The sequence below is a fragment of the Pan paniscus genome, chromosome 23, assembly GCF_029289425.2.
Source record: "Pan paniscus chromosome 23, NHGRI_mPanPan1-v2.0_pri, whole genome shotgun sequence".
NCBI classification, from domain to species: Eukaryota; Metazoa; Chordata; class Mammalia; order Primates; family Hominidae; genus Pan; species Pan paniscus.
In genome coordinates this window covers 41998170-42118170 of record NC_085927.1, presented here as the reverse complement: position 1 = coordinate 42118170, position 120001 = coordinate 41998170, and the positions used below count along the sequence as shown (strand labels likewise).

Genomic DNA, 120001 nt, shown 5'->3' with positions numbered 1-120001 from the left:
GCAGGCTTTACTTCATGCCACGTACATTTCCCTATTCCCCAAGCCTCCTTTCTCTCCAAACCCCTCCCCTTATTAGACACAGCTTTTTAAAGCAGTCACGGTCTTACCCATGGCTTCAGTTGTTTTCTATATGCTGTTATGACAATAGAATTTAAATGTTGTTCTTATATAACTGTTTTATTTTACGTGACACCTCATTCGCTACAACCATAAATTCAAAGTTTCCCTAAGAAAGTAATCACTAAAAAACGATTATATTCTTAGTATGTAAATTTTAGGAAATTTCCTTAATGGTTTGAGTTACTGTGTGTGTGTTACTTTTGAAAACATGAGTTGGGATGTCACAGAATGGACTTAGCCTACAGAGGTTTATATCCAATTTTCAACCAGACGGTTCCATTTCAATGTGACACTTAAAGAGTTCAAAACTGTCTCATTCCCCACACCTCTTCCTCGTCCTGCATTCTCTGTCTAGGGGAGAATCACTGCTATTTACACAGTCCATCAAACTAGGGCCTTAGCAGCCTGTTTTTCCTTCCCCTCTTCTTCCACGTCTAATCACCAAGCACTTCCTCTTCTATCTCCCAGCTGATCACAAAACTTTTCCTTCCACTTCAGTCACTGCTGCTGCCTTTTTAGCCTTACTGTTCTCCAGATGAACATAGAGTATCTTAATTAGCCCCATTGCTTTCATCAAGCCCTCTCCATTGCGCAGAGTGACGTCACTGCAAACACATTGGATAGAGACTCTTCACCCCTGTGTGGTTCAGTGACTCTCGTTTCCAGAGTAAAATTCAAACTCTACCCCAGCATCTAATTTTGGGTCAGATAGATCTGCGTTTTCATTCCAGGTTGATTCACTGTCCAGCAGTGTAGCCTCGGACAATTGAATCCTCTAAGCCTTTGTTTGCTCATCTGCCTGAACCCACTGAGGGTTGGGACTGTTTCACACATGCAGTATTGGCACTTAGACTTAATGTTGAATGAAGGGGAGGCATTTTAAAATTCACATCAAAAAACTGTTATTCTTTAAAAAAAATACTAATCTACAAGGTCACTGCCCCTCCAAGCATGACGTCTACCTTTACTTTCTGATAATCATGATCGGCTTGTGGGGATCAAGATTACTCAGGATTAAATTCTGGCCCCATCTTGAGCAGTCATGGAAACTTGGGGAAGCTACTTAACTTCTCCATCTAGATTGATTCTGTAAAATCCGTAAAATGGAATGGTTTCTGGGGGTTAAATTAGTATACCACAGCTGGAACACTGTCAGGCTTGCCAGATATTTACTGTTCATCTTCATCAAATGAGGACAGTGGTATCCCACTATATGGTTTTCAATTTTGTGTAAGAAAAACGTGCTTTATGCATTGTTAGTAAAAGAAATATCTGAATATCCCTGCCATGGAAGAAAGAAACAGAGGGAGAAAAGAGAGTTGGTAGGTCCTAGCATTTCAGAACTGGGAAGCATGAGTTCAGTCCCTATTTTATAGACAAGGAAGGGAAAGTGTGATGTGTCCTAGGGTTTCATTCAAGTCGCAGTCATCACGCTTTATCGAGAGTGGGACCAGGGCTCTAGGAGTTGCTGTGGTCAAGTTGAAGACAAAAACTAACACTTGTAAGACAGGAGAGAAGCATTTACTTACAAAGCAGTCCGAAATTTGTGTATAACTACATTTGGTGAGCAAATGAAAGCTGCCAGACTCAGAAAAACAGAGATGCTAATGGAACTGACTTTAGTAACCAGGGTTTTCTATTGAGTTCATTGCCCAGGGTGACTTCCAATAACAACCCCCACCCCCCTGCACTTTTCTCAGGACTGGAAAGCTCAGGCAGCCCAGGATGAATAATGCAGTCACCACAGAGGGGCAGGGTGGCCACAAGGTGGGCAGCAGCAGGGATGGGCATTGTGAGGCATTTGGTGGGTCTGTGGGGTCGGCCATTGTGAGCTACTAGCCTGACTTGGTTGTTTCCTGGCAACCAGGTGACATAGGAGGCTTTGTGGTTACTAGGCAACGGCCAGGGCCAGCAGCCTTCAGTCGGTAGCTGGCAGTAGAAGGAGGAGGAGCTCCGACTACATTCTGTCCTTGTGCCTCTTGGACTTTTTTGTGTGTTTAGGTGCCCAATGGGGAGCAAACTGACTTGCTGCCTGGGCCCCAGCGGGGGCCTCAACTGTGACTGCTGCAGGCCAGATGTGGGGCCCTGCCATGAGTGTGAGATTCCTGAGACTGTGGCAGCCGCAGCACCAGCATCCACCACTGCAAAGCCTGCCAAATTGGATTTGAAAGCTAAGAAGGCCCAACTCATGCAGTACCTCAACCTCCCGAAGACGCCGAAGATGCCGAAGATGCCCAAAGGTAAAGAAGCCATGGGTGCCATTTGCTCTCTGGCATCTCTCTGGCCACCACCGCCCCCACCCCTTTGCAGTCCCTCACCCTCAGAGACATCCTCAGCTTCCAGCTCCCTCCTGCCCATAGCTGGCTTTCCCAGGGCTAGGCATGGGGGACAAAGGCTGGTTCTGCCTCTTGTCTTTGTTGTTGAGCCTTCTTTGTTGAGGACTTTTTGGTCTAGTCCCGGCCCTTTTCTCAGTAAAATTTCAAATACTCCAGTTTTGGAGTCCCCATCCCATTCTCTATCCTTACCCATCCAGCTGGTCTGGCACCTAAGTGAAGGAGCCAGTTAAGGGCCCAATTGTTTCTTTTCTCCCATTCCTTAAGGTAGCTAATAATTGGGATAATTTAGACTCAAATATGTGGAGACTTCTTAAATTCAAAATAGAGTTTGCCATGGAAGAGATTATATGGTATTCTTAATAGATGGTTTTAAGTCACATTGACAGAAGCTGCTTTACTTCTTCCAATTGTAATTTGAAGAAAGAAGGAAAAAAAATTGGGGGACATGCTTCAAATGACTGCAAAAGGTGTGAAATGTTAGTGCCAGAGCTGTAAAGAAATTGTTTTTGTGTTGGTTTTACCCAAAGAGTTTAGTCAGGGAGCTCTGATTACTTTAAAATTCCCAATTTGACATGAGTGTCTCTTCAGCCCTACTACAGTGTAGTCCCTATTTTATAGACAAGGAAGGGAAAGTGTGATGTGTCCTAGGGTTTCATTCAAGTCGCAGTCATCACGCTTTATCGAGAGTGGGACCAGGGCTCTAGGAGTTGCTGTGGTCAAGTTGAAGACAAAAACTAACACTTGTAAGACAGGAGAGAAGCATTTACTTACAAAGCAGTCCGAAATTTGTGTATAACTACATTTGGTGAGCAAACGAAAGCTGCCAGACTCAGAAAAACAGAGATGCTAATGGAACTGACTTTAGTAACCAGGGTTTTCCATTGAGTTCATTGCCCAGGGTGACTTCCAATAACAACCCCCACCCCCCTGCACTTTTCTCAGGACTGTAAAGCTCAGGCAGCCCAGGACGAATAGTGCAGTCACCACAGAGGGACAGGGTGACCACAAGGTGGGCAGCAGCAGGGATGGGCATTGTGAGCCATTGGGTGGGTCTGTGGGGTCGGCCATTGTGAGCCACTAGCCTGACTTGGTTATTTCCTGGTAAGCAGGTGACATAGGAGGCTTTGTGGGTACTAGGCATTGGGCAGGGCCAGCAGCCTTCAGTCGGTAGCTGGTAGTGGAAGGAGGAGCTCTGACTACACTCTCATGACTGTTTTTGTGCCTCTTGGTGATTGTTGTGTCCCTTTCTTTTTGAAATAAGATGGAAGGTCCCCACCTTCATAGACATAGAGATCCCATCTTATTTGTTTTTAAAAATAAATTGAAAAGTGAGGGGGAGCTTTGTGAGGATGATGGGAGAGGGCTTCCAGAGAGGAATTTCTTCTTTGGAATTCCTGAAATGGGAACAAACTTGTTTTGGGAAAAGGACAGAAAGACACAAAGGTGGCTGCAGCAGAGTGAAATGAATATGATGGGCTAAGGCCTTGTACACGTAGTGAGCATTGACAAAGAATATGGACTTTAGTTGAGATGGGAAACCACTGGAGGATTATAGCCTGGGGATTACTGTTAATTCTCCAAGAAAAAGACTGACCAGCAGCTCTGTGAGAATACACTGTAATGCAGGCAAGGGTGGAAGCAGGGAGACCAGCTAGGAGGCTGGTGGCGTAGTTCAGGTGAGAGTCAACAGTGAAGAGACAAACAATAATGACCTGAAATAGGCTGACTTGAGAATCTCTAGATTCAAGTGAACCTAAAACTAGGTAATAAAAGTGATAGAGAAGTCACAGAAAAAGAAATGCAGATGATCCTTAAACACATCTTCACACATAAGAGAAAGGCAAATGACAACTATACTGCAGTGTCTCTCCTACTAAGTGGAATTCCAAAAACGTGGCAACACATTCTTTGGTTTGGCAGTAAGGAAAGTTGCATGCATATATTGCTAGTGGAAATGCAAAATGGCTCGACTCCACGAAGGGGAATTTGGCACAATCTCACAACCTTGCAAATGCATTTAAACCGGAAATCCTACTTTGAGGCATTTTATCCCGAGGGTATACTCCATAAATATGAAACAACCTATGCACAAAGTCCTTGTTGCATTATTTTCAATAGCTCAATATTGGAAATAACTGAAATGTCTAGTAAGGGACTAGTAAAATTAACTGGTACTTCCACCTAAAGGAGAACTATGGAGCTATAAACAATGGTAAGATGTCTTTTTACTGCTATGGAGTGATTCCCCAGATAGGTTACACAGAAAAGCAAAAAGGGAGAACATGCAGTAACATACATGAAAGAAAGCAGGGGGAATAATGTGTGATGATTAAAACAAACAAAAAAACAACGCTGGGGAATTCTTGATGCTGACCTGTGACTGTTTTCTCCTTAACTTCAGTGGGTAGCCAAAGTGCGTGTTTTCTCAAAATGTTATTTTGCTATGGGTTTTCCAAAGGATGTTAACTGTTTACTTTTCACCCAGAAGCTTTGCTTTGTAATTGATTGTGCATTATGTAGTAAATAGACTGCTCTTGCCTTTTATTTGATCCTCTCAATGTTTTAAGTTAGGTGTAATATGGGAATTTTCCTTGTGTCACATATGAGAAGGCTGGTTCTAAGAAGTATAAAGTGAGCTTTTCAAGGTTTGAAAAAATAAAAGTCAGATCAAGAATGTAAATTCTAGACATGGCATATAAAACTAGAATTTATTAAAAGGCACATATGAGCTGCTTTGGATACTACCTCTTTTAAAAAAAATTTCCTTTAGTTTATTAAAGTAGTTAAGCCTCAGGATTAAAACAGTAACATTAGATAATGAGAAATAAAATGGAGATACTTGTAACTCAGTAATGCTTTTTATCTTTAAGAGACAGGGTCTTGCTTTGTCACCCAGGCTGGAGTGCAGTGGCCTGATCATAGCTCACTGCAGCCTCAAACTCCTTGGCTCAAACAATCCTCCCACATCAGTCTTCCACATACCTAGGTAAACAAGAGCTCACTACCACACCTGGCTAATTTTTAAAACATTTTTTATAGAGAAGAGGTCTCACTATGTTGCCCAGGCTGGTCTCAAACTTCTGACCTCAAGCAATCCTCCTGCCTTAGCCTCCAAAAATGTCAGGATTACAGCCATGTGCCAGGACACCTAGCCCAGAAATGTTCCTAAAACTCTGAAAAATGAAGTTAAATGCTATTAACAAATCTATAAATGGATAAAAATATACTATATCAAATGTCACAGCTCAGTCATGGTCACAACATTGATTAAAACGTTAAACAGTTTAGGCAAGTCTGAGAACTGAGAGGGAAATACAGGATTGCTTTAGAAGCCAGAATTAGGATTGTCGGAGCTGGGAAAGCAGAAGCAAGGCATTGAGTGTGCACAGGACTGGGGCACGCAGCAGCTCCATGGTATGCTGTGTGTCCTCTTACATGGCAGGCCACCTCCAGGCCAGCAGATGAGAATCACCTGATGGGTGATTTAGGTAAAATCACCCAAAATAGAGTGGATTTAGGTAAAATCCCAGACTGTGCATCATAACTGAGAGACTTTAAATGTTTGTCTTATGGGTCATAAAGCTAATCAAAGTGAAAATGCAGGGATAATAGAGCAGGTGAGTAAATGCAGTAAGCCACCTGCCATCTCTCCAGGGCATCAACCATCCCAAAGAAATATTGGGGCAGCAGGATTTGACAAAGCTTGTGAGAAGAGCTCTCAGTTCAGGGTCCAGGGCATGATCTAGAGGACTCAGATGTTCTGGGATCTCTGTCCCCAGGGAACCAATTACATTCTTGTCCCAGATCTTCATGCCTCACTGTGGTAACTCTGGGGAAGTCACTCAAAACGTCTAAGTTTTAATTCATTGAATTGGAAAGTACGGGTTGTAGCCCCTGCTCTGCCCGTCCCTCGGGGATAATGTGGGGATCAAGGAAATGACAGATCTCTTTCATGAGCTGGAAAGCATCATGCCCATGGAAACAGTGAAGTCACTTTCCACCCTCCCCTGCCCGGGAGCCATACACGCTCCCTCTCTGTATTCAACCACTACCAAGTATCTGGATTATTCTCCCAGACACTGAATGATTGAACACTGTTGGGCATTTACAAAGCATGAGTCTTCTTAAGGCTTTATCTGTATCTCATCCTTTTTAGCCCTATAGATCTTAGTAGGTCTATAGCAGAGATCTACTAACATTCCCACATCTCAGAATATGGAACTGAGGCACAGAGGGGTCCATTTCACTCTCCCAGGTATGTGCAGATTCTAAGTAGGATTTGAACCCAGGCCATTCTTGGTGACTTGGATCTGCTGCTTTTCTATATTGTCTCATCTAAATAAAGGTATCTGCCTGCACAAACAGTCTGTTTTAAGTGCAATGAACCTTGCAAAATCTTCTAAGAACCCAAATCTAATTCAGGTAGAGTTGAAAAGCAGACGGTGAAAACCGGGATCAAAACTTTCATCTGTGAATTAGTTTTTACTAATTTCTCTGCTATCCTCTGCCAGTAACATGTCAAGCACTGTCTTTATTATAATACATTTCCTAGAATCTATAAGAAGTCTGCTCTACCTTGCAGGTTTGGACGCCCACTCCAAGCGCTGGTTAAAAATAATATGGAGACGGCACGGGATTTGGCCTCTAGAAAATATAGGTAATGTGGAAATTAAATCATTAAGTTCATTTAAGCAAATAATTCCAGTTTATTCATTCAGTGCTCCATATTAGAGAAACTCAGTAAATGCTATGTCATGTTCTTCTTTATTTAATTTGTGCCAATTTAAATGCATTAAATCAATGGTAGATGATACAACTACACAAGTAAAGTAATATTGACAACTTAGAGTTGTTCGTGTGTGTGTGTGTGTGTGTGTGTGTGTGTGTGTGTGTGTGAAAAGGTCTCATTTGTCGCCCAGAAGTGCATTGGTGCAATCACAGCTCACTGCGATCTTGACCTCCCCAGGTTCAGGTGATCCTTCCACCTCAGCCTCCCAAGTAGCTGGCCATAAGGCACGTGCCACTATACCAAGCTAATTTCTTTTTTTTTTTTTTTTGTAGAGATGGGATTTCACCATGTTGCCCAGGCTTAGTTCAACTTTGATAGTAAAGGACATCTCAAATGTTTAGACATTTGCTTTCAGTTTGGTCAATTATGAATACAGCTATTATAAACCTTCCTGTGTCTTGTTTGGAAACACAATTTTTAAAATGTAACTGAGGAAATACTTAGGATTATGATTACTTGCTTGTATGGTAAGACTACATTTTTCTTTGTTTAAGAATTTCTGTAGAATTTACCAGTGAAATCATCTGAATATAGTGTATTAGTTTTTTGAAAAGATATTAATCATTGATTCAATTTCTGAAATAAATATAGGCCTATTCAGATGATCTATTTCTCCTGAGTTTTGGTCTTCTAAAATAGATTTTAACAGTTAGCCCATTTCATCTACTGTATCCAATTGTGAGCACAGATGTGTTCAGGATATTCCTTTATTATTTACTATTTTTTGATTTGAGTCTTCTTAAACAGATATTATTAGTATACTGTGACTTCTTTCTTTCCTTTGTGGGTAGCCAAGGTAGAGGTTTATCAATGTTACTGATCTTTTCAAACAACTGACTTTTGGTTTTGTTGATTTTCTCTGAGGATTTCCTGTTTCCTATTCCATTGTATTCTGCAATCGTTATTTATTTTTCCTCTGTTCTATATTACACTGCTGTTTTTCTCTCATTGCCCAAGTTGAAGCTAAGATTATGAATTTAGACATTTCTCATTATTGACACAGCACCCTGAATGTAACTCATTGAATGTAATCTCATTAAAATGCACACTTAATAATTAAAATGATAAATATGCATGCTTCACCACAATTTGAAAAACACAACAGGGTAGATGATCAATGTAGTGGCAGGATATGTAGATCCACAGAAGTTAAATGATCTTGTAACATTTCATAAAATTGGGGATTTGCCTGGACCTTCAAATGGGGAGGAGGTGTGATGAGATGCTGGCGCTGAACCATACGGTGCCTTTCTCTATTAAACTGTCCTTAAGGTGACATTGATGAGGTTGCCCTAGCTGGAAAGCCAAGGCTCTTTCATTTCTTTCCGCCCCTCTTCTTTGCCTTCCTTCAACACCAAGGAGAATGGTCCAGCAGCAGCTCAGTCCATGCCTGTCAACCGCCCACCTCCACACTCCAGACCCGGTCCACATCCCCCAGGGCTCCTTGTGGGATTCCTCAGCAGCACCAATGCACTGACTGTCACTCTATGTTCTCCTAGGTCCCATTGAAGATGCGCAGGCGTCTGCACACGGCGGTGTGGAGGAGAATATGACATCAGATATTGTAAGATGTATTTCTTTCTCTGGAAGAGAAATGCTTTTTGTTTTTTCTGGGGCTTCTAAAATATCAAGTGAATATCATTTTTGACTGCCATCATGATTCAGGCCTCAGTGTAATGGATTCTAGCAACCGGTCACTGGAGGTTATGACCAGCTGAGGCCTGATTGACGATGGCCGTCAAAGGACGGCATCACTTACAAACTGTTTGGTAGTGAGTGTATTTCTCAGTAGCAACCTTTTCTCCTTGAAAAATAATTTTGTATTTGCCAGCCAACATGGAAACTTGCTAAATATTCCAAAAAACCCAATGCATTTTCCACAAGCATCCTCTATGCTTTATTTGGGGGCCAGTGACTTGATCACTGTTTGACATCCGGTTTTTTATTTCACCAAGTGAATAAAAGGCCTTTGCCAACAGAACCCAGCATGATCTGATCCTCATGGTGTTTCTTTTTCTTTTCTCTTATTGCAGGAAATATCTGAGGCCGAGCACGACCACCGTACGTATTTTTTTTAAACAGCTTTATTTACATGTAGTTGACATGCAAAACATTCACCCATTTAACCTAAGTGATTCAGCGTTTTTACTATATTCACAGGGTTGTGCAACCATTTTACAATCTAATCTTAGAACCTCTTTATTCCCCCTCAAAGAAACCCCACTAGTAGTCACTCCTCTGTCTTTCCCAACTCCCACACCCCTGGATCTAGGCAGCCACGAATGTACTTCCTGTTTCTATAGTACAGCGCCCTTTTGTGTTAACTGGTTCTTAGGGTGACTATTTCACATTCATGAGGTTGCCCTAGCTGGAAAGCCAAGGCTCTTTCATTTCTTTCTGCCCTTCTCCTTTGCCTTCCTTCAACACCAAGGAGAATGCTCCAGCAGCAGCTCAGTCCATGCCTGTCAACCGCCCACCTCCACATGCTCCAGCCCCAGTCCACATCCCCCAAGGCTCCTTGTGGGATTCCTCAGCAGCACCAATGCACTGACTGTCACTATGTTCTCCTAGATTTGGTCGAAGATCTCAGTGAAAGCCTATCTGTCTGTCTTGAAGACTTCATGACATCGGATCTCAGTGAAAGCCTATCTGTCTCTCTTGAAGACTTCATGACATCGGGTCTCAGTGAAAGCCAATCTGTCTCTCTTGAAGACCTCATGACACTGGAGATGGTAAGATGCATTTCTTTGTCTGGAAGAGAAATGTTTTTTCTAGGTCCTCTTGCCTTATTAATGAAATGAAGATATAAAAATCTGACCATGTATATTATAGAAGACAAATACAATTTTTTTGTTGGCTGGAATATCAAGGGAATATCATATTCGATTGCCATCGTCCACCAGGTCTTAGTGGATCATGGACCCTAGCGACCGGTCACTGGAGTTTATGACCAACTGAGTCCTGCTGGATGACGGTAGTCAAAAATGAGCACATCACTTACAAACTATCTGGTAGTGAGCATATTTCTCAGTAGCAACTTTTTCTTCTTGAAAAATAATTTTGTGTTTGCCAGCCAACATGGACTTACTAAATATTCCATGAAAACCCATTGCCTTTTCCACACACATCGTCTATGCTTCATTCGGGGGGCCAGTGACTTGATCACTGTTTGACATGTTGTTTTCTACTGTCACCAAGTGAATAATAGACCTGTGCCAACAGGGCCCAGCATGATCCGATCCTCATGGCGTTTTCCTTTCTCCTATTGCAGGCAAAGGAGAGATATGAAGATTACCTCTGTAAGTATATATATATCTAGATATATATAGATATATATGTAGATATAGATATAGATATGTAGATATAGATATAGATATATGTATATCTATATCTATCTATATATATATTTTTTGAGATGAAGTCCTGTTCTTTTCCCCTAGGCTGGGTTAAGATGGCACGGTCTCGGCTCAATTAACCCATCAGCTCCCAGGTTCAAGGACTTCTCCGGCTTTCGTGTTCCAAGTAGCTGGGATTACGGACGCCTGCCATCACGCCCAGCTTAAATCATTTTATGAATGCATATTTCCATCTGGGTGAAAAAAAAATCACAAGCCTCTCTCTCTTCCTACTGAGCACCTGTGAACAGTGACCTGCAGTTTGTGGCTGCAGCCAGTCCTCTTGCAGCCTGGTGTTCTTACATTTCATTCTGAGGCTCACATTCTCAGTCACCATGCAGGAGAACACCCGCCCCATCCTGGGTCATTACAGAGTGGGCCAATCCATCTGCTGCATCTGAGGAGCTGGGTCCAGCTTCTACGGTGAATCCATATATTTCTGTATTTCCTGGATAAGGAAGAGCAAAGGAGCTGAGCTGGTGGAGGAAGAAGAGCTAATATTAACTGACTCCTTATTTTGTGCTAGTACTGTGCTAGTTACATATTTTATCTCATGTAATTCTTACCAAATAGTAAGGGGGTTGGGAGTGATGGAGACAATATTGATGTTATCTCCATTTTAGGGTGAGAAAATGAAGGCTCAGAAATGTTATATTACTTGCCCAAGGTCACTCAGCTGCTAAGAGCCAGGATATGAAACAGAAGCTTTACATTAGAAGAGTTCAAATTTATTTTGAATTTCCCTGCTCCATTCTGAATAGGTATTGGCATTTACCCTTGGGCTATGTAGAACAAGTGCTTTGTCACCAAAACATCTGTTGTGAACTCTTTCTGCCCTAGTAGGATTCATGCATTTTATCTTCTTCAAAGTAAAAACCTTTAAGAGCCAGGAATCTGCCACACTGACTCTCAACTTAAATCTCAGCCACTTTTACCTTAAAATTCAGACTTGTGTAGACATCTCTAGAAGACTTGGTGGACTAATCTTTAAGAGTTAATTTGCATGAGGGAGGAAGAGGAGCCCACATTTGGACCAAAGACATGCCTAGAAGTCGGAGCAGGAGGGTCAGCAGGAAGTCTGTTTCTTAGAGTTCCTCCAGCCCAGTCTGAGTGGTAGAAATCAGGAACTGAAAATAAATCTGAAAGTTGTATGAAATCATGGTAAGACATGGGTAACATAATATATTGGGGGTTTGTGTTATAAATGAGGCTATTTTCGTATGTTTAGTATTTCGTATTTTTAGTAGAGACGGGGTTTCACCATGTTGGCCGGGCTGGTCTCGAACTCCTGATCTCAAGTGATCCCCCTACCTCAGCCTCCCAAAGGGCTGGGATTACAGGCGTGAGCCACCGTGCCCAGCCATATATATATTATATATATATATATATATATATATATATATGTACACACACACACACACACACACACACATACGGTGGGCCAGGCACAGTAGCTCATGCCTGTAATCCCAGCACTTTGGGAGGCAGAGGCGGACAGGTCACAAGGTCAGGAGATCAAGACCATCCTAGCTAACATGGTGAAACTTCATCTCTACTAAAAATACAAAAAATTAGCCAGGTGTGGTGGTGGGCACCTGTGGTCCCAGCTACTCGGGAGGCTGAGGCAGGAGAAAGGCATCAGCCCGGGAGGTGGAGGTTGCAGTGAGCCAAGATTGCGCCACTGCACTCCAGCCTGGGCGACAGAGCGAGACTGCCTCAAAAGAAAAAAAAAAAAAAAAATTATATATATATATATATATATATATATATATAAAATATATACTAAATACATATAATATATTATTGGGGGACCTGCCCCGATAATCACGTAGATTCTTTTCTATTTTTCCTAAGCGTCAGCCAGCTTGAGAAATAAAGGGACAGAATACAAAAGAGAGAAATTTTAACACTGGGCGTCCGGGGGAGACATCACACATTGGTAGGATCCGTGATGCCCCACAAGCCACAAAAAGCAGCAAGTTTTTATTAGGGATTTTCAAAAGGGGAGGGAGTGTGCGAATAGTTGTGGGTGACAGACATCAAGTACTTAACAGGGTAATAGAATATCACAAGGCAAGTGGAGGCAGGGTGAGATCACAGGACCACAGGACCGAGGCGAAATTAAAATTGCTAATGAAGTTTCAGGCACCATTGTCATTGATAACATCTTATCAGGAGACAGGGTTTTGAGATCAACCGGTCTGACCAAAACTTATTAGGCGGGAATTTCCTCTTCCTAATAAGCCTGGGAGCGCTATGGGAGACTGGAGTTTATTTATCTCTGAAGCCTTGACCATAAGAGACAGGTACACCCCGGGGGGGGGGGGGGGGGCGCAGTTCAGAGACCTACACCTAGGTGCGCATTCTCTTTCTCAGGGATGTTCCATGCTGAGAAAAAGAATTCAGCGATATTTCTCCCATCTGCTTTTGAAAGAAGACAAATATGGCTCTGTTCTGCCCGGCTCACCGGTGGTCAGAGTTTAAGGTTATCTCTCTTATTCCCTGAACAATTGCTGTTATCCTGTTCTTTTTTCAAGGTGCTCAGATTTCATATTGCTCAAACACACACGCTATACAATTTGTGCAGTTAATGCAATTATCACATAGCCCTGAGGCGAAATACATCCTCCTCGGCTGACAAGATTAAGAGATTAAAGTAAAGATAGGTGTCCATGAAATCTTCACAATTTATGTTTAGAGATTGCAGTAAAGATAGGCATAAGAAATTTAAAAAGTATTAATTTGGGGAACTAATAAATGTCCATAAAATCTTCACAATCCACATTCTTCTGTCATGGCTTCAGCCGGTCCCTCCGTTTGGGGTCCCTGACTTCCCGCAACAATATATAAATATATATATATAATATATGAATATATATATAATCTATAATATAGATTATAATATAATCTATAATATAGATTATAATATAATCTATAATATAGATTATAATATAATCTATAATATAGATTATAATATAATCTATAATATAGATTATAATATAATCTATATTATAGATTATAATATAATCTATAATATAGATTATATTATAATCTATAATATAGATTATAATATAATCTATATTATAGATTATAATATAATCTATAATATAGATTATATTATAATCTATAATATAGATTATAATATAATCTATATAATATAAAATACAGATTATACTATAATATAATCTATAAAATACAGATTATACTATAATATAATCTATAAAATACAGATTATACTATAATATAATCTATAAAACACAGATTATACTATAATATAATCTATAAAATACAGATTATACTATAATATAATCTATAAAATACAGATTATACTATAATATAATCTATAAAATACAGATTATACTATAATATAATCTATAAAATACAGATTATACTATAATATAATCTATAAAATACAGATTATACTATAATATAATCTATAAAATACAGATTATACTATAATATAATCTATAAAATACAGATTATACTATAATATAATCTATAAAATACAGATTATACTATAATATAATCTATAAAATACAGATTATACTATAATATAATCTATAAAATATAGATTATACTATAATATAATCTATAAAATATAGATTATATTATATATATTATATACTATAGATTATATAGTTATATATAACTATATATATAACCCGTTTGGGGTCCCTGACTTCCTGCAACAATATATAAATATATATATAATATATAAATATATATAATCTATATTATAGATTATTATATAATCTATATTATAGATTATTATATAATCTATATTATAGATTATTATATAATCTATATTATAGATTATTATATAATCTATATTATAGATTATTATATAATCTATATAATATAAAATACAGATTATACTATAATATAATCTATAAAATACAGATTATACCATAATATAATCTATAAAATACAGATTATACCATAATATAATCTATAAAATACAGATTATACCATAATATAATCTATAAAATACAGATTATACCATAATATAATCTATAAAATACAGATTATACCATAATATAATCTATAAAATACAGATTATACCATAATATAATCTATAAAATACAGATTATACCATAATATAATCTATAAAATACAGATTATACCATAATATAATCTATAAAATACAGATTATACCATAATATAATCTATAAAATACAGATTATACCATAATATAATCTATAAAATACAGATTATACCATAATATAATCTATAAAATACAGATTATACCATAATATAATCTATAAAATACAGATTATACCATAATATAATCTATAAAATACAGATTATACCATAATATAATCTATAAAATACAGATTATACCATAATATAATCTATAAAATACAGATTATACCATAATATAATCTATAAAATACAGATTATACCATAATATAATCTATAAAATACAGATTATACCATAATATAATCTATAAAATACAGATTATACCATAATATAATCTATAAAATACAGATTATACCATAATATAATCTATAAAATACAGATTATACCATAATATAATCTATAAAATACAGATTATACCATAATATAATCTATAAAATACAGATTATACCATAATATAATCTGTAAAATACAGATTATACCATAATATAATCTGTAAAATACAGATTATACCATAATATAATCTGTAAAATACAGATTATACTATAATATAATCTGTAAAATACAGATTATACTATAATATAATCTATAAAATACAGATTATACTATAATATAATCTACAAAATACAGATTATACTATAATATAATCTACAAAATATAGATTATACTATAATATAATCTATAAAATATAGATTATACTATAATATAATCTATAAAATATAGATTATATTATATATATTATATACTATAGATTATATAGTTATATATAACTATATAATATATAACATATATTATATGATATATTATATATTGTATATAATCTATAATCTATAATCTATAATATATTATATAATATATTATATATAATATATAATTATATATATTATATATTATATAAATAATAAATATATATTTATATATCATATATAAACATATATTTTATATATAAATAATAAATAAATATATAATATATAATATAATCTATATTATAGATTATATTATTATATATTATATTATATATTATTATATATTACATATTACATATATAATATATTATATATTATAATATTATATATAATATATATGAATATTATATATTATATATTATATTATTATATATTATATGAATATTATATATTATATATTATAGATAATATCATATATTATATATTATATATTATATAATATATAATATAATATACAATATATTATATAATATAATACACAATATATTATATAATATATGTTATATTGTATTATATTATATATAAGATAATATATTATATTATATAAGATAATTATCTTATATGTTATATAGTTATATAGTTATATTATTATATATAATATATATAATTAATTATATATATTCTATATAATTATAGAATATATATTATATATAATTATATATATTATATATTATATAATATATATAATATATATAATTATATATAATATATATTATATATAATTATAGAATATATATTATATATAATTATATATTATATATATTATATATTATATAATATATATAATTATATAATTATATATTATATAATTATATAATTATATAATATATAATTATATAATTATATATATTATATATAATATATAATTATATATTATATATAAGTATATATTATATATATTATATATAATATATAAGTATATATAATATATAATTATATTATATATTTATATATTAATTATATATATTTATATTTATTATTTATATTTATATATATTTTTATATATTTATTTATTATATATTATATATAATATATAATATATATTAATTATATTTATTATATTTATATATTTAAATATATATAATATTTATCTTAATTTATATATAAACTATATAATTATATATATAATTATATAGTTAATATATTATATAATATATAACATACAATATATAATTATATTAATATATATTATATTGGCATTATATATTATATTGGCCAATATATTATATAATAAATTATATAATATTATATAATTACATAACATATTATATTATATAATTATAATATATTATATAATTATAATATATTATATATAGATATTTGTTTTCTTTGAGGCGGAGTCTCATTCTGTCCCCCAGGCTGGAGTGCAGCGGCGCAACTGCAAGCTCCGCCTCCCGGGTTCACGCCATTCTCCTGCCTCAGCCTCCCGAGTAGCTGGGACCACAGGCACCCGCCACCACGCCTGGCTAGTTTTTTGTATTATTTATTTTTTTAGTAGAGACGGGGTTTCACCATGTTAGCCAGGATGGTCACGATCTCCTGACCTTGTGATTGCCCGCCTCAGCCTCCAAAAGTGCTGGCATTACAGTTGTGAGCCACTCTGCCTGGCCAGGTAAGTATATTTTTTAAAAAACAGCTTTATTGAGACATAGTTGACATGCAAAACAATTTACCTATTTAATGTGGGTGATTCAGTGTTTTTACATTTACAGGGTTGTGCAATCATTGTTAGAATCTAATTTTAGAATCTTTTCATTCCCCCTTCGAAGAAACCCCATAGCCATTAGTAGTCACTTCTCTCTTTTCCCCAACCCCCATATCCCTGGCCCTAGGCAGCCACTCATCTACTTCCTGTTTATCTAGATTTGCCTACTCTGGCAATTTCCTTTTTTTTTAAATTTAATTTCTACTTTAAGTTCAGAGATACATGCGCAGGATGTGCAGGTTTGTTACATAAGTAAAAGTGTGGCATGGTGGTTTGCTGCACCTGTCAACCCATCACCTAGCTATTAAGCCCTGCATACATTAGCTACTTATCCCGACGCCCTCCCTCCTGCTTCAGCCCCCGAGAGCCCCACTGTGTATTGTTCCCCTCTCTAACATTGTACATATTCTAATACTGCTCCCTTCCTAATGGCAAATCTAACTGATGAGTCAAGGAAGATTCTCTTGCCTGCTTTTGTCTGGAGAACCTCCCTGGCTTCAGGTTCCTGATAGGTGTGAGGACCTGGGGTACGATGTGAGAAACAGATGGCTCACTGAAGAACTGTGATCATCTGCTAGGGTCCCTGGAAACAGCCATATCATTTAGATGGTGTGGGTTTGTGTGCAAAAGGGCTGGGAGGTAACTAGTAGTGAGTTAATATGTAGTGATTGTGAGTGTGTTTGTCAATGTGTGTTTCCCCCAGAAAATGTGGACCCACATGCACAACACAGTACAAGTGTCACTGTTTTTGAATTCCTGGCCTATAGTGATCTTCTCACCTCGGCCTCCCGAGTCATGTCATCCGTCTAATAGAAAGGAAGAAAAAATCCCACCACCACCATACACTTCACATAAATCACCTCTTTCCTCCCTCATCACAGCTGTACTGGAAGGCCAGCTGAATATCCTACTTAGATATTGTGGGATGGAGAGGGTACAGAAAAGAATGAACCCAGATTTTAACCTCCTGAATGGAAGAGGCAAACATGAACCCAGAAATGGGTCCCAATGTTGATGCTCTGTGTTACTCAACTGTGTCACTCTGGCATGAGATAAGGTGTCCCCACACCAGGGAGTTCCAGCACTTATGTGTACACTTGAAACTGTAATGGCCTATAAAGCATGCCAAACATTGCCCATCATCCAAGGGGGCCTCAGTGGTCACATAACCCAGGGTAGCAAAAGATACTGGAACAGCAGGCGTTAACATGGGCATTACTGTGAAACACACATAGAAAGCCCACAGGCTTTTGGTCAGCTCACAGATTCGGAGAAGGGTAAGATACCACATAGAACAGTACACATCAGCATCTGTTAGAGCTGGGGTCATTCCTCAGCACTTGGTCAAAGCAGGGGAATATCAGGAAGATAATTGTATTGTATTTAATAACATGACCACCTCAAGCCTCAGAAATGCTCCAATCTATAGGAGACAGACAAGGGCCAGTGCCACATCAGAATGCAGAGGACAACATTGTTGTTAGCCTGGCACCCATCACCCTCACTGGAGACCTCCTGCATAGCTAGAGTAGTGAGGCTCAGCACTCACCATGTGCTGACCCCCATGATGGACGTTTCATTGCCGGGGGCTGGTGGGAACATGAACAGCCACCGACTCAATGGACGCACAGACAGTGTAAAGAAAGGGAAGACCAGAAAGAGAACTATCACAGGGTTAGCACTCACTATCTCTAAATAATAGGGAAATGCAGCATTTTAAGAGCTTTTTTTATTTACTTGTCTTTGTAACAAAGGATTAGTAAAGATATAATACAATTATTTTGCCTACTGTTCTTTCAATAAATGAGTAGAGTGACAGTCAGTGCACTGGTGCTGCTTAGGAATCCCACGAGGAGCCTTGGGGGATGTGGACCGGGGCTGGAGTGTATGGAGGTCGGTGGTTGACAAGCAGGGACTGAGCTGCTGCTGAGCCATCCTCCTTGGTGGTGAAGGAAGGAAGGCAGAGAGGGGTGGAAAGAAATGATGACCGAGCCTTGGCTTTCCAACTAGGGGAACCTAGTCAATGTGAAATAGTCACCTAAAGAATAGGTTAATACAAAAAGACACAGTAACAACTTCATTTAAGACATAAATAAGAAATGTCACCTCTTGCTTAGCCTTTCTATTCCTCACAGCATTTGACTCATCTGTATACTTTACTCCTGCCACCTCTCTCCTTCACCAACCTTTTCTAGGAAAGGCCTCAGAGTTCATCCTCCACAAGCCATCTTTAGCATAGAGAGTGGGGCAGGGCTTGTTCCTCTGAAGTTAGACCCTGGCCCAGCCACATGTGACACTCAGTTGTGGTAGGAAGCTGGGAAGGAAAAAGCTAATGACATCTAACAAATGTTAGATATCTTCAGATAATGTTACTAGAGATAGGAAATGCCATGTTTATGTGGAAACTCAGTCTGTCTTCACTTAGCCTAGTCATAGTTTCTATGTGCTCTGCTCAGGAAATCCTGTAAAATGCAAAGGGTACAACAGGTTTGCTTGAGGGACTGAGCATCAGGCTGAGCTCTTGGCTTCCTTCCTAGGAGGATAAAGGGTAGGTCAAGCTTCACAAGGTTGGGGAAGACAAACTCAACACTGGGACAGGAGAATCTCCATCATGCCCTGTTGATGCTACTGTTGAAATAGGTTTTTGTTTGCTTCTGAAAACCTTCACGCGCAGAAAGCCAAGGTAGTTGCTTTAAGTCATGATGAATGTGAATAAAGTGGACCACATGATGATTTGAGGTTTCTTTTGGAGCAGGCATTCTATGGAAATACATTGCTTTTCAGTAGAATTTGATTGTCCTGTATGTGTCAGTATCTTTCAATGAACAAAACAGAACAATAAAACTGTTTGATTTGGCAATGTCACTTGTTCACCCGAGAAGTGATTTTCTCATGACCAGATTGCCCTAGACATCTTTCATCTCTAGAGAATAGATTCCCCATGGTGCTTCAGGGGCCCTGCTATGTATGATTCAAGGAAAATATCAGTGTTACCAACATTGAGGTTCTTAGAATTCATGGACAGCTGCCCAGTGGGCTCCATGGGAGAGAGTGAGAGAGAGCCTCATGCTAGACCTGAAGGGGAACATGATTTAGAGGATCAGAAGGAAAAAAAATGAGGATATTGGGACATTGTTGGAGGAGAAGCTCAAGGTTGCAAGGTTAGGGGCATCAGTTCAACATCATCACCGGGGCCCAGGCAGGATATGAGACCCCTTCTGAGTCGGAGTGAGCAGGACCTGGCCTTCCTGTCTGCCGAGAGTATGGTGTGAACATCATCCTAAGTGCTTCCAGAAAGCAGCTTCCTTATTGTACCATGTCTTCCCCATCTCTTTGTGTGATGATGGCAATGACACCAGCAGAAATTGGTGAGAGGGGCAGAACAGGAATCAGGTCCCCACTTTTCTGACACAGAGCAGACAGGACACGAGTCAGTAGGGATGGACTTCAGGGTCAGGCCAGACACAGAGAGGTCCCAGACCTGATCTTCCTGGGTCTGGGACAGATAAGTTTTCATTTTTCACCTCTTCTGGAAGTCACCTGGGGAACGGTCCTTCAGTAGACACTGTTGGCCAATGCTTGTCTGGCCCAGAAATATGTTTCAACTAGACGTACCCCCCAGTTCTTGGCCAGGTCAGTGGCAGCGCTCCCGAGTAGCAGGGGAGGTGGGGAGGGACACAAGTTCCAGTGCAGGGTGAGCTCAGCAAATGGGTGGGGACTGACCCGAGGGTCCAGGTCATCGAATCCGCAACACCTCAGTTTCCACTTACTTTGGAGATGGTTTAACATCTTCAGTATCAAACTTGGGGTCTTCCCACAGATGGATAGAGGAACCCTGGCCATGGGTGTTTACTGCCAGGGCAGTGCCTGTCTCTTCCTCATTTGTTCTTATCCCAGAGCTCAGTCCTGGGGAAGACACATTAGGCCCCATGGATGTTTTAATGAACACACCCCAGGGATGAGTTCTAGATCACCCCTGGGCTGGTATCTAGTGCAGGTGTGGAAAGGTTTTCTTCACAGCCTGTCCAGCCTATTGAGCCCCACACTCATCCTGGAGCCTGCCCAGCTTATGATTCAGGGTCCCTGGAGATGAGGGTGAGCTCCTGAGGACAGCGAGTTGCCCCTACCTCTCTGCTCCTGCCGCTGTGATCTTGTCTAGACAGGGTGTGCAGGGCCATGCTCTTCCACTGGGTGCAAGAGCGCCCCCTGCTGGAATCCCTCTGGACCTGGATATTGTCCTCATGGTCATATCCCCAGCCCCACACAGTGACTGGCCCTTATGCAGATGCCCAGGAAGTAACCTTAAATGTATGCTAGGATCAGAGCAGCAAACGATTCTGCAAAAAAACCCACCAGGATAGGGGAGTCTTGTCTTCCTCATTTCTGGATCTCTGGAGCTGTCCCGTCTAGCGTGGTTCTCAGTCATATATGTGCCTCTTCATGGTTAAATAAATTTAAATATATACAATTAAAAATTCAGAACCTCATCAACAGAGACCATGCAATGGCCCAGCAGCCACATGTTTATACAGCTCGAGTTTTCCTTCTTTCCACCCTTTGATGAGAACATGATCTTCAGGCTGGTGCTGGTTTACCAGAAATTCTCGGGGTGGTACGTGTGCTAAAAGACTTTTAGTTTTGAGGGAAAGGAAAGTGGGAGATAAATCAAGTATATAATTTTTAAGAAATGGACCTTTTATTTTAAATGTGGGGACATCAGCAGTGGACTTTATAGTCCTTGGTGCCTTCTTACTGAGAAATTTCCTTTAGCACCTATTTTTATTAGTTTTTATGTAATGCCCAACCTTGTTTTTTCCTTATTCACCTAGCCTTGTTTCTCCCTTAGCTAAGAGAACCAGACAAACTCCATCTTGGCTCTTTCACTGGCAGCCCCTTCCCTCAAGGACTTAACTTGTGCAAGCTGACTCCCCAGCACATCCAAGAATGCAATTCACTGATAAGATACTGTGGCAAGCTATATCCGCAGTCCCCAAGAATTCGTCTGATTGATAACGCCCAAAGCCCCGCGTCTATTACCTTGTAATAGTCTTAAAGCCCCTGCACCTGGAACTGTTTACTTTCCTGTAACCATTTATCCTTTTAACTTTTTGACTACTTAACTTCTGTAAAATTGTTTTAACTAGACGCCCCCCCCCCTTCCTAAACCAAGATATTAAAGTTAATCAAGCCCTTCCCTCGGGGCCGAGAGAATTTTGAGCGTTAGCCGTCTCTCGGTCGCCGGCTAATAAAGGACTCTTAGTTCATCTCAAAGTGTGGCATTTTTCTAACTGGCTCGGGCACAACATTTAGACCGAAGAAAGCCAAACACCATTTTATATTTGACAATGCTTCCTGTATGTTTATACCACATAAGCTAGATTTCACCTTTATATTAGTGTTATTAATGTTAAACAGTTTTAATAAAACTTTGTAGACACATTTATTCAATTTTTAATGTCTGACCATAAGATTTTTATAGACATTTTTAACCTTTTATAATTTTTGTCAAAGAGCAGGTTAGCGCTTTAAGAAAAATCCGTTGTGTTTTTATTTTAATGTCCAGTTCACAGAAAAACTGGATGATACCCCTTTAACTTTAGCCAATATGTTTACACACAGAATTTTCTTTACAATTAATGTTTCAAAACTTGCTTAAACCTTCAAAACAATTTTTGTAACCTTTTAATGTAGGTAAAAATCCACATTCTTATGCTTCCTTATAATCCTTTTACCAAAGGCATATTTTACTTTCCTTATATACCTTGCACATAAACTGTTTCTTCAACAGTTTTACATTCAGGAGGATAATTAATTTAAATTATACAACATTTCTTGCATAAATTTCTTTTTCTAACACTTTTTTTTCATGATTTTCACAGACAATTCTTCGACATGTCTCAACTTTCTGACTTACTGGAAACATCCCTTTCCTTAAACAACTAGTTAATTTATTTCAGGACAAGAATTTTCCATATAACATTCCTTTTTATATAAATTCTGCACCCCCACTTTTTTTCTTTTTTTCAAAGATGATAACCATTCTTTTCCAAAGCAAACTTCCTTCAGGTCTGTGGACTAGATTGTCTAAGGCCACAGATTAGAAGTTACTATCATACACGTTACACTGTTAACTTTTAGCAAAACAACTTTACTTTTGTTGAAAACTTTGTAAGTGTGGGATTTCAATTATCCTTTGCTATTATTAATAAGACTTTGTTTAGTCCAGATTAACTTAGAATTGGTATAGATGGCTTTTTTTTTTTCCTGGTTCTGTAAGTACTTCAAGGCTTGGCTGGGTGGCAAAGTTGAGCAGACCAATTATTAGGCAATTTTCCTAACTCTGCTTCTACAAGGGTTTTCCTCAATTACAGAATACTCATTGTGTTTTTTTTTCCTTAATCACCTGGGAGGAACTATCTATCATCCTGTCCTGAAGGTAGTTCCTCCTAGGTCTGGTCGGATCTTTGTATGGTAATTAAGATTTAAATTCCCTGTTAGGAAATCTTCTGGGTTAAGGGAATTTTCAGGGGTTTATGTTAAATCATCTTTTTCTAACGGAGTAGCCCCATACTTTAAGATTTTTGAGTTATTAAGCTACCTTTTTGCTTTTTTTGTTTTTAACTTAGGATACTTCTGAACTGGTGAGGTGTGCTCACAATGAGGTTTCCTCTAAAAGTTATTTTTCTACTTTCTTCTGTCAGCAAAGCAGTTGCCGCTACAGACTGAATGCATTTGGGCCACCCGTGGGTTACTGGGTTCAAGGAATTCACATCAAATCAGAATCAAAACCAAAACCAAAGTGCAGATAAAGGCACGCCCGTTGGTCAAGCAATTTAAACCAAGTCAAAATCAAAACCAAAACCAAAACCAAAGTGCTGATAAAGCCACGCCCATTTGTCAAGTAATTCAAACCAAGTCAAAATCAAAACCAAAACCAAAGTGTCGACAAAGGCACGCCCCTTTGCCAAGGAATTCAAACCAAGTCAAAATCAAAACCAAAACCAAAGTGCCGATAAAGGCATGCCGTGGGTGATCAGGCCACGCTTCCACTCAAATGGAGTGGGCAAGTTCCCAAGACCAGTCCTACCATGTTCCAGATATACAGACTCCAAGCGCCAGTTCCCTCCCGGTGTTCAGCCACTGCGTTGATCCTCTGCTGGGGCCTGCCATGCACTGCTCTGACGAGGCATTCCACCGGGGCAAATGCCTACCCAGGAGCACGCTCAGGAACTGCGTAGCTCAAGCTGGCCAGAGTCCCCTGCAGGGATGCTCCACAGGGCAAGCCTAAGCCACCTAAGGGGCTGCTTCACTTCCCGGTCAGGGAACCAAGAAATGTAGCAGGATGAGCCACAGACAAAACTCCTCAGACACCGGGTTAAAGAAGGAAGAGGCTTTATTAGGCCGGGAGGTCAGCAGACTTGGCGTCTCAAGAACAGAACTAAGCTCCCCGAAGAAAGAGTTCCTGGCCCTTTTAAGGGCTTACAATTCTAAGGGTCCACGTGACAGGGTCGTGATAGACTGAGCAAGCATGGGGTATGTGACTAGGTGGGGGTAAGCAAGGCAAGTATTTCTCCACACCATTGTCTGTGATCTACAGATAGCACAAGCAATTAGGGTGGGGGTTAATCTTCAGCCTACAGGCTAAAGCAACACCAGAGAGGATGGAAGTGAGACCCCTGGAGTTGTGGTTGTGGTGAGATTGGACCTTCCCGTGGCTGCTGAGACTCTGGGGCATTGGGGATACCTGAGGATGCCTCCCTGCTCTTACTCTGTGGTCACCAAGAGATCAGGGTTACCCCTGTCCCCTTCCATGCCACTTCACTCCTTGGGGAAGCAAACGCCCTCCCAGGAGCTCATTCCCATTCCTGGGCCACAATCAAAGGGAAAACCTGATCCAGACATGAATTTTCTTGGGCCTCTGCATTTCCAGACATCCTGTCATTGTATGCATGGGGCTGACTGTCTCATCTCAGCTTCAGAAGGGCAGGCAGAGTTGTGGACACTCTGCTGAGCAAATGCCCACCGGAGTCAGGGGTTCAGCTTTCCTGCACCACAGCTGCAGGTGGGGGCTGGGGAGGGGGGCATAGGGGGTCCTAGGGAGTAGTTTTTGTATGAGCCTGTGTCACAGCACTTGATGTTTAGCAGAGAGACCCAGCTGACCATCCTAAAGAAAGGTGCAACCGAAACTCACTTCACAGGGCCTTTATAACTGAATGAGACAACATACTTAGGTATCTGGTCCTTGATATCTGGGAGATGCTGAGTAAATGAAAATGATCCTTTCTCCCTCTCTGACACTTAATGTGGCCCCTTACATTGGGCTGCTGGTTCTGGAGGGTCACAGGGAAGCAGGATGGCTCACGCTGCTTTCCCCACAAGCTCTGGCACCCGGTAAGAACCAGCACAGCATGCATGGAGCACACAGCATACACCAGGCTTGGTGCTAAGAGCTTTACATGCTTGATCTCATTTAACTGCCCTTAGAAATCAGGGGATGATCCCCATTTCACAGAATACTGAGGTTCATAAATGTCAAATAACCTGCCTGGAGGAGCCAGGTCTGAGAACAAGGTCCATGCTCATGACCACTGGGTGGAACCCTTCTCAACATGGTACCCGTGGTCCCAGAGTCATAGGCCTTCTTAAGATGTGAAATTTGGTTAGAGATCAATTTTCTATCTCTGAAATCATCATATCCCCTCTCAATTCTTATGTGTTTATAGGAAAGGACGTGTCAACATAGAGACTTAGGAGGTCAAAGTGAACTTCCTGAGTCCCAACAGGCAGGAGTCCTGCCAAAGCCAAAATGTATGTGTCACCTTGGAAGATGATGCACCAGGAAGAATGGGGAGGAGGGAGGAGGAAAAACTGCTGATGAGGCCGACTCGCTCTTTGGGGCTTATCATATCAGCAAAGCCAGCTCTTTTGAGATGGAAGAACAAAGATGTTTCTCCTCTGTGAGGAGGTGACAGTGGTGTGCTGGGTGAAGGAGAGCACCTTTGTCCTGGAAGGAATCTGACTTGGAAGGAGGCCCAGTTGTCCAGCAGGTGCCTGTTCCCTTTCTGCTCTGGCTTCCAAAGGGCTCTCTGCAGAGCTCCTTCCCGGGGCTGCTGGCAGGAGGTCCTTTGCTGGGGGGGTGATCCATGGGGACGTCTGGAGCAGTGGGAGCCTATCTTGGGACCTGGATGGGAGCTGCTCCACCTCAGCACCCGGGCTATGAGGCATAGGACTGGGCACCACGAGGACATGGGTGAAAGCGGCATGGATTTGGATTTCAGAAGAACTGGGCTTAAGTCCTAGTTCTGCCATAAACCGTGTGACTCTTAGGCGGTCACTTTATGTTTTTATTTCAGTGGCATTAAAACTGTCATTACCTACAATATGGGAATTGTAAGGAACTACTGAGAAAACAAATCTCAAAATGTTCTGTGCAGACTCTCAAATATTGTGCAAATATTAAACTGTTGTAAAATCCAGTCTCTGCCTTTGAGATTTTAAAATCTGGTGAGCAGGTAAATGCAAGTACACATAACAAGAGAACAATCTCCATTTAGTGCTGGGTGATGGGAACAGAGAGCAAATGCTTTGAGTTTGGGGGTAGTGGGCTGGGGTGATGAGGGAAGGCAGGAACACGGGAAAGGTAGACCTTGAATTTTTTTTATTTTTTTGAGAGGGAGTCTCGCTCTGCCGCCCAGGCTGGAGTGCAGTGGCATGATCTCAGCTCACTGCAACCTCTGCCTCCCGGGTTCCAGCAATTCTCTGCCTCAGCCTCCCGAGCAGCTGAAATTACATGTGCCCGCCACCACGCCCAGCTAATTTTTGTATTTTTAGTAGAGATGGGGTTTCACCATCTTGGCCAGGTGGTCTTGAACTCCTGACCTCGTGATCTACCCTCCTCGGCCTCCCAAAGTGCTAGGATTACAGGTGTGAGTTACCACGCCCGGCCTTGAATGGGTTTTTAAAGATGAGAAGACAAGCTGGGTCACTGGGCGCTCCCACAGGGGAAGCATGAGCCAAGGTGTGGCAGCCGCTCTACGCACGACCTGCTTTAGCCATCAGGTGCGACAGAGGCTGCACACCGGTGACAAATTAGAGAAATCCAATCTGCATGTGTGTTTTACTTGCACCACACAGTGTTTGTTTAATATCATCTGGCCACTTAAGACAGGGAGATTTAAAATGAAAAATCCAGATTTCCCATTCTTTTTTTTTTTTTTTGAGACGGAGTCTTGCTCTGTCACCAGGGCTGGAGTGCAGAGGTACAATATCGGCTGACTGTAACATCCACCTCCCAGGTTCAAGCAATTCTCCTGCCTCAGTCTCCCGAGTAGCTGACATTACAGGCATGCACCACCACGCCTGGCTAATTTTTGTATTTTTAGAGGAGACGGGAATTCACCATATTGGCCAGGCTGGTGTCGAACTCCCGACCTCGTGATCCGCCCGCCTGCGTCCCCCAAAGTGCTAGGATTACAGGCATGAGCCACCACGCCTGGCCCAGATTTCCCATTCTTTTTAAAAACTAGAAGACCTGGCCACACTGGGTCCTCTTCCCCAGCCAGTACTGATCCTCTGGAGTTTCTGAGAGGGTTCATGCCACACCCACTCCATCACCTGCTGCCTTTCCCACCTACTCCAGTTAACTCACTCCATCACCACCTGACCTGTCGGCATCTGGGCTTGTGATTCCTGAGTAAACAAAATTTTCTACTGGGAAGAAAGTTTTATGAAGGGAGCTGTATGAGGGGAGACATGGGTCCCTAGACACCCTAAAGGAGAGACTGAAGTGGACCCCAGCTATAAACCCTCCCGTCAGCCAGCTTCCAGCTGCCACCAGGCCTACTCCTGCACACCTGACATCTTCGCCCACGGTCATCGATGCAATCACTTTCTTCACTGCCTCCTCCTCCTTCTCCTTCTTGTCACTATTGAGCTCTGCCTTCAGCTCAAAGATCTCCCCTAAGGAAAGGAGGCAAGCACGAGTGATCCCTCCCTACCCTGGCAGGGGATGATTCCCGGTATCTAACTTCCAAATGAACCAGAGGGAGGCATGTAAGACATACTATGCTGTTGGCTGAGGACAGCTTCAGGTGCCTGGCCTCAGGTGGGACAGGCAACAGTGCGGGACGACTATTAGAATAGGAATTAACAAGATGGAAGCTTGGAGATCAGGTGCAGTAGCTCACACCTGTAATCCCAGCAGTTTAAGAGGCTGAGGATCGGCCGGGCACGGTGGCTCATGCCTATAATCCCAGCGCTTTGGGAGGCCGAGGCGGTGGATCACGAGGTCAGGAGATCAAGACCATCCTGGCCAACACAGTGATAGTGAAACCTCGTCTCTAATAAAATACAAAAAATTAGCCTGGTATGGTGGTGCATGCCTGTAATCCCAGCTCCTCAGGAGGCTGAGGCAGGGGAATAACTTGAATCTGGGAGTCTGAGGCTGCAGTGAGCTGTGACGGTGCCACTGCACACCAGCCTGGGTGACAGAGCAAGACCCTGTCTCAAACAAACAAAAAACAAACATGTTTTTTGTAGGAGAAAGATCTGAATCCTGGTTCTGCTGCCTGCTAACCCCCAGCAAGTTGAAATCACTCTGAGCCTCAGTTTCCTCATCTATAGAATCAAGATGATGATGCCTACTTCACAGGGTTGCTGGGGGCTTAACTGACACAACGCATGTAAAGAACAAGGCTGGGTGAGGCTGAGGTGGGTGGACTGCTTGAGCCCAGGAGTTTTGGTGAGACCAGTCTGGACGACACAGTGAAAACCTGTCTCGACAAAAAATATAAAAATTAGTGGGTATGTTGGCATGCATCTGTAGTCCCAGCTACCTAGGAGAATTGATTGAGCCCAGGAGGTTGGGGCTGCAGCTCCAGCCTGGGGGACAGAAACCCTGCCTCAAAAAAAAAAAAAAAAAAAGAACAAGCGCAGTACTGGCATGTAGCACATCCTGTATAGATGCCAACTCCCCACTTCCTCTGACTTGGAGGGTATCTTGTTGGTTAAGACCATAAGTCAGGTGAGCCCTAGCTGGGGGAGCTGCACAATTCCCTCCACCTCTCTAAGCTGGAGCTCCCTCATCTGGAAAGTGGGGGATGATGATGAAAGTTGCATTAAAGACTAAAGTGTGGAAAGCACCTGGCAGACCCCAGACACCCAGTGAGAATTCAATGAGCAGTGGCTCTGGCACCACCCACATACTGAACTCAACAGAGGTGCCCTGGGCTTCTGTTAGCTCCCAGGCCAGGCCATGCGTATGCCCATAGCTGCCCAAGGCAACTCTCCTGCCTACCTGGCTCTGGAGAGGTGGGAAGCAGGCAGGCCTCCCTTTAGGTGTGTCTGACGGTGGGTTATGGGGCAAGGTACTAGAAAGGGCCCACTAAGGCCCGAGGCCCAGTGCCTGGTTGGAGCCCCTGAGGACCAGGGTCCTCAGGCTGGGCTGGCAAGCAAAGGGCAGCCTGCTCACCTCTGGGCCTCGCGGTCATCCTTGGGCGTATAGTTGGTGAGGCAGTCCAGGATGAAGATCTGGCCCCACTCGGTGCACTCAATCAGGGCTGTCAGCAGCTTGTTGATGAACTGTGGGTTCAGATGGAGCAGGTTGTTGCTCGGGTGAGACTCGGCAATTTCTGAGAGCGCTGCCACTGCATGGGCCACCACCTGGTTGAGAGGGTGGCAGGGGCAGAGGCTGGAGGTGCTGCTCACAGGCCAGGGGGCAGTGCGTTAATGATGCTGGCTGGTCAGAGGTCAAATATCCTGAAAGGAATATGACCTAATGAGGAGGGTCTGGAGCTGCAATGAGACCAACTCCAAGCACTCACCCTGCTGACTCCTCTGCAAACTGGAAAAAAAAACAAGTGTGCCTGCCATTTAGAAAAACAAGAAAGACCTAGCTCCAAGTGCCTAGCCATAGAAAGCATTCCCAGCTTCCTAACACAGCAGCGCCTGTCTACCAGCAACAGCAGCTCACTTCAATGCTTGTCAGCTGTGCTTCTCAGAGATCTGGGATTGCTGCAGAGCTCCTCGAGGCTACTGGGAATGGATGGGGGCTGGAGAAGAGGGGCTTGCCAGGTGAAGCTCCAGGCCCTCAATCCATTTCCACTAGAGCAGGTGTTTTTGTTTGTTTGTTTGTTTGTTTTTTGAGACGGAGTCTTGCTCTGTCGCCCAGGTTGGAGTGCAGTGGTGTGATCTCAACTCACTGCAACCTCCACCTCTTGGGTTCAAGTGATTCTCATGCCTCAGCCTCCCAAGTAGCTGGGATTGATTACAGGCATGCACCACCATGCCTGGCTAATTTTTGTATTTTCAGTAGAGATGGGGTTTCCTCATGTTGGGCAGGCTCATCTCAGAATCCTGACCTCAGGCGATCCTCCCGCCTCAGCCTCCCAAAGCTCTAGGATTACAGACGTGAGCCAATGCACCCAGCCTATTTTGTTGTTGCTGTTGTTTTTGAGATGGAGTCTCGCTGTGCTGCCTACTCTGGGATGCAGTGGCTCAATCTTGGCTTACTGCAATCTCTGCCTCCTGGACTCAAGCAATCCTCCTGCCTCAGTCTCCCAAGTAGCTGGGATTACAGGCATGTACCACCACGCCCAGCTAATATTTGTATTTTTAGTAGAGATGGGGTTTCGCCATGTTGGCCAGGCCTTAGTGGGCCCTTTCTAGTAGCTAGTCTCAAATTCCTGACCTCAGGTGATCTGCCTGCCTCAGCCTCCCAAGTTGCTGGAATTACAGGCATGAGCCACTCGCACCCGGCCTCAGGCAGCTGTTTGGTTGTTTTTTTTTTTGAGACGGAGTCTAGCTCGGTGTCAGGCTGGAGTGCAGTGGCGCCATCTTGGCTCACTGCAACCTCCAACTCCCAGGTTCAAGTGATTCTCCTGCCTCAGCCTCCCGAGTAGCTGGGACTACAGGAGCATGCCACCACGCCCAGCTAATTTTTGTATTTTGAGTAGAGACAGGGTTTCACCATGTTGGCCAGGATGGTCTCAATCTCCTGACCTCGTGATCTGCCTGCCTTGGCCTCCCAAGTACTGGGATTACAGGCGTGAGCCACCATGCCTGGCCCATTCTTCCTTTTCTTTGTGGCTTCATACTTGAGCTGGGAGACTCTCTGGCCACAGTCCTGTTCATTTTGTGTCTTCTCTACTCTTCAAGGCTGAGACAATCCTGTACCTCCAGAAGTCTTGGCAACAGGGTTTCTGCACCACCTCAGCTCCTGCAAGCACAGTCATGTGGCCATCTGGTGTTGTGGCTGTGGCTGCTGCCTCTTAGTCAGGCCCAGTAGATGCCGTGATTAAGTGAGTGCGTGTGTTACCACGTACACAGTGTATGTGTGAGACAGCAAGAATTGTTTCCCCACTGTCATGAGCACAGGAGGTGGCCCCAGACACATTATTGACCATGGGAAGGCTCCCCATCCTGACCTGACCTTGGTCTCCTTCTCCACAGAGCTCTGTGTCCACTGGGCTCTTCTTGTCCTCACCAATGTGGACATGTTTATTGTGTCACAAGCTGGCTGAGCCTGAGCATGTCCGTTAGCCTCTCAGGAGGTATATCAAGTCTTCTCAGAAGGCAAACAGATCTTCTCTTGCATCTGTGGAAGTGGGGACATAACTGCAGGTAATAAGAGCATCCAGCAGCTTGGCCGGGTGCAGTGGCTCATGCCTGTAATCCCAGCACTTTGGGAGGCCGACGCAGGTGGATCACAAGGTCAAGAGATCAAGACCATCCTGGCCCACATGGTGAAACCCCATCTCTACTAAAACTACAAAAGTTAGCTGGGCGTACTGGTGTGCGCCTGTAGTCCCAGCTACTCAGGAGGCTGAGGAAGGAGAATTGCCTGAACCTGAGAGGTGGAGGTTGCAGTGAGCCGAGATCGTGCCACTGAACTCCAGCCTGGCGACAGAGCAAGACTCCGTCAAAAAAAAAAAAAAAAAAAAAGCAGCCAATATCATAGTTATAAATGGACAACTTTACCAGCTTCAAAGGAAGCATCCAGGTCAGCTCCAAGATCTCTGTAGACTTGTGGCCAATGGTGTTTCCATCATGTCTTGCGCTCTCTGCCAGCAGCCTGACATCGGCCATTGCTATCCCATAGTCGCCATTTGCACACCGCTGTGCACATCAGTCACTTCCCTTTTGCTGATCTGGATCAAGTCCCTCTCACCAAACACTGGCGTGTCTTTATGTGCACTGCACTCTCCACCGTCAGCCTCTGCTGCATGGTCCCCTTACAGATGCTGAATGTCCCATGCGTGCTGCTCTGAGCCATGGGATATGATAATGTCCAGTCCCTCGGACTCCGTGAACTCCTCCATACTGTCTTCTTCACTCCTCACAAAGCACCCAGTCCTCGTCCACATGAGTAGATGGGCAAGCGCTGTCCCCACAGGCTCTTTTCATTGGACTCCCACGGAGGGCACTGAGGACTAGTTGGGGGCACCTAGGACTACTGACTGTTCTGCCTTTGGATAGACATGGTCTATCCTGGAACAAATCCGTCTTCCAAGGGAGTAGATGAAGGGGCCACTGTATTTATAATGCCCCAGGGACCTACTCATGTCTGCTCGTCCTTTCTGTAACCTCTACCTTGGTTGGACCTGCCTGTGGGCCGCCTTTAAACCTCTGCAGCCCACTGTGACCCCTCACCGTCACACAACACCGTGTCTGCATCTCCATCTTACACAAAGCCACCCTGGCAGGAAAGGACACCCCCCCCTCCTCTCAAAGACTGACACTTTTCAGCAAAGGGTGACCCAGAAAAGATGCAGACAGAACAAGGCCAGTGTACCTAAACAATACCTACCCAAGGAATGCTCAACTTTCTATAGTACCAGAAACTCATACTTCATTTCAATGGACTTCACAGGAGAGTTTAGAAATAAAGATTGGACAAACTATAGAAGACACACAGAAGTATAAACACACAGAGATGTTGGGCAGATATGCCAGGCAAACACTCATGAAACAGAAAGTTGATGTGGCTGTGGTGATAAACAGCAAACTCAACATGCTTGAAGACAACGTGGTTTATTTGTCTTTAGAAGATCAATGCCTAGGCCAGACCAGTGGCTCACACCTGTAATCCCAGCACTTTGGGAGGCTGCGGTCAGCAGATCACCTGATGTCGGAGGTTCGAGACCAGCCTGACCAACATGGAGAAATCCCATCTCTACTAAAAATACAAAATTAGCCAGGCGTGGTGGCACATGCCTGTAATCCCAGCTACTTGGGAGGCTGAGGCAGGAGAATCACTTGAACCCGGGAGGCAGAGGTTGTGGTGAGCCAAGATCACGCCACTGCACTCCAGCCTGGGCAACAAGAGCGAAACTCTGTCTCAAAACAAAACAAAACAAAACAAACAAAAAAAGAACATCAATGCCTATTAATAAATGGTTCAATTCAAAAAAGAGAATTTCAGCTCTCAGCTCCAACACTGATGAGTTGTGTGACCTTGGACAAATCCCTTCGCCTCTCTGGACCTTGTTTTTTGGGTACTTCACATGGGGATGATAATAGCACTGATGACTGGGTTGTGGTAAGAATTAAGGGAGACAATCTGCATAGTAAATCCTCCATAAAAATGGGCTTCTGTGATGTAGGGTGAGCTCCTGGAGGACAGGGAGGTGTTCCGTTTTTTCCGGGACACCTCCAGGGCCCCACCCCCAGGGCCTTGCTCTGTGCCAGACACACAGTAGGAACACAGATTGCTGAAGGAACTGAGTCTCCATTTCTGTGGCTACTGGCCACAGACCCAGAGAGCCAAGGCAGATTTTCAGAACACCCTCCCCACCCAGGCCAATTCTCCTGTGTTTATCCAACTCATTTCCTGGCTAGGTGCGGGCAGAGCAGCAGCCCAGGCCTGGCCTTCTGTGCTGAATGTGGTGGGGGCCAGCGGCAGCTGCTCCTCCAGGAGAGCGCCTCCCAGTGGAGGCTAGGAAGGAGGGGCGGGCTGGGAGTGGTGGTGTTACCAGAAAGGGGTCCCGATCCAGACCTCAAGAGAGAGTTCTTGGATTTCTCAAAAGAAAGAATTCAACATAAAATTAAATTTTATTTTCGCATTAGTGCATCTTTAATGCTAAAGTTACTTTTTAATAAAATTTTATGAATCTATCCAATTTTAATTAATTTGACTACAAGGTAAGATTTTTCTAACAATTTATAACTATAATTTTTTTCTTGTTAAAGAACAGATCAATGTTCCCAAAAACCCTATTATTTTGATGTACGGGCCCAGATTCTGGCTCTGTTTCAGGGTCTTGTGTTTAATATTTAATTTATGGAAGAATTAAATAATACCCTTTCATTTTAGTCAACTTGCTCACAGAATTCTTTACAAAGTTTCATAAACCTCCTATAACTTGCTTAAACTTTATTTTCTTTCAACTAAAAATAATTCTTAAACTTTCGAAGTTAGAAAAAACTCATTTTTTTTGAAAAAACCATTTTCCCATGTCAAAAACACATAATTTTTCTTTTTAGTGTAAGCAATTTTAATTACATACCAGGTGCAGAGTCTAGGATATAAGACAGAACTGCAGATAAAGTCTGACTCTTTCTAGCATAGCTAGGAGGCATGGCTAACTCCACCTGTCCCCAGGCCTCACCTAGAAATCTAATGGCTCCAAACCAGGTAAACTGAACAATTTTCCAAGTCAAAGAAGCAGTTTATGACATTAAAGCACTTAGCGAATTCAATCTCTGACTTAATTTAAACCAAATGTCTAAATTTTGAAAACATTTTCATTTTACCAATAACTTTTAAAAGCCTTTATTTCCCAAAGATTACTGAAGTTACATGAACTAAAAGGTATGAGAACTTCTATTTTTCTGATGAAATATTTGGGAGCTTTCATTTTCTTTGAAGCCAATTAAAGCTCCTTTATATAAACATCATACACAGCACTTCCAGACAAGATCAAGCAGTTCTAAGTTTTTCTTTCCCATGTTATGACTTTCTGACTTGTCCTATACTTCCCTTTTTTCATCTTTTATTTTATTTTGAGATGGAGTTTCGCTCTTGTTGCCCAGGCTAGAGTGCAATGGTGTGCAGTATCCGCTCACTGCAAACTTTGCCTCCCAGGTTCAAGCGATTCTCCTGCCTCAGCCTCCCGAGTAGCTGGGATTATAGGCATGCACCGCCACACCTGGCTAATTTTGTATTTTTAGTACAGATGGGGTTTCTCCATGTTGGTCAGGCTGGTCTCAAATGCCTGACCTCAGGGTGATCCAGTTGCCTTGGCCTCCCAAAGTGCTGGGATTACAGGCATGAGCCACCGCACCTGGCCTACTTCCCTCTTTTCTAAATAATTAGTCATTCTACTTTAGAACAAGAATTTGTAATACAAGATCCTCTCTCCCACAAAATCTCTTTCCTTCATAACCTTCCTTACCATAAATACATCTTCTTATCCACAATTTTTTTAGCTCTCTCTCCCCTACTAATTTCTGATGCCCACCCACATCCAAAAGGTCAGGTAAAGCAAGGCGAAACAAAGCAGAGCCTTCCCCAGGTTTTGAGAGGGACCTGTCCACTTACACTTCTTGGGGGTCCATGAGGAAAACAGAGGCTCCTCCTAAAATGGAGTCTGTGGCACCTTCTGTTTTTTCCCAAGGACTCCCAGGCTGCCAGAAATTACCTTAGCTCCTCTCATATGGCCATCAAGAGTGGCGACAAGACAGACTAGGGAAATAATTCAGTCAACTGAAAAGAAAAAGAAAAAGTTAGTACTGTCCCCATTGTAAAGATGGATAAACTGAGGTACCACACAGCTTAAAAATTCATGTTCGCATAGAGTTAGGCTCCAAAGCTTGCTCAACCATCCTGTAATTCTGCTAACTCTAGGCCCAGTCACTGATGCACTTGGTATGGTAGCTCATGGCCCTCTGAGAGCTCAGAACCTGGGTTTCATGTCCTCATCTATGGCTATATAATTTAACAATTTTCCTCTGAATTTGTTGGATTCTACCCCTATATATCTCAAATTTTATTAATATTACTGAATCTTAAAGGAGGCTGTGATGCCTTTAGTCTGTAGAAATATTAACCTATAAACAAAGGACTATATGAGGTTAATGGTACTCAAATTTTTTCTATATGCTTTAAAACATTGAGGGAATATATTGAGAAACACACCTAAGAAACTGCAACCAATCTACTCTGGACAAAAATTTAGACACCATCTCTTCAAAATAAGCTATATAGTGGTACATATGCATATTTTTACGTATATCAACAATATTTTACATATTCATGACCTCAAAAATAATTAAAAAGTGTAAAACTTACAGACCTTATACGTTTCTGTTGGCTTGAAAAAAATGATACAATATAGATTGTTTCTTTAAAGTAGTCAATAAAATGCACAAATTTCTAGAGTAATCAGTTAAAAAAAAAAGTTCATACCAAAGATAGTATTATTAGGAATAAAACAGGGCTCAACACTGCAGGCTCTTAAAGGCAAAAGTTAGTGAAGCCTTGTTTGTGGTAGAGAATCTTGGCCTAAAAACATTATACACATGATCCTCCCCTTCCTTTTCCTGTTGCAAAGATGTGGTGATGAACCAAATTTGCTCATGCAAATGACAATACTCTTGAAAATGGTGGCAGAGAAATAAAATGAAAGGAATGTGGTTCACTTAACAATCTCATAAATTGGAACTTATTACCCCTGTGCCTCTTGACTATCTCCAGACTAATATGTGAGAGACATGAATTGGCTGTTTGCTACCAATATTTTATTCAATGCTTCATTTTTTCATTCCTTGAATAACTACTTACAGGATCATGAAAGCACAGCTACTCAAGTATCTAAATAATTATGCAACAATTTTTTTCCTCATCACAATAATGGACCAATTATTTTTAAAATACAATACACTGGGCCAGTGAAGTGCCTCACCCCTGTAACCCCAGCACTCTGAGAGGCTGAGATGGGCAGATCATGAGGGAGGTCAGGAGTTTGAGACCAGCATAGCCAACATGGCGAAACCCCGTCTCTGCTAAAAATACAAAAATTAGCCAGGCATGGTGGTGTGCACTTGTAATCCCAGCTTCTCGGGAGGCTGAGGCAGGAGAATCGCTTGAACCCAGGAGACAGCAGTTGCAGTAAGTGGAGATCGTGCCACTGCACTCCAGCCTGGGCAATAGAGCAAGACTCTGTCTGGGGAGCAGGGGTGGAGGGGAATACAACATGCTGACAAGTACTCTATTTTTAACTCAGGTTTGGATTGTTGTTTGTTAAGGCCATTGCTTGTGATAAAGAAAACAAAAGGAGGAGGAGGAGAAACAAGAACAGATACAAGAAATAGAAGCAGCAGTATAACAAAATGAAGAGGAACAAGAAAATGATGATAAGCAGAAGAAAAACCAGAAAGAAAAAAAGAAAAAGAACAGATAAAGGAATCAGGAGGCCTATTACACATCTTGTCCCCTTCCTGATTCATGAAATTTTAAAAAGTTCAAGACTACCCTAACAAAAATCAAGCAAAAAGATACACAAATAGTCACCTCCACAAACTTTGTTAATAATGACACAATGGTGCCACTCATGCCTGGCTCAGGCACCCGCAGGAGGAGAGCACCCTCCAGATTCTGCAGAAGTGGGGAAGACTCCTCCTTCCCCTGGCTATGCCTCCATTCCTGCCACAGAGGCCCACAGCTTCCTACCCACCCCAGGCCAGGCTGGGACAGGCAGGCCAGTCCCACAGTGCTCCTACCTGCCTTCCTGGGCCCCAGACTTGCTGCTGCTGCCACCACTAGCGCTGATGCCAATACAATCACCACTGATGTTGCCCTCAATGCACCAGCCCATCCTATGAGGCTCCTAACACCTGGCCACCACTGCAGCCCTACCTGTGCCCTGACAGCAGCCAGCCACCCTCCTACTGCTCTGTCGCTCTGCAGTCTCCATCACTGCCCTCCTACCGCTTCGGCACTCTGCAGTCCCCATCGCTGCCACCAACCACAGCGAGGCGAGCCACAGTGTCGCAGGCTCTAGCCTCCAGCAGGTGTTCCCTCCTCTTCGCGCGGAGCAACTGGGCAGGCAAAGCCAGAAAAGCCTAGAACGGGATGCAGAGAGTGGTAGCATTAGAGCCTCACCTTGTCATGCTGGCCACTGGGTGGCAGGTGTCAGTTTCAGTGAAGACACTCACACCCACCCTCCAAAGTCCAGCCTCTCCTTTTGGCCCAAGTTGGCCAGTGACTGTGGCCTGGGGTGGGGACTGGAGACACCACAGTGTCCAGGCTTCCTACTCCATAGGAACTGCTGGGCCCACCCTGGCTGCGTTTCCTGGGAAGCAGGAGCAACAGAAACTCAACCCCAGCCAGCCCTCCCCACCCAAGTGCCGGTTCCCATTCCTGACGCCTCCACCCACAGGGCCTGGTCACCCCGTGGTATCTGCTACTCTATGTGCGGGGGTCCCAGGTGGTCTCTGCAACACGTAGCAAGAGGGCGCAGGCCTGGGAACCATCTCGGGGCTGGGGGCCCAGGATTCCCCCAGAAACTCGAGCAGGAGGAGATGGCCCTCTGGAGCCTGAGTCAGGGAGAGGAGGACTGCTCCTCTGACCACTGCTGTCACTGACACCTCTGCTGCCTGCTGCCAGGGTGACAGTGCAGCCCCCCGATAGCGCCCCCAACACCCTGCCCCCCATCGCCAGCACCTGATAGCGCCCCCAACCTGCCCCTGCCTCGGACACTGAAGCACCTGCTGGCACCTGCAACTTGCCCCCAGCCGCGGGCACTGCAGCCCAGGGTAGCAACCTCAATCTGCTCCGTGCCATAGACGGTGTAGCCATGAATAGCAGCCCCAACCAGACCACCGCCACTGGCAGTGACGCCCCAATATGGCACCCAAACTACCCCCCACCGCAAGCAGTGCAACCCCAGATAGCGCTCCAATCTGCTCCCACCGGGAGTAGCAGCCCAGGATAGCGCCCCCCATGCACTCCCTGCCTCTGGCAGTGCAGCCATGGATAACACACCCAACCCACGCCCTGCCGCTGGCAGTGTAGTCCCCAATAGCGCACCCAACCTGCCCCCGCCCCCTGAGCCAACGTGGCCCCAGATAGCATACTCACTGGCTCCCTGAAAGGCAGTACAGATCTCTGATAGCACCCAGCCCACCCCCCCCCACCAACCATGGGCAGTGTATCCTCAGTAGCACCCCCAACCAACCCCCCACCCCCTCTCCACGGGCATTCTGGTCCCTGGTAGCACTCCCAATAAGCCCCACTACCTCTGCCTCAGTGTAGCCCCCGATAGCAACCTCAACACCCCCCTCCCTGCCGCCAATAGTGTAGCACCCTATAGTGACCCTAACCCATCCCCCACCACCACCATTGCAGCCCCAGATTGTGCGCTCAACCCACTCCCTGCTGTGGGCTGTGCAGCCATGGATAGTGCCCCCAACCAGCTCCCAGATGCAGGCAATGATGCCCCGGATATCACACGTCCCACCCACCGCAGGCAGAGTAGCACCCAATAGCGCCCCCAACCTGTGCCCAACAAGGGCATTGCAGCACCCGATAGTTCTCCCAACTCGCCCCCTGGCCGCAGGCAGTGCATCCCCAGATAGTGCCCCCCAAAACTACCCACTGCCGCTAGCAGTACAGATTGGGATAGTGCCCCAACCCACCCCCAGCCACAGGCAGCACACCCCAGATAGGGCCCCAACCCACTCCCCTCCACAGGCAGTGATGCCCCAGATAGCACAGCCAACCAGCCCCTCAACACGGGCAGTGACGCCCTGGATAGGGACCCCCACCCACCCCCCATGCCTCAGGCAGTATCTCCTGGGATAACGAACCTATCCCACCACCTTTTTACCATCCTGGCTGCACTGTCGTCTTCCTTGCCACCACCAACCACAGCAGCAAGGGGAGCCAAGGCAGGCTCGAGTCTCCAGCGTGCGTGGCAAGTGCCTCCTCCTCCTCCTCCTGTAAGCCTGGAATGGAGCAGCTACACCAGTGGACACTGAAGAGCCTAGAATGAGGAGCCGCCTCACTTGGCATCCTTTATATGTGGAGTTTATGCAAATGAAGTTCCTGGACTACATGTTCTGATTGGATAAGAGAAACCTCTAGGCCTAGTCTGATTGGACTTTGTTATCATGTTCTGATTGGTTATCCTAAGACTTCCTCTCATCCAGTCACAACACGAAAATAAAGCCCAATCATAGTAGACCTAGAGATTTTTCTCTCATCCAATCAGAATATGTAGTCCAGGAACCTAATTTGCATAACCTTTGTAAGCGAGAGTCTTGCCATTCCAGGTTCTTCTACGTCTGCCTGCCCATCTGTTCCGACCCCAGATTAGAGAAGGAGTTGTCACCGGTGGCATGCTGGAGGCTTGAGCCTGCAGCAGCATGGCTCGCCTCACTGTGGCTGGTGGCAGTGAGGTAGAGTACAGCACAGCTAAAGTGGTAGAAAGGTTGCGGAGTAGGTGAGCTATCCAGGGGCTTGTGGTGGGGGGCGAGGGGCGGTGAGCTCAGGAGCCAAGGGTTGGATGCACTATCGTGAACTACACTGCCCAAGGTGAGGGGGAGATTGGGGGCGCCATCTTGTGTGGGGGGTGTGTTAGGGGCAGTACTGGGTGTTGCACTGCCCACGGTGGGGAATGGTTGGGTGTTATCCCAGGCGTCATTTCCTGCAGCAGTGGTGGGGTGGGGGCTTGTTGGTGGCCTATCTGTGGCTGCATTGGTCGCACGAGGCTCGGGTTGGGGTGCTGTCTGGGACATCAGTGCCCATGGTGGGGAACTCCTTGGGTGTGATATCTGAGGTGTCACTGCCCATGGCTGGGGGCTGGTTTGGGGCGCTATCTATGGACTACACTGCCCACAGCCAGGAACGTGTTGGGGGCATTATCGGGGGTGGACTGCCAGTGGCAGGGGTGGAGGGACGGGTTGGGTGCTATTGGGGGGCTGCACTGCCCGGCAGGGAGTGTGTCGGGTGCACTATCCGGGGTTGCAGTGCCGGCAGTGGGTGGCAGATTGGGTGTACTATCAGGGGCTACACTGTCGCGTCAAGTGAGGGGTTGGCGGCGCTATCCTGGGCTACACCGCCAGTGATGGGGGGCATGTTAGGGTCGCTATCTGGTGCTGCACTCTCGGCAACGGGGTGGGTGGCGGTTGGGCGACCTACCCAGGCGTCACTGCCCAAGGCTAGGGTCTGCTTGGGGGTGCTATCCCGGGAGTCACTTCCCATGGTGGGAGGCTGGTTGGGGGCACTTTCCGTGGCTGCACTGCCAACATCAGGGAGCAGTTTGGGGGCATTAACCTGGGCTGCACTGCCAATGGCAGGTGGCATGTTGTGGGCACCATCGGGTGCTGCAGTATCCTAGATGGGGATGAGTTATGGGGCATTATCGGGGGCTGCACTGCCGGTGGTGGGTGGTGGACACGTCGGTGACAGCGGTGGTCTCCAAGAGAGGAGTGGTCCTCCTCTCCCCGGACTCCAGACTCTAGACGGCCACCTCCTCCTGTTTGTGCTGAAGTGTGGCGGGCGCACAGTGTTTCCGCGGGAATACTGAGCATGGCAGGGGCCCTAGACCCGCTGTGCTTCCTGGATCCACGTCTTCTTACTCTGTTTAGCGGAGACCACCTGGGATCCCCAGGCACACAGTAGCTGATACCATGGGGCAACAGGGCCCTTTGGGTGGAGGTGTCAGGAACGGGAACTGGCACTTCAGTGGGGAAGGCTGGCTGGGGTTGAGTTTCTGCTGCTCCTGCTCCCCAAGGAGTACAACCCGGCTGAGCCCAGCGGTTCCTGTGGAGTGGGAAGCCTGGCCAGTCCCCACCCCAGGCCCCAGTTCCTGGCCAGCTTGGGCCAAAAGGAGAGACTGGACTTTGGAAGGTGGGTTTGAGTGCCCCTGCCACCCAGTGGCCAACATGACTAAGTCTCTTACACTACTACTCTGCATCCTGTTCTAGGCTTTTCTGGCTTTGCCCGCCCAGTTGCTCCGTGCCAGGAGAAGGAGTAGCCACCTGCACATGCTGGAGGCTGGAGCCAGGGACACCACGGCTTGCCTCGCTGTGGTTGGTGTGGTGGCAGCGATGGAGACCACAGAGTGCCAGAGAGGTAGGAGGGCGGCTGGCTGCTGCCAGGGCCAGGGCAGTGCTGCAGCGGTGGCCAGGTGGTGGGAGCCCTGTAGGGTGGGCCGGTGCATTGAGGGCGACAGCAGTGGTGGTTGTATTGGCATCGGTGCTAGTGGTGGCAGCAGTAGCAAGTCTGGGGCCTGGGAAGGCGAGTAGGAGCACTGCAGGGCCAGCCTGGGCTGGGTAGGAAGCTGCGGGTGCTGTACTGTGGACCTCTGTGGCAGCAGCAGACGTGCAGCCAGGGCAAGGAGGAGTCTTCTCCGAGGGCACCCTCCTCCTTCTGGGGCCTGAGCCAGGCGTGAGTGGCACCATTGTGTCATTATTAAAGTTTGAGGGGTGACTATTTGTGTATCTTTTTGCTTGTTTTCTGTTGGGATAGTCTTGGACTTTTTCAAATTTCATGAATCAGGGAGGGGACAACAGGTAGAATAGGCCTCCTGAGTCCCTTACCTGTTCTTTTTCCTTTTTTCTAGTCTGGTTTTTCTTCTCCTTATCATTTTCTTGTTCCTTTTCATTTTCCTATGCTGCTGCTTCTATTTCTTCTATCTGTTGTTGTTTCTCCTTCTCCTCCCTTTGTATTATTTATCCCAAACAATAGCCTTAACAAACAACAATCCAAAACTGAGTTAAAAATAGACTACATGTCAGTGTGTTGTATTCCCCCCTCCTCCCTGCCGCCCCAAGACAGAGTCTTGCCCTGTGCCCAGGCTGGAGTGCAGTGGTGTGATACCGGCTCACTGAAACCTCTGCCTCCCGGGTTCAAGCGAGTCTCCTGCCTCAGCCTCCTGAGAAGCTGGGATTACAAGTGCACACCACCATGCCTGGCTAATTTTTGTATTTTTAGTAGAGACAAGGTTTCACCATATTGGCCAGGCTTGTCTCGAACTCCTGACCTCGTGATCCGCCCGTCTCAGCCTCCCAAAGTGCTGGGATTACAGGCATGAGCCACCTTGCCCTGCCCAGTGTGTTGTATTTTAAAAATTATCGGTCCATCTTTGTTTTAAAGATGAGGAAAAAAATAGTTGTATAAATATTTAGATACTTGAGTAGCTGTGCTCTGAGCACTTCCTAAGCTGCATCCCTTAAGTTCTGGTATGTTACATTTTCATTTTAATTCATCTCTAAGTATTTTCGAATTTCCCTTGTGATTTCTTTGACACATTGGTCGTTTAAGAGCATGTTATTCAATTTCCATATATTTATGAATTTTTGAGTTTTTTCTTCTATTACTGATTTGTAATTTCATTCCATGGTGGTTGGGAAAGATAATTTGATGACTTCAATCTTTTAAAATTTATTGAGACTTGTTTTATGTCCTAACATATAGTCAATCCTGGAGAATATCCATGTGCACTTGGGAAGAATGTGCATTTTGCTGTTGGTGGGTGGACTCTTCTGAATGTCTGTTAGATAGACTTGGTTTATCATGTTGTTCAAGTCCTTTATTTCCTTCTTGACCTTTCTAGATGTTCTGTGCATTACTGAAAGTGGTATATTGAAGTCTCCAACTATTATTATAGAATTACCTAACTCTTCTATCATCATCTATTCAATTCTATCAATATTTGCTTCATGTATTCTGAAGCTCTGTTGTTTGGTGCATATTGTATAAGAAAAAATGTTATTCTGGCACTTGTTAAAACAGTAAGGCAGACCTTATTTGTCACTCTTGCAATAGGTGTAGGGACTACTGCAGTGGGTTTTTGCAGTAGGGGAGAGAGATTGGGTTCAACTTTACAACAAGGAAAAATGGAACAGAGGGTTGGCGAATTAGTAGATGGAAAATTACTAAGCACATAAGGTGATGCTTGCTAAACTAACTAAACAGGATTTTTGCTGAAGACTGGCCAAAGTAATCAGATATCACCTGAAGAATGGTGGGAGATGAGGAGGATGATCATGTATCAAAGGTGATCTGATATTGAGGATGGGGGAGTCTGGCTAAATCAATTTGACAGGATTCTTGCTAAAACTGGGTGATGCAAAGATGAACACAGAAGCCCAAAGCTTGGGCCTAGTCAAACAGAGGGCTCAGAGGAGCCTGACTAAAGTTTGTTTGAGAGGATCTTTATCAATATATGTTTATAATTGTTATATCTTAATGAACTGACCCTTTTATCAATATATAATGTTGTTGTTTCTTTTAGCAGTTTTTGTTTTGTTTTGTTTTGTTTTTTTTGAGATGGAGTCTCACTTTGTCACTCAGGCTGGAGTGGATCTCAGCTGACTACAGCCTCCACCTCCCAGGTTCAAGTGATTCTCCTGCCTCAGCCTCCCCAGTAGCTGGGACTACAGGTGCCCACCACCATGTTCACCTAATTTTTGTATTTTTAGCAGAGATGGGGTTTCACCATGTTGGCCATGCTGGACATGTGCTCCTGACCTCAAATGATCCACCCGCCTTGGGCTCCCAAAGTGCTGGGATTACAGGCATGAGCCACCACACCCAGCCCTCTTTCAACAGTTTTTATTTAAGGTCTTGTTTTCTGATTTTTTCTCATATAGCCCAGCTGTCTTTTGGTTATCATGGAGTCTCTTTTTCCATCCCTGCACTTTCGATCTATTTGTGTCTTTGGATCTAAAGTGAATGCTTCATGAATAACACAGTTGAATCATGTTTTTATTACCCATTCTGATGATCTCTGCCTTTTGATGTAATTCATTTACATTCAAACAAATTACTGATAAGAAAGAACTTATTTCTGCCATTTTGCTATTTCTTTTCTGTATTTTATACCTTTTTGGTCTCATTTCCTCCATTACTGCCTTCTTTTGTGTTTAGTTGATTTTTCATAGTAAACTTTTTATTTTCTCATTTCATTTTATGTATATTTTTAGATACATCCTTTGTGATGACCAAGGGGATTAGATTTAACATCCTAAAGTTACCACAATCTCTTTTAAATTGATATCAACTTAACTTCAGAAGCATAGAGAACTCCACTTCTTTTTTTAATGCAGTTTTTACGTTATTGAGGTATGGTGAGGCCAACAGATCAGAAGACAACTGCCATTGAAAAGACAGTTTGTAACTTAACAGTTCCCAAGGCAAAGGGGCACGCCACACCACAAAAATCTACATGGGGAAGCCCCAGGGTTGCTCAGGAGGCAGGGGAATGGGAGAAAAACATGGGCAAGAGCATTTATTATGGTTTTGTGGGAAGAAATGCATAAAGCAAGGTAAGCAGGATTGGCTAGTTTGAATAATTTCAGAGGGCTCTGGGGCATAGGGGAGGAAAGGGATGAAAAGTGAAGATGGAGACCGGTGATGTATGTTCACTGAGGTCCATAAAATAACTGGACCAGGAAATAAGGAATGAGGGGAGATGAATGGGCGCAAAGAGAGAATAAGAGAAGGTAAAGGGGCCAGAAGAAAGGTTGAGAAAGAGATGGATGGACTTTTAAGGAAATGATGGTGCAATTCCTGATCAACAGGCTGATGGTGTCCTGCAGCCCTTTGAGCTAACTATAGGAAGTGGAAGGGATTTGTTCTAAGCATGTAGATGTTGGGTAAGATATGGTCAAGTTGGTATGGCCCCAGGAGGAGAGAACAAGGTCTGAAAGGAAGAAGTTTGTTATACTCTCAGATCCCAGAGAGGGGATAGTCATATGTCACACAGGGACATAGGGAAAGCACTGGTGTCATTAGGAGGCAAAAAGGAGTAAAGGAATGGGCCAGCACCTTAATTGGAGTTTCCTTGGGAAAGGCAGAACAGGGCAGAGTAAATGGTTTAGGATTGACTAGTTTGAACAATTCCAATGGGCTTTGGGCTATTGAATTGGTCTCTAGTTGCCTGGTGCCTGGCCCTAGGATTATTCAATGCAGAGGAAATACTGGCTTGGTGTGTGGAAGTTGGATTTGGGGTGATAGACTTGGGATTGGTTGGTTTGTATATGAAAGACATGCTCCCAGGCAAGCTCTTTACTACCTGTAAGATAGAAAAGCAGACCTTGCTATCTGTAAGGTAGAAAAGCAGAAGCTGCTTTGACCTCCCTGGGAAGAGCAGTCTTTCCCTGAGTCTGCAAGATCCCCCAAATACCAGAGCATCAAGAATACAGAAAATAATAAACATATAGTTCATTGGCCTTGTGATAAATTGATACCAACTAGACAAATAAAGAATCTTAAGAAAACACAGAACAGGATGTAATCAGTTTGACAAAGGTTAGGGTAGGTGATCTCGGTTCCAAGTGGTAGCACCTAACACTTCTAGCTGACAGATGTGTATTTTTTGTTGAACCATTTTCTTAAGAGGAAATTCTTTTTATTTAAATTTAATTAATTATTTTAATTACACCTGTGAAATCCCAATTATGTTGTCATATAATCCCACTGAAAAAATCATGATGTTAGTATTGACTGGTTTCAGGGTAGCTTAGAAAGGAGCTGAGAGTGGTTCCTGTGTATAAACATGGTTCAAAAGGTAAAGGGATGGCTTGTTCTCATGGAAGGAAGGAAATCCACAGAGCACTATTTGTAGTGCCTTCTCAGTCTCCTGAAGCGAGGCAGAGGAGAGGGAAAAGTGGAGAATTTCACTTGGCTGGCGTTCCCTAGAGGACTGGATCTGACATGAAGCTTGTGTTATGTTTTGAGTTTTGAGAGGCTAAAGGGAGAGGAAGAAAAGCCACTGGATGGGGCGGACAGTGGAAAATGTCTAGACTGTCCTGGATTCGGTTTCTGGTTTTGCCAGTGATTTGCTGTGTATATTTTGGGAAATTATTTAGTCTCAACTGTGTATTTTGTTTTTTTGAAAAATGAGGACCTTGGTGCTTGTAGCATCTACCTACCTCCTGTCGTTGTGATGAGGACACTTTGAAAACGGGATGGGAGCTACATATGCAAAAGATGCCATACAGATGCTATATTAACCTGCATTATAGTCCCATAAATTAAAATGTATTCCTTTGATAAAAATAAAAACATTAAAACCCCATAACATCCTGATTCCCTGTTCTCCAGAGATTCTGGACAAATACTAAATATATCTATGGTGAGCTTAGTTGGCACAAGATATGGGTCAGGAAGTAGGAGGCCAGGATAGTTGATAATTGGATCTAGCAACTTGAACAATTTTTAAAATATAGGTAAGTTTAGAGATTATTTCAACTGCAGAGCCACTAGTAAACATGATGTGAGTAACTCTGCCTGTACAATGCCCCGTTAGAATAGACTGAGCTACTTAGGGTGAGCAAATGATAAATTATGCTACAATAATTTCAGGGGCACTATTCATTTCCCCAAATTGAAGATGGTATTCTAGGCTGGGCGCGGTGGCTCACTCTTGTAATCCCAGCACTTTGGGAGGCTGAGGCGGGTGGATCATGACTTCAGGAGATTGAGACCATCCTGGCTAACACGGTGAAACTCCGTCTCTACTAAAAGTATGAAAAATTAGCCAGGCGTGGTGGCACATGCCTGTAATCCCAGCTACTTGGGAGGCTGAGGCAGAAGAATCGCTTGAACCCGGGAGGCGGAGGTTGCAGTGAGCCGAGATTAGGTCACTGCACTCCAGCCTGGGCAACAGAGCAAGACTTAGTCTCAAAAAAAAAAAAAAAAAAAAGAAGATGGTATTCTCTATGGGGTTGAATGACTGCCTATCAGTCCTCAATTTATAGAACTGAAAAATCATGCCTTATCAGGCAGAAAAAACTTCTTTAAATATAGATGCCTATTTCAAAAGGAATCTTTCAAAATGCAAAGCCTGGCCTCTGTCCCTACAGAGTGAAGTTGGTCCTGGGGCCTTTGACCTACCTGAGAGCACTACTTTGCTTGTGTGTAGCTGTGCCCGGCATTGCTGTTCCCTCAGTGACATTCCTTCTTTGGAACTCACTGGAACGCACTCTTTCCTAGTGCTGAAGTCACCATCTTCTAAAAGAGGTGCTGCAGCTTGTGTTTTCTTGTCCTTCTTCACAAAAGTGAACCTCGAGAGAAAAGCATAAGTGAGCTTGCCTGGATGAAAGGGGTTTCTTAACATCCTTCCTATCCTGTCCAAAGAAAATCTCACCTAACCTCCAAATTGTAATTTGATGGATGAAGTTGTTTCAGTGAGGTGGCATTGTCTTGGTAGTTTGGTGGGGATGGGATTAGGGAGGTGTGGATGAGGTCAGTGGGGCCGGTGTTGTGTGACTGGCTCCAAGGGACTCAGGTAAGTACAATTCAGCCCCAGAGCCCCATGTTGCATCCTTAACCCAGCCAGCTTTTGAAGTCCTGAGAGCCACTCAGTGAAAGAACAGGCAATTTAATACCATGTATCCCATGCTTGGAAAACTGGTAGCAAAAACCCATCTGATAAAGGGAACTTCTTCACACAAGAGTGCTGGCAGCTCACACACATGCAGTTCAGAACCAGACCAAGGGCTGCTTAGAGTAGTGATTCTCCAGCTATAGCTTGCATCAGAACCCCTGGAGGGCTTGTTGAAACACAGATTTTTGGGATGCACCCCCTCCCCTGACATTTCTGATTTTGTAGGTCTGGAATAGGGCCTGAGAACATGCGTTTCTAACAAGTTCCCAGATGATTTTGTGGCTGCTGGTCTGAAGATCACATTTTGAAAACCACTATTTAGAGTTAACTTCTAAAGGGGCTTCATTTCCTCACCAACACTGGAAGAATGGAGAAACCTTTTCCCCAGTTCCTCCTTTGAGATTTGTAGAGCTGTGTTAGGACCGAAAGTCTTTTCTGAAACCAAAGGTGTGTAGGTATGGCTGAGGTACATTACAGCACCCAGGGAAAGAAAAATCTGACCCCACTGACTTTTAGGGCCCATCTGCTTAATTCTGGCCCCTCCTCTACGTGTCCCGTGCCTGTCACTTTTTTTGGAAATTATTTTTATTTTTTAAATTCACAAATAATAATTATATATACTTATGGCATACAACCTATTTTTATATATGTACATATTGTGAAATGACTAAATTAAGGTAATTAACATCTATTACTGCACTTTTTTTTGTGGTAGAACACTCACACTACTCAGCAATTTTCAAGTATATGTTATATTGCTATTAACTATAATTGATACATTGTACAATTGATTTTCTGAACTTATTCCACCTAACTAAACCTTTGTATCATTTGACCAACATCTCCCCAGTCCCTCCCTCCCCCAGCCCTTGATAACCATCATTCTACTCTCTGCTTCTGAGTTTGACTTTTTAAGATTCTACATATCAGTGAGATCATGTGGTATTTGTCTTTCTGGGGCAAGGCCTGATATTTTACAAGCTTGACTTTTGTGTTTGGTACTCATTAAATAGTTTATATGCACAACTCCCCACCCACACTGGTTCTCAAAGTCAGTCTCACAGGTGTAATATTTTTTCAGGCAGTAGGGTGAGGGGGAAAGCAGTAATGTTTATTGGGCATCTTCTATGGACCGGGCCTTTTAAGCAGTATCAATTGACCTCACCTAATCTTTACAACAGCTCTGTGAAGTCTGCATTATGCTTGGAGGAACCTGAGGTTCAGAGAGTTTTAGGGACTCAGCCAAGGTGAGGAACTTGGTGGTCATGGTGTAGGGGTTGACAGTCCCTCCTCCCTGCTGCAGAATGTCCCAAAGCAGCCTTCTAATAGTGATACAACATCTCTCCTTCAATTCTGAAGACCCTGGAATGGGGATGGGATGTAGACAAGTTAGAAGACCAACACCTATTGAGCACCTACTTATTTAAATAAATGTTATATTGATAAATGCTGTCAATGTATAACATTTAAATCTGTGAGCCAGGCATTTATGTCTCTGTTTTCAGATGAAAAATGAAGGTTCAAGGACATTGATCACGTTGCTCGGGGTATATCTGTACTCTGAGCCTTCTCCTCGGGTTGGTCTAGGTGGATATCTTCTCCTGATCAAAAACTGATAGGAGTCAAATATTTTCACGGTCAAAGCAGCTTCTGCTTTTCTACCAAGGCTCTTCCAAAACTTCTGAGAATGGATAACGATGTTTTCTGGTTCTACTTCACCCTGAGCACAAGGGAACCTGGTCCTTGAATGAACCTGCACTCAAAAAATCAAACTAAACACCGGATACTTTAGATTGGCATAAATGCAAATCAGAGTGTTGGGCTTTGCTTGTATTTGCTGACATGCTATAGTACCAGAGTCAAGGTGCCAGGGTCCTGGGAGCAACAAATGCATTCCCATTGATTTATTGTTGAAAAACCCTCTGATCAGCCTACCCAAAGGCCCTGCCCTACCCTGCCTTGCCTCACCTACATACGTTCAGTTTGTAATTCTATTTCCTTTTGCTGCACAATAACTGCTTCAGTTTACCTTTTTCATGGGAGACTCTGGCTTGGAAATCTCCAAAATGCATACTTTATCTGTGTTGTGGGTTTGTTTAGTATCTCTTCAAGACTCACTTGCTGACTTCCTAACCCTCAGTTTCTCACAGTGTGACTGTATTTGGAGGTAGGGGCTTTAAAGAGGTGATTAAAATGAAGACATTAGGGTGGGTCCTATTCCAATATGACTGATGTCCTTATAAGAAGAGTAGATTTAGGACACAGACAAAAGGAAGGCCACGGAAGACAGAGTGAGATATGACCATCTGCAACCAAGGAGAGAGGCCTCAGAAGAAACCAACCCTGCTGACATCTTGGCCTCCAACTTCTAGCCTCTAGAACTGTGAGAAAATAAATGTCTGCTGCTTGAGCCATCTGGTCTGTGCTACTTTGTTATGGCATCCCTAGAAAACTAATATAATCAGTTTGACAAATGCATCCCAAGTCATTAGTAACCAGTGGGCATACTTTGTGTAGCCACAAGAAAAGGTTAACTAAGGGCCAGGCTCATGTAAAAAGCAAGCAAGGATTTAAAAATAAATGCCTATGTCATTCATTTATTCAACACGCATTGCTGAAAATCTAAGACATTCCAGGCACTGTGAATGCCAAAATGAGTGGAATCCCCAACACAGGGAACTCACAATGGACATTTTAAGAAGCCCAGAAAATCCCCTGGACTCAGGCTATCTGCCTCCCCCACTAGCTTGAGGCTGGGGCCCGGGTCCCTCCCTTTTGTGGAAGTACTACCTTTCTCAGGCCTCCACTTCAGAGAGCAAACACCCAGGACAGGGAGCCCATCAAGCTCCATCCTCAGCTTCCATGCATTCCTCAGTTTACCTGATTGACACACTTGAGAGGGAAAGTCCAGGCAAAACTCAAGAGGGATATGATGGGGGGGGGAAACAGCTTTCTTTAAAAAAAAAAACATGGGGAGGAGGACGGACAGGGAAAGTGGCAGGAACCAGGGAGACCAAAGTTTCTAAAACAATATTCAAGGATTACAAACCACACTGACACCCGGAATCTACCTGAGACAGACTCACATCAGACATCAATCACATGGCTTCTGATTCTTATCTGCCTTTTTCTGGATGTGACTGAATGGACTTCCCTTCTGCAGCTCCAGTAGGTACAGATGGCTGTATCACACTGGCTTCAAATGCATAAATTAACAGCAAACTAATGGTTTTCTTCCAGCTAGCCTATAATTACACATGTACACATTTATCCGCCTGGGCAAAATTTACAACTGGCTGATTTCCCTTCAACACCACAGGACGAGACTAAAGGAAGGTGAGTAAGAGTCCAGCCATGGTGAATCTACAGCAAAAGGTAGGACTTAGGCAAAATATGCATGGCAAAAGACAGCCACGGTCACCAGGATGATGCCATTGACGTTCATCACTGTCCTCCACAAAGGCTTCTCAGAGGTGTCCGTCATCTTCATCTTCATGGCTTTCTCCTCTTCCTCAGTCATCTTGGGTGCACCCTGCTGCTCCAGCCCACAAAATAGGTCATAGGCTCTCCTGAAGATTCCTTTTTTCTTCTCAGGAACTTGTGTTTCTGGGCAAAGGCATAGAAGAATTATTGGACACAGAAGCAGGATGGACTAGAAAAGTTTTCAGGGGAGAAGCCACACCATGAAGCATCTGCTAGTCTGCAGAAATTTCCCAAAAATGAGAAATTTCCCCAAATTTCCCCCATATTTTTTTGTTTTAAGGAATGAAAATGGTAGAAAATGTTCCAACAAACTTAATGACAAAATGATCTTACTATCTGCATCCTTAGGATCAGCTAGTCTAAGTTTTATCTCTATCAGGTCCAATGCAAATTCATTTTGATTTGGAACAGTCAGATCAAATAATAGTTTATAATAAAGACACATTAATAATAGGCTGGGGAATTGTGCCATAGGAAGGAAAACTCAACTCTGAAACACAAAATCTCATATCTGTTCACTACATCACCAGAAAGCAGTCTGGCTGGCATGATTCAGGAATGCGTTGGTTACATCTGTCCATTCTAAGGCTTCACAACAGACCCAGCCAGGTGGTAAGAATTGGTCTGAACAGCTCCTGTTGCGGTGCAGCAATGAGCAATACTTCCCAGGCTTAGGATCTAATGTCACATATCAACACTGCTTAATCAAACTGTCCACACCTGGCCCTGATGCTCAAATTGAATACCCACCAAGGGAACTGATTCCCTCCTCTGAGCCCAGGTGTGGCCCTGGAGGTAGACAAACCTGGTTTCAAATGCCCACTCTGGCACTCACTAGATAAGAGATCAAGCCCACTGTGTTTTCAGCACCACAGTCACAGACCCTGCAAAGCACTTTCCCATTTTTACAAGTCACTGAATTTTATCTTTATTTTTTAAGAGACAGAGTCTTGCTCTGTTGCCCAGGCTGGAGTGCAGTGGGGTAATCATAGCTCACTGCAGCCGTGAACTCCTGGGCTCAAATGATCCCCCCGACCTCGGTCTCCTTAGTAGCTAAGCTGGGACTAAAGGTGCATGCCACCATGTCCAGTTAAATTTTTTTTTGTAGAGTATCTGAGTATGTTGCCCAGGCTTGTCTTGAACTCCTGGACTCAAGCAATACTCCCACCTTGGCCTCCCAAAATGTTGGGATTACAGATGTAGGTCACCATGGCCAGCGTCACAGAGTTTTAGCTTTAAAACATCACAGAATTTTAGAACTGGAAAGAATCTCAGTGACCAAGTTCACATGAGTCAGAATTGGGACCAAAACCTGGCTTTATGGTCTTGTTAATTCACCTCCCTTATCTTCAGGTATCAGAAGAATTGGATAAATAATACCTTCTTCATTGTACTAATGAAGAATTTAATGATTTAATGAGAGAGCCTCTAGCTCTTATTGGGGTAGAGCCTCTCTTATTGTGGTAGAGCCTCTACCACAATGAGACCTTTTGACACTCAAAATACTCCTAATCCATGTCCCTTGACACAGTAGATGTCAAAAAGTGTAGGTCTCTTTCTATTCTCTCTTTTGTCTCACACACTCACACCTCTCCCCTTTGACTCACTCCACCAAAATAGCAGAGTGGGGAAGAAGGAGTAATAAGCTAGGATCACTGATGACCTCAAGTGAGAAATACATGACTTTCTGGGCCAATAAAAAGTTGAATGGCCAGCTGGTGCGGTGGCTCATGCCTGTAATCCCAACACTTTGGGAGGCCAACGTGGGTGGATCACGAGGTCAGGAGATCGAGACTATCCTGGCTAACATGGTGAAGCTCCGTCTCTACTAAAAATACAAAAAAATTAGCAGGGCATGGTGGCATGTAGTCCCAGCTACTCGGGAGGCTGAGGCAGGAGAATGGCGTGAACCCGGGAGGTGGAGCTTGCAGTGAGCTGATATTGTGCCACTGCACTCCAGCCTGGGTGACAGAGTGAGACTCTGTCTCAAAAAAAAAAAAAAAAAAAAAATTGAATGGCCTTAGGAAATTCTCTGTGTCACATTTTCCTGTTCTGGAAAGGAAGGAAAATTGGAAGAATTGTACTTGCGTTATCTGCCTTAAGAGGATGATGCATTGCTGAAATGAATCACTAAAGTGTTTATAATTAAAACATGTTGTGATCATATCATTATCAATGATGTGGTGGTGGTGGTGGTGAGGATGATGATACTGGGACAGTGATGCACCTGCAAAGCTTCCTTGTGTTGCTGTTTCTCAGAGAATGGTGAATGTGACATTCACGGTCTGTAAAATCCCTCAAGATAGCTTAGTTTATTGTGCTTTAATAGGGTAGGATGTTCAGTCTGATTTCACCCTAAGTTCATGAAGACACAACAGAATTTGAGTGCTGCCATGAACCTCAGAGGTCACCAAATCAAATCTCTAGCCAGTACGGAAGTTCCCTCTACAGAATCCTTGACAGATGTACACATACTGCTCATCGCTGTCCAGACCAACTCAATTAGAAACTCTTCCTTCAAAGCAATCATGATGGTGGTAAATATAGACAATTCTTACAGCAGAGCATAAGAGGCATGGGTTTTCATTTAGAATACTTTTATGTGATGAATCTGAGCTTTAGAACAATGGAATCACTTTCCCAGAGTATTAGGAAGAGAATTGATGATGATTAAATCCCAGTTCTTCCTGATTCCAAATCTCACAGTCTATCTCTGCACTATCTTGCCTCCTTACTCTGAGTTAAAATCGGATGAATTCTTTTCACCCACCAGTGTTAAGTCTGCCTTCTGGCATAAAAATAATCTCTTCTTCCACAATAAGACCTTTTGACACTCAAAATACTCCTAATCCATGTCCCTTTAAAATCTATGATATTCTTACACAGTGTGGAGACATTTTTGGAGGTAGGAGAAGTAGAGGGCATGTTCCTGCCTGCCTGCCCCAGGGAGGCAGGAAGGGGCTGTTTTCAGCACCATGGCCAGCTGCTGTGGCCCCAGGCTCTCTCCAGTATTTGCAGTCACAAGTTTTAGAATTGAAAGGTACTCGAAGATCAAGAGCAGATTGTAACAAAGCTGAGACCTTAGGCACAGCCTCTCCCTCCCTAAGCCTCAATTTACATGTCTATAAAATGAGATGATAAGACCAAATGATCTCTAGGGCTCTTTCCCCAGGTAGGATTCTATGATGTTCCTGATGGCCAGATTGAGAATCTGTTCTGAGCTACACCTGTGCTCTCCTTCAGATGGAGTGATATGAGGCCTCCAGCCCAGCACCAGGTAAAGCACATATGACCTTGAGCCCCCATAGCTCTGCACACCACACACCTCCACAACCATCCTCCACGTGTGCACGTTTCCCACATAGAGAGGAAAAGTTGCAATACTGAAGTAGAAGAAAGTATTAACTTACAGGATAAGTCTCTGGGCACTGACTAGGCGTTATTTCATTGGTCTTCCAGAGAAATTTGATTTTCTGCATTTGATATTGTAAGCCAGTACGACATAAGATCCCAAGGGCTTCTATCCCCTCATCTTGATGTCACTAGAACTGGCCATAGCTTTGGTTCCATCTGCCCTCAGTTCACAGGCTATGTCAGAAGAGCTCCAACTCTTCTCTTATCCCTGGCCATTCCTCAAATCAAGGCAGGGTGGCAAATTCCTCACCCACACTTACTCACTGAGTGCTGTCAAATATGAGGGGTGAGAATCCAATCAAAAATGGTCAAAAGATTTTAATAGACATTTCTCAAAATATGATATATAAATGGCTAATAGGCACATAAAAATGTGCTCAACATCATCAATCATAGAAATGCAAATCAAAACTACAATGATATATCATCTCATCACAGTTAAAACGGCTTATATCCAAAAGACAGGCAATAACAAATGCTGGTGAGGATGTACACTGTTGGTGGGAATGAAAGTTAGTATGACCAGTATGGAGAACAGTTTGGAGGTTCCTCAAAAAACTAAAAAGACAGCTACCATATAATTCAGTAATCCCACTGCTGGGTATATGCCCAAAAGAAAGGAAATTAGTATATTGAAGAGATATCTGCACTCCTATGTTTGTTGCTGCACTGTTTACAATGGCTAAGATTTGGAAGCAACCTAAGTGTCCATCAACAGATGAATGGATAAAGAAAATGGGTACATACACACAATGGAGTACTATTCAGCCATAAAGAAAGAATGAGACCCTGTCATTTGCAACAACATGGATGGAACTGGAGATCATTATGTTAAGTGAAATAGGCCAGTCACAGTAAGACAAACATCTCATGTTCTCACTTATTTGTGAGATCCAAAAATCAAAACAATTGAACTCATGGACATAGAAAGTAGAAAGATGGTTACCAGAGGCTGGGAAGGGTAGTGGGGGTCTGGGGATGGGGTAGGGATGGTTAATGGGTACAATAAAAAAATAGAAAGAATGACTAACCTACTATTTGATAGCACAACAGGGTGACTATAGTCAATGAAAACTTAATTGTACATTTTAAAATTAAGAGTGCAAGGCCGGGTGTGGTGGCTTATGCCTGTAATCCCAATACTTCGGGAGGCCAAGGCGGGCAGATCACCTAAGGTCAGGAGTTTGAGACCAGGCTAACCAACATGGAGAAACCCCATCTCTACTAAAAACATACAAAATTAGCCGGGCGTGGTGGTGCATGCCTGTATTCCCAGCTACTCAGGAGGCTGAGGCAGGAGAATCGCTTGAACCCAGGAGGTGGAGGTTGCAGTGAGCCGAGATTGCGCCATTGCACTCCAGCCTAGGCAACAAGAGTGAAACTCGGTCTCAAAAAAAAAAAAAAAAAATTAAGAGTGCAACTGGATTGTTTGCAACTCAAAGGATAAATGCTTGAGGGGGTGGACACCCCATTCCCCATGATGTGCTTGCTTGCAGGCATGATTGCATGCCTGCATCAGAACATCTCACGTACCTCATAAATGTATACACCTACTACGTACTCACAAAAATTTTTTAAATATGAGGGGTGAGGGAGCTTGAATGATTCTGTACCCTTTCTTTCCCTTGAACTCAGAGTTAACTTCCCCAAACCCACTTATCCATCTCATCCCCACCCTGCTCCTCACTGCCCTGGAGGGGAGACATCTGAGCTCTGATAAAATTATTTAGGGAAGAGCTTCAGTAAAGTTGTCTTGTTCTTGTAGGAGTAACTTTTATGGTTTAGGATCTGCTCTGGGTCATAAATCACCTATTTCAGTGGTCTCCTTAGGGCCTTCTTGGATGTTCTCCTCTTCCGCATCCAGGTCAATACGCTCCTCTTTGCTGTTGCGCAGGCTCCAACACAGACGGTAGAGCTGCAGAGAAGGCAGAACAGGTCAACAGAAAGATCCAAATAGCATCTTGGGACAAGAAGTTGGGGGGGCAAAGAGATATGCATCAAGTAAGGGAAGGGAATGTGGCATCTCAGTACCAAGAAGAACATACACAACGATTCTCATCCATAACATTATCTCTAAAAACGTTGGTAACTTAGATGAAAGTAATATACATGTATATACTAGCCTCTATGATATATGCATATTCAGAGCCAAAAGATTGCCTCATATGGAAATGTTTGTTGAATGAACTCTTTTACGTGTGTGTGTGATAAATAATTTGTTCCTTTTAGCACTGGCAGTAGGAAGCAACAAGACAACCATTTGTCCAGGTTAGGAGTGTAAGTTCAGATTTTTGCACTATGTCACATTATGTGGATAAGAAGCTAGAATCATGAGCCATAATAGAATATGGTAGAGCTGAAGGCACAGTTTCTATTGACATAGTCAAGAGCATGAACCAAAAACTTGATCTAGAGCATGAACTCGGTCTAGGGCATCAACTAGAAATGTGTTTGGGTTGTGATACTTTCAAAGACTTGAGACATGAGGAAGCAGTTGATACAACACAAAGAAAGCCTGTGACAGGTCCAGCAAATAGATGTGATTCAGTTCTGCTGCCATAAAAGCAGTCTTTGTTTGACGTTAGGTTTGTCACAGCTTTTAAAAATTTGGCAATGAAGTTGAAGGTCTCTTAGGGATTCCATAGTCTGTGCATGCATGAGTAAAGTAAAGGATTAACAAAATCCTTCTGTTTTCTAGGAATAAATATGACCTTGGGTTAACTTTCTGGCTCTGTTCCCTTGGAAACCTGGAAATCTGTGTTGGGTTACCAGACTACTAATAAAAATGGCTCATAATTGGTCATCTTTATCTAAACTGGGAGAACCATGAATGAATTCTAAACCAATGGGGGCATCTAGAGTTAAAGAAGAGTAATTGCAACTTTTGAAGTCTTGAATCAATTAGACTTTGATATTGTTAGAAATGTTTTACATCCTATGGTCAATTTTTGGTGGACTAATTTGGAAAAAAAATCAAGAGGCAAACTATATTTTGGGTTTCCCTGAGTAGACTGATTTTTGTAACTAGATATGTGCTTTGTTGGGACCTTTGAAAGCTTTGACCATGGGACTGTCAAAAGAAATACCAGTTTCTATTTGGAACATAGGCTTCTAAGCCAGGTAGCCCTGTACCACCCATGTGATCTTGCGCACCTGAGCTGTCACTTGGGGAGCAGGTTTCAGAGAATAAGCCCTGGAATAAAGGGTGGACAACTGTGAGGACTCTGACTAAAGACATGGGCTTGATATCAGCCTGCTGGCACACCATGTTTCCTGGCATGTATCCTTCCACGTGAAACCAATGGCAAGTCATGTGAATGTGAATGTAAGATGTATAATTTTGCTGAGGCTGACCAAGAATGTTGTGGCATGTCAACATCACTAATCATCAGAGAAAGGCAAATCAAACTATAATGAGATATCATCTCACCCCATTTAAAATGGCTTTTATCAAAAAGGCAATAATGAATGCTGGTGAGGATGGGGAGAAAGGGGAATCCTCAAACACTGTTGGTGAGAATGTAAATTATCACAGCCACAATGAAGAACACTATGGAAGTTCCTCAAAAAACTAAAAATAGAGCCACTATATGATCCAGCAATTCCACTACTGGATACATATTCAAAAGAAAGTAAACCAGTATATCAAAGAGATACCTGTATTCCTATATTTACTGCAGCACTATTCACAGTAGCCAAGATATGGAATCAATCTAAGTGTCCACTGACAAATGAATGGATAAAGAAAATATTGTACAAATATACAGTAGAGTATTATTCCACCATAAAAAGAATGAGATCCTGTATTTGCCACAACATGGATGGAACTGGAGGCCATTATGTTAAGTAAAATAAGCCAGGCATAAAAAGACAAATTTCTCATGTTCTCACCATATATAGGAGCTAAAAGTTTTAAAAACCAAACTCATGGAGATAGAGAGTAGATTGATGGTTACCGAGGCCAGGAAGGGTAGCAGGGAATGGAGGACAGAATGGAGATGGTTAATGGGTACAAAAATACAATTAGAATGAATTAAAATCTAGTAGTTGGTAGCACAATAGGGTAGCTATACTTAATTTATTATATACATATAATTTAAAGACAGAGTCTCACTATGTTGTCAGGGTGGTCCCAAACTCCTGGACTCAGGTGATCCTCCCACCTTGGCCTCCCAAAGTGCTGGGATTACAGGCATGAGCCACCATAATCTGTATTTTAAAATAACTAAGAGTGGAATTGGAATGTTCCTAACACAAAGAAATGATAAATGCTTGAGGCAATGGACACCCCAATTACCCTGATTTTTTTATATTGTATGCCTGTATCAAAACATTACATGTACCCCATAATTATATACAACTATTATGTACCCATAATAATGAAAAATTTAAAAAAAATTAAAGAACATTGCAGTGTGAACATGAAACAAGGACAGATCCCCTAAATGGATACTCACATGCACATCCGGAATGGGTTTGGTGAGGAGGGAGATGACCACGATGGTGATGAAAGAAATGGCGAAGAGGATAATGGCAAAGTACAAGTAGTGCACCCCACAGATAATCGTGGGACAGTTGCTGGGCTCCATGCAGCTCCCGGTTCCATAAGCAAACTCAGTAATCATACGTGAAATCCCAATCAGAAATCCTAGGATCAGTCCCCAAAAGGCTCCCTGTGAAAGAAAACCCTGGGTTAACTCATGCTGAACACACAAAACAGATGGCCTTTCTACATTCTTTGGAGAGGCATAGGCAGAGGCAAAGGAACAGAGGTAGGAGAAGTGGTAGCTCCAGGCTGTCTGAACCCAGAACACTGAAGTTCAGAATATGGCTAGGAGTGCTATGCACTCAGACAGACACACTGAGTGTGTCTGTCTATCATGTTTCAGCAACATGATTTCACCTCGATCATTAAACAAGGAGCCATAATATAATGGGGTAAAGTGTCTAATAACTGGAATAGAATGTCAACCTACAGACTTGATTCCAAAAATTCCCTTTAACTTGAAAAATAATTTGAGCCTCTCCACCTGCAGCTACTGTCAACACCAATCTCCAGATTTAGGCATATTCAGATGAAAAGTAATTACTTGTGAGGTAATTTGTATTTCACAAAGACATGGGAAAAGAAATTGGGTCTTTGGAAGATGAAGGAGAAAGAAACTTTTCCATCAAAATATAAATAACACTTACTTTTTTAACCCTCTTTGTAGTTTATTTTATGAACTATTTTTAGTTTGGGAACATAAAATTATACTGTGTTTTTACATTAAATTTTGGGTCTGCATATTAGAATATGGAAGACTTTAAGAGACCAGAAACATGAGGGGATGATTTTTCAGGGTTTTTTTTTACTCCTTCCTTCCTTCCCTCCTTCCTTTTTTCCTTTCTATCTTTCCCTTAGGTAAGTCCTCACCTAAAGGACTAGGTTTGAGTCTGGCAGGCCAGTGACAAAATAGAATGTGCTCTTAGAAGGGTGGCCCAAAAGAGCTTTCACAGTTTTATCAGGTGCTGGTCAGCCTCTTTGCTAGCCATTGGTATCCCTGCACTTTCTATTCCAAATTATCAGCTATCCCCCACACATGGCATGGCATGTGTTTTTGTCTCCAGGTCTTTGTACAGCTCATTCTATCTGGGAGAATACAGGCTCTTCTCTTCCTGGTAACCTCATTCTAGCTTAAATAGGACAAGCTACACAGGGTGGGTGCACCCTTTCTTGCTGTGGCCACAGCACTGTGGACACAGATCCAGGCAAGCACCAACCACACTGCCATGGAATCACAATAGTTCTCTGTCTCCCAATCTGAACCGGGGGATTGCCCAGGAAAGGAAACAGGTTTCATTCACTTTGTGTTGCTAGTGCCTCACCCTATGCTGGCATCTGGAAGTGACTTCTAGATGAAGAAATAAATAAGGAAAAAGAAAAAATATGTTCCCTATTCATCCCCCATACACTATTTCACTCAAAAAAATTATTTCTTAGCTGGGCATGGGGTGTGCCTGTAGTCCTCGCTACTTTGGAGGCTGAGGCAGAAGAATCACTTGAGTTCAGGAGTTTGAGACTAGCCTTGGCAACACAGTGAGATTCCTGTCTCAAAAAAATCAATAAATTTGCCACGAAATAATTTTTTAAAAATTCAAATTTTTTCATAATAAAAACTCAACAAATTAGGTACAGAAGTAACAAACCTCAAAAACAATAAAGATTATAAGCTATATATGACAAACTCACAGCTGACATCATACTGAACAGGGAAAAATTAAAAGCCTTTCCGGTAAGATCTGGAAAAAGAAAAGGATACCCTTTCACCACTTTTATTCAACATAGTACTGGAAGTCCTAGACAGCGCAGTTAGGCAAGAGAAAAAGGGCATCCAAATTGGAAAAGAAGAAGTCAAATTGGCCTCATTTACATATGATATGATCTCATATTTAGAAAAACCTAAAGATTCCACCAAAGGGATCACTGTTAATGAAACCCTGACCTACCTTTCCAGCCACATCTTCCATCTTTCACATTCACAAACTCTCCTTGAGCCAGGTGAGATTCCATACAAGTCCTTCACCCTCACTCCTGTCCTACTTCTGCCTGAAAGGTCTGGGCAGTACTGTTCTCTGACTTGAATGCCATGTCTTCCCTCTCCAACTTCAAATTCTTCCAGCTCCAGCTGGTCCAAGGAGCCTTCCCTGACAGTTTCAGTCCCTGCTAATAAAGCCTTTCTTAAATCCCTTCCTGCTCATATCATGTGCTGTATTGTATCCCTTACTTCTTACGCACTTTGTTTTATGTATAAACTGCTTGTGCACCAGGACTTTGTCTTCACTGGGACCTGAGAGGTGCTGGCTGGAAAGCCGAGTTCACAGTACAGCACTGGAGGTACCTTGTGCTAGGACTTTCTCTCACTCACCTAGAGGCTACAGAATGCCTAGGGAGTGTCATGCAGTCAGGTCAAAATCACCAAGATTAGATAGAAAATCTAATCTTGGCTTGTAATCCTAGTACTTTGGGAGGCCGAGGTGGGAGGATCACTTGAGCTCAGGAGTTCAAGACCAGCCTGGGCAACATAGTGAGTCCTCACCTCTATTAAAAAATTTTTTTAAGAAAATCTAATCTTGGACAGAGGAGACAGAACATGGACCCCCCCATACCAACTCCCGAGGAGCTCACTCCAACAGAGAGCCCCATGGTCCCTGGAGGCTTTCCCTACAAACCCTCAGCAGCACATCCGTGTCTGCTCAAGATCTCTGGGAAATAGAATCCCTCCCACAGAGAATATGCAAACCCACATGGAAACTTCTATGCCAGAATGACTTTTCTGGACATGCCCAGATGATACCTACTGGCTCATTGACTCTCTTCCAGAAAATAGCAAGCAGGAAGACAGCCGCAATGGGTGGTCCCAAGTAACTGGTGATGGACTGGATGTAATCGAAGAGTTGCCCACTTTGTGCTGACTGCACAATCGGCACCCAGGCGATGCTGATGCCAATCAGCACCAGGATAAACAACCTGAAATTAAAGCCCCCACAACAAGGTGTCAAGAAGTAGCTCTACATGAGTGTGTGTATATATATATATATATATAAAATTTTTTTTTTTTTTTTTGAGACAGAGTCTTGCTCTGTCACCCAGGCTAGAGTGCAGCGGTGCATCTCCGCTCACTGCAGGCTCTGCCTCCCGGATTCACGCCATTCTCCTGCCTCAGCCTCCTGAGTAGCTGGGACTACAGGCGCCCGCCACCAAGCCCGGCTAATTTTTTGTATTTTTTTAGTAGAGACGGTTTCACCACGTTAGCCAGGATGGTCTCCATCTCCTGACCTCGTGATCTGCCCACCTCGGCCTCCCAAAGTGCTGGGATTACAGGCGTGAGCCACCGCACCCGGCCCTCTACATGAGTATATATTGCTATGTATTGCACATATGCATACATACATATACACACTACCACCACCACCACTACCAGCAGCAAATATGACCGCAGCAAGAAAAAATAATTTAAACATGTATGTTTGAAGCTTTTTTTGCCTATAGGAAAGTCATTCATGCCTATGAATTAGTGAAACACACTTGACTTTCAATAGTAGCCTAGGCCCACTCACCACCATAAGAGAATCTCATTTTGAGAGGCAATAGAGTATGGGAACAAGGTATGAATTTTAGAGCCTGATAGTCCTGGATTCAAATTCTTATTATTTCTATGTGACATAGGAGACATTTCTTAACCTCTCTGAGTCTCAAGTTCTTCATCTGTAAACTGGGAATAGGACTGACCTTGCAAAGTGGGAATAAGAATTAGTGATAGTAGTAGTGATACAAACACACTCATGCACTGAGAGAATATTCTGTGGGAGTCACATGACATACACACCAATGACCTCAATACAAGGCCATATATGATCATGTGTACAATACAAACTAAGATCTACAGCAGTATATTTGAGCAAGAATATTCATGTGTTTTTACAAACATATTTTTTCATTCTTTTGTGTAAATATCAAGGAGTGATACTGCTGGATTATAGGGTAGATGGACGTCCAACTTTATGAGAAACTGCCTGACTGATTTTCAAATTGCCTCTACTGTTTTGCATTGCTAGCATCTATGTATAAGAATTCTGTTTGACCCACACTCTCACCAACATTTGATATCAATCTTTTAAATTTTAGTCACTCTAGTGTGTATGGTTTTGATCTCCACTTCCCTGATGCCTAGTGATGGCATTGAATACTTTTTTAATGTGCTTTGTTAGTCTTTTGGCTGTTTCTTAGTTTGGTTGTTTTATTATTGAGCTGCTTACATATTCTGGATATAAATCCTTTGTTAGATACATGTTTAACAAATATTTTCTCCCTTTTCACTTGATTAATGGTGTCTTTGATAAACAGAAGTTTTAAATTCTGATAAAAAAAGAATTAGTGATAGTAAAACTAATCTAAGTGATAGTTAACTAAGTGAGAGTAAAACCTTGCAAATAGCAGGCACTTAATACATAGTAAAAACTATTATTGTTTTCTTCTTCTCCTCCTTCTTCCCTTTTGTCTTCTTCTTCATAATAATGAAGTTATTAATAAAAACACTACACAAGATGATTTTATAAAGGAATAGTCTAGATAGGAAGAAACACTACCAGGTATTTCTACCTCTCCTCCTGCTGAGTTTCACTTCAAGTCCTGAAAAGACTGGAGATGTCCTTGCAAGCTCTTCTTACTTGTGCTCTTGATTGAATTAGAAAGATGACTGTGATTCCTTTTCTCACTTACTTGCAACTTAAATTGACCTCCACAAAGCAATGTTTTCACTCACACATTTCTCCCTCTGAAATGCCTTTCCACTGTCCCCCTTTTCCATATCCCACCCACCATTATGGACTTAGCTCAGGTTCTCCCTTCCCCAGGAGCCTTTCCCAGCCACTCATGCCACACTCATCACTCCCTTATCTGAGCTCCTGGTTGATCTTAGAGTCCCCACAGCAGAGTTTGGAATGGTTTCACATCACTGTGAGCTCATCCAGGACTGGGACAAGCCCCAGGGCAGTAGTTACAGGATACACAAAAATGTGAGCCCCAACATAGTCTCAGGGCCATGGGATTCATCCCTAACGAGGCAACAAAACATTTTCTGTAGCATTTTGCATTTGATCCACCTAAATAACTGGAAAAGTCAGTAAGTGCCTTTCTAAGGAAAAATCAATCAAGGTAACAGTGCTACTTTCTATGGTTCAGAGTAAAGATCCTCTGGCACAGTCAGATCTCCTTTGGGTGCCCGGTATCTTGTCAATTGAAAGTGGCCTACCATGTTTGCTTTGCTTCCTTCATTCCAATCTTGAAAATGAGACCTATGAGGTAGCAGCCTATACCCCTCCTGCACTCACTGGGAAACTTTCCCTGGACTGACATCCCAGGGACTTGGTCCACCTGCCCTAAGGAGGTTGACCTGCATTAGCCCCATAGAAAAACAAGCAAGGCTCCTGTTCATCCTCTGTCCAGAGCATCTGCTCCATGGATAATCATGATAATGAGCACACCTGACCCAGGTGTTGATACTTTAATGCTTTCAGGACCCTATTGCATTTATTAGCCCATTTGACAACAAGAAATATGCACAGTGCTTGGTGTTTTAGACTGACTTTACAGAGTATATTCACAAGCACAACTGAACCTTCACAATCGTTCTGCAGAATGTTGCATCAAGGGGTCAAGTCATCAGAGGCACATGGCCCTCAAAGATGGCCAGTGTGGAGAGCTGCAGTGTGAGGGGCTGAGGAGGACAGTGTGGGGCAGTATAAAGAGCCTTGGACAAGGGCTCAGTTGGCTGCAGATTCCAGTCCTGTCTCTGCCACTGTCCAGACTGTTTGGATTTAGGCAGGATGAGCCTCAACCCAAATGACAGCCTGAGGGGTAAATTAGGTGTTTCTTATGTCCCTTCTAACTCCAGAGGGGCATTGTTCAATGATCTCCAATTTAAAGTTAAATGCCACTGTAGGATCTAGAAAAAAATGGCAGACAGGAGGCAGGACTAAATTGTAGCTCCCACTCAGATGGACAGAGCATCATGCAGAGACTAGCATCATGAACTTTTGCTCCAAGAACTACTGCAGGAATATACCAGGAAAGCCAAGAAGATCCACAGACCCTCTGAAGGAAGCAGATTGCTCCTGCAGGACCCAGGAGACAGCCCAAATACTGTGAGAGCCCAAACTGTGAATGTGGGAAAGGGGGATCATCCGCCCCCAAACACAGACCCTCACTGGGGAACCTGAAGGTCCAGATCACGGGAGAAGTATTTCAACAAATAGCGTGATGAATGGAATAGTACCTCACATCTCAATACTAACGTTGAATATAAATGGCCTAAATGCTCCACTTAGAAGATACGGAATTGCAGAATGGATAAGAATTTATCAATCAAGTATCTGCTGCCTTCAAGAAACTCACCTAACACATAAGGACTCACATAAACTTAAGGTAAAAGGGTGGAAAAAGACATCCCATGCAAGTGGACACCAAAAGTGAGCACAAGTAGCTCTTCTTATATTCTTTAAAGTTTCAAAAGAAACTTTAAAGCAATAGCAGTTAAAAAAGACAGCAGTTAAAAAAGACAAAGAGGAACATTATATAATGATAAAAGGCCTTGTCCAAGGGGAAAATGTCACAATCCTAAATATATATCCACCTAACACTGGACCTCCCAAATGTATAAAACAATTACTACTAGGCCTAAGAAATAAGATAGAAAGCAACACAATAATAGTGGAGGACTTCAATACTCCACTGACAGCACTAGACAGGTCATCAAGACAGAAAGTCAACAAAGGAACAATGGATTTAAACTATACCCTGGAACAAATGGACTTAACAGATATTTACAGAACATTCTACCCATTGACCACAGAATATACATTGTATTCATCAGTGCATGGAACATTCTCCAAGGTAGACTATATGATAGGCCACAAAACAAGTCTAAATAAATTTAAGAAAATTGAAATCATATCAAATACTCTCTCAGACCACAGTGGAATAAAACTGGAAATCAACTTCAAAGGGAACCTTCAAAACCATGCAAATACATGGAAATTAAATAACCTGCTCCTGAATGATCAATGGGTCAACAATGAAATCAAGATGGAAATTTTAAAATTTTTTGAACTGAATGATAATAGTGACACAACCTATCAAAACCTCTGGGATACAGCAAAGGTGGTGTTAAGAGGAAAGTTCATAGCCCTAAATGCCTACATCAAAAAGTCTGAAAGAGCACAATAGACAATCTAAGGTCACACCTCAAGGAACTAGAGGAACAAGAACAAACCAAACCCAAGCCCAGCAGAAGAAAGGAAATAACCAAGATCAGGGCAGAACTAAAAGAAAGTGAAACCAAAAAAAAAAAAAAATACAAAAGATAAATGAAACAAAAAGTTGGTTCTTTGAAAAGATAAATAAAATTGATAGACCATTAGCAAGATTAACCAAGAAAAGATGAGAGAAAATCCAAAGAAGCACAATTAGAAATGAAACAGAAGATATTACAACTGACACCACAGAAATACAAAAGATAATTCAAGGCTACTATGAACACCTTTATGTGCATAAACCAGAAAACCTAGAGGAGATGGATAAATTCCTGGAGAGATACAACCCTCCTAGCTTAAATCAGGAAGAATTAGATACCCTGAACAGACCATTAGCAAGCAGCGAAGTTGAAATGGTAATTTAAAAATTACCAACCAAAAAAAGTCCAGAACCAGACAGATTCACAGCTGAATTCTACCAGACATTCAAAGAAGAATTGGTACCGATCCTATTGACACTATTCCACAAGATAGAGAAAGAGGGAATCCTCCCTAAATCATTCTATGAAGCCAGTATCACCCTAATACCAAAACCAGGAAAGGACATAACAAAAAAAGACAACTACAGACCAATATCTCTAATGAACATAGATGCAAAAATGCTTAACAAAATACTAGCTAACTGAATCTCACAACATATCAAAAAGATAATCCACCATGATCAAGTGAGTTTCATACCAGTGATGCAGGGATGGTTTAACATATGCAAGTCAATAAGTGTGACACATCACATAAACAGAATTAAAAACAAAAATCACATGATCATCTCAACAGACATAGAAAAAGCATTTGACAAAATCCAGCATCCATTTATGATTAAAATACTCAGCAAAATTGGCATAAAAGGACATACCTCAATGTAATAAAAGCCATCTATGACAGACCCACAGCCAATACAATACCAAAAGGGGAAAAGTTGAAAGCATTCCCTCTGAGAACTGGAATAAGACAAGGATGCCCACTCTCACCCACTTGTATTCAACATAGTACTGGAAGTCCTAGCCAGAGCAATCAGACAAAAGAAAGAAATGAATGGCATCCAAATCAGTAAAGGGGAAGTCAAACTGTCGCTGTTTGCTGATGATACAATCATATACTTAGAAAACCCTAAAGACTCCTCCAAAATGCTCGTAGAACTGATAAATGAATTCGGCAAAGTTTCAGGACACAAAATTAATGTACACAAATCAGTAGCTCTGCTACATCAACAGTGACCAAGCTGAGAATCAAATCAAGAACTCAACTCCTTGTACAATAGCTGCAAAAAAAAGAAAGAGAGAGAAGAGAAAAGAAAAGAAAAGAAAGGAAAGAAGACTTAGGAATATACCTAACCAAGGAGGTGAAAAACCTCTACAAGGAAAACTACAAAACACTGCTGACAGAAATCACAGATGACACAAACAAATGGAAACACATCCCATGCTCATGGATGGGTAGAATCAATATTGTGAAAATGACCATACTGCCAAAAGCAATCTACAAATTCAATGCAATTCACATCAAAATACCACCAGCATTCTTCACAGAACTAGGAAAAACAATACTCACATTCATATGGAACCAAAAAAAGAGCCCGCATAGCCAAAGCAAGACTAAGCAAAAAGAACAAATCTGGAGGCATCACATTACCTGACTTCAAACTATACTATAAGGCCAGAGCCACCAAAACAGCATGGTACTGATATAAAAATAGGCACAGAGACTAATGAAACAGAATGAAAGAACCCAGAAATAAACCCAAATACTTAGAGCCAACTAATCTTTGACAAACCGAACAAAAATATAAAGTGGGGAAAGGACACCCTATTCAACAAATAGTGCTGGGATAATTGGCAAGCCACATGCAGGAGAATAAAACTGGATACTCCTCTCTCACCTTATACAAAAATCAACTGGAGATAATTCAAGGACTTAAATCTAAGACCTGAAACTATAAAAATTCTAGAAGATAGCATCAGAAAAACCCTCCTAGGCATTGGCTTAGGCAAAGAGTTCACGACCAAGAACCCAAAGGCAAATGCAACAAAAACAAAGATAAATAGGTGGGACTTAAGAGCTTCTGCACAGCAAAAGGAACAGTTAGCAGAGTAAACAGGCAACCCACACAGTGGGAGAAAATCTTCACAATCTATACTTCCAACAAAGGACTAATATCCAGAATCTACAAAAAATTTCAAACAAATTAACAAGGAAAAAATAATCACCTTACTCCAAGAATGACTGTAATTTAAAAATAAAAAAATAGATATTGGTGTAGATGTGGTGAAAAGAACACTTTTACACTGTTGGTGGGAATGTAAACTAATACAACCACTATGGAAAACAGTATGGACATTCCTTAAAGAACTAAAAGTAGAACTACCATTTGATCCAGCAATCCCACTACTGGGTATCTACCCAGAGGAAAAGAAGTCGTTATACAAAAAAGATGTTTGCACACGCAGGTTTATAGCAGCACAATTCATAATTGCAAAAATATGGAACCAGACCAAATGCCCATCAATCAACAAGTGGATAAAGAAATTATGGTGTATATATACATATGATGGAATACTACTCAGCCATAAAAAAGAACGAATTAATGGCATTCGCAGCAACTGGGTGAAACTGGAGACTATTATTCTAAGTGAAGCAATTCAGGAATGGAAAACCAAACATCATACGTTCTCACTTATAAGTGGGAGCTAAGCTATGAGGTTGCAAAGGCATAAGAATGATACAGTGGACTTTGGGGACTCACGGGAAATGGGTGGGAGGGGGGCGAGGGATAAAAGATTACAAATTGGGTTCAGTGTATAATGCTCGAGTGATGGGTGTACCAAAATCTCACAAATCACCACTAAAGAGCTTACTCATGTAACCAAATACGACCTGTTTCCCAAACATGAATGGAAATAAAAAATTTAAAAATAATAAAATAAAATAATAAGTAAATAAAGTTAAATGCTACCAAAAGGCAAATATAACCAGCCACAGAAATTATTCCCATTCTACCCAGGCATCTGCCAACCTTCCCTAGCTTGAGGGGTAACACAGATGGAACCTCTCTGATCATTCAAGCTTTTGTGGCTTGGGGGAAGCTGCATTTACCTTCCGGCAATCATGAGCTCTTTCTCAGATGCTCTCTTGCGGACCTTGGTGTAGATGTCCATAGTGAAGAGGGTGCTGGCGCTGTTGAAGATGGAGGTCAGGGAGCTCATGAGGGAGGCCAGCATGACTGATAGCATCAGGCCTCGCAGTCCTGGAAGAGAAGGATTTTTCAGTGGCACATAACAGCACCTTCAGCTCTTCTGTACTTGAAAAATATATGAGGACTCAAGATTTGTTTGCCTTCTGAAACCATGCCATGTTATCCAGTTTCTCTCTCCAAAAAGACTAGACGCTTTAAGAAGTAGTCCTATGGCTTTAAATTTATTAGCCCATTATAAGCCCACAGCAGCCACAAAGAGCCGGAGACACAACATACTTGAGGTGAATACTTTGCAACTGGACGATGATGAAGGTGGTGGGGTGTGTGTGTGTGTGTGTATGTGTGTTTCCATCTGAGGGGATTTTTATAAGGTCTCTCACCTGAAATATTTATGATATAACAGAAACAGATTTAAACTATTATTCAAAAGATGGGGCTCTCAAGAAAGTAAGCCATCCACAGATTGGAAGAAAATACGTGCAAATCATGTATCTGATAAGGGTCTAATATACAGAACATACAAAGAACTCCTAAAATTCAATAATAAAATGACAACCCAATTTAAAATGCCAAAGGATCTGAATAGACACTTCTCCAAAGCTATACAAATAGCCAATAATGACATGAAAAGATGCTTGACATCAGGGGAATTCAAATGAAAGCCATAGTGGGATAATAACTTTGTACCCACTAGGATAGCTATGATAATAAATTTTTAAAAAACAGAAATAACAAGTGTGAGTGGAGATATGGAGAAATGGGGACCTTCATATATTGCTGCCAGGAATGTAAAATGGTACAGCCACTGCAGAAAATAGTCTGGGTCAGTCAGTTTTTCAGATGGTTAAACATTCAGCTACCATATTACCCATCTATTCCATTCCTAGGTGGAATTTCATTTCTCTCTACCCAAGAGAAATGAAATTCCATTCCTAGGTGGAATTTCATTTCTCTCTACCCAAGAGAAATGAAAACATATGTTCACTCAAAAACTCATACATTAATGTTTGTAATATTATTACTTGTAATACCCAAAAAGGAGGAGCAATACAAATGTCCACCAAATGATAAGTGGATAAACAAAACGCATAAGCAATTGACAAATGGGTAAACGTGATGGACTATTATTCATCAATAAAAAGGAATGACATACAAATACATGCTAGGACACAGATGAACCTTGCAAACATTATGTTAAGTAAAAGAAGCAAGACACAAAAAAACACATATTATATGATTCTATTTATATGAAATATCCAGAATAGGCAAATCTAGGAATATAGAAAGTATGTTAGTGGTTGCCAGGGACTGGGAGGTTGGGGTGAAATAGTGAGAGACTGCTCATTTCATTAGCAGGTATAGGATTTCTTTATGGCATGACACAAATTTTCTAAAATTTATTTCAGCGATGCTTGCACAACTCTGTGAATATACTTAAAAAACCACCGAATTGTACATTTTAAATGAGGGAATTGTAGGATAGGTGAATTTAAGCTCAATTAAGTTTTTTTTTTTTTTTTGAAAGACAAGGCTGTATTTCTAACTCTGATCCTAAGCAAGTTACGTCAAGCTCTAGGCCTCATTTCTTGATGTGTTAAACAGGGATACCTTCCCAAATCAGTATACGGAATACTACACCTTCCCAAATAGGAATACGGAACTCTTGTTATTAAAGTTTTCTCAATTATGGCAAGCCTGGTTGGCTATAATCTCTATTATTCTTCCCATACCAAGGAGTGTACAGGGGGACACCTGCTGAGGCTAGAAGGCCAGGCCAAGCTGAGGACCCACTAACAAGAGTTTTACAGTCTCAGGAGTAAAAGTAACCTTAAGATCACCTAGACCTATCATCCATCTGATACATGAATCCCTTCCACAACATTCCTCTGCCCATCTCTATAGCAACAGGAAATCTCCTACCCTACAGGGAACCTGCCCTCAGACAGTTCTGAGTAGGCTGAAATCTACCTCTCTATAGCATCAAATGTAGTCCTCATGGTACCCAACAGAACAGGTCTTACTCCTTATCCATTTTGCCATCTTTCATATATTCAAAGACAACTCATGTTCCCTTGAACTCTCTCTTCTCTATATTCCTATCTAACTGCATTTAGGAGACCCAAATGTTTAGAACTTCACTTATACCTCTATTAAACTTCAGCTGGTTAGATCTGAGTCAGCATTCATGCCTCTTGAGATCTTTTTGGAACACAATTCTGTCATTCCTCTAGGTTTTATATCTTTAAATAATTTATGGTCTCACCTACAGCCTTGCAAGATGAATTCTAAAGGCTGCCTATTCTAATTATTTTGTCATTTGTTGGGAGTTTTTTTTTAATGGCTCCTTCTGAGTTTGTGTGGTATAGATCACAAACTATCAGAGATATAGAAGTTATAAAGATCATCAAGTCCAATTAAATCATTTTTCAGTTGATAAAGGTCCATTTCAAGGAGTTAGTAGGAAGGGCTTTCAGCCCTAGCTCTGCCATTTGTTCAGGATTACTTTGCCTTGAAATTGGTAAGCTGGGATAGAACTTTCCCCACTGTATGACACTCTTATCAGACCCCATTCATTTAATTACTCAACAAATATTTGCTGAACACAATTTTACAGTGCATAATTTTACAGTGGTCTAGGCAAAAAATAATGATCTATCAGACTAGGGTAACAAAAGTAAAAATAGAGAGACGTACATTAGGAGACAAAATAGACACAAGTTGGTGTGGATTGGTGGGAGGATCACCTACTTGCTGAGTGGAGGAGGCTGAATCTGCAAATGGAATGAAAAGGAGCAGCCAGAGAGGATGGGGAAAATTTAGAAAGACAAACAGGAGAATACAGTATGGTGGAATCCAAGAGAAGAGAACAACTCAAGAAGGATGAGTGATCGATAATGCTGAATGCCACTGAGGGATCCAGTAAGGTGAGGAATGGAAAATATCTATTTAGTCTAGCACAGGGAGGTCATTAAGGAATACAGTAGGCTGGGCACGGTGACTGACACCTGTAATCCCAGCACTTTGGGAGGCTGAGGCGAGTGGATCACCTGAGGTCAGGAGTTTGAGACCAGCGTGGCCAATGTGGTGAAACCCCGTCTGTACTAAAAATACAAAAAAATTAGCTGGGCGTGGTGGCAGGTGCCTGTAATCCCAGCTACTACAGAGGCTAAGGCAGGAGAATTGCTTGAACTGGGGAGGTGGAGGTTGCAGTGAGCTGAGATCACGCCATTGCACTCCAGCATGGGTGATAAGAGCAAGACTCCATCTCAAAAAAAAAAAAAAAAAAAAAAAAAAAGGAATGCAGTATTTACTGAAGCCAGATTACAGCCAAGAGGAGGGACTAGCAATGGCACAGGGAAGCACGGCATTTTGTTCTACATGCCACACATCTTTCTGTTGTGCACAGTCCACTCCCGCGTAATGTTTAGTCCTCACTAGGAGGGTCTGCCCACCTAAAGGAATAACATAAACACTCCACAGAGGCCAATGCAATCCATGCCAGAACTTTTCTAGAAGAGTCACTGTGACTCCTGCTAATTGTAACCTTATGAATAAGCAGCCCAGCTCAGTAGGCTAGCTAAGTATTATTCCCATTTTTATATAATTTGAATGCAAATGGTTTGCCCAAAGTCATGCATGAAGTTTGTAGTTTTTTAATTTTTTAAAAGACTCTCCCGAATTCCTCAATTCCAGCCTCGAGCAGTGTTAAGCATGCCAAATGCCAGACACCACGTTCCTGCCTGGCCCTGGAAAACTCACCTCCCCTCTATTGGCTTCCGTTTCCCCAACTGTAAAATGAAAGAATTTGACTAGTCTCTAAGTTTCTTTTCAGTAATACAATTTTATAGGTTTATTCTAAATTTTTCTAGGTAATAACTTTGAAGTTTTGTTCTCCTGAAACCCCCTAACCTAACCCCCTAGCCAGATTTGTATCCCTTGAGCCAGAATTAGGAGATTTTTCTGAAACATGACTGTAATCCCACAGGTCAACTACAAAACTCTAGCTATTCAGGAGTCACAGCTAAGTACTCAATCTCCTAGGAAAACAGATTCTTTATGGTGACAAGCCGCCTTGAATGCCATCCATCTCCTGCCTCAGACTTTCTCATTCTAGAGCTGAAATCTTGCCTCTTTCCCCATGTGTTTCCTTGGAAGAGCATAAAAGTCAGTTCATTCTCCAGGTAAAACCCCTTGGACCTAGTTCAAGCCTTCATTTTAACATCTGTTGGAGAGCTTTTTAAAAATATTTTTTAATTGGCAAGTAAAAGTTATGTATATTGAGGGTATATAATATGATGTCTTGAAATATCTATACATTAGCTCAATTGAGCTAATTAGCAAATATATGCATTACCTTAAATACTTAACATTTTTTGTGGTGAGAACAGTTAAAATCTACTCTTGGCAATTTTCAAGTATACAATACGTTGCTATTAACCATAGTCACTATGTTGTACAATAGATCTCTTGAACTTATTCCTCTTAACTGAAATTTTGTATCCATTGACCAACATCTTCCCAGATCCCCACCCCAACCCCTAGTAACCACCATTCTACTCTCTGCTTCTACAAATTTGACTTTTTAAGGCTCTACATATAAGTGAGAATATGTGGTATTTGTTTGAGTCTAAAGTATTTCACTAAACATAATGTTCTCCAGGTTCATTTATGTTGTCATAAATGACATAATTTCCTTCTTTTTGAGGCTGAATAGTATCCCATTGTGTATATACTGTGTATTACATTTTCTTTATCCATTCATCCATTCATTCATTGATAGGCATTTATATTGATTCCACATCTTGACTACTGTGAACAATGCTACAGTGAACATGGGAGAGCAGATATCTCTTCAAAACACTGATTTCATTTCCTTTGGCTATATGCCCAGTCATGGGATTACTAGATCATATGGTAGTTCTATTTTTAATTTTTTGAGGGACCACCATCCAGTTTTCCATAATGGGTGTGCTAATTTACATCCACTGTTGGAGAGCTTTGAAAGACCTTCTGTATGAGTATGGAAAGTCATGTTTTTCTCTAACAAGTTTTCAGATCATCTCCTTTCCAAGCCTGACTGATGGGCAAGTCCCAGAACTCATAGAACCCAACCAAGTCATATGTCTCCTTCCCACTGAGAGAGGACATGTCCAAAAACTGAGGACACACACAATGATGCTTTCCCTTCTAACCCCCCGGCTAAGAAATGTCTTTGCCCAGAAGGTTCACAGGAATCTAGGTGGTGCCTAAACCCAATCAGCCTCCCAAGAAAGACTCTATCAACCTCCCAAGAAAGACTCTCACCATTGGGCATGAGCTCCACCACTAAGGTTGGATAGGCGATGTTGGTACAGCCAACCTTGGTACCGCAATATTTCTCACATTCTGAAGGGACGACACAGGCAATTTTGTCTGGGAAGAGATGGAGAGCCACGTCAGCAAGCAGACATTGAGGAAATATTTCCAAAATTCACCTTTTTTTTTTTTTTTTTTGAGACGGAGTCTCACTCTGTAGCCCAGGCTGGAGTGCAGTGGCGCGATCTCGGCTCACTGCAAGCTCTGCCTCCCGGGTTCACGTCATTCTCCTGCCTCAGCCTCCCGAGTAGCTGGGACTACAGGCGCCGGCCACCATGCCTGGCTAATTTTTTGTATTTTTAGTAGAGATAGGGTTTCACTGTGTTAGCCAGGATGGTCTCGATCTCCTGACCTCGTGATCCGCCCGCCTCAGCCTCCCAAAGTGCTGGGATTACAGGCGTGAGCCACTGTGCCTGGCCAAAATTCACCTTCTTAAAACAAGGTTTCAAACAGGATATTCCTTTCCAAGGCCCTGAAATGGTTCCTCAGGAGTGCAGCTCTCCACAGAACCCTTTGGTGCCTGCCCCGCCCTGCTGGCCCTGACACATTGATGAGCTCTGACTAAGGAAGAAAGACAATTTCTAGGCAAAGGAGGAAAGGAATCAAAGAAACATTCAGGGTGGAAGGGAGACAGCAAGAGATTAAGCAACAATTGAGCAAATATTATTAGGGAGAAGTGACCTGGAGGCATGTCATAACTTTAGAAGATTTAAAAAAAAAAAAAAAAAAAAAAGGAGGAAACAATTGTCAACATAAGAAACCAGGGAAGGCAACTCCAAAAGTTCCCTCAAGTTGCTCACTGTCTAGCACAGGAGCAATAATGCTTGGATATGACCATAACAAATAAAGAAGAGGGCCAGGCGTGGTGGCTTATGCCTATAATCCCAGCACTTTGGAAGGCCAAGGCAGGAGGATCACTTGAGGCCAGGAGTTCAAGACCAGCCTGAGCAACATAGCAAAATCCCATCGCTACAAAAAAAAAAATTAAAAATTAGGCAGGCATGGTGGTACATACCTGTAGTCCCAGCTGCTCAGGAGGCTGAAGCAGGAAGGTCACTAGGGCCCAGGAGTTAGAGTTGGAGACTGCAGTGAGCAATGATCACACCACTGCACTCCAGCCTGGGTGACAGAGTGAGACCTGGTCTCAAAAAAAAAGAGGAGGAAGCGGGAAGCTATAGAGCTTTAGAAGTGACTTGGAGACAGAAAAAGGGAGAGTGGTTTGTGGGTCCAGCAGAAGTTATTACCTGTGTACAGAATGCGGCTGATCATTCCTGGCATCACCATGATGAACATGGGCATCAGCTTTAGATATCCACACAGGATGCAGCCAGCCTTCACGTGAGACATATTCTTGGCTGAGAGGCAGCGCTGCACAATGACCTGCCAGAAAAAGCCCAGTAAGGGAGGTGTGCAGACCAGAGACCCTGTGACACCTTTGTACTTCCTAGCTTCGCCATCTTGGGTCATTGGCCTGGCACTGCTGTATCACTTGGGGCGTGGCAACTTACAAACCACCTGAGCTCTCCCCTCCCTGTCCCAACCCTGCAAACCACAGACAGACAGGAGTTCCTGTAGGGCCCTGGGGAAGACTCTGTCCATCCCGCACATCCAGCTTGGGTACCTGATCTGTGCACCAGTACCACAAGGTAAGGATGGACATCCCAAAGATGAACCCAGGCCATGGGAGGTCTCCTGTGAGGGGATCTCGGAAGATGTGGAAGGAGTCGGCCCTTGGAGTGTAGCATTTTTCCTGAAAGGTGGTGTTGCCATCAGACACTATGGTTGGAATGGCTTTCATGTACTTTTCCATGAAGGCGTCATAGCCTCCCACTTCGTGAAAAGCTGGAAAACATCGGTACAGAAATGAACATTCTGAAACCTTCAACTGGTCATAGCAGCTTCTTTCCATAGATGCCTGAGAAACTGAGAGGACCCAACCCACAGACAGAGCCCTCACTGAGTGGCCTTGGGCAAATCACCTTCCCATTCTGGGCCTCAGCTTTGTCATCCATAGAATGAGATTAGTAGCCCTGCCCAGCCCCCTTGGGGGCTATTATGGGGACCAAAGCAATCACTTGTAAAAGTACTCCAACTGTAAACCTCTTTGTAAAAGGGAAGGGACTTTTATTAATCAAAGAAAGACCTTGGTTTGGGACCACATACAAAGACTCTGTTTTTTCCCTCACCCTCTGCTGTCAGCCATGGCCTTTGGAGCCTTGGACTCAGGCCTAGAGACACACAGACCTAGACACACACAGTGGCCTTTGGGACCTCAGACCCACACCTACCACTCCCGGACCCAGCAGTGTGGTGGGATGGACAGGGAATGGGTGAGGAATCCGGAACCTGCCACCTCTCAATTGTGTGTCCTTGAATAAGTCATTCCACTGCCTGCCTAGCTAACACCCAAGGCCTGCTGGGGAGAACCAAATGAAAGTCCTTAGAAAACAGAAGAGTGGAGAGCAAATACAAGTTTTTGCAGGATACACAGTGGGCCCTGAGCACCTAGAAATAAAATGTACTTTCTATCCTCCCATAATAAGTACCCTTACCTAGGTTCTCCAGTCTCATCTTTAAGATTTCATAGACAAGTAAAATTGCAAAAAAATAAAATAAAATAAATTGGAGGGCCAACCCTGAGGAGCCAAGTTTTTAATTTTGCCAAATAGGGGCATTAAAAGGAACATTATCACCCACTATCAACAATTCATAAAAGAAAGGATATTTGACATCAAAATGTAGATAAGATATAGCCTAAGATGGAAGACGCAACATCTGACTAGATTTAGCTTGATGGATATTTAGCCTTATCCTTTTTTGTCCAGTTTCTCTGCAAACAGAACACCATGTTATCACAGGCTCACAGCACAACCACTAGCCCAGACTGGTGAGAGAGGGCAGCAGAAAATCCAGGACCAGCCCCAGCTTCAGTCTTCCAGGGATAAGGAAGCTGACCCTGCATACCCACAATGACAGCCCATCTGGGCTGGACCCTCCGTTTGGAAGGGCAGAGCATGCCTCAGCTCACTGCCTAGTCTGGCAACAGGTAGAGAGGCTGGACTTGCCTTCCTCTTCCTGAGGCCCTCTACCTCTGCTCCCACCTCCTCAGCCTGCCCTGGCCCCACTTACCAAACCCAGTCAGGATTAAAGACCCCACCAGCATGATCACCGTCTGCAAGGTGTCCGTGTAAATCACCGCCGCCAGGCCCCCTAAGCAGGCAAGAAGACAACACATCTGACCTCGTGTGGAGGGTGACCTTTCTACTTGCTTCCTTCCCCACTCTCCACCCTCTACTTCCTGCTGGCCTTCTGAGAACATCCCCACAGTGGTTTGCCTGCCTCTCCTTCCTTCCCTTCCTTGTCCTGTTACAGTATTTTGCTATTCAGCATGTTCCCACAGCTCCACCTGTCATAGAAGTGGCGAATGTTTCTCCCTACTTGAGGGGAAAGAGTCTGGTGTGACCCTTTTGAGCCAGAAGATGGCTCAAAGGAGATGACTCCTCTGTGGTAAGAAGAAGCATCTTCCACACACAGGGCAGGGAGGAGCAAAGAGCTGGCTGTGGAGATGGTGGGACATATGTCTACCTTTTTCTTAGTCCCCAAAGCTGTGGGGCTGCAGTCAAGCAGCAAGTTCTAAAGCTGATCCCTCCCACCCCCACCAAGGAGGCAGAGTGACCCCTCTGCAAAGGAGCCCCAGTTGCTATTTATGCACCAGCTTCTTGGGTGGCCGCTTGAGTCCTCTTCTAAAACCTCTGTGTGTGAGTCACTTCCTTTCTCCCTCCTTACTGGGGCTCCCAGTCCCTGACATATCAAATCCAAGGCCTCTGCCTGGCTTTCCAAACCCCAGTATACTGTGTTCAAAACACACAGTATACTGTGACCTCATCTGAACTATCAAGCTATATGGTCCCCACAAACCCCCACGATCCTTCAGTGGCCACCCTCCTCCAGCCAAGAGCATCTGCGTGCCCACCCTGCCTCCACTCCCCTGTGCTCACTTATTTCTGCACCTGCCACTGCTCTGATTCTCCCACCTTAGCTAAGTCATCTCCACAACCCACAGGGCCCAGCTCTGCATGCACTCCTGTGAGAAGCTGCCCTGACTATCCCAGCCAACACCACAGCTTTCTGAAGCCACTTGTATAACTTGGAGGGTCTATGAGTTGGGACTAAGCAAATACCTCACTCCCAAACTCTTACCTGAGTGTATCTCTCCTCAAGAAGAGAAACCACCTCTCCTACTTCCCTTTATCCTTCACTAGTGCCTGATCCCGAGCTGGGTTTGAGGTGCTGGTTTATTTGAATGGACTCACCTGTAATTGTGTAAAGGGCAGTGATTGCCAATAAGAGAAAGATGGCTAAATACAGATTCAGGCCTAAGGCCAGATTGATGAATATGGCCCCCGAGAAGATGTCTGCCTGGAAGGAGAGGAGAGGCGGAGTTAGGAGGGAGAGTGGTCAGCTGCCTACAGGGCCTATAGTCTCTCTACTCGTGATTTTCCAAGCAAGCTTTATTCAAGATGATAATAGGTATTCCATGAGAAAAAGAATTCCATGGTCAAAAAGGTCTATAAAATGCTAAACAGAGTTAAGGCAGTTTCTTTGCCACACAACTTTTCTGAGCCTTTAATATATGCCATGTACAGTCATCCCCAGGGAGGGAACACGGTACATGACATCTCACAAACTCACTGAACTATCGAACTGTTTTTGCCAAGGAACAGCTATTAACACTTAGAGATTCCTTGCAAGTCACCTGTAGACTGTTGCTCTGAGCTATTGTCCATCTTTTGCACCTCACTGTACACAGGTTTATCAGAGCTCGTTCCCAAAAGCAAGTCTGAGTGCTGGAGAGTCCATAAGTGAGAAACCCCACCCCCACCCAGGAGCGGGGAGAAACTTAGCAAGTTTGTAATTTTAACTCCCCAACCCGGATGCAGTCCATCTTGACTCAGACACAACCAGAACGTCACCAAGCACCTCTTACATAGCAGGCTTGGTACTTGCTGGTTTTATTTAGATTATTTCATGTAATTTCTGGGAGAATTGCTCCCTCCTCACTCCTGAATTCTTGATGCAGTTCTTCCATCTTCACCCTTTCTCCTCCTTCCTGTCTCTTTCAGCCTTCTCCTAATGAACCTTCTACCTGGCTGGATGCTGCAGTTGCCCATATAAACCAGCAGAGAGCACCAGGGTCACCCCAAATACATGTTCATGTCATCTCCAAAACAATACCAGGGAGGGTAGTATTAAGGGATGATCATGGTGAGTCTTATTTATTTATTTATTTATTTATTTATTTATTTATTTATTTTTTGACAGAGTCTCACTCTGTCGCCCGGGCTAGAGTGCAGTGGCGCGATCTCAACTCACTGCAACCTCTGCCTCCTGGGTTCAAGCGATTCTCCTGCCTCAGCCTCCTGAGTAGCTGGGATCACAGGTGTGTGCCACCACACCCAGCTAATTTTTATATTTTTAGTAGAGACAGGATTTCACCATGTTGGTCAGGCTGGTCTCAAACTCCTGACCTCGTGATCTGCCTGCCTTGGACTCCCAAAGTGCTGGGATTACAGGCGTGAGCCACTGCGCCCAGCTGAGTCTTTTGTTTTCAAATCTCCAGGTGTGGACGAAACTGGACTTCCCTAGATGGAATGAATGCACGAACTGTTTCACTGCACAAACCCTAACATTTCACGGCATGCAAACAGCGCCCAGACGGAGCCTTGGGGATGGGCCAGCAGGGTTGGACTCTTACTTCTCACATCTCCTCTTATATCTTGCATCTCCTCTCTAGTCCCGTTTCCCAGTCACCATCCCATTGCTGCTCCTGAGGGCCCTCCAGTGTTTAAGTTTCCCACCATACCTGCCTGTCCCTCCTATGAGAATCTCCTATTCCCTCCCTCCATCAGTTAGCAAAGAGCACATCTAATACCAACTCCATGCTTCTGAGCTAACACGTGAGCCCTGGAGGGTGATTCGACCTCCTTCCCAAAGGTGGGCCTTTTGAGGACCTGATGCCATAGTTCCCCTCTGCCCAGATCTCCCCTGAAGATTCTCTCACCCAGAGGACCCAATGTCACCATCTTCCCTGGTGAAGGAGGGGAGGCAGAGCCAGGAGGTGGGAGGAGAGATGGTGAGTTAGAAAGAAACTCCTCTCTCCCTGGAGTTAGCAGTCAGAAGAACCAGCATTTTAGCCCCAGTGCCGCCACTCTAGGCCTGCAAACCTTTGGGCAAAACATTTCCCCTCTCTAATTCTCAGTGTCCTCGTGTTTATGCAGGAAGTCCTGGCTCCAGGGACTTGTGATTCTCAGTGGTTGGAAGTGGGAAAGGTCTGCAGTGAGGAAAGCATTCTTCTCCCGGGTTCTGGACCGCTTCCATTCTGCCTTGCCCTCTGCAGTAGCCCAAGAGGAGGAAGGGGCCCCTGCTGTGCATAAGTCTTGCCAAAAGTGAAATGGCCACTTCTTCCTGACTCTGCACACTGGGCCATTTGAAATTGTAATGAATATTTGTAATGCTGGTCCCTCTCCTCTCATGCCTCTACACAGTCACATAAAGTTACTTAAATTCAAGGGGCCCCATTCACTGATTGCAGTGAAATTCTGTTAAATGCACACATGTTTGATTTGGTGGATTAGCTAATAAGTGTAAATAAGCTAGGAAAAGATTACAAAGTTGACACTGCCTTTAAACTGCCCTTGGTTGATTTTCCACAGTAGTTAATTTTTAATGCTTTATGACAACATGCCATCGTAGACTGTGATACCCTCATTAATATGTGCCTTGCTGTCATTAGTCACAAAGAAGCAACACATAAGTTATAAGATAATGCTATAAATGACCTCTATAAAGACTTCTGAAAAGTGTTGGGCTAATAAAAGTCTTGTTTTTATGATATTCTATTTCCTTCTAACAGTACAGATAAAGGATTCTAAGGAAACCTCCCTGGTGAATTGAAGAAACCTAGGACAAATTCTTCCTCGCATGAGTCATTCTGACTTCAGAGATGAATTCTGCCCTTGGCATGCCAAAGGCCAGGCTGGGAATACCTTAGCTAAGCTTATGTAGGTGACTGCAGCTGAGCAAGGCCACTCTAGTCTGGGTGCTCTGACATTAGTCTTTGGTCCTTCCTAGCTGCCAAACAAACCCACTAGGGTTGTTTTTTTTGTTTGTTTGTTTGTTTTCTTTTCTTCATGTTCAGAGAGTTTTACAGTTTACCAAGGACATTTAGGCACATGCATTATTTTGATCCTCAAAACAACATTGAAAAGTAAGGGACCTCCTTTCTGCTTTCTGGAATATTTCCTACAGACAGCAAGGTCTTTTTTTTTTTTTTTTTTTGGAGACAGAGTCTTGCTCTTTCGCCAGGCTGGAGTGCAGTGGCACAATCTCGGCTCACTGCAACCTCCATCTCCCAGGTTCAAGTGATTCCCCTGCCTCAGCCTCCTGAGTAGCTGGGACTACAGTTGCGTGCCACCATGCCTGGCTAATTTTTTTTGTATTTTAGTAGAGACAGGGTTTCACCCTGTTGGCCAGAATGGTCTCAATCTCCTGATCTTGTGATCCACCCACCTCAGCCTCCCAAACTGCTGGGATTACAGGCCTGAGCCACCATGCTCAGCCAGCAAGGTCTTTTTTAACAACAAAGAAAAAGTTTATAATTTACTTTTAAAATAAAATCTCAAATTAAATAATGTATGTGTGGGGGGTTAAAATAAACACCACAGGCCAGGCACAGTGGCTTATGCCTGTAATCCCAGCACTTTGGGAGGCTGAGGCAAGCAGATCACTTGAGGTCAGGAGTTTGAGACACCAGCCTGGCCAACATGGTAAAACCCCGTCTCTACTAAAAATACAAAAATTAGCCAGGTGTGGTGGCGCATGCCTGTAATCTCAGCTAATTGGGAGGCCGAGGCAGGAGAATTGCTTGAACCTGGGAGGCAGAGGTTGCAGTGAGCCGAGATTGTGCCACTGTACTCCAGCCTGGGTGATAGAGTTTTGCTCAAAAAAAAAACAAACAAACAAAAAAACAAATAAAAATTGAATAAATAAATAAATAACCACAGAAGTTACACACTGAAAAGTAAAAGTAGCCCAGAAGTGACCACTGTCAAGAGATTTTTGTCCACCAGAGGATTTTTAAATGGCTTTCTAAAAATTATATGTCAACAGTTATGTTCTGCAGCCCCTAAAAATAATAATTATGAAAACTGAAACTGGAACATTTACAATTTGATGGTAGGGGTGGGGAGAAGACAACAAAATGATGCGCATATTCTAATTGCAACTTTGTGAAAGAATACACACAATTTGAGCAAGGCCAAAATATGAAAATATTGGTATTGGAGTTAAAGTGTGCATCTCCCACCCCAAGATTTTAAAATGCCAATGTTACATTTTTCCTACAGTTTCAAAAGTGCAGGAAGCAGAAATTTTAAAACAGAATATACTCTTTATGGCTATACGGGTACCCATATATATATGTAGTAAAAATATAAAAACATAGTCTAGAAGAATCCACACCAAGTTCAAGACAGCATTCACCTTTTAGGAAAGAGGAAAATGAGACCAAGAAAAGGGTATAAATAGGTCTTCGGCTATATCTGTAATGTTTTATTTCTTTTCTACAAATAATACATTGTTAAGATCTATAAAATCTGAGTGGTGAATATAAGGGTGTTTGCTATATTCTTTCTGCATTCCTGTATATTTGAAGTATTTCATTAAATTTTTTATCATAAAAATAGGGGACTGTATAGGGAATACAGCACCAGCTTTGATATAAAAGAACTGTCCTGTCATCCTATGAGACCATTTGTTTCACAGCTTATCCCAGATTGCTCTTTCCCTAAATGAATGTTAGCCCTTAAAAGAGAGTAGGGGGAAGGATGGAGGGAGGGAAAGGAAAGGGAAGGGAGAGAAGGAAAGAGAGAACGAAAGGAAGGAAGAAGGGGAAAGGAAGAAAGTGAAAAAAGGGGGAGAGAGGAAGGGGGAGGGAAGGAAGGAAAGAAAGGGAAGGTAACAGAGGGAGAGAGAGAAAGAAAGGAGAGAAGGAGGGAGTGAAGGAAGGGAGGGAGGGAAGGAAGGAAGGAAAGAAGGAAGGAAAGAGGGAAAGGGGAGGCGGAAGGGAAAGAAGAAAATTTCTCCAATGCTGCTAAGCAAAACCAACTTGAAGTGAAATAAAAAATTATGGTCCTCTAGATCAAGAATTGGCAAACTTTCTCTGTAAAGGGCCAGGGAGTAAATGTTTTATGCTTTGCATTTACTGTCTCCGTCACACTCTGTTGTTAAAGCATAAAAGCAGCCACAGACAACACAAACAATGGGCTTGGCTGGGCTCCAGTCAAACTTTACTTACAAAAATAGATCGTGTGTTGGATTTAGCCCAGGGGTGTTGTTCCCATCACGTTGAAAATTTGGCTGAACGATGTCCATGGAATTCATGGGGAATGAAAATACAGACCCCTGTTGGAAAGCATCTGCAAGTAACTGAGTCTCTGATTGGGAGCTTGGGCATGTTGCTTCGCCTTGGCTCTGATGTTTTGAGATCCAGTGATTTTATATGTGTGTGTTTGCTGTCCATTCTGGTCGTAACCAAGATGTATTTGAGCATTCGATAAATCCTGCCTAGCCTCGCAGTTTCAGATGGTGAAGCCCCATTACTCAAATTTCTCTTTCCACTTGTGAAAGTGAGTGGCCCTGGGAATGAGCATTCAAATCTTAAGCAAAAGCAAAAGCTCTTCTTTTCACCCAAGGATCCAAAATGGACAGCAGAATTGCTGTAAACATTTATTGTAGCTGTGATCTGTGATAACAGCCCTAGGAAACACAAATGGGGACATGAACATTCAGTCATCACATGTAAGTCATAAAATCTGAGGCTTTATCTCCAGGGATTGTGCACATTTGCATAAGATGCACATGCCGGGAAATTTTACAGAATGGAATGCTTCTCAGAGCTTGATAAGGCAGGTGCTCGAGGGAGCCAATAACATTCAGGAGCTCATGGAAGGACAATCAGTTCTGAGTCTCAGAGCCCAAAAATACGTGACCAAAAGATGGTAGCCATAGCCAACGCTCCACATCACAGCTGCCAATGGCCTGGGCCACATCTGGGCTCTGCACCTACAATGCCCTGTACTTTCTCCTCTCTCCCATTAATTACAACCCCACTGGATCCCTACATTCTCCCCAAGCCTTCGTGGCAGGTCCCTGGTTGTTCGCTCTCTGGACAGGAATCTCACACCATCCCTCCTCTCTTCTCACCCATCACAAACTATCCGTGCCCTTCCACACACACATACAATTGGTGAATCTTGGTTTGTGTGGAATATAAATGCCTTATCACCGTATTTTGTTAATGAACAGTTATTTTCTTTTGTCCATGAGCCCTGCATTCCTGTGTGTCTTGAAGTGAGCTTCTAGCAGGTACAGTTGATATCGGTGTAATTCTTTTTAAAATTTCAATGCTCTGTGACCCATTTGAACCTAAAACCAGCCGAATTTACGAAGACAAAGCCTTGCCTGTCTGCATCCCTCCCTACCCTACCCCCTGCCCAGATGTCCCTCCTTCAGATCCTTCATATACCCAGTGTGCAGCTGATGTTCTCTCCCCACAGTCCTCTCAAATCCTACTCTTGGCAACTCATTTATATTGTGAGGTTCATTTAACTGGCTCTCTTCATTTTTCCCAGGGTCTTGAATTCTAACCTACTCTGTACTGGAAGAATGAAAGACTTAGAAGGTAGGGGGCATATAATGTCAAAAGGTTTAGATTCAGTGTCAGGAAATCTGCTTCTCATCCCAGTTCTGCTCCTGTTTAACCCCTCATAGTCCCTTCCCCTGTCTGGACCTCAGTTTCTCCATCTGTAAAATGAAAGCGCAGGACATAAGACCACATGATCTATCCCATCCCCTCATTCTATGCCTTCATCCCACCCAAGCACAGGGCAGAACACTGAGAACAGACTTTGGCACTGGAGAGACCCTGCTCCCAGTTCTGGCTTTGCCACGTACTAGCTGTGTAATTTGGGGAAATTACCTAACTTCTCTGAGACTCAGTTTTCTCTCCCATAAAATGGAAAATAAAATAAAAATCCCAGCCAGATGTGGTGGCTCACACCTGTAATCCCAGCACTTTGGGAGGTCAAGGCAAGAGGATCACTTGAGGCGAGGAGTTCAAGACCAGCCTGGGTAACATAGTGAGACCCTATCTCTAAAAAAAAAAAAAAAAAAAAAAAGTAAAAAATAGCTGGGCATGGTGGCACATGGATGTAGTCTCAGCTACTCAGGAGGCTGAGGCAGGATGATCACTTGAGCCCACGAATTTAAGGCCGCATTGACCCATGATCATGCCGCTACACTCCAGCCTGGGCAACAGAGCAATACCCTATCTCAGTAAACAAATAAATAATAGAAATCCCTACCCATGCTGTACTCTTCTGAGAACTGGAGAGGGTGTAAGTAAAACCCCTGTTGGAGACTAAATGAAGCGACCAGCACTAAGTAGAGGGCAGCTATCAAACTTCTTATGTATTTGTCAAGGGAACCCTGGTCTTGGGCAATGGATGGAGTAAGTATAATGTTGGTCATGGCCTCCACTAATATCATGATTCAGCCTCCTTCACTTTCTCCTCCTTTCCTTCAGGGTTAGTTTTTAATTATAAGATAAAAGCCTGGGCTTTTCAGTCTTATTTGATTAGAGACCAGTGTGTAGAGTCTGGACTGGGAAATGCTGGGAAGGCTGGAGAAATCAGGCTTCAGCTTCCTGAGGGAGGGCAGTGCATCTGTCCAAGAAGAGAAAAGGGAATGTGAGCAGGAGGGTGAGGAGGGTAAGGAAATCACACAGAGAGGGAGCAGCACACAACACATACAATTCAAAAGCCAAACTTAGAAAAAGCGGGCTCCTGGGGGATGGGCTCCATCCAGATCTGAGCTGAAAGAGGCTGTCCCTCAGCTCCCTGGGGGCTCCCAAGTCCAAGAAGGTTTAATCAGTAACTTGAAAAATAGGTGAGGTGATAGAGAAGGCAGGGAGAGAGGTTGGGCACCTAATTTATTTATATGACCACCCCTGCCACCCCTGCACCAGCTCTGAGGACAGAGTGCTCTTACCATGGCAACTGCAGTCCACAGACTTTCACCTGCTTGAACTGTGGACTTGGAGGACACTTGCCTGGGAGAAGGGGAGGCCCAGCACCCTTCTCTACGTGCACAGTAGACAGGTACCACCCTCCTGCTCATTGCAGTGTGACCTCCTCACCCTCCTGCTCACATTCCCTTTTCTCTTCTTAGACAGACACACTGCCTTTTCTCAGGAAGCCAAAGCCCGATTTCTCTAGCCCTCCCAGCATTTTCCAGTCCAGGCTTTGCACACTGGTCTCTAATCAAATAAAATGGGTAAGCCCAGGCCTTTCATCTTATAACTAAAAACCAACCCGGGGGCCGGGCGCAGTGGCTCACACCTGTAATCCCAGCACTTTGGGAGGCCGAAGCGGGCGGATCATCTGAGGTCAGGAGTTCGAGACCAGCCTGGCCAACATGGTAAAACTCCGTCTCTACTAAAAATATACAAAAATTAGGCAGGCATGGTGGCGTGTGGCTGTAATCCCAGCTACTCAGGAGGCTGAGGCAGGAGAATCACTTGAACCCGGGAGGTGGAGGTTGCAGTGAGCCAAGATCGCGCCACAGTACTCCAGCCTGGGCAACGAGAGTGAAACTACATCTAAAAAAACAAAACAAACAAACAAAAAAAACACCAACCCTGAAGCAGAGGAGGAGAAAGTAAAGGAGGCTGAATCATGACATTAGTGGAGAAAGCACAAAGGCATGGGTCGAGGGCAGAAGCAGTGTGAGTCAGGAAGCTACACAAGGAGGCAGCACTATTCCTAGGTGTTGGCCCCAACTCCAAGACAAAACCTTAACAGCATTATCGGCAAGAGCCTGTTTTCACCAAGTTCAGTGAAAACTTACGTGCAAGACCATTCAGTGGGAAAACAATCATTTCTTCAAAAAATGGTACCGGGAGAACTGGATATCCACATGCGAAAGAATGAAGTTGGGCATGGTGGCACATGGCCATACCATATACATAAATTAACTCACAATGGATCAAAGCCCTAAATATAAGCACTAAAACTATGAAACTCTAAGGAGAAAACAAGGGGGTACATTTTCATGACCTTGGATTTGGCAGTGGATTCTTAGAAATGACACCAAAAGCATAAGCAACAAGAGATAAAATAGACAAATTGAACTTCACCAAGATTTAAAACCTTTGTGCATCAGAGGACATTATCAAGAAAGTGAAAAAACAACCTACAGGATGGGAAAAAAATGTTTGCAAGTCATATATCTGATAAGGGTCTAACATCCAGAATATATGAAGAATTTTTACAACTGATCAAGAAATAGACACATAACCCAATAAAAAAATGTTTATTCATGTAGGCCAGGACAGGAAGGTAATAATGTAAAAGGGAAAAATAACTGTAGTAGGCTGAAGACCTACACATGTATATTTCCTTTAAAGAAAGAACCAAATGTGATGTGATCTAGACTTTGTTCAGATCCTGATTCAAACAAACTAACTGTAAGAAAACATTTTTGAGTTTATTAGGAAAATCTTGATATGGGCCAGGTATTAAACTACCTAAATTAAGAAATTACTGTAAATTTTGTTAGATATGATAATAGCACAATGGTTATATTTTTTAAAAGTCAAAGGTACATTCTGAAGAATTTACAGTGAAATCACATGGGATCTGAGATTTGATTTAAAATACTGCTGAGCGTTATTCACAGTAGTAAAGATATGAAATCAACCTAAATGCCCATCAGTGGTGGACTGAATAAAGAAAATGTGGCACATATACACCGTAATACTATGCAGCCATAAAAAAGAATGAGATTACATCCTTTGCAGCACCATGGATGGAGCTGGAAGCCATTATCCTAATTGAATTAATGCAGGAACAGAAAACCAAATACTGCATGTTTTCTCACTTATAAGTGAGACCTAAACACTGAGTACACATGGACACAAGGAAGGGAACAATAGACACTGGGGTGTACTTGAGGGTGGAGGATGAGAGAAGGGTGAGGAACAAAAAACTATCAGGTATTATGCTTATTACCTGGGTGACAAAATAATCTGTACACCAAACTCCCGTGACATGCAATTTAACCATATAACCTGTACATGTACCCCAATCCTAAAATAAAAGTTGGAAAAAATAAAATAAAATAAAATACTGCTGGGAAAAAAATTGGAAGAGGATAGATGAACCAAAAATGGCAAAATGTTGACAATTGTTAAAGCTAAGTGATCAGTGTTAGGTCCGTGAGTGCTTGTTATCCTATTCTATCTTTGCTTATATATGTTTGAAATTTTCCGTAATAAAAAAAATGCAAATTTTATTTAATGTTGCTGTTGTCTCAACTTTAAGTAATCAGGAAAATAGAAACAATAGCAACTGTATTTTCAGAACCCTACCTAGCTAGAGTAGATGGCTCAATTCAGATACAATCCAACTCACATCTCACCCAGGGCAGATCTTTTGCAAGATACTGAGATTGGACCAATCTCGCCTTTGGTGCTGGATAGGGGAGAACAACAAGAGAGAGAAAAACTGATCACAGGCAACGAGACCACCATTTTGATAGAGCAATGAGCACTTTGCAACTGCTGGCTAAGGGGAAAAGCTGGAGCTACTCCATATGTGATCTCAGAAAACACCACCTCTCTCTCTGCCCTACTGCAACCCAGAGAGCTTCTTGCAGAGAGTGCTGAAGGCTCTCAATTAACCATGTTCGTTATCATTATATCTTCATTCATTTATTTATTTATTTAGTGACAGGATCTCACTGTGTCACCCAGGCTGGAGTGCAGTGGTGCAATCATAGCTCACAACCTTGAATTCCTGGGATCAAGTGATCCTCCCGCCTCAGCCTCCTGAGTAACTGTGACAACAGGTGCACACCACCATGCCTGGCTAATATTTTTTATTTTTTGTAGATATAGGGTCTTGCCATGTTGCCCAGGCTGATCTTAAACTCCTGGTCTCACGCACTCCTCATGCCTCAGCCTCCCAAAGGGCTGGGATTACAGGCACGAGCCACCGCACCCAGCCTCGTTATCATTATATCTTACATTTCAAGAACACTTTGTGTTTTCAGATAAATTCACTGGATGCTCACCAACACCCAGTGGTCTAGGCAAGGCAGGAATTACTATCCCCATCTTACTCATAAAGAAGCTAAGCTTTTATGACATTTGCCCCAGGTCACCCGCTAGTGGGCAGGGGAACAGACTAGGAGCCAGCTCCTTCAATTATTCTCCAAGGTAGTTTTCTTACTAAAGTCCTATTTTCTTTCGCTTATTCCTTATCATTTACATTTTCTTTTCTTTTCTTTTCATACCATTGTTTTAACCTTTATCAGACTGACAGTCACCTTGGGGACAAAAAAAATGCACACTAAAATCTATAAGCAAACTTGTCTCTTCCTACCATCTTTTGGGCTGTCAGAAAGATATCTCAGAAGTTTAGTGGTTTCCTGATTGTTTTGTGTTTTTTTGTTGTTGCTTTGTTTTGTTTTACAATCAAGAGGAATTAACCTGAACACTTTCAAGGAAGAAAAAGTGAAGTAAAGAAGGAACACAAGGCCGGGTGCAGTGGCTCATGCCTATAATCCCAACACTTTAGGTGGCTAAGGCAGAAGAATTGCTTGAGTCCAGGAGTTTGAGATTAGCCTGGGCAACATAGTGAGGCCCTGTCTCTACAAAAGAATTTTTTAATTAGCTGGGCATGGTGGAACACACCTGTAGCCCCAGCTACACAAGAGGCTGAGGTGGAAGGATCGCTTGAGCCCAGGAGGTAGAGGCTGCACTGAGCGATGATCATGCCATGCACTCCAGTCTGGCAGTCTGGGTAATACAGCAAGACCCTATCTCACAAAAAGGAAGACAAAGAAAGTAGAAGGAAGAAGGAAGAAGAAGAATGAAGAAGAAGGGAGGGAGGGGGGAGGGGGAGGGGAGGGGGAGGGGGAGGGGGAGGGGAGGGGAGGGGAGGGGAGAAGAGAAACACAATGTTTGCTCCAGTAGGTCAGCCAAGAGCTCTGCTCAGCTTTCAAAGGTCCCCCAGTCGCCCTCCAATCCTTGAGAAATCTCAGCTCTGCAAGGTGGACCTACAGCTCCAGGTTGGCAAGGACAGCAGGCTAGATGGTAGAGGGGCAGCCCCAGTGGTTGGGTTCAGAGAGAGTAAAAATCCCCCAGAGAGTTAGCAATTAAAGGCCCACAGAGCTGATTCCAAGAAAAAGCAGGAGCCTTGTGCAGGGAAAAGGACAGTGAATTGAGAATCGGAGACCTGGATTCTACTCCTGATTCAGGAGAAGTTCGTTCCAACTCCAGGGTTTTCATTTCTCTGTCCATGAAAGAAGACAGAATCTCAGCAGTGCCTTCCAGAGTTGGCACTGGCTGCTTGTGTTTAAGTGCATGAGAAATGTCACATAGAGTCAGATTTTACCCTGGCAGGGCACAAAGGCCCATGCCTGCCTCTAAAGTTGGGGCCAACCCTTAGATATCCCTAACTCCCCCCTTTTTTAAATTGACAAATGAAAATTGTATATATTTATCATGTACTACATGATATTTTAAACTATATATTATGGGATGGCTCAGTTGAGCTAATTAACATATACATTACCTCAAACAAATACTTATCTTTTTTGTGGTGAAAACACTTAAAAATCTTTTTTTTTTTTAAGAGGCAGGTTCTCACTACCTTTGCCCAGGGTGGCCTCAAACCCTTGGGGTTCCCATCTCAGCCTCCTGAGTTGCTGGGACTACAGGCACACACTACTAAGCCCAGCTAAAATCTTTCTCTGATTTTCAAAACACATTGTTATTAGCTATAGTCACCATGTTGTACAATAGATCTCTTGAACTTACTCCTCCTATCTAACTGAAATTTTGTATCCTTTGACCAATATCTCCCCAACTCCCCACCCGCTCACCCCCAGACCCTGGTAACCACCATTCTACTCTCTGCTTCTGAGTTAACTTTTTTAGATTCCACTATGCTGTATTTGTCTTTCTGTGCCTAGCCTATTTCACTTAACATAATGTTCTTCAGGTTCATCCATGTTATGGACATGGACAGCATATTCACAACAAATGACAGCATTTCCTTCTTTTTTAAGGCCGAGTGGTATTCCATTATGTATATATGCCACGTATTCTTTATCCATTCATCCGTTAATGGGACTTACATTGATTCTATATCTTCGCTATTGTGAATAGTGCTGCAATGAACATGGGAGTGCAGATACCTCTTCGATATATGTATTTCAATTCTTTTGCATATATACCCAGTAGTGATATTGCTGGATCATAGGGAATTCTATCCCTAACTCCCTTTTAATCTTCTATTAAGAACTGCTTTCCCTGAACCTTCACAAACCTGTTTGTGTTTTCAGCCTGCACCACAGTGGAGGACAGATTTCCATTGAATTCCATTGGCTCCTCGATGCAGAAATAGGACTTTACTCCAAGGCGCAAGAAGGCTTAAGGGGCCAAGTTAATAGAAATGTATAGAGCCGCCTCTTGGTGGGCAGCATGTGATGAGGAATGAGAGTGGCAGCTTCTGAGACAGCCCAGCCCTCTGGGGCAGTGGACTCACCGAGATCTTGGTGAAAATGTAGAGCAGCAGGGACAGAAGGGAAAGGTAGACCTGGATCCGCTGGCCTCCAAACCGCTTCCTCAGGTACTCTGGCATTGTCACCACCTGCATGGGGTGCGAGGGAGGTCACTGCCAGCCACAGTGACCAGAGGGCCCAGAGCAGACAGAACAGTGACACCATCCTAATATCAGAGCCACAGAATTGTGGTCAAGGATTCATAACTTTTGCTGGCCAGAGAAGTCTGCGAGGTGGCCGGATGGCCCCTGACCTCCAGCCATTTGCTCATTTTAATCCCATATGCCCTACCACTGTAGGAGTAGCTAGGTGTTATCCCAGCCCAATAAACCTGTCACTGGGCATCACTAAGGAGCCAGACCCTTGCCCTGGAGGAGGAGGAGGAATATACCCATATAATGCCACTGCAGACAGTCGGGAATTTCATAACCTGGGAGTGAAAGCCAATCCACAGATTTTTCTGCCATTTATCCCATAATGTCTCCTCTGCCCTCTAGGAAGACCAAGCTGACAGATACATTTGCCAGCAGGAAATGAAATAACAGAGCAGATACTTACCCCAGCCTTAATATAGATGGGGACAAACAGCCAGCCCAGCACAACCACCAAAACCAGGGCCTGAAATGAACACAAAAGGTGGACTCAAATTAGGAGGAAACTTAGCCCATCCCTGCCACCTGAAGGGCCCCTCAGCTGCTGCAGAAAAATTACCCAGCATGTTCTCCCCTAAGGAGCCGTTAGAGACTGGAGGAGGCCTTTGCTGCCTAACTGACCCATGGAAATAGCAGCTAGAAAACAGCAGAGAGGAGCCCGGGAGGCTGCTCATCAACATCACAGCAGTGGGCCACACCTAGAGCACTGGGTTCTCCTTCACCTCTTCCCTGGTTTACACAGAGTAAAATGCCATTTAGAGAGCTTTAATAATAACAATAATAATAATTAATAATTACATTTATTATTACGACTACTATTATTATTAGAGGCCAGGAGTTCAAGACAAGCCTGGGCAACATAGTGAGGCCCTGCTTCTACAAAAAATTAAAAAATTCGCCAAGCATGGTGGCACATGCCTGTAGTCCCAGCTACTTGGGAGAGTGAGGTGGGAACATCGCTTGAGCCCAGGAGTTTGAGGCTGCAGTAGGCTATGATTGCACCACTGCACTCCAGCCTGAGCAGTGGAGCAAGACCTTGTCTCTAAAAATAAAATAATAAAAATTTAAAAAAATAATAATAATAATAATGGAAATCTGGTGGTAAGCATTTCCAAACCTCAAACATGGCTAGAAGGGCCTTGGCTTTTTAACATGAAGGGAAAACAGAAAAAATACTATTGCTGTCATACCAGTGGTTTTCTCATGCTACTCTGGTGGAAAGGGAGCAGGGCCCTGAGGCTCCTGAAGTCATGCCCCTCCTCTGTCTGCACCCTGGGGTGACCCTGAAGGGTTCCCTAACATCTTCAGCTCCTCTGAGCATAGATTGAACTGGTTGACTGCTAAGGCTCCTTCCAGCCCCAGTGCACCATGGCTGCAGTGTTACTCACATTCCATTCAAAGCCTCCAATGGCGATGCCTGAAGCTGCCCCGGTCCCGGCCAGCCCCACAAAGTGGCCACTTCCAATGTTACTAGCAAAGAGGGAGGCTCCAATCTGGAAACGCAAAAGAAAGTCAGGTGAGGGCTCTGTGCTCCCCCAGGACACTCAGAGTGGGTCAAAGAGAGAGGAGACATGTCAGCCAAGAGAAGGACAAGAAAGAGCAGAAGTGGGCTGGGAGCACAACTGTGCTGGAATCATCAGGGACAGCTGGTTCAGAAGGCAGATGTGGAAACTTGGAAAACAGTAAAGATGAAAAGGAGAGGACTGGAGAAGGAGCAGTGGGATGTATCCCAAAACCAGATCATCTGTGAGTCTTTTGTGGGCCCCGTGTCCAATCCTGAAGAAGATATGGGAAGTCCCACAGCCACCAGGCCTCCCTAAAAATCTCCTTCAAGGCTGTGTGCCTAGGAGCATGAGCCCTTGATCTCCATATCCCCCAGCATGCCTGGTGGCTTAGGATCTTGCCGAATACAGGCTCTCAGTAAACACTGACAATTTTCTTGAGAGAAATCATTTCAAAGGAAGTCTCTGGACCTTAGTCATTTGGTCAAATGAGGAGGGGCGTGGAGCTGATGATTTGCAAGTGATTCCTAGCTATTAAATTATGTGACTCCATGAACTCCCAAGTAACAAGAGATGATATTAATAATAATAATGATTCTCTAGATCATATAGTATTGATACTTTTTACAGAGGTTCTAGGGACCACACGGACACATGCACAAAACACTGCATTTTTCAAGGATATGCACATGTCTAAATACAGATTATAGAAGACAGATTGGAAGCACATGTATCAAATACCCAAGAGTGGAAGACTGGAAGGGGAAAGGAGAATAAGACTGTGAATGGTAGACAAAAAAAGAAAATATCAGGTAAAGCAAGAGAGGGATCTTGCACAACCAATCATAGTACTGTGTCAGCAATTCAATTGCATTTGAGGCCAAAAAGAACTCCAGAAAGTTCTAAAGTCCTTCTGTATCCAAGAGGAGAAGGTACAGCAGCATTTGATAAGAACCAAACAAGTGTAATTATCCCCATTCTTGCTAAGCAGATGAAGAGTGGCTTGTAGTTACTTATCTAATGTCCCAAAGATGGTCCAAACCTGGAACAAAACGCTTATTTCCCAAAAGACAGATTATGCCAAGAAACTGTTCTAACTATACCAGCCCCTATTCCCAGTATAAGGCAGCTGGTGCTTAGTGCCAAATATTAAGTCAGGGGAGAGGGAGATTTCTGAAGGCTTAGCCAGAAGAAGTTCTCAGAATGACAATGAGGAGACAGTGGTCGGTGCAGGTGCATTAATACATTTGCTCAACAAATATTAATTTAGCATCTACTACACGTGTTAAGCACTAATAACAGCTGTGAATAACACAGACAAAATCCCTACTCTCAAGAAGCTTATATTCAAATACTGTAAACATAAATAAATAAACAACAAAAACAATGATCCGAGAGTGGTAAGTGCTATGAAGAGAATAGAGGGTGTGATAGAGTGATTAGATTGAAGAGTCTGAGAAGGTCACTCTGTGGACTTTCTCTAATATTAAAGAATTACTATTATAATTCAGACCTTTAAGCTGAGATCTAAATGGCAAAAAAGTTAATCATTCAGAGACCATAGGAATAGCATTCCACCTAAGCAAAGACCCCCTGACACAGGTATGCACAGCTGAGAAGCAAAAAGAAGGTTGATATATGATAATGATTTGTGATCTTAATATTTTAAAATAGAGTCATTTAGGCTGGGTGTGGTGGCTCATGCTTCTAATCCCAGTACTTTAGGAGGCTGAAGCAGGAGGATTGCTTCAGACCAGGAGTTGGAGACCAGCCTGGGCAACATAGTGAGACCCAGACACTACAAAATGTAAAAACTTAGCTGGGCATGGTGGTGCGTGCCTGTCGTACTACCTACTTAGGAGGCTGAGGAGGGAGGATCAATTGAGCCCAGGACCTGCAGGCTTCAATGAACTATGATCGTGCCACTGCACTCCAGCTGAAGTGACAGAGTGAGACCCTGACTCAAAAAAAAAGTTAGTTTTATTCTAAGTGAGATGGGATGACACTGGAGGATTTTAAGCAGGAGAGGGACAGGACCTAATTTGCTTTTTTAAATTGCTCTAAGTTGTGTATAGATTGCAGTGTTGGGGGCAAGGAAGAAAATAGAACAACCAGCTGGGAGACTATCCCTGGCTTAGGTGAGAGAGGACAGTGGCTTGGACTAGGGTGACAGCAGTTGAGACAAAGGCAAGCGTAGAGATTAGGAAGTATGTTTTAGAAACAAAGTTGGCAGGCTCTGTTGATAGGTTAGATGTGGGAAATGTGGGACAGAATAATCAAAGGTAACTCCTAGATTTGGGAATTGAGTAACTGGGTGGACGCCATTCATTAAGAAGGGGAAACTAGGGGAAGGCAGGTTGTTTAGAGACATCTACCTCCTTCTGCTCAAAGCTTGAGGGGGATAACAGTCCACTTTTTTTTTTTTTTCCTGAGACAGGGTTTTATTCCTGTCACCCAGGCTGGAGTGCAGTGGTCCATCTCAGCTCACTGCAACCTCTGCCTCCCAGGCTCAAGTGATCCTCCAGCCTCAGCCTCCCAAGTAGCTGGGACTACAGGCGCGCACCACCACAGCCGACTAGTTTTTGTATTTTTTGTAGAGACGGGGGTTCGCCATGTTACCCAGGCTGGTCTTGAACTCCTGGTCTCAAGCAATCCATCCGCCTTGGCCTCCCAAAATGCTGGGATTACAGATGTCAGCCACCCTACCCAGCCTAACAGTCCACTTTTAATCAGAAGTTTCATTCTGCAAGTGGCCTACCTGCCCTGACCCACTATCTTTTCATTTATCACCTCTTGCTTGATAAATAATTAAGCCTAATGCTGTACTATTAAGGACATAATTACCAGAAATTATTAACTGCATTAGATGAGTCATAAGTTCAAAAAGTCCTCTCCAATATCTCTCCCAAACAGGGACATTGTCCTTTAAGCAATGTCAGGCTGTTCCTGAAGTCCCCACTCACTATCTGAGAAGAGAGTGGAATGAGGCCAGGAGAGTTCGGGGTATCAGAATGTCCTGAGCCCAGGTTCTATTCATTTCTATTAGGGGAACAACCTTCCTCATTCTGGACTCCCTCTCTTTACCCCATGACCTACACTTAATCATTTACCAAAACTCTGACTCTGCCTTCACAATATTATGGCCACCTAGCTCTTTCTAGATAGCCCTTGTGCTGCCTGTCACTATCTCTCAACAGGACCAAGTAGCGAGCTGCTAGAGGATCTCTATTCTCTCCTTTCCGTCAGTCACCTCCCCACCCACCCACATGGCCAAGCAACCTCCCTAAAGCACAACTCTGATCATAACACTGACCTATTCAGAGACTTTCCTGGACACCCAAAAGGGCCTGTCAGGTGGTCTTCCTGACAGCTACAGGCCTAAAAACTGTCTTAGGAATATAGCAAGGTTTCAAGGTAAAGTTCCCTCAAGTGCAGAGACAGCATGAGCTTTACAACTCAAGTTCGAATGTTTTCTTGACCTCTTACTCTCTGGGTGATTAGAATATCTGCAAGCCTCCGTCTTCTCTCATGGCAGGGTTGGTGCAGGAGTCAAATGAAATAATGAACCAGTTGTGACTGACACAGCTGATTCTCAATCAGTGTCCCTTCCCTCCTTTCTCCTCCCAAGAGGATAATTACTTCACCCTCAAAGACACTTAGCAAAAGCTACAATGGATACTGTTATAGACAGAATTGTGTCCTCTCTGCAAAATTCCTATGTTAAAGCCCCAACCCCCAAGGTGATGGTATTTGGAGATAGGGCTTTTAGGGAGATAATAAGGTTAAATGAGCTCATAAGGGTGGGGCCCCAATCTGATAGGATTGGTGTCCTTATAAGAAGAGACACCAGAAATTTCTTCCTCTCTCTCCCCGTATACATGCACAGTAAACAGGCCATATATGAGGACACAGCAAAAAGGCAGCCGTCTACAAGCCAGGAAGAGAGGCCTCCCCGGAAGCCAACCCTGAAGGCACCTCGATTTTTGACTTCTAGAACTATGAGAAAATTAATTTCTGTTGTTTAAGCCACCCAGTCTGTGGTATTTTGTTGTGGCAGCCTGAGCCAACTAAGACAGACACCATTGTTTTATGACCTGTACTCCCCTGCCAGGTTTTTACACTGCCGCTCCTGTTGCTGGAACTCACCAACAATGCGTTCATCATGCCAATTTCCCAAACATTTTCTCTGTCCACTCCTCATCCATGCTCATGCCCATTTGAGAATGGGCACCACTCCCATGCAGGGAGTGACCCAGTGCCGTGAATCATCACGTCCTTCTCTAGAATTTCTCCCCCATGTTCCTGTGAATTCAGGATTTCAGACTTTATCTAAAATTTCCCCAACTTGACCTCACCTCTCACTTACTACTTTACCAACCCTCCTCACCCTCTGATGGGACTCGAAAGGCCATTACAAGTATGTGGATACTTTTGCTGCTTGTTGTGCAAGATGAACTGAGTCTGACCAAACCCAACAGGTCTGAGAGCATGGGAATTGGGAAAATAACATAATGTCACATCACAAAATGCAGAAAGGCTATTTATTCTCTTGATTTTAGGGAATTAATAATCACATTTTACCACGTAGATGTCCTATCCTGGAAGGTTGGTGGGAGGGGAGATGTACGGAAAAATTAACCAATCATTGAATCTTTCAGAGTGGAATGGGTCTGTGGATGCCACAGCTTAAGTCCCCTTTGCAACACCTCCCAAGTGATGGTCAGTTCTTAATGCATACCTCTAGTGACAGAGAACTCGCTACCTTACAATGCAGCTGAATCTGTGGTAGAACAACTCTACTTGTTAAAAAGTCATTCTTTATTTGAGCTGAAGTCTACCCATCAGTCCTGCTTCCACCCTTTATAGTGCAACAGAACAAGTAAAATCTCTCTTCTGCAAGTTAGCCCTTCCAATATCTGAGGACAGGGATGGTTTCCCTGCTTCAGTTTTCCCCAGACTTCTTATGTGTCTGTTCCTCTTCTCGTGTGTCTGTTCCTCATCGACAGTGGACTTGATTCTCATCACCATTGTTGTTCTCTGCCGCCCTGAGCCCCATCTCTGTCCCCAAAGTGGACCTCAGACCTGAATAGACTATTCCAAACATGAGCCATCCAAAATGAAGCAACCTGCCCCTCTTGACTTCCCGTAAGATTTTAACATCATCCACCTTCAAATCCTCTTTGAAACCTGTCACTCAGCCATGAGTTCTTGGCAGTACGGAGGACCTAGGCCAGTCCCTCTAATTGCCATCACTATTAAAGAATCTGCCTCTCTGTTATTTGGAACATTCAGCAAGAACAGATTTCCTCCCATTGCAATTTAGATTCCTGAAAAGACCAATTTGGTTTGCCTTAACAAGACAATGGCTCTATCACTTAAATTCTTTTTACTTTAGTCCCTCCAAGGTTTGGCACAAATTTAATGTTTCCCCCTTGTGCCTCCTCTAAAAGGAAAACTACCTAAACCAAAAACATCAGGCAAAATCATTTCTCCCTACTGACTTTTTTTTTTTAAGACAGAGTCTTGCTCTGTCACCCAGGCTAGAGTGCAGTGACATGATCTCAGCTCACTGCAACCTCCCCGTCCCAGGCTGAAGTGATTCTCCTGACTCAGTCTCCCAAGTAGCTGGGACTACAGCTGCATGCCAGCATGCCCAGCTAATTTTAGTAGAGACAGGGTTTGACCATATTGGCTAGGCTGGTCTTGAACTCCTGACCTCAGGTGATCTGCCCGCCTCAGCCTCCCAAAGTCCTGGGATTACAGGCATGAGCCACCGCAGCCAGCCGCTACTGACAATTAACGTTAGAAGTCAGAAGCTGGCAGGAATTGCATCTGTCTCTCGAACCAAAGACAGGTGTTACTCTATTTAATGACCCACCCAGACCTATTGAAATCAGAGTAATAAGCTCTTCGGGTGATTCTTATGCCCAACAAAGTTTGAGAAGCCTGCCCTAGAGTGTATTGAAAGCCACTGTTTCCTCCTTAAACTTGTTTTCATCACTCTTCGGAAGCAGGGATGCAGTCTGTAACTATACAATTAGAATGCTAAAATCTGGCCTGGTGGTGTGGTGTCTCAGGCCTGCAATACCAACACTTTGGGAGGTTGAGGTGAGAGGACCACTTGAGGCCAAGAGTTCAAGACCAGCCTGGGTAACATAGTGAGACCCCGTCTCTACAAAAAAATTAAAAACTAGCTGAGCATGGTGGCATGTACCTGTAGTCCTAGCTACTTGGAAGGCTGAGGTGGGAGGATCGCTTGAGCCCAGTAATTCAAGGTTGCAGTGAGTGTGATCATGCTGCTGCACTGCAATCGGGGGGACAGAATAAGACCGTGTCCCCCCCAAAAAATGCTAAGATCTGGAGGACAAAAAGTGAAAGAGGCTCTCTCCAAAATTCCCTGCTTAACTGCCAGAGTTGTAAAGATCTGTTACCCACTGGGCACAGTGGCTCACACCTGTAATCCCAGCACTTTGGGAGGATGAGCCAGACAGATGACCTAAGGTCAGGAGTTCAAGACCAGATATGGTCAACATGGTGAAACCCCATCTCTACTAAAAATACAAAAAAATTAGCCAGACGTAGTGGTAGGTGCCTGTAATCCCAGCTACTCGGGAGGGAGGCAGGAGAATCACTTGAGCCTGGGAGGCAGAGGTTGCAGTGAGCCGAGATCGCGCTATTGGGCTCCAGCCTGGGCAACAAGAGCAAAGTTCCATCTCTCAAAAAAAAAAAAAAAATATATATATATATATATATGTGTGTGTGTGTGTGTGTGTGTATATATGTGTGTATATATATGTGTGTGTGTATATATATGTGTGTGTATATATATGTGTGTGTATATATGTGTGTATATATGTGTGTGTATATATATATGTGTGTATATATGTGTGTGTATATATGTGTGTATATATGTGTGTGTATATATGTGTGTGTGTGTATATATATATATGTGTGTGTGTGTGTGTATATATATATGTAACCATGGCACCTGTGCTGCCCAGTGGGCGGCATTTTCACTTCAACCACATGCCAACATATAGAACATGGAGTGAAAGAAACTTTGACTGATCTCACCAGGGAGGCCCTGGAACTGGAAGGCTTGGTAGAATCAAGACTTCCATGATACCATCAGGCCGCAGCAAAGTTATGAAAGCAAAGATATTTCGACTGGAAATCCACTGAAGCTACTCAAAATCTTGGTGGGAAATCATTCCGCAAACAATTTATCTCCTCAAGAGATGGGATTGTGAGAGTTCTCAGAGGTGATCTCAACCACCAGAGACAACAAAGGTTGTTGACCAGAGCACTTTTCAACCTCTCAGCTGTGGCGTGAAATTCAGAAGAGGAATTACAGGCACTCCAGGCTCTCTGCAATAAAGTCAGTCCCACCTTCTCCAATCTCAGCAGCCCTGCCATGCCCTGCCATGTCCCCTCCACTCTGGCAAAACCACACTGGCTCAATTTCCAAGATGTGCTCTGTGCTTTCCTGCCTCCTGCTTTTGTTTATGACATTTTCGTTTTTCCTGGAATGCCCTCTTCATCAAGCTCTGTCTATAAAAACACTTCCCTCATCTGCAGAATAAAGCCCAGTCCCACCTCTCCACTGACACCATCCAGAGCCGATCTCCATCCTCCAATCTCTTACCTCATGTGTTGTCTGTTCCCCTCTCCTGGTGCGTGTCACATCCCCACTTTGATAACTGCTTCCACACAAGTCTGCTGCCCCAAATACCTTCTAGCCTTCAAAGAGCCCACTTTTGGGACAGAGTCTTTTTCTGTCACCCAGGCAGGAGTGCAATGGCATGATCTCGGCTCACTGTAACCTCTGCCTCTCAGCTGTGGCATGAAATTCAGAAGAGGAATTTCAGGCACTCCAGGCTCTCTGCAATCCAGTCCTGCTTCCACTTGACAGAGGACATTCTTTGCATATGGCAAGGACTCAGTAAAGATCTGCTGAGTGAGTAAGTGATATCAAATCTTTGAATGTTCCACTTGGGGAAACAACAGAAACCATAGCAACCAAATGTCTGAGAGCTGCATTTATTCCCACTGGGGCATGGAGTCAGGACTCTTCTCAGGGACATGCCAAGGACCACTCTCTCCTGAAGAAGAGGCAATAAACCTAGCCTGCCAGGCCTACCCAGGGCCCATGAGAACAGCAGGGTATACTGGAGACTATGAAGTGGCTCTGTGAAATATCAGTCTGGCAACCCACAAGCTCAGTGTTCATAAGAACAAGACCATAAGGGGAACTGACCTTATAGGTTAGTCCGTCAAATAGGATTTTTTTAATGTTAAATACTTGGTGTTGGCAAGTAAATAGGCTCTCCCACATATTTCTGGTAGAGATGTAAATTGATACCATTTTTCTGGAAAGTTGTCGGTTGGTACACGTTAAAATCATTTGAAAGTTTGTCTCCTTCCACTTATATGACCCTATTTTTAGGACTCGGTTTTAAGCAAATTATCAGAGATGCAGACAAAGACTTAGATACAAGGATTTCATCAGTATGTTCATTGCTATGTCATTTACAACAGAGGAATGTTGGAAACCACGTAAGGGCCCAACAATAGAAAAACAATTGGATAAATTCAAGTTCATATTTATGATAGAATTTTTAAAAAATTTTTGTAGAGACGGGATCTCGCTATATTGACTAGGCTGGTCTCAAACTCCTGACCTCAAGCTTTCCTCCCAAAAGCCAAGTTTGGCTTCCCAAAGTGCTAGGATTATAGGCATGAGCCACTGCACCCAGCCATATGATGGAATATTGTGCAGCCATTAAAATTATAGCTTTGAAGAATTCGCTATGACATGAGGAGATACAAACCTATATACCCTATGAGCCCCAAAATGTTTAAATATATGCATAGGTGTGTGTGTGTGTGTACCTGTGTATACATAAATATATCCAAATTTAACAATGATTATCTTGGGAAGACAAAACAATGAGTGCATTTAAAAAATACTTTTCCAGTTTTTTCACAAGGGGTTTGTATAATTTTATAATCAGAACACAATCCTTTAAAATCTTTAAGAATAAGGAACAACAATTCCAGAGCTATCTCAGATTCACTAGCAGAGCCTGAGGACTGAAAGCAAAGTAGGCATGTAAGTTATGTGTTTTTTGGGGGGATGTAGAAAAAGACGTGAAAATGTCACTGAGTGCTAGCTACAGTTATGTTTTGTGTGCCTGGAAATAGAAAATTGACATCTTAACCCAGCTCATGTGATGTTAGAGCTGGAATTACCTTGGAAATGATTACAGCTGACCTTGTTATTTTCCAATGAAAATAAAATTGTAGCCCAGAAGAAGAAAGTGATTCACGTTTACATATTAATTTTATCTTTATTTTCACACCCTAAGGACAGTAAGTCAGCATGTGCACACTCAGGATCACAAATCTGGGCATCAAGAATTGTCCTGGGGGCTGGGTGCAGTAGCTTATGCCTGTAATGCCAGCACCTTGGGAGGCCATGGCAGGAGGATCACTTGAATCCAGGAGTTTGAGACCTGCCTGGGCAACATAGTGAGACCCCATCTCTACAAAAAAATAAAAAATTAACTGGGTGCAGTGGCACTGTCTATAGTCCCAGATACTCGGGAGGCTGAGGAAGGAGGATCCTTTGAGCCCAGGAGGTCTAGGCTTTGATGAGCTGTAATCACACCACTGCACTCCAGCTTGGGCAACAGAGTGAGATCATATCTCAAAAAACAATGAAAAGAATTGCCTAGGGCAATGGACAACTGGCTTCACAATCAGAGGCAGCCAGGGGATTTTTAAAAAGGATCCTGTATCAATAATCATACTTGAAAGTACAATTAAATGGCATGGACATCCTTTTCCTCCCCTCCTTCAAAGCACACTGTGAACCTTCCAACCTGGTTCTAATCTTGGTTCCGCCATAGCAAACTATGTGACCTTGAGGCAGTCACTTTACTGCTTTTAGCCTCAGTCTCTTCCACTGTAAACCAAGGATAATAATCTTTTTTGGCCTACCCTAAAGGGTGTTACTGGACTTTAATGATGTGACAAAATTTAAGAAAGTTTTGCTCCACAAAGACATGCTATTCTGAAGAAGTACTGATGCTTTTACACAGCCCATGTTTTTATAGATTACCCTGAATTTCCTGAAAGAAACAGAGTCGTCGTTTTCTCCTTGAGGAAACAAGGTCATCATAGCCCAAATGGAAAATGCAGTCAGCTAATTTCAGGAAACATTTTTCTTTGTTAACGAACCATCTAAGACCCAGAATGTCCAGAATTCTGGAGATGGCTTCCTGCTCCCTGCTTTTGTCCTTCTCTTTAAGGGATATCGGGAGATCCCAGGGCGTCTTCTCCATGCCTTCTCTAGGCTGTGCTGGACTCCTCCATTGGGATATCCTCCAATAGTGGTCCTTAAACTTTAACATAATCAGAATACAAGATATACAGTTAAGTCTGCCTATCTTGAATATGCAGATTCACAGATAATATATTCATTATACATTTGTAGCATAAGTATGTCCCGAATATTGCATGGGACATACTTATGCTAAAAAAAAAAAAAAAAAAAAGACAGGAAAGTATGTATTGTTTGCCTGAAATTCAGATTTAACTGGGCATCCTGTATTTTTATTTGTGAAATCTGGCAACCCTAATCAGAATCACCTGGAGGACTTAAAACACAGACTGGTCAGGCATGGTAGCTCACACCTATCGTCCCAGCACTTTGGGAGGCCAAAGGGGGAAGACTGCTTGAGCTCGGGAGTTCGAGACCAGGCTGCGCAACATAGCGAGACCTCACCTCTACTAAAAATCAAAAATTAGCCAGGCGTGGTGGCACGCACCTGTAGTCCCAGGTACTCAGGAAGCTAAGGTGGGAGGATCGTTTGAGCCCAGCAGATCAAGGCTATAGTGAGTTATGATCACGTCACTGCACTCCCACAGAGCAAGACTGTGTCTCAAAAAACAAACAAACAACAACAAAAAAAACACACGCAGATTACTGGGCCCCATTTGCTAGCGTTTGTGATTCAGTAGGTCTGGTTTGAGGCTAGAAATTTTGCATTTCTAACAAGAGTGCAGGTCTTGCTGATGCTGCTGGTCTGGGTACCACAGTTTGAGAGCCCCATCCTGGGAGAATAAGAAAGGGAGAGGAGAATGCTAACTTTTACAGCACCACCTTTGGGCCAAGGGTTGGACCATGTATTTCATTTGCTTTTTCTTATTTAATGCCCACTACAGTTCTTTGAGGTTTGTATTATTCTGATCTTCATTTACAGATGACAATAAGGATCAGAAGGTTGAAGTGACTTGCCCAAGGTCTTATAGCCAAAGGTGACTGAAGTCCCAGGGGCACAGGGAGAGGCTGTGGCACACACTGACTTTCTGGTTTTTCCCAGGACATTCCCTTCTGAATGTCCCTGAAGGGGCACAGTGGGGTGAGAACCTCCTACCCATCCCACTGTAAACTCAGGAATGGAATGTGCTCATCTGTGTCATGTTTTCATATTCCTTCTTCACCTTCTAGGAACTTGTCTTTAATCATGATTAGTGTCTCTCTTAGGAAGCTCTCTCTTTTCACAGAGGAAGTCTGAAAAGATTTAATCTTGGATCATTGCCATCTCAAGGATCACACTTCCTGGATTGGGACAGAAAATCAGATGGAGCTCCTATATTCAGAGTATTTTATTTCTGAGACTCTAGTAAATATTTAAGCACAGGCTTTGTTCCAGAGTCATCACAGTCTCTATTTACTCGGCCAACTCCTATTCCCATGGACAATGGTCCTCTTTCACTCATTACCTTCATGAACTTCTCTCCTTGCCCAAAGAAACAAAGGGGCAAGAAATCAGGAAACCACTGACATTTTCCCACCAGTCTTTGGCACAAAAGGCAGGTGAGGTCTTCCACTGGCGTTTAGAGGTTAAGGAGGCTGAAGACCAATCCATCCTCTCATCGAGATGAGCCCATCTTTGGAATCATCAGCAATTCAGGGTCACTCACTCAAAGCACCTGATCTAAATATACCATCTTGGCCGGGTGCAGTGGCTCACACCTGTAATCCCAGCACTTTGGGAGGCCAAGGTGGGCAGATCACATGAGGCCAGGAGTTCAAGACCAGCCCGGCCAACATGATGAAACCCCGTCTCTACTAAAAATACAAAAAAATTAGCCAGGCTTGGTAGCACAAGCCTGTAATCCTAGCTACTAGGGAGGCTGAGGCAGGAGAATTGCTTGAACCTGGAAGGTGGAGGTTACAGTGAGTCAAGATTGCACCACTGCACTCCAGACTGGGCAACAGAGTGAGACCCTGTCTCAAATAAATAAATAAATATATATACCATCTGTACCCCACACTGGCCCCCTTTCAGTTTTTCAAATATCCCAAGCTTCTTCCTACATCAGGGCCTTTGGCCATTCTGTTCCTTCCACTTGGGTTACTCATCCCAGAATCTTCACATGGCTGGCTCCTTCTGATCATTGAAATCTCAACCTGAATGCTCAGTCCTCAGAAAGGCCCTCTTTGAGCCTATGTTGAATAAGGAAGACCCTTCTCCCTCCCACTGAACCTCACCCTTGACTCAAATACACTTTCTTCTGAGCACTTAACTATTATTGATAATTTTACATATATTTTGTAAGAATGTGAGGGACATAAACACACACATGCACATGGATATATCAGCACCTACATGGCATCTGGCACATAGTAGGTATCAACATGCAGTTGTGGAATGAGAGAATAATACTACATAAATAGATGAATGATTCAATTCACAGCTTAAGGAGGAGAAGCTGGAGATGAGAAACAATTACTATTTTATCTTTTTTTAGATGGAATCTTGCTCTGTTGCCCAAGCTGGAGTGCAATGGTGCGATCTCAGCTCACTGCAACCTCCATCTCCTGGGTTCAAGCAATTCTCCTACCTCAGCCTCCCAAGTAGCTGGGATTACAGGCACCTGCCACCATGCCCAGCTAATTTTGGTATTTTTAGTAGAGACGGGGTTTCATCATGTTGGCCAGGCTGGTCTCGAACTCCCAATCCAGGCGATCTGCCTGTCTCGGCCTGCCAAAGTGCTGGGATTACTGGTGTGAGCCACCGCACCCGGCTGAGAAACAATTATAATGATGATAATCATGATAGGCATCCCTTGGACAGCATTAACTATATAGTGTCCTAAGAGATTTACATGTATTAACTAATTTAATCCCAGATATATTTCTAATATGAATAATACAACGAATTCATTTTAACTGATAGTTTCACCACCTTTCTGCCTCTTCCGACTTCTACCAACCAGAAATACGGATTACAAAAAACGGTATTTTTTTTCTGTCTACAGAAGCACTAATCTGTTAGAAAATTCTGGGAAGGCAGCCAGTGAGAAAGGAGAAGCCGGATGCTTAGGTACTAACTAGATGGCAGGGACTTGGTTACACATCAATCAATTGATGCCTAGAAACACCAAGAATACATGGAGTGGTGAGTGGTTGTGTATTAATCAGAGAAGCTACTTAGAGGAGAGACTAAGCTATGAAGAATGGGAGGGAAGTGATTCCACCAAAAAAAGAGAAGGATGAAGGGGAGAGAAAGAGGAAAAGAGAAGAGAGAGGAAAGAGAAGGAAGAAAGGGAAGGAGGGAAAGAATGAGGAGAATAAAAAGGAGGAAGAGAAGGTGGAGGAATAGGAAAAGGAGAATGAGTAATAGGAAGAGAAGAAAAGGGAGGAAAAATAAGAAGGAGGAAGAAGAAAGAGCAAAGCAGACACTGCTGTGATAACCCAAAAGCTCCCACCCAAAATATACCAATGGGGAACTACCAAGTTTTGCAAAACCTCGACTCAGACCGAGAAAACAAATGGCCTGAGAGTGAGGAAACATAGCCACACCAAACTTTACCAAGGAGTCCAGTGTGGGCTGAAATTGGGAACTCTGATTAAGGCTTCCTTTTCCAGTTTTACTCCCATGAGCCTAAACAACAACAATTTTTCTCTATGCATGAAAACAGAAATTTGGAGCACTGCTGGAGGCAGGCTTTGACTTAGACCCAGCACCCTCCTAACCTCCTGAATTCTTACCACTGTCTATACTGTGTGGACCCTGCACCAGAGGCCAGAATATAGACTCAGGTCTCAGGTGACACCACTAAGGGGGACCAGCATGAGGGTCTGGGACATGTCCCTCTTCTCCCTCATTTCTCTTTAATTCAGCCCATATTTGTCAAGTGCCTTCTTGCAGTGCAAGGCCTTGGTGTTGTGAGGCCAAAAAAAAAAAAATTAAGAAAAGCGTAGGCCTAGCTCTCATCACAGGGCACTGGGATAAGTAAGAGCACATGCAGGTAAAAAGCAAGTAGAGCAGGGAGAGAGGGCCAAATGGACCTGGGCCAGAAGAGGCAGGAATTGTTTCCCCCAGGCTTATGAAGAGTCAAGTACTTATCTTTCCTTCTCACTTCTTCCTGGAGTGCATCCCTGCCTCTCTCATGTCCAGTTGCCTGGTTCCCTCTCTTCCTCTCCAATTCATGAGCTCCCCACCCATGTATTGGGACTACCACGTTTTTCTAAGACACCCTTTGGCCCCTCTGGTGACATCATAAGTGGCTGGACTTTGATCTGATCATTAGGTTTTAGAAACATAACGATAAAATCAGATATATTTTACGCAAGAGGACTTGAAAAGTTTGAGAACCTGTCCTCTTTCTTCAGGGAAAATTTTCATCAGGGTCTCTGGTCGGCCCCAAATGAAATAATTTCTTGGTTTTCAGACCAATCTTTAGGCCACACCAATTGGCCTCATAAATTTCCATCTCAAAAGACAAGGATAAAGAGACCTGAATAACCAGAAGATCAGAGGAAGTCTTAGCTCTGTCATTATCTTGTGTAAACGTGGGCAACCCATGGGGTTAATCATCATCTTCACTCTACTTACCTCACTAGATCATTGAGGATTCAATCAGATAAGTGATATGACAGTCCTTCAATAGGTTTCAGTTGCAAAGAAGAACAAGAGCTAAACCTGAGGGTTTAATGTGTGCCAGGCTCTGTTCTGAGACTGTGTGTGTGTGTCCTCAAAACAACAAATCTGGCCCTCCACCTATTTTTGCAAATAAAGTCAGCCACATCCATTCATTCATCCATTTTCCTTGGATGTTTTTGTGTTACAACAGCAGAGTGGAGTAGTTGTGACAGAGATTGCATAGCAGCAAAGCCAAAAATATTTACTATCTGGCCCTTTACAGAAAAAGTTTGTCAACTATTCTGTTGTTGTTTTGTTGTTGTTGGGTTTGGGATTTTTGTTGTTGTTGTTTTTGTTTTTTGGGGGGTTTGTTGTTGTTGTTGTTGTTTGAAACAGGGTCTCACTCTGTCCCCTAGGCTGGAAGGCAGTAATGCAATCATGGCTCACTGAAGCCTTCACCTTCCCAGATCAAGCGATCCTCCCACCTCAGCCTTCCAAGTAGCTAGGACTACAGGTGCACACCACCACACCCAGCTAGTTCTTAATTTTTCTGTAGAGATAAGATCTTGCTATGTTGCCCAGGCTGGTCTTGAACTCCTGAGCTCAAGCAATTCTCTCACTTCTGCCTCCCAAAATACCTGGATTGCAGGTGTGAGTCACTGTGCCTAGCTGAAACTTAGAATTTTAGTCCTGGAAGAGCCTTTGAGATTTCTTATCTGACCAGCTCCACATTATAGAGGAGACTCTCGGAGACTCAGAGATTAATGAATTGCCCAATGTCACAAAGCTGGAACAAGCCAAATCCTGTGGCTCCTTGTGCAGTTCCCACTCCCTGCCCTTTGGAATACTTCTTTCTGAATCTAAGGGAGCTGATCCCATGGAGCTGGCTCTGCCAGTAGTCCTGGTAGGTGTGATCAAACTCTCTTCCAAAACAAGAGTCTCTCACTGGGCTGTGTACCTGGGGCCTCACTTCTCTGTAATTTCTGCTGCCAATATCCAAAGAGTGGGGAATTCCCCTTCGAAGCTCAGCCCCTGAGCTTCACAGCTTTCCTACCATCACATCTCCGCACAGACAGCTGTGAGTGAAACGTGGCAAACCCTGGTGCCACATAAAAAGGGAATCCTGGGCCACCAACCAGCCCACAGTTATGTAAGGTACAGTTTCATGGTTTCGTGTTACTCAGATGAGTTGCCTTGGCTTGCTTCAAGCATGACTCAGGCTTCCGGGGACCTCCCAGCCCAGATCCCTATGTAAGCTGACTCTTCTTGTAATTTCAATCCTGGAGTCCTTGCTCCTTCCCTCTGATTGTCCCTTGCTTCTATCCTCAAGCCAACACACAAACTGTTTTTCTCTCTGGGCCTCATTCAGTTTTCAGGAACAGAGTCTGTTTCCAGAGTTTCTGAATCTTCACCTGTTTCAGGTCATAACCACTCCTTTCAAAGCCCCCTAAACCCCAGGAATGCCCAAAACCAGTCTCTCCTCTATCCAATATGTTTTCAGACTTTATGAGCTCTGATTTTCTCCTACTTTTCTTGTGGGTGACAACCCAAACCCTCTCTGTCTCAGGTATATCAACCCAGGTCAATACAAGTTGTTCCTTCTTCCAGAAACTTCTCTGCTGCCCACTTTTCCTATGGCACAGAGCGACTGGGATAAAGGCAGATGGAGGGGCAAAGGGCAAGTGAGATGTCAGCAGTGGAGAGCCTCTGACCCCTGTGATATGTTCCTTGGGCCAGCGCATTTGAGAACTGATATTCTGGTTATGGATTTATGGACCAATGACAGGCTTTGAACCAACTTTGTGTTTTATTGAAGGACTCTAAGGGTGATTTATTTAAAGGCTATTCCCTTACTACAAGAGATTAAGGGTGTCCAGGAGACCCGATGAGCATGAGACTCACTGTCAAGAATCTGGTTGGGATCCTTGAATCCTAGAATCACCACCACCCAAAGCCAAGAAGAAAATGAGTTCCTAAAGGGAGTATCAGTTAAGCAGTTATGCAAATAGCATTTCAGAGAAAACTTACCGGCCACCACACCATACTTCGGCCTGCCAGGAAGAAGCCTCCAACAGTCCCACGATTGGTGGAAAACATAGCCTGAGGAGGAAAGGGTCAAAAATGTAATCGAAAACTAGAAGAGTGGCCTTGCCAGCCAAAAGGACATACCTCCCCATTCGTGCACCTTCTTCTACACACTCCACTTTCTGAAACACTTTCACATTCCTTCTTCCCCTGCAGCCTCAAAAGACTTAGATGAAGGAGGCAGGAACCTACATTTGACAGACAAGGAAACTGAGGCTTAGAAGATACATACAGCTTACTCTAGGGCTAGTGTGAAATTAGCTTCCAGTATCACTTCCAGCAAGTCACTCCACCTGGATCTGCTTGCTTGTCTGTTAAATGGCAGGAATGGAACTTTTTATGCCTTTCTTACAAGCATATTGAGGTTCCTAATGAATGCTATATTTATTTTAGCCTCTGAGTAGCTGGGATTACAGCCACATGGTGGCATGTGCCTATAATCCCAGCTACTCAGGAGGCTGAGGTGGGAGAATCATTTGAGCCCAGGAATTCAAGACCAGCCTAGGCAACATAGCAACACCCATCTCAAAAAAAAAAAAGAAAAAGAAATATCATACTTTTAAAAAGTACCATATGGGATGTGAGTTATATCTTTGTTACCAGAAAAGTGAAAAAATGCTCTAAGAATGCAAGGCATTTGTACTAAATATTAAATAAAAGACCAGACAAATTCAAGTCTTTCCTCTCTGAGGGTGTAGGTAGCAGGTTGCTGGAATCATCATATATATATATATATATATATATATATATATATATATATATAATGATTATATATAATGATTAATGATTAAATATATATATAATGATTAAATATATTTATTTATTTATTTATTTGTTTTAGACAAAGTCTCAGTCACCCAGGCTGGAGTGCAGTGGCATGATCTTGGCTCACTGCAACCTCTCTCTGCCTCCTGGGTTCAAGCAATTCTCGTGCCTCAGCCTCCTGAGTAGCTGGGACTACAAGGCATGTGCTACTACGCCCAGCTAATTTTTGTATTTTTAGTAGAGACGGGTTTCACCATATTGGCCAGGCTGGTCGCGAACTCCTGACCTCAAGTGATCTGCCTGCCTTGGCCTCCCAAAGTGCTGGGAATACAGGAGTGAGCCACTGCACCCAGCCAATATATCATGACTATTGTGTTAGTATAGAGGAAGGAGAGGACTCTGTCAGACCAGGGAGCCAGGAAAGGCTTACAGAGAGAGCAGTATTTCAGCAAATCTTGATTGAAGAAAGAGTGGAATTTTATTAGAGAAGAGGGAGGAATGTGGTAAGATTCCAGAAACAGCAGATCTAGAGGTGGAACCTCACCCAGCATGGAGAAGGAGAGAATGGCGAACAGTGTTATCTGATGAGCCTGGCTGAGGCATTTGAATGGAGAGAGTGGTGAGAAGTGGAGCAGAACACCCACTCACAAATGCCAGGCTAAAAAGTGCAGGCTTTATTGCATAGGCAGTAGGGAGCCACTGAGGGTTCATGAGGAGAAAAATGACATGAATCTTCAATGTACGATGACCAGCTCCTCCCACAGATCCCTTGGGATGTTGCCTCTAAGCCTTTGGATTATTTCCGGTCCAGCTCAGGCCCAGGGCCAGTCCTCCAGCAGAAAATGGGGTCAGTGCCTCTGTTCCTGGCCCCTGGCCATCTTCCCTCTTCTGTGTTATTGGCTTCTCTCAGCGGACACTTGCTAATAATGTTAGTAGCTGATAGTGACTTAACCCTGTCAGAGGTGGCACCTTTTTTTTTTTTTTTTTACATGGAGTCTCATTCTGTTGCCCAGGCTGGAGTGCAGTAGTGCAGTCTCAGCTCACTGCAACCTCTGCCTCCTGGGTTCAAGCAATTCTCATGCCTCAGCCTCCCGAGTAGATGGGAGTACAGGCACACACCACCACGCCTGGCTAATTTTTGTAGAGACAGGGTTTTGCCATGTTGTCCAGGCTGATCTTGAACTCCTGATCTCAGGTGATCTGCCTGCCTCGGCTTCCGAAAGTTCTGGGATTACAGGCATGAGCCACCACGCCCGGCCGATGTCTGCATTTTCATAGGTGACCACTGAGGCTAAAAAGCATCACTATTCCAAATCACTATTCCAAAGGCGTTAACTCCTGATGGTGACATCTCAGGCACTTAGACACTTGTAATTTATTCATCAAACATGCCTGAGACACATAACATTTTGCTAGGTGCTCAGTCTGCAACGATGTATTGAACTTAGTCCTTTAGGAAGCAGGGCCATTATTGTGTCCCATCAATCAACATAGATTTCTTGAGCACCCCCGTGTGCTGGGCAGTACCCGGGAGAGCATGGCTTGGGTCTTTCTGGACTCCTGGCAGGGCTCTTCCTCCCAAAGGAGATACTGTGAAGTCCTCTGTAGCAGTTTTTTTGGGAATAGCAAGAGACCTAAGAATCAGAAAAGGTAGCTAAGGGCCAAAACAGAAAAAATTCCCAAGGACCTGGTCTGTAGCAACTGACCAAGGAAAAGCCATTCTGAAGGTCACTGTGAAGTTGAAGATTGATATCCCCAGTTGGTCTCAGAAATGAAGAGCTTAGAGGAAGAATGTGAGGGCAGAGACTAGAGTGGGGAGCTGAAATAATTCAGGAAAGATGATGGGGAGGAACAAAAGGTGAAGAGAGGTGTGTATGCACCAAGTCTTTTCTTCTCTGGAATTTTCATCCCCTCATCTATGCAAGCCCAGATCCTACCTATTCATCCTTCAAGGCCCCTCAAAATCCACTTCCCCCATGAAACCCTACCTGACACTCCCCCATGGAAACGTCCTCCTTCCCTACAGCCTCCTCACTTCTCCAAATGAAAGTCTGTGAACACCCAGATGACTTCACTTATGCCTTGTTCACAGCCATTACAATTTTTTTTTTACTTTGTGTTACCATATTACAAATTTTTAATTTCACATAATGCTTTGGGCATAATGCTTTGTGCACAGAAAATCATTGTTCTGTGAGCACAAGAGGCTCAAAGGAAAACTTTAAAGTTCCAGACACCACTTTGTAAACCACAGTGTTACATTCACCTGTCCACTCTACAACTGCAAGAGAATGAACTCACAACTCCAAGCTGCTGGGGTAAAAGAAGGACAATTACTGACCCACCATGTTTTGGTTTGGGGTTTACTTGGGTTCTATCTCCACGGAATACAAATATCATTGAGCAGAAAGGAAGAACTTTAGGCCTCTGTCCAGATGAGGAACAACTTAAGAAACTGAGGATGCTGGGCCTGGAGAAGAGAAGCCTCAAGTGTGGCCTGTTGTCTTCTGAAATGTAAAGTGGGACAGACATGATGCTTGGTGTGGCCCACATAGGACACAACCAGACAAAATGAGAGAAGTTCCAGGACATCGGGTCTGAGCCCAGAGCCAAAAGGAATATCCTCTCTGTCAGAGCTGTCCAGAGATGGAAATAAAGCCACTTGGGAGAGTTTCTACTGGAAGTGTTCAGGTGAAGGCTGTTGACAACTAGTCAAGGTGATTTTGTCAAATGATCTAAAGAAAAGCATCAACTTAAAAAGAAAAAAAAGAGCAAAGGAATTCAGCACCATCAGGACACTGTCACAACAATGCAATGATAGTAAGGACCATGGAGGGAGTATTCCCAGAAAGGCAAGTGTCTTGGGGGGTGGGAAAGGTAGAATAGTGGAAAGAGCATTGGCTTTGGCATCATAAGACCTTGATTCTTGTCCCAGCTCTGGGACTGATTCATCTGAATGACTTCTGGTCACCCTCTCCGATCCTCATCTGTAAAACAGAAAGGTTGGGCTCCCTCAAGGGCCATTCCAATTCAATCATTCAATGATGCTGTCGGTTCAAATGACTGCATAAGACAGGGGTCAGTAAATTTTTTTTCTTTAAAGAAAAAGGGCCTGATGGTAAATACTGAGGCTTTGTGGAATATACAGGGTCTCTACTGCAAATTCTTCATATTTTGTTTTGTTATTTCTTTTTCACAACCCTTGAGAAGTGTAAAAACCATTCTTGGCTTATGGACCATACAAAAACAGGCTGTGAGACAGATTTGGCCCATGGGCCATAGTTTAACAACCCCTGGCTTGAGGGGATTTCAGGATAGCTTGATGAACTCTTCCAGGAAGAATAAGGTCAGAGATCCAGCTTCAAAGGATATAAAATTCCCTAAGAAACAAACTGATAGGTGGTGAAAGAAAAATGGAAATTAACTCTGAAGAAGTAAGAAGCCAAATTCTAAAATATGATTGGAGGAGGCAGAATTGTAAAAGAACAAAACAGAATGAAATAATGTTGGAAGAGATAGAGAAGGTGACAGAGGGACATTGACTGTGTGGGTCTTTTCTAAGTTGAAGAAACACAATGGGCCTGGACCATTCTGCCTGTGCAGCCCAGAGATCATGAAGGAGTCAGAATGGCCGCCCCTGAATCAAGCCACTCTTGCCACTTTAATAGCAGACAGAGGAGGATAAACTGGAAGAAATCCAATGCATTAAATGACCAGGGTCCAGAGGCACTGTCTAATGGGGGAAGATTAAACATAGACAAATACTAAACAGGCTATTAAGTAGCATTTAGCAGGACAAGTGATACTGATTCACTGATACTGATTCACAGATACTTGAAACATGTAAACACCATTTAAAAAGTATAAACACCTACTAGACTGGCAGGGCTAAAATGAGATTGGTTAAGAGAACCGATATTATCAGAGATTGTCTGGGAAACAGGCAGTACTGTATAGCCAGCAGATGACGGGCTCACACCTTGGCTCCAGCACTTATAAGCTGGGGTGGGGTGGAAGGAGGAAGTCAGTCACAGTGGCAGAGTGCCTGGTACCATAAAAAATCAGGAGTCAAGAGATCTGAGTTCCAGGAACAATTTCATCTATTGTAACCTTAGACAAATCACAACCACATGAGGCTTCAATTTCCTCTTCTGTAAAACGGGGATTAGCATTCTGGCCTTCCCTGTCTTGTGGCTTTTGTAAAAATATACTACCCACCTGACCACTGCTGCCCATTTTACTTACAAGGATAAACATTGTTCAGAGCCCAGATCATACCATGGAAGGTAAATGACAATAGTAGTTTTTTTTAATCCTAGAGTCCATAAACAGCTTTCAGATTCACCTCTGCGTATCCTCACCACAACCATGGGGGAGTCATTAGAATAGATAAGAGTGTACCTATTTTAAAGTTGAGTAAACTGGAGGCTGAGGGAAGTTACCAAATGTTGCATGATTTGAACCATGTGAAAGCCAGTAGTGAACTTGAGTATCCTGGCTCCTAGTTGGTCAGTTTCCACTATGTCTGGGAAGCTGAGAGTATTGAGGAAAAGTCAGCCATACTGACCCCATGTGACACTTGGGAGGCATTCTGCCACATCTAGTTTCTACAATTCCTTTGGAGAAAAAAAAAAACCACTTCCTTTTGTCCCTGAAAAAGCTCTGTGTCCACAGAAGTGTTCATGCCTACCTTCCTCTCCTCTAAGTCAAAAGAGTTCAACACAATCACCAGCTGCTACAGCAGCCTCCCTGGGCTTATCACCTCCACCTCCATAACAATCACGAGAATGGCTGGAACATCTGCAAACTTTTTATATATTTTTTGTAATTTTTTTTATTTTTGTAGAGACAGAGTCTCACTATGTTGCCCAGGCTGATCTCGAACTCCTGGACTCAAGCAATCCTCCCACCTTGGCCTCTCAAAATGCTAGGATTACAGGAGTGAACCACCACAGTCGGTCCTGCACACTTTTAAAACATCTCCTCCTCTAGTTGTTGGGCGTGCCACAGTCTGTCATAAGTGAAATGCCCATGTTCCAGGCGGCTGAGAACAAGTTTCTCTGGTTTGCTGTGTCCCCAGAGTCCCAAAAGAAGACACACATTTCCCTCTCTCCAGTGCCAGGTCACCCCCAGGTCTTCCTCCTCCTCCTTTTCCACCCATCTTTCTCATCTCTAACTTGATCCAGCCCCTGGGATCCTCATGCACAAGGCCTCTGGGTCAGCCTCTCCCAGGAGTGGGGCATGGGTCAGCATCCCTCTGTCTGCCACCTCAGCATCCCCATCTCTGGGGCTGGCAGAGGCTGTGGCTTTCCCACTCCACACCATTTCTTTCCCATCTGAAACTGGATGACTAAAAGGTAGGACAGTAGTCACCTGCTAGAGGCTCATCTCCCAAGCCCCAGAGCCCTCCCTGTAGCTCTAAGCAGCCGCTTTCCTGCCCCTTACACTTTCCAGCAGTCTCTTCAAACCCCCACCTTCCTTCTCTGCTCACAGGCTCAGGTATCCTCCTTGGTCCTTCCTGGCAGGCTGCCCTGGGCACCCTTCTCACTTCTGCTCATCCTTGCTTGCCCTCCTCCCTTCATGCTGTGCCTCTGAGTGCTTCTAAAGTGCTTCCAAGTCATTTCCTCTCCCCTCCACCGACACTTAAGCCTACTGCCCCTTGCAGCTCAGCGAGGCCGTTGCTCCTCCTCTGTGCGCACCCTCCCCACCCGCATCCCAGAACCCGCTGCATACCCACAGTCCGACGGCCATCACTACCACGAAGTAGATAACGATGATGGAGATATCGGCTGCATTGCGAATGAGCTCGTGGGTCTCAACAGGCCGGGTGACCGCGGTGGTCGTGGGGCTCCAGGTGCTACTGTCCATGGTGGCAGCGTTGCGTCCTTCCCTCTCGCCAGGGCCGCTAGCTCCTTATACGGCCTCCTGGTTAATGATCAGCACCGGGGGAGGGGACCTGGGACTTTGAGGGAGCAGGGCAGTAGCGCGGGGCCCCTGCGATGCCTTGCGGCTGCACCGTCGGGAAGCAGCTCCGGGCGTGGAGCCCAGGAAGGAGCACCCAGCTGAGCTGTTGGCTGGGGCGGCGGCCCGGCAGGTAAGAGCTGTCCTGCGAATGGGGAGGGGCCAGCCAGGGGGTGGTGCCCGCCTGGCACAAAGGCCCACTGTACTCCCACAGCAGGCACCAGCAGCGCCACCGCACCTGCCCTTGCCAGAGCTGGAGTGGCTCCATTGAGGGAACAGGCCACCTGGGGCTAGGGGCCTAGAGGCTTCAGATCACCTGCCACCCATCCTTGGACTAGTCCCATGCCTTCTAAGGACTTGGCTTGTCCGCTTGTAAAATGGGTGCAGCACTCTTCTGAAGAATCAGTCAAGTCTTGTTCTCCCTAGAGAACATTCTTGAGAGGACAGAGAGTTGCTGGGTGTCACTGGAAAAAAACCAGCACAATCCTAATCTCTTGGCCACAAGGACAGCCACCCACCCACCCACATTCCTGACTCCCCCTCCGCAGCCTGCAGCCCCCAGGTCCACTGTTACCCCCACTGTAAAGAGGAAGAAACTGAGACTGGGGGAAGGGATCTCACCAGGAGCTATTTCCTTGCCCTGTCCCTCTCCCAGTATTGATGCAGGGCCCTCCAGAGGCAGCAGAAGGGAAGATACTAGAGAACCCTTTCCAAGGAGTTCATCAAACCCTGACCTTCCTGGGGACTCAGCTCACCCATCTGGAAACACATGTCTAAACAGCAAGCCAGGGCTCAGAACAGAGATGACCAAGAGAGGAGGCATGACTTGCCCAAGGTCATACAGGAAACCAGCAGCAGAGCTGGCCCTGCAGCCCATGCCAGGGTTCAGAGGGAGGGTTGTGGGGTATTCTCAGGGGCTGGCTCTAGAGGCCACAGAGCAGCCAAAAGTGGCTGTTCCCAAAGAGGGGGGCCTTGCTCTGATGGGGAGGTGCAGGGAGGCAGAGGACCACAGAAACCCTCCCAGGACTCTGGTCTGCCTCAGGCCCTC

General features: G+C 43.4%; 3 protein-coding genes across 6 annotated transcripts; 1 reads left to right on the top strand and 2 right to left on the bottom strand.

Annotated features, from left to right (window-relative positions):
• Nucleotides 1-948: 948 nt before the first annotated feature.
• Nucleotides 949-28119, top strand: C23H22orf42 (chromosome 23 C22orf42 homolog). Of its 4 annotated transcripts, none has more exons than XM_055105951.2 (8): nt 949-1442; nt 2122-2360; nt 7039-7113; nt 8745-8809; nt 9279-9306; nt 9817-9977; nt 10517-10544; nt 10686-12357. In XM_055105951.2, exons 1-8 carry the CDS (start codon nt 1408-1410, stop codon nt 10718-10720), a joined length of 666 nt encoding a protein of 221 aa, XP_054961926.2. In that variant the 5' UTR covers nt 949-1407; the 3' UTR covers nt 10721-12357. The 4 variants fall into 4 exon arrangements, 3 of the variants coding, with proteins under 3 accessions (XP_054961926.2, XP_054961927.2, XP_034804630.2); XM_055105952.2 differs by lacking the exon at nt 949-1442 and adding an exon at nt 1701-1887; XR_008622648.2 differs by lacking the exon at nt 949-1442 and adding an exon at nt 17020-20094 and having other exon boundaries at nt 2004-2360; nt 10686-11801.
• Nucleotides 28120-28651: 532 nt separating this feature from the next.
• LOC130541142 (uncharacterized) lies at nt 28652-40240 on the bottom strand. The gene is made up of 4 exons (XM_057300998.2): nt 40056-40240; nt 38156-38289; nt 29699-29985; nt 28652-29000 (listed from the first exon to the last, which is right to left on the bottom strand). The coding sequence occupies exons 1-3, from the start codon at nt 40238-40240 to the stop codon at nt 29777-29779; spliced, it is 528 nt and encodes a 175-aa protein (XP_057156981.2). The 3' UTR covers nt 28652-29000; nt 29699-29776.
• Nucleotides 40241-49048: 8808 nt separating this feature from the next.
• On the bottom strand, nt 49049-119417 carry SLC5A1 (solute carrier family 5 member 1). The gene is made up of 15 exons (XM_003821489.6): nt 118726-119417; nt 112171-112242; nt 95090-95194; nt 94108-94167; nt 93534-93638; nt 80175-80280; nt 78991-79071; nt 77483-77703; nt 77106-77241; nt 75811-75918; nt 70407-70557; nt 62805-62973; nt 59921-60136; nt 57273-57378; nt 49049-52172 (listed from the first exon to the last, which is right to left on the bottom strand). The coding sequence occupies exons 1-15, from the start codon at nt 118858-118860 to the stop codon at nt 51949-51951; spliced, it is 1995 nt and encodes a 664-aa protein (XP_003821537.1). The 5' UTR covers nt 118861-119417; the 3' UTR covers nt 49049-51948.
• Between the last annotated feature and the right edge of the window lie 584 nt (nt 119418-120001).

Bases quoted from the DNA above. Each gene is read 5' to 3' on its own strand.
- LOC130541142 (XM_057300998.2), bottom strand. From the start codon at position 40,240: ATGCCAAGTGAGGCGGCTCCTCATTCTAGGCTCTTCAGTGTCCACTGG. The intron at 38,290-40,055 runs GTAAAAAGGTGG...ATCCCGTTCTAG, and splicing joins ACGACAGTGCAGCCAGGATG to GCTTTTCTGGCTTTGCCTGC. The intron at 29,986-38,155 runs GTAGGAGGGCAG...TATTCCTTTCAG, and splicing joins GACTGCAGAGTGCCGAAGCG to GATATTTGACCTCTGACCAG.
- C23H22orf42 (XM_055105951.2), top strand. From the start codon at position 1,408: ATGGAAGAAAGAAACAGAGGGAGAAAAGAGAGTTG. The intron at 7,114-8,744 runs GTAATGTGGAAA...ATGTTCTCCTAG, and splicing joins TTGGCCTCTAGAAAATATAG to GTCCCATTGAAGATGCGCAG. The intron at 10,545-10,685 runs GTAAGTATATAT...CTTTTCCCCTAG, and splicing joins GAGATATGAAGATTACCTCT to GCTGGGTTAAGATGGCACGG.
- SLC5A1 (XM_003821489.6), bottom strand. From the start codon at position 118,860: ATGGACAGTAGCACCTGGAGCCCCACGACCACCGCGGTCACCCGGCCT. The intron at 112,243-118,725 runs GTATGCAGCGGG...TTTCCTCCTCAG, and splicing joins TGATGGCCGTCGGACTGTGG to GCTATGTTTTCCACCAATCG. The intron at 93,639-94,107 runs GTAAGTATCTGC...CACCCCATGCAG, and splicing joins CCATCTATATTAAGGCTGGG to GTGGTGACAATGCCAGAGTA.